General features: G+C 31.4%; 12 protein-coding genes and 1 long non-coding RNA gene across 16 annotated transcripts in view; 10 read left to right on the top strand and 3 right to left on the bottom strand.

Moving 5' to 3' along the window:
• LOC114420346 overlaps nucleotides 1-3,899 on the top strand; it is a 4,194-nt gene extending 295 nt beyond the window's left edge. Inside the window, exons 1-4 of one of the 2 annotated variants that reach the window (XM_028386263.1) lie at nucleotides 1-22; nucleotides 618-1,316; nucleotides 1,494-1,928; nucleotides 3,126-3,899. The exon at nucleotides 1-22 is cut by the window's left edge and continues 291 nt beyond it. In XM_028386263.1, coding sequence (XP_028242064.1) covers nucleotides 620-1,316; nucleotides 1,494-1,928; nucleotides 3,126-3,304 — 1,311 coding nt within the window. In that variant the 5' untranslated portion in view covers nucleotides 1-22; nucleotides 618-619 and the 3' untranslated portion in view covers nucleotides 3,305-3,899. Of the gene's footprint in view, nucleotides 23-617; nucleotides 1,317-1,493; nucleotides 1,929-2,950; nucleotides 3,098-3,125 lie in introns of those variants that run through there. The other variant, XM_028386266.1, reaches the window with a different exon arrangement.
• An 8,772-nt stretch (nucleotides 3,900-12,671) lies between these two features.
• Nucleotides 12,672-15,544, top strand: LOC114420337 (mannan endo-1,4-beta-mannosidase 7-like). The gene is made up of 5 exons (XM_028386258.1): nucleotides 12,672-13,115; nucleotides 13,233-13,427; nucleotides 13,745-13,867; nucleotides 14,203-14,405; nucleotides 14,640-15,544. The coding sequence occupies exons 1-5, from the start codon at nucleotides 12,792-12,794 to the stop codon at nucleotides 15,088-15,090; spliced, it is 1,296 nt and encodes a 431-aa protein (XP_028242059.1). The 5' UTR covers nucleotides 12,672-12,791; the 3' UTR covers nucleotides 15,091-15,544.
• Nucleotides 15,545-17,035: 1,491 nt separating this feature from the next.
• Nucleotides 17,036-20,962, bottom strand: LOC114420329 (lipid phosphate phosphatase epsilon 1, chloroplastic-like). Its single transcript, XM_028386252.1, has 4 exons — nucleotides 20,339-20,962; nucleotides 18,995-19,217; nucleotides 18,292-18,365; nucleotides 17,036-17,418 (listed from the first exon to the last, which is right to left on the bottom strand). The coding sequence occupies exons 1-4, from the start codon at nucleotides 20,675-20,677 to the stop codon at nucleotides 17,194-17,196; spliced, it is 861 nt and encodes a 286-aa protein (XP_028242053.1). The 5' UTR covers nucleotides 20,678-20,962; the 3' UTR covers nucleotides 17,036-17,193.
• A 17,263-nt stretch (nucleotides 20,963-38,225) lies between these two features.
• LOC114405704 lies at nucleotides 38,226-39,192 on the top strand. The gene has a single exon (XM_028368173.1). It carries the CDS (start codon nucleotides 38,317-38,319, stop codon nucleotides 38,881-38,883), a length of 567 nt encoding a protein of 188 aa, XP_028223974.1. The 5' UTR covers nucleotides 38,226-38,316; the 3' UTR covers nucleotides 38,884-39,192.
• A 9,888-nt stretch (nucleotides 39,193-49,080) lies between these two features.
• Nucleotides 49,081-53,355, top strand: LOC114420320 (salicylate carboxymethyltransferase-like). The gene is made up of 4 exons (XM_028386249.1): nucleotides 49,081-49,219; nucleotides 49,441-49,854; nucleotides 50,179-50,433; nucleotides 52,714-53,355. Exons 1-4 carry the CDS (start codon nucleotides 49,145-49,147, stop codon nucleotides 53,089-53,091), a joined length of 1,122 nt encoding a protein of 373 aa, XP_028242050.1. The 5' UTR covers nucleotides 49,081-49,144; the 3' UTR covers nucleotides 53,092-53,355.
• Nucleotides 53,356-64,640: 11,285 nt separating this feature from the next.
• On the top strand, nucleotides 64,641-68,340 carry LOC114420309 (AAA-ATPase At3g50940-like). Its single transcript, XM_028386243.1, has 2 exons — nucleotides 64,641-65,844; nucleotides 67,429-68,340. Exons 1-2 carry the CDS (start codon nucleotides 64,849-64,851, stop codon nucleotides 67,945-67,947), a joined length of 1,515 nt encoding a protein of 504 aa, XP_028242044.1. The 5' UTR covers nucleotides 64,641-64,848; the 3' UTR covers nucleotides 67,948-68,340.
• A 5,130-nt stretch (nucleotides 68,341-73,470) lies between these two features.
• LOC114420297 (AAA-ATPase At2g18193-like) lies at nucleotides 73,471-75,222 on the top strand. The gene is made up of 2 exons (XM_028386237.1): nucleotides 73,471-74,548; nucleotides 74,656-75,222. Exons 1-2 carry the CDS (start codon nucleotides 73,559-73,561, stop codon nucleotides 75,061-75,063), a joined length of 1,398 nt encoding a protein of 465 aa, XP_028242038.1. The 5' UTR covers nucleotides 73,471-73,558; the 3' UTR covers nucleotides 75,064-75,222.
• Nucleotides 75,223-76,735: 1,513 nt separating this feature from the next.
• On the top strand, nucleotides 76,736-81,923 carry LOC114420288 (phosphatidylinositol/phosphatidylcholine transfer protein SFH12-like). The gene is made up of 15 exons (XM_028386225.1): nucleotides 76,736-76,859; nucleotides 77,062-77,200; nucleotides 77,368-77,575; nucleotides 78,034-78,133; nucleotides 78,275-78,541; nucleotides 78,756-78,833; nucleotides 78,928-79,029; nucleotides 79,109-79,158; nucleotides 79,329-79,428; nucleotides 79,552-79,626; nucleotides 79,793-79,855; nucleotides 80,557-80,683; nucleotides 80,910-81,067; nucleotides 81,345-81,425; nucleotides 81,540-81,923. The coding sequence occupies exons 2-15, from the start codon at nucleotides 77,176-77,178 to the stop codon at nucleotides 81,549-81,551; spliced, it is 1,446 nt and encodes a 481-aa protein (XP_028242026.1). The 5' UTR covers nucleotides 76,736-76,859; nucleotides 77,062-77,175; the 3' UTR covers nucleotides 81,552-81,923.
• Nucleotides 81,924-85,273: 3,350 nt separating this feature from the next.
• LOC114405700 lies at nucleotides 85,274-86,667 on the top strand. Its single transcript, XR_003665282.1, has 2 exons — nucleotides 85,274-85,633; nucleotides 86,133-86,667. It is a non-coding gene; the product is annotated as an uncharacterized LOC114405700 (long non-coding RNA).
• Nucleotides 86,668-88,975: 2,308 nt separating this feature from the next.
• Nucleotides 88,976-92,289, top strand: LOC114420279 (peroxidase 72-like). The gene is made up of 4 exons (XM_028386215.1): nucleotides 88,976-89,513; nucleotides 89,817-90,008; nucleotides 90,105-90,270; nucleotides 91,552-92,289. Exons 1-4 carry the CDS (start codon nucleotides 89,289-89,291, stop codon nucleotides 91,962-91,964), a joined length of 996 nt encoding a protein of 331 aa, XP_028242016.1. The 5' UTR covers nucleotides 88,976-89,288; the 3' UTR covers nucleotides 91,965-92,289.
• A 538-nt stretch (nucleotides 92,290-92,827) lies between these two features.
• On the bottom strand, nucleotides 92,828-96,771 carry LOC114420265 (disease resistance RPP8-like protein 3). 3 transcript variants are annotated; one of them, XR_003668368.1, is made up of 3 exons: nucleotides 93,873-96,771; nucleotides 93,434-93,776; nucleotides 92,828-93,226 (listed from the first exon to the last, which is right to left on the bottom strand). XR_003668368.1 is itself a non-coding variant. In XM_028386198.1 (2 exons), exons 1-2 carry the CDS (start codon nucleotides 96,598-96,600, stop codon nucleotides 93,772-93,774), a joined length of 2,733 nt encoding a protein of 910 aa, XP_028241999.1. In that variant the 5' UTR covers nucleotides 96,601-96,771; the 3' UTR covers nucleotides 93,255-93,771. The 3 variants fall into 3 exon arrangements, 1 of the variants encoding a protein (XP_028241999.1); XR_003668371.1 differs by lacking the exon at nucleotides 92,828-93,226 and having other exon boundaries at nucleotides 93,255-93,599; nucleotides 93,711-93,776; XM_028386198.1 differs by lacking the exon at nucleotides 92,828-93,226 and having other exon boundaries at nucleotides 93,255-93,776.
• A 1,288-nt stretch (nucleotides 96,772-98,059) lies between these two features.
• Nucleotides 98,060-99,469, top strand: LOC114420254 (glutaredoxin-C3-like). Its single transcript, XM_028386170.1, has 4 exons — nucleotides 98,060-98,307; nucleotides 98,428-98,501; nucleotides 98,594-98,692; nucleotides 99,062-99,469. Exons 1-4 carry the CDS (start codon nucleotides 98,147-98,149, stop codon nucleotides 99,115-99,117), a joined length of 390 nt encoding a protein of 129 aa, XP_028241971.1. The 5' UTR covers nucleotides 98,060-98,146; the 3' UTR covers nucleotides 99,118-99,469.
• Nucleotides 99,470-99,592: 123 nt separating this feature from the next.
• Nucleotides 99,593-103,647, bottom strand: LOC114420261 (probable methyltransferase PMT27). Its single transcript, XM_028386184.1, has 8 exons — nucleotides 102,631-103,647; nucleotides 102,381-102,530; nucleotides 101,350-101,620; nucleotides 101,124-101,234; nucleotides 100,870-101,044; nucleotides 100,477-100,743; nucleotides 100,203-100,397; nucleotides 99,593-100,108 (listed from the first exon to the last, which is right to left on the bottom strand). Exons 1-8 carry the CDS (start codon nucleotides 103,645-103,647, stop codon nucleotides 99,904-99,906), a joined length of 2,391 nt encoding a protein of 796 aa, XP_028241985.1. The 3' UTR covers nucleotides 99,593-99,903.
• Nucleotides 103,648-128,715: the final 25,068 nt, after the last annotated feature.

The following is a 128,715-nucleotide window of genomic DNA, read 5'->3' as shown; positions in this document are numbered from 1 at the left end:
TGTTTCTTCTTTCTTCTGCCAGGTATTTTCTATTTCTCTTGTGTCTTCAGACTCTTTCTTCTTCTTCTTTTTTTCTCTTTCTATGTTGATGTTTTCGAAACATTTGGATAGTTGTTTGAATTTTGAATTCTGTTTCTGAGAACAGTTTAGGTATCTGTTTTATTATTATTTCCTGATTTTCTGGGGAAGTGAGTATGTAAATATTATTGTGTCACATGCTTTGTTTTAAATATGTTCAAGGAAGGAGGGACGATGGCATGATATTTTGTTATTAGGAGTTTTTCTTTAACAAGAGAAAAAAAAATTGTATTTATCCCGCCTATATCGACTATCCGTCAAATTAGATTAATTGGGAGATTTTGCGTTTTGGAATGTTTTTTTTTTATCTCAGCTGAATGTAATTTTTCTGCATATGGTGGTGGTTTGGGTTGAGGGAGGCAATAATCCTCCCCTTGCCTCTCTTGTTTTCTCATTCTCTCCAGAAGAACAAAGCAACATTCAATTTCGTTAATTTAGTTTGTATTCAATGATTCAATCGTGAGTTAATGGTAGTTATTGCATTAGGGGTTTGGATAGATTGTTAAAACTCACATATATTTGGCTTTATGTTTGTACAGCGATGCCGACTTTTACTGCCATGGCACTGGATAGGTTGATAGAGCCCGGAGCTTCTAAGCCAGTTGATAAATCTGCTCCAACTTCAATGCCTGTGCCAAACTCGCAGAAGCTGGAGAGGAGTACTAGTGCGCCCGCCAAGAAAAGTAAGGTTCCTCAGCCTCCATTGAAGCCGGCACTTTATACCACTCCTGAAGTGACACCACTTCCAGATGCGCCTTCTTCGTTCCCTCCTTCACCATACATCATCAACCACAAACGCCGTGGTCCACGCCTCCTCAAGAGTTCCTCTGAGGCCAGTGCACTGTCTGAGGTGAATATTCGTTGTGATGATGATAATGATAAGAGCGTAGATGCTGTTATTACAAGTTCAGCTGGTGACCTCCAAGTTACTTCTACAAAGCCTGAACTTGTTAAAGAAGAGAAGGTGAATGGTGTTTATGACGGCCAACTTGATAGAAGCAATGATGTTGACCATGCAAATGGACACAGAGAAACTGGAAGTGGTAGCTTAACCAATGGATTACTCAAGGAAAAGCCACCGGCATTGAATTTGGACAGAGTTAGCGAGGTTGAAGACTTTTTTTATCCATTAGACTCAATGAGTTTCTCTAGTAACACAGATGGGGAAGAGAATGCAGGGACAGAATTGTCTATGAAACTCAGCAGTCCCAGTACGGAGTTTTATGATGCCTGGGAAGGTAAATCGGGTTAACTTTGCTAATCGTTTCTGTTACAGTGGATGTTGTATTAATCTTATTGCATATTCATTTACTGCTCATATAGGGGAGGAAGTGAGGATTATTACTTTTGTAATGAAGTGCCTTAGAAATATTTCATGTCATAAATTAACTTACTTGGCTCTTCTCTTCATGTAGAATTATCTTCTGAAGGCATGTCTCAAAATTCTACATACGACATTGAAGCTGAATTGCGTGAAGTAAGGTTAAGTCTGTTGGTGGAGATAGAGAAGCGGAAGCAAGCTGAAGAATCCATCAACAACATGAGAAGCCAATGGGAAAGCATTAGGCAAGGGTTATATCAAGCAGGAATTATTTTGCCTGCATATCTTAATGCCACTGCTGAGGATGAGCAGCTGACTTCTGATCCCGTGGAAGATCTATGTCAACAAGTTTATATTGCTAGGTTCATATCAAATGCCATTGGAAAAGGAATTGCCAGGGCAGAGTTGGAGACAGAGATGGAAGCTCAACTAGAGGCAAAGAACTTTGAGATTGCTCGACTTTTGGATCGTCTCCACTGTTATGAGACCATGAATAGGGAGATGTCTCAGAGGAACCAGGAAGCAGTAGGTGAGACTTATGTCATTTAATTGGTCTGGGGTTGTTTGAATCAAAGAAACATCAATCATTGTTTTTTCCTACATTTAACTGCATATATCCATCTAGCTATGGTAATTTGATCTGTTAATTTATTTTTCCTCATTACACAATCATCATTCTGCTGTGCATTAATTTGGATTGGCTCAATTACACATCTAGGCAGATGTTGATAGACATGAGTTTATGTGTTGATCTAGTATTCTGGTCATACTGTGACTGTGGTGTGGTTGCTTTTATGACTGTTCAGTGTTCAAACTTGTTTGTCCGTGGGTGGTCCAGGGATTTTTATCAGGTCACTTCAATCTGCAGATGGTTATGATTTTGTAAATAATGAATGGTGATTGGTGGTTGAAAATTATTTATGGCATTCCCTCATCCCACCTTCACAAAAAAATAATAATAATGTGAATCATTATAATTTGGAGAGATAGTATGAGCTTATGGCTTAAGGCTTGTATGGATTATTATTCCTATAATAGAAAAAATCCCTAACACATTTTGCAGCCATTAAACCTTATTGAAACATATTACTATTGCAAAGTGTGTTTGGAACGTGTGATGGTGTTTGACTATTTAGGTCCTTTCATATAAATTCTATATGGTTCTGATGTTTCTTTAAAGCTTTAACTTTGTATTTGGTTTGCTTGAATGACTTCTGAACATTAGGTGCATGGAATGTTTTATAAAAAAATATTGGTCACATGGAATAATACACTTGTAGGGGTGACAGTTGTTCACTTGCTAGTTTGGCACAAATTTTATGTTGTCTTGATGTGATCTTTTGGGAGGTATTTGTTATCAGCGTTGCAGTAAGAGAATAAACCTCAGCTGTCATTGTGAGCAAAACCTGCATTTTTTAAACTACTTTTACTTCTAGTGAGTCCATTGTCCAAGATAGGAGAATTTTTTTTATGTCTATATTGTGAACCATTGCCATTGACCTCTACTGACTAGATGATTATGCCCTAATATTCTATTAATATATACATCAGGGAAATGCCTGCTTGTTAGTTGGCATGGGTACCTTGGAGGGTCATTTTATGCAACCTTATCCTTGCATATGCAAAAAAGGCTGTTTCTATATTCGAATCCATGACCAACTAATGTCCCATTCTACTTAGCTTGATAAATTTGTTACTCATTTATGCTTTTTGCTGTCTTGTCTAGAGATGGCACGGTGTGAGAGGCAAAGGAGCAGCAGGAGGCAGAGATGGATTTGGGGCTGCATCACAACTGTGATTGCTCTTAGTACTGCAGCAATAGCATGGTCTTATCTCCCAACGAGTAAAGGATCATCCTCTGCTGACCATGATCTTGTTCCTGAATATGATGACACAGCCAAGTAGTTTACCACAACCACTAACTGCAACGAGTATTATGATAGGAGAGCACAATATAAGTTTTACATACCTCTTTGATCAGTTGCAATTTTCTGGCATTCTGAGTATGGTGCACAATTTAGATATACAATGAATTAGTGCGTTCCTAGATCAGTGAAGTGTTTTGATCCGTATTGTTGAGAAAATATCCCATAACTAACTATGCATTCGAGGGGTGCTGGCAGTTTCACTTGGAAATTTTCGAGGATTCGTTTGACCATCCGATCCATCGGGCACGATGCTTTAGCATTCTCATACAGCAAGAGAGAATTGGATTGACATCATCTGATCAGGGAAATCTGGTTGCACTAGTAGGTTACAGATGCATTACGTTAGCGATTCTGATAAAGTACTGTTTTATTATGTTAGTCAAAAGATGTATTTGCACCCATTCATATTTTTAACCGTAGGTGAGATTTTTTTTAATTATTTATCATTTGTTGAATACCCTTTCATTGTTGTTGTTTTGCATAACCAGGTCTTAGTGAACTGTGGATAAAACGTCGATAATGTACAATAATTTTTTATTCACGATTTATTACTTGAGTAATTATAATTATAATTCTAATTGGGTTTAGTTGACGTGTGTGCACATGTTAAGAGTTCAGAAATTTTATTAATTTTATGTAAATTTTAAAAATTAATTTGATTTTTCTTATTTTCTTATAATTAAACAAGTTATCTATTTGATTTTGTTTTCTCTCTCAACTATCTATCTCTATTATCTTCTATTCCTTTTTTTTTAAAAAAAAAAACTCATTTTCTTATCTCTGATATGTTCTATTTTAATTATCCCTCCCCATATCTTCTATTTTTGAAAACTCACCTTTATTAAATAGCCTATACTGGTACGGTAGACATTCTTTATTTATCTTCGGCAGTGCCATAGGATTGTGTGTGTGTTTTTTAAGTCTCTAATTCTTTGTATATAATATATCACTCCTAATTGGTTTGCCGCTATGAAGCTCGACATATAGTACCAAAGTAGTAACAAAAAAGATTCTCATTTTCTAAATTCTTAAACATTTAAGGATTTTTATTTTAGCTCTTTAACTCTTCTTTAGCCGGTCAACATTTCTAGCTCTTTATCATTTTTTAAATTCTTATTTAAAAAGAAAAGTTAGGGACTAAACTCATAAATATATGGGGAATAAAAATAGAAATTCTGAAATATTTAGGGGTCTAAATTCCATAAATAACTTTTTTAAATCTCGAGAATGTATTTTTTTCTAAAAATATAACATGGAAATGTTATTTTTGGATATTATTAAAAAATGTGTTTGATTAATTATTAAAATTGGTTGAGATTATTTTTTATATTTTTAGGAATAATTAAGACATGTATTTGGTTGAGTTATTTTTTTTTGGATATATATATATTATAAATATTAAAATATTTTTATTACAAAAACTCGTGTTATATCCATCATTCTCTTTCACAGAACAAAGGAGTGAGATTGTCTATTAACAAAGGTGCATTGAAGGAAAAGGAAAATTAGCAAAATCTAAAAATGAAAATAGAAGTATATTAAATTGTGGGGACATTAATTGGACAAGAACAAAATTTGTGGGTTTGAAAAAAATTTAAGCATGTATCATGAAAACACAATAAGAAAGTACTATGTTAGTGATTAATAAGAAGATCTATGTGTGTGTGCGTATGTGTGTGTGTGTGCGGCAGGGGGGGTGTGTGTGCTAGATACACATCTGTTGCACACTTAAAGGAATAAGAGGAAGCATGAAGATAAATGCAAGATGAGAGAAAAGAGGTTTTCTCATTAATTAACTTTTTGTCAATACAGGAAATGAGTTTCTATATACAACAACATACAACTGGATGGTATGTATATCTGTAATCATATTAACTAACTTTCAGATTTTTGGATTACACACCAACATTCCCCCTTAATCCAAAACATCCAGCTGATTCTAAATTCATTAAGGTTCTCAACTTCGCAAATCTTTCATATTTCAAAGGTTTGATAAAAACATCAGCAACTTGGTCATTGGTGTTGCAATATACAAGCTCCAATCTTCCTTTGCTTACTTAATCTCTAAGGAAATGATATTTAGTTTTGATGTGCTTGCTTTTTCCATGAGAAACTGGATTCTTTGACAAGCTAATGGCTGATTTATTGTCAACATACATTTGTACTGGCCTTTCATACTGTAATTTCATCTCTTCGAGCAAAGCTTCCAGCCACAAACTTTGACAAATGGCTTCAGCTGACACTATATATTCAGCTTCACAAGAGGAGAGTGCTACTACACTTAGCTTCTTTGAACATTAGGATATTGGTGCATCCAGATACTTAAACAAGTATCCAAAGGTACTTTTTCTTTCAACCTTATCACCACACCAATCTGAATCAGAGTAGGCTTTAATGCATGATTTGTTTTGATCATTCCCTATTGGAAACAATAAACCAAAATCACTTGTTCCCTTGAGATACCTCAAGATATGCTTAGTTGCAGTCATGTGAGGAGCTCGAGGATTACCCATGAATCTGCTAAGCAATCCCACTCCATAACTAATGTCAGGTCTGCTGTTGCATAGGAATATGAGTGAGCCAATAATTTGCTTGAACAATGTTGCATCAACTGGCTTTTCATCCAGTTCTTCTGTTAATTTTAAGTTTGGCATCACGGGTACTGGGACTGTGTTGCAATTCTCCATATTAAAGCGTTTTAGAACCTCACCAGTGTATTTTTTTTGGTGTAGGAAGATTCCCTTCTGTGTATGCATAAATTCAAAACCAAGAAAATAATGCAGGATTCCAAGATCTATCATGTCAAACTCTGACTTCATCTTTTCTTTGAATTGCTCGATTTCTTCATCCACATCTCTTGTAATGATCAAATCATCCACATACAGGCATACAAATAGCAAGTTCTTGTGTTGAGTTTCCTTTACATACACACCAAACTCTAGTGTGCATTTCACAAATCCTTGTTTGCTAAGGAAATTTTCAATCACCCTGTTCCAAGCTCGAGGGGCCTGCTTGAGGCCATAAAGAGCTTTAAGTAATTTGTATACTTTGTGTTCCTTCCCTTTTATTTCAAATCCTGGTGGTTGCAAGATGTATACTTCTTCTTCTAATGGACCATTCAAAAAAGTAGATTTGATGTCAAGCTGACATATGGTCCAATTTCTAGAACTGGCAATAACAATAACTAATCTGATTGTTTCCATTCTTGCAACTGGGGCATATACTTTTGTATAATCAATTCCTTGTTTCTGAAGGAATCCTTTTGCAACGAGCCTGGCTTTGTGTTTTGCAATTAAGCCATCTGGTTTGAGCTTTACTTTAAACACCCACCTCACATCAATTGGATGTTTATTATGTGGCAAATCAACCAACTCCCAGGTTCTATTTTTCTCTATGGCATCCAACTCTTCTTTCATAACAACATTCCATTCTCTGATGTCCAAGGCCTGCTTCCAATGTACAGGTTCTGTGTCAATCATAACAGCAAAATGTACCATTTCACCAGCATCAGAGATTGAACTGTTACTATACAACTCATAATCTGCAAGTCTTGTGGAGGGAAATCTTGTTCTTTGTGACCTTCTTATAAGAGGTTGCATTGAGCTAGCAGGGTTAACATCCTTGGCTCTTGGGCTGTCCTCGAGAATATATGAGTTGTGAATTTTAGAATCATTTTCCCACTTCCAGGTTGCAGTTTCGTCTATCACGACATCTCTGCTAATCACCACCTGCTGCTTCAAAGGGCAGTAAAGTTTGTATGCACCAGTTGGATGATATCCAACTAGGATAAGAGCTTCACTCTTATCATCCAGCTTCTTCCTCCTTTCGTCTGGGATGTTTTTGTAGCTAAGAGACCTAAAGATCCTTAAATGATTCACTATAGGCTTGTCTCCGCTCCAAGCTTCTTCAGGTGTTATAGATTGAAGTCTCTTGGTGGGACATCTGTTCAAAACATAAGTTGTTTTGGTGACAGCTTCTACCCAGTAACAATTTGGTAGTCCTTTCCCTTTAAGCATACACCTAGCCATATCCAATAGGGTTCTGTTTGTCCTTTCTGCCAAGCCTTTGTGTTGAGGTGTATAGGGAGCTATTACCTCATGTTCAATTCCTTTAGCTTCACAAAATTCTTTGAACTCCTTAGAGTTATATTCATCCCCTTCATTTGTTCTAAGGATCTTTAGCTTTAATTCAGATTGTCTTTCAACTGATTTGACAAATTTCACAAAGAGAGAAAATATTGCATATTTCTCTTTCAACATATATATCCAAATCTTCTTGGTAAATTCATCCACAAAAGTTAGGAAATACCTGTTACCACCAAGGGATGAAGTATCGAAGGATCCACACACGTCTGAATGAACTATTCCAAGAGGTTGTTTGGCTCTTTATGGTGCCTTGGTCTTGAAGGCTTTTCTGGGTTGTTTGCCAATCAAGCATCCTTTATAGGTTTTCTATGGCGAGTGAATGGATGGCATTCCAAGCACCATTTGTTTGCTGCTTAGTTGATGCAGACTCTTAAAATTTAAATGATCATATCTGTAATGCCATAACCAGCTATCTTCTTCCGTGTTATCAATGGATAAGCATTGAATTGCAGCAGTACTTAAATTCACCTTGAAGGTCCTATTTCTGGATAATGGTGCCTTGAGCACTAGTCTTTATTTATCATCAAAGATCTCAATATGGTTTCCCTACATTGCCATGGTAAATCCTTTCTCAAGGAGCTGCCCCAAGCTAAGTAGATTATTTTTCATTGAAGGTACATACAGTACACTATGCATATACGTTGTCTCTCCATTCTTTCGTGTGATCATCACCTTCCCAATACCTTCTGCAAGAATGGTGCTATTATCTGCAAACCTCACACTAGTGGCAACATTTGGGTTGAAATCAACTAGTCAGTCTCTATTGTCTGTCATGTGGTTTGAGCATCCGGTGTCGAGATACCAAGAAGAACAGTCTTCTTTACTGCTCATGGTTACCATAAGCAAAACTTGGTCTGAATCAGATCCATATTCTTCATGTGCCAAGTGTGCCTGATCATTCTTCTTGCATTTGCAATGGGCATTGTTGTTGCCAATCTGCCAACATTCATGGGCAAAGTGCCCAAATTTATCACAATTGTAACACTAGATCTTTCTTTTGTCAATGGGCCTCTTACCATCTCGACTTTTGAAAGAGTTGTCTCCTCTAGAATTGGAATTATCACGTTGCTCATTTGAATTGCTTCTAAGAATATGCTCTCGGGAAGTTGAACTTTGTGTTTCTGCATTTCGATCACCACTTCTGCCTCCTCTTTGTCTTCCTCTTCCTCTTTTGGTCCAGCCACCATGACCTCTAGACTTGTGGTTGGTTTTGGCTTGAAGTGCCTGCTCTGCAACTTTATTATTATTCTTTCTTTCAAGCACCCTTTGCTCGTGTGCCTCCAGGGAGTTTTGCAATTCTTCCACTTTCATATTCTCAATATCTTTCGATTCTTCAATGGCTACTACAATGTGATCAAAGTTGGGTGTTAATGTTCTGAGCACCTTCTCCACAATCTTTGAATCAACCATTGCTTCATCACAGGCTTTCATTGAGTTTGTCACCACCTGAATTCGATTAAAATAGTTTGCGATGATTTCTTGCTCTATCATTGATAACAACTCATATTGTCTTCTGAGAGATTGTAGCTTGACCTTCTTTGTTCTCCCAGTATTTCCATAGACTTGTTGCAAAATATCCCATGCTTGCTTCAAGGTTGCAACCTGTGAAATTTTTTGGAACACGTTTGCAGAAACGCATTGATGCAAAAGAACTTGAGTCTTGCAGTCTAGTCGCTTGTTCTCTCGATGCAACTACTTTTGTTCTGTAGTAGGATTCTTGGAGGTTTCTTGAAACCCATCTTTCACGATCTCATCAAGTTCTTGGAATCCAAGAATAGCATCCATCTTCGCGCACCAATCTTCATAACCTTTCCTGTCAAACACAGGGAGATTTCCAGGTATGGCATTCATAGCAGCCATAATAGCATGCCTGCAGCAGTGCTCTCAACAACAACAACAATGTTGCTTCCTTTTCACGGGTCCCTACACAAGCTCTAGTACCAATCTGTTAGAGCAAGCTAGATACACATCTGCACACCGAGAGGAATAAGAGAAAGCATGAAGATAAATGCAAGATGAGAGAAAAGAGGTTTTCTCATTAACTAACTTTTTGTCAATACAGGAAATGAGTTTTTATATACAACAACATATAGCTGGATGGTATGTATTTCTGTAACCATATTAACTAACTTTCAAATTTTTGATTACACACCAACACTCTTGAATAATTAGATAGTCTATGAAATAAACGTGTAGATTAAAAGATAATAAATTCTTTAAAAAAAACAGTTTGGCAAAAACTTTCCTCGTACCCATGAACTTTTTATCAGCTAGCACTGACTGAATAAAATCCAATCTTAAACTATATAAACGTAATTGAAATTCAAAATACAGAACTAGAATCCAATATACAACTTTAGATAAACACGTAATTGAGTTTGTAAACGCAAAACTAAAATTCAATCTAAAAAGGGTGATAATTGGAATAGGAGAGATAAAAATGAGTATTTTTCTTTTTTAAAAAATGTAAGATTTTTTTTATCAGCAAAAAAAATAGAAGATAATTGGGGGAGAAAGATATAAGTTGTTATTTAACAAAATAGGACCAGATGAATTTATAAGATTAAGACAGAATTAATAAAATTTCTAAACTGATGAGTATAATAAAATACTTAACATCCGCATGTATGTTTTTAAACCCGTTATAAAATTTTCTTACCAGATTCTCAAAAAAAAAGAAAAAGAATTGTTATGATTTTGAAGGAAGTGATTATGAAATATAGCGTTTTGTATTTGAATAATATTGCGTTAATGCATGTACTCATTTTTTTTTTTGTTGGTTTATTAGTGAGCAAAATAGTGGAATACGTGATTTGGGCTTTCTATAAAGCATGAAAACATGGCTTGAGATCAGAAAAGGAAAAGAAAAATATAGCCGATGCTAAAGGCTGATTTAGGCCGTTTGATAGAGGTTTTATGTTTGGGAATTGGGTTGGGACTTTAGGTATTTTTGCATAGGCTAAGAACTCAAGTGCTGTAGAAGGAGAGTTGGATTGATTACTGCGAAATGCGAGTTTTGTATGGGTTTAAAACCAGTGAACCAAATGTCTCAATTATATATTTAGGGTATCAAAATCACAGTTCATCACATTAGAAAGATAAAAATTATATTTTAACTAAGATATAAGAAGAAAAAGAAGTTGAACCATTAAATAATAACTGTATGCTCAACTGTGTGAAACCTAACTGCAGAAAGTCCAAACCCCAGACAAAGGCACGAGCATAAGATGGTGTCGTAAAGTGTGTTAGATTTGGTGATTTATTGCGCCAATCGTGGAGATATCCTTCACAAACACTCATGCACGCATTGAGACGTGCCTCTGTGGACCCACGCGTCACCTTATCCCCATCACACACACACACACTCTTACCATATTTATCAAAAACGTACCCTTTACCGTGATTACTTCATCTGCATACCCTTTAAATAGGTTTGTTTTTATCGATTTTTGTTCTCACTCTAACATATAGTATTTGAATAATTGAATAATTAATAGTAATGTTATATCCTTTTATTATATTTATGTAAAAAAAAACACTATTTTTTAAAGGAAATGTTAAATTAAAAAACATCGTTGATTTACAGTGAACCACTAAATTTAAGTTAATTTAAATATACTGGTTATTTTCTTCTTTTTTTTTATACTTTTTTTGTTCATTCTACTAAAACCAAATTCTACACGCAAATGTAGTTAGTTGAGCAACTGAATTTTGGATATTATTATCCACAGCTCCTACCGACTCTGAGCTAGGTCTAATTCGAAGTATATGGCATTATGACAATGCAAATGGTTGGGGAGGGACACAAGAAGACATGGTATTATAATAAGTAGTGGTGGACCAGATGAAAAGGACACTGGTATGTGAGCAGATGCTGCTGCAAAAGCATATATGGGTCCAATCCGAGACTTAACTTAACCAAACTATGCCGCGTGGTGGATTAGCTAGATACTAGATAGATAGACATTGCAAAACAAGAGATCGAGGAAGCCATGGAGAACAAACCACCATATCAGCAAGCAAGTGTTAATTGACACAACATGTGCTAGAACAATCAAAAGGACAAAATTTAATTAAGAAAAATTCTTCTAGACTTATTTGTTCTTAATTATTTCCTATTTTTATGTAGTGAGCCTGAAAATATTCTCATGCATAGTATAGCATAAATATTCAGTTCAACTATTGCCTTTCTTTTTCATCTTATTTTAACTTCTAGATTAACTTTTTTGTTTTGAGTGGCTCTGGATGTATATGGAATCCAATTATATGCCTGTTCAACCATTCATGTACTCGGTACATTTTAGATCCGTTGAGCACATGGTGTTACTGTCGGTGCAGTTCTACCAATTACTTACACAAGCTTCAGTGTTATACTGTTAATTACACTGCCTTGGATTAATGCATGGCTAGTTATAATTTTAATAAGGAAGAAATGGAATTAAGTAAATTTGAGGAAGATATTTTTTTCTCTTCAATTTTTAAGTCATATTTTGATAAAACAAAAACATTAACTAATTGTTCTTGTAATTAATAAGATGACAATTACATAAAGTTGTCGTTAAATATAATTTAGTTTTTATAGTAAAAAAAATATAATTTAGTTTTAAAGGATATCGTTTTTCCCCTTTTTCGTTTTGTCATTTTCCATTGACAAAGTTGATAACAATATTTTTTTTCATAATGCCTCATTAAAAAGTGCAGTAGTTGGTTTGCCTGTTTTACACATTATACCAATCCTGTGTCGGTAGTTATAAAAATCCTAAGTGGACTTTTCTGTCCCGCTATTTTTTCCTTTACACATTAGTAGTACATGATAACTGGAAAAGCTTTAAAGAAACTCATTTAAATTCGAAAAATTAATTTCTAATTTTTTTAACTTATTTAATAACATTCACCATCAAACCTGCAATAAAACTATATAGGATAGGGATTATTTCAACTAAAGAATCATACTACCTTCCGCGATTGGAACAGGAACAATTACTTTTTCACCGCAAAACATCTATGAATTAATGAATAAATTTAGTGATAAACATTTCTTCTTGTTACTAATTTTGGAATCACAGAAATTTAGTAATATTTTATAAAAAATTACATAAAAATTATAATTGCACTTTTCTTATGATTTTTTTTTCTGAAATGAAATAATTGCATTTCTAATGTAAGAGGACAAACTCCCTTTTTCACTTTTCAGGTTCTAGCAACTGCCAAAGTGCTGTTTTTCCCCTCATCATCTCTATATCACTAAGCATATAAACAACAAGAGAACACTCCATAATATACTCCATAGTCCAGTGTGTGTAAGAGACAGAACAACAGATGAAGCATTTTGCCTTGGTGTTTCTTTTGGCCATTTTGGTCCCTCAGGAGTGTTTCCATGTCAGTGTGGAAGCAAGGGATGATTTTGTCAGAACTAGAGGCATCCACTTCACGCTGAATGGATACCCTTACTATGCAAATGGCTTCAATGCCTACTGGTTAATGTACACAGCTTCTGACCCATCTCAGAGATTCAAGGTTTCAAATGCCTTTAGAGAAGCAGCAAGTCATGGCCTTACTGTTGCTAGAACTTGGGCCTTCAGCGATGGTGGCTATAGACCACTACAATATTCCCCTGGCTTCTATAATGAACAAATGTTCACGGTAAGACCTAGTTTGATTTTTTATTTTTTTTTACCTTTTAACATGTCATTTTCTTGTTGGACGTGTTATGTTTGTATTTTTTATTTTGAATGTTGTCTGTGTGTTGTTGGAATGAAGGGGTTAGATTTCGTTGTATCAGAGGCCAGAAAGTACGGGATTAAGCTCATACTGAGCTTGGTGAACAACTACGAAAATTTTGGAGGCAAGAAGCAGTATGTGAACTGGGCTAGAAGTCACGGCCAGTACCTTACTTCAGATGATGATTTCTTTAGGAGCCCTGTTGTTAAGGGTTACTACATGAACCATGTCAGGGTTAGTACAATTGCTGTTCTCTTGCTTGGTAAAATTCATGTTTATGCAGATTAAAGCCTTGAATGGTGAAAATTGCTTCCTTTAACCTGCCAAGTTCTTGTACTTTTTTTTGTCTATTCTAATTTTCGTTCCTTCAACCATGACCATCTAATCAAAATACACGTCAATAATCTTTTATTTATAATCACTTTTGCATATGTTCTGCTCATAATTGAATAATAAAAGTGCTACGTTAGTAAGATGAGAACAGGAAGATTGCATTTTTGGCTCTTGGGAAACATAATTTCAAGTTCTGATAATATGTGCATCTTCCACAGACTGTTCTCAACAGATACAACAGATTTACTGGTATGCATTACAAAGATGACCCAACAATCATGGCCTGGGAGCTTATGAATGAACCTAGATGCACATCGGATCCTTCAGGAAGGACTATTCAGGTCAAATATCTTCACTTGTTTGTTGCCCTTTTTCTTTTTCTTTTCTCTTTTTTCTTTTGACTCTAACCTCTAGCTTTTCCCCCTCAAGCATAGTGCTCCATTAAAATCTTGCACTAAAAATACCTTCTTTTTTTTTTTTCCGTGAAATGCACTAAAAATACATTATTCAATACTCCATTTAAATGAAATGAAACTTTCTGGAAAATGATTAGGACAAATTAACCTAGAGTGAGTGTCCTTGTCATGATTAGGACAAATCACGGGTTAATTTTCTGGTTCCATTCTCAATCACGAGTTGACTCGTTAACTTTTTTTACCTTTTTGTTTCGTTATAGGCGTGGATCACGGAAATGGCTTCGTTTTTGAAGTCCATAGACAGGAACCACTTATTGGAAGCTGGACTAGAAGGGTTTTACGGACAATCAACACCACAAAGAAAAACAATGAATCCCGGTTTCAACATAGGAACAGACTTCATCGCAAATAACCGAATCCCGGCCATTGATTTTGCAACAGTCCACTGCTACCCCGACCAATGGTAACTTTGTTTTTTGGACAAAAAATGTTAGTTTGTTAAAACATTAATTTGTTAGCAAATGAGAACTAGCTAGCCAACATTTCTCATCTTTTATTCTCTCTTAACCATCTAGTCCTCCTTATTATATCTTTCTGACCAATGATAACTCACTAAAATAAATTAATTCAGTTAACAACATTCTCAAATTCATGTGTTAATTAACGTATAATTTCAATTTGATTGCGTAATAAACAGGGTATCGAGCTCAAATATTCAATACCAGCTTTCATTCTTGAACAACTGGTTGAGTGCCCACTTCATAGACGCGCAATACCATATAAAGAAACCAATACTGGTGGCAGAATTTGGGAAATCATTTAAGGGTTCGAGTTCGTACGAGAGGGATCAGGTGTTCAATGCAGTGTATTACAAAATATACGCTTCTGCAAAGAGAGGAGGTGCAGCGAGTGGAGCACTGTTCTGGCAGCTTCTAACGGAGGGCATGGAGTCTTTCCAAGACGGTTACGGAATCATTCTTGGGCAGAGTTCCTCTACGGCCAATCTCATTGCTCGCCAGTCCCGCAAGCTGTACCTGATTCGGAAGATCTTCGCAAGGGTCGCGAACATGCGGCGATGGCAAAGGGCCAGAGCCAGAGGATTTTCTGGCTCCGGAGGTGGAAACGGAGGCAGATACATTGACAACTGAGAACATGTTTGGTTTGCAGTTTCAGGATTTTATCTGTTAAATTTACATTGAAACGCGCGTCACAGTATTTTTAACTGAAAAGCTTGTTTGTGTTGGGAAGACAGACATCTTTCATATACGAGTTTCTCTACCGAGTGTTTGGAAGGCGATGGAGGAGGGCCCACCGGAACCAACGGAAGACCTTGGAGATGAATCATAATGTTTTCTTATAACTACGTTGACATATGTTTTCATTGTTTCAGCTTCTCTCTTTTTTTTTTGTTTATACAGAGCAAAGCAGCTGGTAAGTTTTTCCATGGCGTCTACTTGTAGGTTACTCAACCTCACTTTAGTTTTTAACTTTGGAAAGAATGTTATTTGTGTTTAGTACTTGATATCTGTAGAAAAAGAATGCAAAACAAAGCGCAAATGTAAGTTTGAATCAAAATATGTTATAAACTCAAGTTTATACTAACATGATTTATGTTTAGATTTTTTTCTTCTTCCTCAATTTATGTTTGATAAAATGAAATTGTAATATAGCCTAATCGCAAATTTGAATGTTATGTGCCAGAAAGAATTAGACCGAACAATATTGAAGTCAAACATAACAATAGCCATTTTTTTAATGGAAGGGGCACAGTCCCCAAGAGATCAATTAAAAATCGCACGGAAACACAATGGAACATACATCAACTAAGCTGAGGCATTCGTTAAAATTAATTTTAACAAATGAATGTTAGTAAAATTAATTTTAAATGAAGTTAATTTTATAAAATTGATTTTGGTTCAAATTAATTTTAAAGTGACGTGATTTATATTTGAACAAGTTAAAAATAAGATTTGATATAAAATTTTGAATCCAATGCAAAAATTAGTCAAAGTTGTTTCTATTCCGAATCAATATTAGATCCATAATCAATTTTAAATTCTTCTCCAACATAAAATCAATTCTCTAACATCAAACCAAACACTCATTAAGATAGCGCTAGAAATAAATTGAGGAACAACCTCAAAGATCATTAACTGTCCATCTAGAGATAAGCATAGTTAGCAAGGTCATCTGCTACTTGATTCCCTTCTATAAGGGTATGCTGCCACGAAACAATGCCACTTGAGAATCCGATTCCACCATAAACTGATTCAAGAATCTACTCAAAGCTATCTTAACACCAAGCATAATTGCCCACGGCTCAGCAACAACAACTTGGCAGTAACCTACATCAGCTGCAAAAGAAAACAGAACATGACCATCTGAGTTTCGAAACACTCCACCAGCTGCAGCCCTTTTTTAATTGCTATTAACGGATCCATCACAGTTCAATTTGAACTGACCATCAGAAGGCTTGATCCAGCAAATACTCTAGCTCACCAACTTAATGTAGCCCAATCACACATTTCATCTAAAGGAGTTGTTATTATAGATCTTTTTTACTTAATTAACTAGTTACTTTTAAAAAATAAATTACATAAAAATCTATTTTTAATAGGATTATGTGTTTGTAGAACGTTATATTAACTTTGACGATAAAAAAATCCTTATCCTGTGAGCCTGATTCACTGAGCTGAGGCATTTGTTTGCAAATTCTGAGTAAGGGACTCAACACTATAGAGCATCCATATCACGTTCTCTTTTCTCCCCTGTAATGGGATCGCTTGGGTACCACATTAGTGGTGGTGAAGCCTCCCTATACCTTAGTAGGATCTAGTTCCAAAACAAAATCCATGCAAGGTTGTGCTAAATTATATTTATATTAAGTATCAACACTACTTTAAATAGTAAAAAAAATTGCTGCCATATACCACAAACAAGTTTTACGACAGTCTTAACAAATGATGATGCTGATTAATAGAGAAGACTTTTATAGGGGTGATTTGAATGACAAAACCGCATGACCTTTTCATTTCACCGTCATTTATAATTCCTTCAGACTCCAGAGCATGTTGTGGTACTGAACTTCATAAAGAAGCATCTAATTTGATGTCGGATTCAAATTATCATTACTTCAGGCAGCATTGTCCTAAACAATTTTCATTTGATTACTAGGCAACATAAAGACTTCAACCTTGAAAGAAACAAAATGAGATGTGCCATTATTGCAATGTTGTACACGTCTTGAAGTTCTAGTCGTCTTGAAGCCAATGACGAATCACAAATAAAACAAAACCTATGCAAAGTCCCGCAGACCCCAAAACAACAATGATTCTAACCCACAGAGAAGATACAAATGCATCCATCATATAACCGTTCCATAGCCAGTACCATAAAATAGAGGAAATGGACCCAATAGCAGCTCCAACAACCACTTGGCTCACCGTATGAAGCTGTTGCACCACCCTCAGGTACGACTGAAACATAGAACATGCATAAGCGCAACTGATGCTTACAAATATTTGTTATTATGATGATACTATACTCAAATTCAGAAATTTCCATGTCATGCACAAGGGAATTCTATAAACAGCTTCAGTCGGCTAGAGTTACGGAATTTTCCATTTACCATAAAAGGAAAATATTTATTATTAATTCCTCTATGATTTCACTATGCTGGGATAATGTACAGTGTGACAAAATGCTAATTTATAAACAGCTTACATAGATAAATTTTACACTCAATACACGTTTACTGCTCTCAGCAAACCAATGATAAAGGTATTCATGTCTGACCTAATCACTCTTACTACCGGTATAAAAATCTATTAATCTAATACACATTTAAACACCTACTCTGAACATTTTCCAAGATTTTTTGCTTTTAACAATCGATAATGATTACATTGAACAGACCTTTGTGTTTTTGCTGCATGAGATCAAAGTACTTTGAAAACTAAACATCAAATAAGTTGTCAAATGGAACATGCCAGGCCTCAGTGTTGTAAGTATAGAAAAGTATTCAGTACTTATGTAATGATGCACATGCACCTAATGCAAGAGGTATAGTAGATATGGAAATTGAGATAACCACTTTTAATGGATCAAATGGAAAAGCTGAAGAAGATATAAGGTCAGTTGAGTGGTTAAGAAAAAAGGGAAGGAGGGAAAGGTCACGGGTTCAATCTCACTTGTTAACAAAAAACTAACAAACTAGCAATATTAACATTTGCCGATCAAAAACAAAAATTTGGAAAAGCCGAAATTTGAGGTACCATTGTACCAATGAACAAGGAATAAAAGCTATACCAACGACCTAAAAGGCTAAAGCGGAAGTATTATACACTTACCAAAAAAGAACCAAAGGTTAGGACCAATCCACTGATGGCAATGGTGAATCCATTTAGCCCAAGCCATTCTACACCTGTAACATTATAAGAGAAACAAACAAACAAAATTTCATAATGAAACCATATAATTCTATTTTTGTGTTAAAAAAAACAAAGAAATCTAAAAACATCAGCACCTACATGAAGTAGAAAGAAAACAATTCTAATTATAGAAAAAAAAATAAACTTTTGCTTGCATTTGAATCTTCCAGATGATTGCCATGGCAATCTCTTTTTTTTATTGTTATCACTAAAGAGGAAACAAAGATGATGAAGTTTTTCATTTCATGAAGCAATATTAAAACAAAAAAGCAAACCAGAACTTTTAATGTTAACAATATAGAAGATTGAAGATATGTGCTAGAGTACATTTAGTAAAATTTACAAACACCAATACTATATCAGTTCCTTTAACCAGAACTTTGATCTCAATAACCTTTTGAGATTCCAGAACAATGAGCATATACTAAAAACAGAAAGCACTTAATGTAGTGTTATGTTCTATCACTTTATCAGTGCTACCTTAATTTTCTCTTCATAGTTAACAATGGATGCTGAAAAGAATACGTAAGGATATTCATGCAAGTATCATAGAACTAAGATTTGCGAACCACTTCTCTTGGTAATTTGTTTTTGAAAAGAAACAACTAGTAAGAGATATTACCTGACAAAATAACAAAGAAGACAGTAAAGAATATTGATTGTGCATGTGACGATGGCATCCCAGGGTCAGATTTCAGGGTTGAAGGTCGTTCCTGATTCAGTATACGTTTGAGCAAAACAGAAAGCATAGCATTCAAAACAGACCCTGCTGTAAACCATAAGGCTTCTGCATCATGCCTCCAAAGAATGAAACTGCCAAAGAGGGCAGTTACTATCCATTTGCTCTGTAAACAATACCACCAAATGCGTTAGCTTATATAGTTAAACTTTAATGTTGACTTAATTTTACAATGAGCACTTTTTAAGATGGGAATTCAAGAAGATTAGTGAAATTTCAGTTTCAATACAAAACTCAATTTTGTAAATCTAAAAGGTTTATCTTATGAAAAGCTCGTGAAAGAATTTTTTTTTATACATACTATAACTTTGGTAAACAATAGCACTTTAAAGGAACCTTGATCATGGAGGCAAACATCCTATAATCAGATATGATGATTAGGAGTTCCAAAATTGCTCCAAGAAGGACAATGAAGTCTTATAACATTATTACCCTATGCATTGTCTGAAGAACATACATAATAAACTTAGAATATTATGGGAGAATCTGTGAATGATTCAAATATATCAGTGACAATAGTAGGTTGCAAGCAACTTGGTGGGACATCTTCTCAAAAGCAAGATATATCTAATATGCAGCCAGTGACCAGAGCAGGGTATACTGTATTTATGAATGTGCAGCAGCTTCATGCGCTTAAGGCTATTTCCAAAGGGAATGCACCAGGTGATTATATTATAGGACTCCGGGAATAGCAACATTGTTAGATTGCTATTATTTCTGGTCGTTCATATTAGTTGTTCTACTGATTGGACAATAAGCCATAATGCAGTAGGCTCTTAAGGCTGAGTATGCCTAGCAAACAAAAAAATTTTAAACATGGATTTGTATTCTTTCCTCTTCTTCAATAACATGAGACAGATCATACAGTCTTGTTAAAAAGAGAAAGACAACTTTTTGTTTCGATATAACTAAGTAATTAACTAGTGGATCCTCTTCTCAATCACGGGCTCACGGTTAATCCCCTTGTATGATAAAAATTGTATATTTTACCTCTTGCAACAATATTTCAGTTCTATTAACATTCATTGCTTATAAAAAATTCCATGCATTCTCAGTAACCATGTCGAAATAAACCTTGAACATTGAAATAAATAATATAGGAAATTTTCCTAGAAGAGTAAACATTTCCTCTCATGTTAAGCAAAGGAGGGGGGGAATCATATGAGTGGAAATTCAGAACTGTAATGATCAAAACATGATTGGAAGAGGTTAGGGAGGATTACGAACCAGTCGATTGAGCTTGTATTCCACCTCAGGGGACAAAAACTTGAACCGAAACGGTGATGAGCCATCGATGAAAGCTTCTTGTTCAAACACTTGGATCGTTTCATCCCCCTTTGCATCTCTGAAAGCAGAAGTTCCCACGGATTCATCCATGATTTTTGATACCCAGAAAGAGTTTCTTCCCAAAGCAGGCTTCCTTGGAACAAATCCGCTACAAAGTAATGATCTTGAAGGAGAAAAACGATCAGCAAACGAAGTGTTTTTCAAGTGTCTTCGTTTAAGTAAATTTGACCCTAGAACAATAGAAGAGGGACCGTAGCAAATTGTGGTTGCTGCCGCCATGTGAGAGGGTGGCGCTCCAATAGTCCATGACTAAAACGAGAGATTCTTAACTGCTATTTATTATCTATGAAGGAAGATACTCCACGGAAAGTTCAAAAAACGAGTTCATTCTGTGTCCACAATTCCAAAACTCTAAGGACAGAAAATTTTCCTTAAATAAAACGAAAAAGTTTTTTCTTTCCAATCAGATTATATACATCTGGTTTAACCGGGTATCTCTGGAACTAATTCGTTGAGGTACATCTATTTAAGGTAGTCAAACTTGTTTAACCCAGCAGTTTTTTTTTTTTCTTTTTCTTATGCGCAGACCTGTATCTAATTTATATAAGATAAGATCACATGTTAATCATGGAACACGATTAGATGATACATTTATAAGCAAATTATGTATCATTTTTTAATAAATAATATATATAATCATTTGATTTTTTTAAATAATTATTTTAAAAATCATATAAAAATATTTTAATTATTAATTATATAACAATTGAATAACACTAAGAACACACTCTTTTTAACTGATTCTTATATTGAAAATTACTGAATCATGCAGATCATTGAATTGAATAAGATATCAAATTTACAAAATTTTATGATTTTTAATATATATATATATATATATATATATATATGTGTTACCCACACTTCCCTGAGAAAAATTATAATACATGTTTATTATGTTGGAAAAACTAGAAGTCAGAAGTACAAAACAGAAAAATATAACACATATTGGAGGTTTGTTGTGTCGTGAAAAATCACTGTCTTGAAAGCAAAATTCGACTAGACCTTGATGTAATCTAGTTTGCCGACTGCTCCCCAAGGTTAACACAACGAGCCTATGAACACGTGCACTCGTGGCCTTAGACTATGGAAATCACAGAACAATTGCCCAGAATTTTAGAAGTAGATAATAAGACAAGAATTGAAAATTATTTTCTGCCCTTGCAAGACTATGACAGTCCTCTTTTAATATCAAAACAATGAAAAACATCTTTTTCTTTTCCTGTCCACAAATCATTATTATTAGCTACACATTTAACAAATTGACCGTTAGAGAATTGTTAATAAAGTGGAGGTTATGCTATTTGGTTTATAGCTAATCAAGAGCATTAAAAAAAAGGAAATATTTGTTAAAAGAATAACAATCAAAACTGATTAAAATTAGATAGGAAATTTGGGAATTAAAAAAGGAATATTATATTTCCTATGTAGGACATTAGACACAATTGTGGCTTCAGTTTGCCATTGTCCAACAATCCCCCACCAATGGTAAAGCTGGAGTTAAAAAAAAAACAATTTCTGGACAAAAGAGAGAGTAACATTTAAGTATCAATATCATAATGATTGAATTGATACATAGTGAAGTAAGGCAACAATTGTGTCTAGGTAGTGAATTACTCTTGAACTACCAAGTTTTCAAATGAGACCTTTACAACACATGTATTTCTCTAATATTTGTGATTTCCGCGATATTACAAACCAGCGTTTTTAATGGTCATGCGCACACCTTGGATACTAATGAGAGCTCTAGAAAGAAAGTCTAATTCTTTCATAGAAGGCGACCCACCTTCACTCTCACGAAGTTGAATCCATCAAGTGCGTCTCAAAAGCACCACCAAAGAGGCTATGGATTCATTAAGAGCAAAAAATTCTCATCTTTCAAAATAACAAGCGGTGAGTCCATCAAGTCCAATTCATATGGACCACCTAATAATTAAGGCTATGCACTCATTAAGAACTGAAAGTTCAACCTATCCACAATGTATTACCACATGTCATGGAGATGAGAAATGTAATACAATAGAGTAATCATATGGTTTCGTTTGACCATTGATGGTATCCACCATACTTTCCTCAACACAAAGGCTTAAGCCCCATCCCCCTCGACGATTCAAGTACAACTTTCTTTGTTAGACCTTTAGTGAACAGATCTGCCAAGTTGTTCTCTGATCTAACAAACTGTAATGAGATCACACCATTTTTTAACAATTCTCTGACTGAACTGTGTCTAATGCGTATGTGTCTCCTTTTTCCATTATAAACATTGTTCTTAGCAATTCCAATAGCTGCTTCAGAGTCACAATGAAGAGAAACTGGTATAGACCGTTTCCCCCACAATGGCACATCTGCCAACAAGTTTCTCAACCATTCAGCTTCTTGACCTGCTAAATCAAGAGCAATAAATTCTGATTCCATAGTTGAACGTGCTATACAAGTTTGCTTGGAAGACTTCCATGATATGGCACCTCCACCTAAAGTAAAAACATATCCACTAGTGGAACTTACTTCATCATTATCAGTAACCCAATTTGCATCACAAAATCCTTCTAACACAGCAGGAAATTTATAAAAATGCAAACACCAATCCATAGTACCTTTAAGATACCTGAGTAAGCGACGAAGTGCAGTCCAATGTTCATTACCTGGATTGTGAGTATATCTGCTTAGTCTACTCACAGCATATGCTATGTCAGGTCTAGTACAATTCATGAGAAACATAACACTCCCTATGATTTTAGCATATTCAGTTTGTGAAACACTAGAACCATTGTTTTTCTTAAGATGTATGCTAGGATCATAGGGATTTCTCACAGGTAATTCATCATAACAGTTAAATTTTTTAAGTATCTTTTCAATATAATGTGACTGACACAAGGAAAAACCATTATCACTTTTTCTCATTTTAACTCCAAGAATCACATCAGTTTCTCCTAGATCTTTCATATCAAAATGAGAAGATAAGAATAATTTGGTCTTTTCCACTACAGTCACATTAGTACCAAAAATTAACATGTCATCAACATATAAACATATTATCACACATTCTTGTCCAAACAATTTAGAGTAAACACAAGTGTCAGATGAATTCACAATATAACCATCACTTACCAAAGTTTGGTCAAATTTTTCATACCATTGTTTGGGAGCCTGTTTAAGGCCATATAATGATTTTCTCAACTTACACACTTTGTTCTCTTGACCTTGAATCACATAGCCCTCAGGTTGTTCCACATAAATTTCCTCTCTCAAGTCACCATTAAGAAAAGCTGTCTTTACATCCATTTGATGCACTATAAGTCCATGAATAGCAGCTAAAGCAACAAGAGAACGAATTGTGGAAATTTTAGTAACAGGAGAATATGTATCAAAATAGTCAATTTCTTTCTTTTGTGTGTAACCAACAACTACTAATCTAGCCTTAAATTTATCAATGGTTCCATCAGTTCTTAATTTCTTTCTAAAAATCCATTTGCATCTAATTGGTTTACTTCCCTTAGGTAAGTCAACTAAATCCCAAGTATGATTAGACATGATAGAATCTAATTCACTATTAATTGCCTCTTTCCAAAAGTTGGCATCAATGGAAGTTACAGCCTCATTATAAGTTTTAGGATCTTCCTCAATGAGAAAAGTAGATACAAAAACATCATTTATTTTATCGACATCATTGTTTTCAACCACGAAGGCAGTAACAAAATCTGGTCCAAAACTACTTTCTATTCTCTTCCTTTTACTTCTTCTAGGTTCATTAACTTGTTCATTTGTTACAGAGGAAGAAGTACGCAAATGTAAAGGCACTGAAGTAGTATTACAAGAAGAAATCAATCCATTAACATGTTTTGTTAAAGGAAATTCTTGTTCAAAAAATTCTGCATTTCTAGATTCACAAATAGAATTATCATTCAAACGCAAGAACCTATAAGCAGCACTATTTTGAGCATATCCAATAAACACACAATCAAAAGTTTTGGTACCTACATTAGTCCTCTTGAAATCTGGTAGAGCTACCTTAGCAAGACATCCCCATACTTTTAAAAAATTTAAATTTGGCGCAAATCCTTTCCATAATTTATAGGGAGTTTTATCTAGTCGTTTATGGGGAACTCTATTTAGTATATAACAGGCCGACAAAATGGCTTCCCCCCACATTTGGGTAGACATACCAGAACTTAATAACATAGCGTTCATCATTTCTTTAAGTGTTCTATTTTTTCTTTCCGCTATGCCATTTTGTTGAGGAGTATAAGGGGCACTAGTTTCATGGATAATCCCATTCTTTTCACAAAAATTCTTAAGAAAAATAGTTCCATATTCACCACCCCTATCAGACCTAAGTCTTTTAAATTTACGATCTAATTGGTTTTCAACTTCTGCCTTATATTTTAAAAACATTTCTTCAGCCTCATCTTTTTTCCTTAGAAGATAAACTTTGGCATATCTAGAAAAATCATCTATAAAAGTAATAAAATATGCTTTACCTCCTCTACTTACTGTGTTTTTGAAGTCAGCCAAATCCGTGTGAATTAATTCAAGCAGTTCCGTAGTTCTATTTTTGACAGGTTTAAAAGGCTTCTTTGCATACTTAGCTTCCACACATATAGGACACTTAGAAAAGTTATTTATATCTAGCACATTAATTAGATTCATATTTCTAAGCTTCTTGATAGAATTCACATTCACATGTCCTGGTCTACCATGCCACAAATTAACATACTCAGCAATGTAAACAAAACCAACAGATGATATAGCATTAGATGTGTTAGGAATGGTGTTTAATACAAATAAACCATCAGCTAAATATCCCTTCCCCACAAAGTTCCCATTTTTAGTTATTACTACTTTGTCAGCTTCAAAAACCAATTTTAATCCAGCTCTATTTAGACAACTACCAGAAATTAGGTTCCTACGCAGAGAGGGAACATACAAAACATCACTCAAAGATAATGTTTTTCCCGAAGTAAGTTTAAGGAGAATCTTTCCTTTACCAAGCACTCCAGCTGTAGCTGAATTTCCCATGAAAACACATTCTCCGTCATCAGCATCCTCAATCTGGTGAAAAAGCTCTTTGTTGGCGCATAAGTGTTTAGAAGCACCGATATCTAGAATCCAGTCCACCTTGTTGTCGACCATGTTTGCCTCCACTACCACAGCAGCTATCACTTCTTCATTTTCTGCTAGATGTGCTTGAGGAGCATGTGGTGCAGCAGGTTTCGAGTTGTTAGATTGTTGTCCCTTCCTCAGTTTGCACTCATAAGCTTTATAACCTGTTTTGCCACAAACATAGCACTCACCCTTTCTTTTCTGAATCTTGTTATCACCTTTGTTGATATTAGTGTGTGTTTTCTTTTGTCCTTTTTTCTGAAATCGTTTTTCTTTTCCTTTTGACCTGTGTTGATCAGCAAACTCAACAACATTAGCATTAACTGAATTTACAGAATATAAAACATGCTTATCTTTAATTCGGTTGGCCTCCTCTGTCTTCATATGATTTATTAATTCTTGAAGTGACAAGTCCCTCTTCTTGTGTTTCAGTTGGTTGCGGTAGTCACTCCACGAAGGTGGAAATTTTTCTAGAAGCACATTAGCCTGCAATATCTCACACATCTTCATTCCTTCATTTAGTATATCACCAACTAGATTCTCATACTCATGAATCTGCTCCATGATTGGTTTGTCATCCATCATTTGGAAACGCAGCCAATTTCCTACCACATATTTCTTTCTTCCAGCATCGTCATCGCCGTAACGTTTCAGCAGAGTGTCCCATATTGTTTTCGCAGACTTTTGATTAATGAAAAGATCAAACAGATTATTTGTCATATGAGTTAGCAGATGACCTCTAGTAGTTTTGTTGTCCTTTTCATATTTCTTCTTTGCTTCTTCGTCAGCTTTCTTGGTTTCTGCAGGAAGCGGTGTGACGACAGGGGTGGCAGGAGTTTCAGGAGTAGATGATTCAGAAGCGTTGACATCAGCGGGAGGATCTTCAAATAGCACATAATCAACCTCTAAGGCTTCGAACAAAATCAACAGTTTTTGAGACCATCTCCTATAATTTGAGCCGTCTAGAGGTTCTATTTTCGACATATCCGGAATGATTTTTGATAGACTTTCAGCCATTTCTGTTTAGTACTTGATGCAAGGAAAAATAAAAATTTTTTGCTTTCAAATTTGTTGGAAAAACTAGAAGTCAGAAGTACAAAACAGAAAAATATAACACAGATTGGAGGTTTGTTGTGCCGTGAAAAATCACTGCCTTGAAAGCAAAATTCGGCTAGACCTTGATGCAATCTAGTTTGCCGACTGCTCCCCAAGGTTAACACAACGAGCCTATGAACACGTGCACTCGTGGCCTTGGGCTATGGAAATCACAGAACAATTGCCCAGAATTTTAGAAGTAGATAATAAGACAAGAATTGAAAATTATTTTCTGCCCTTGCAAGACTATGACAATCCTCTTTTAATAGCAAAACAATGAAAAACGTCTTTTTCTTTTCCTGTCCACAAATCATTATTATTAGCTACACATATAACAAATTGACCGTTAGAGAATTGCTAATAAAGTGGAGGTTATGCTATTTGGTTTATAGCTAATAAAGAGCATTAAAAAAAAGGAAATATTTGTTAAAAGAATAACAATCAAAACTGATTAAAATCAGATAGGAAATTTGGGAATTAAAAAAGGAATATTATATTTCCTATGTGGGACATTAGACACAATTGTGGCTTCAGTTTGCCATTGTCTAACATATTAAACTTGTAGGTTTATTATTAAGAGTTTATAAAGTTTTACAAATGTTGAATTTTTGTTTCAGGTAGCTCACATTTTAAGTATATAAGTATATACGATTAAATACTTTCTTTTTCTATAATTTAGTATTTTTTTTATCTTTGATCCTCTATTTTTTTATTTTAGTTGTAAAATGTATTTTTTTTATTTTTCATCTTTAAAGTATTTTAGATAATACTTTGAATAATAAAAAATTATTTTGAACAATATAAAATGTATTATTTAAAATATTCTAAGAACGAAAAATAAAACAAACATATTTTATCGTGAGTAAAATAAAATATATAAAAATAAAAAATACTAAATTGTAAGAACGGAAAATGTATTTAAACAAAATATATATTTTTCAATTTTTATGTATCAATTATAAAGTGTTACCAGCACTCCACTATAATTTATATAAATATGATATGATACCCGAAATTATATATGTATCAATTGCAGTTAACACTCTATAATGAAATTATTTTAATCCCTATATCCTATATATATATTAGCTCTATTAAAATTTGAGAGGATGTCACAATAACACAACTATGATAGCTGAAAGACTAAAAATACAATTAACATAAATATATAAAATAATATCTATGACAAAAAAGAAATATCTATTTATAATTTTTTTGGAAATAATTTTGAGCCAAACGCGACATAATTTTTGTGCAAGCTCTTTTGGTTTTTTGAAAAATATACCCTTTCATCCCCTTGTAAATACATTAATTGTTTTAAAAACATTATAGCGTGCTATCCTATAAAGATGTTATTGTAAATATTTTTAAAAATACAAAGAATTTGTGCAATTTTATGAAAACTCAAGGAAAATTAGTATAATTGATTTATTAAATAACATTTGCACATTGTGTAATTCGATTTTAAACTTGTGATTATCTCAATCTTTAGATATGTTAAAAAAGTTCACATCATTTCCTATTCGTCTTATACAAAATGGATCATCATTTGAAAAAGCAAGTAGAAAACTTATCACCATGTGTTGAGATTGATTCCTGATAGTTGGGATGCCCCATGTGTTCCCATGTTGGATGTTCAGAATAATGCAAATGAATTTATCGCATTCCCACATATGGCGTCCAAGGTTTAGTTGGTTTATTGTATGTGTAAAATAAGAAGTTGATGGAAGGTATTCCAAACTGGAGGAAAGAAGGCTTTAGTATAAGAATGTGATGGTAGTGATCACTTATAGATACAGGCCGGTCCTGGACTAGGGCCCGAGGTGTACCACCACTAGGCCCATAAATTTGGGGTCCAAAATTTTTATTTTAGCTTTGATAGCCATTTAAAAAATAATAATTTAATGTCATCCATTTGCCTTTCTCGGTTTCTCACCTCCTCTGTTTTAGCGTTCCAATTCACAAGTGATAAATTCCAACCGAAATTTAAGTTTAGCAATTAAAGAGAATCTTCCCTTAATAAAAATCTAAGCTAAAGTAACGGAAATATATTTTTTTTTATTATAAAAGGCATGGAAGTAAAGAAAAGAGTAAGAAAAAAAAAAGAAGATAAGATATTATTGATACAACTACCAAGTACCAACTTGTGATTACCCAAAGTCACTGCATTAGCCGACGACTTGTGAATTGCTTCCAAAGTGCAACTGGGTGACATAGTGTGAGTATGAATGTCTAATTGATTTTATTTTTTTTTCAATAATGACAAATTTGTATAATTTTTTTAATTATCATTATTACAATGTTTGAAATTAGCAAACGTTCGAGCAAGCATTCAACTTTGACTTTTACGGTTCTACTTCCAGGTGTTATTGTTCTCTTTTGTGTGTGTTAATTGACTATTTGATTTATATTTTATAAGATGATGTTTAAAAAACATTTATCTAGAAGTGAAAAAAAAAAGGAGGAAACAAGAGGAAGAGTTAATTAGATCACAATGAGAGACTATTGATAAATTAGTTCTTAAAAAATGTAGGGTTTGATGAAAACATAAATCAATCAAATGAAAATATGAATAATGAAAATCATATAAGGGAAGATGAAAACAATGAAAATAATTATTCAAATGAGCCTATTATTATGTCAAATGCATCCAACGATCAATTCCCACATTAGATATATATGATCCTAGAAATTGGGATAATATTGATAACAAGGCAAAAGATATTTTAGTTGAAAAGAGAAATGGATATTGTTTTTCCTTTAGATAGCATTTCAAGACATTTTTCATATGCTTGTTATTCTAGAAAGTTGAGTAATGGTGAGACTAATGATAGAAAATGGTTGGTCTACTCCAAACATGTTGACAAAGTATATTGTTTCTGTTGTGAGTTGATCAAATATGAAAATAATAAAAGTTTGTTGGCGAATGAAGGCTTTAGAGATTGGGGGCATATTAGTGAGAGACTTAAACAACATCAAAATAGTTTTGTGCATATGAATAACATGATTACTTATAATGAATTAAGAGAAAGATTGAATAAGAATCAAACAATTGATAAGAATTTGTAACAAGAAGTAATGAAAGAAAAAGAACGTTGGAGACAAATTTTAATTAGAATATTTTTAGTTGTAAAATGTCTTGTTAAACATAATTTGGCTTTTTGGGGATCAAATGAAAAATTATATCAAGATAATAATAAAATTTTTTAGGACTAATTGAGATGATTACGAAATTCGATGTGATAATAGAAGATTATGTTAGAAGTATTCAAAATCATAAAATTCATTATCATTATCTTGGGTATAAAATTTAAAATGAATTGATCTCTCTTTTGACTCATAGTGTTAAAAGTTCCATCGTAAACAATATTAAAAAAGCAAAATATTTTTCTATAATTCTTGATTGTACCCCTGGTTTTAGTTATCAAGAATAAATGACTCTAATAATACGATGTGTAAATATGTCAAATAATAAAATAAAAATTGAATAATACTTTTTAGAATTTTTAAAAGTGGATGACACATTTGGATTAGGGCTTTTTAATGAATTACAAGATGTTTTGAAGTCTCTTGATCTTAATGTTGATGATGTAAGAGGTCAAGCATATGATAATGGTTCTAATATGAAAGGAAAACATCAAGGAGTTCAAAAACACTTTCTTGAAATAAATTCAAAAGTATTATATATGTCTTGTGCTTGTCACACTTTTAATCTTACTCTTAGTGATATGAAAATTTTTTGTATTAAAGTTGTTTCATTTGTTGGAGTTGTTCAACACATATATTCATTATTTTCAAGTTCTCCAAAAAGATCAAAAATTTTGCTTGATAATGTTCATGTGTTAACTGTAAAATCTTTACCTAATACTCATTGGGAAAGTTGAATCAAAAGTGTTAAAATTAGATTTCAAGGTCCATGATTAAGATTGACTTTGTTGGAATTGTATAAATCTTGTGATGATGCCAAGTCAAAGAGTGAAGCTGGGAGTCTAGTTAATGCGATTGAGAGTTTTGAGTTTTTGCTTGGTATGATTATTTGGTATGATATCTTATTTGCTATTAATGTGGTGAGTAAGAAATTAGATTCTAAGTCTATATGCATTGACACTACCATAAAATAAATAGAGTATGTTTTATTGTATTTTGAAAAGTATGGAAATAAAGGTTTCACATCTAGTATAAATGTTGCTAAAAGTGTTGCCCTTGAAATGGATGTAGAATCTACTTTTCCAACAAAACGTCGTGTTATTAGGAAAAAATAATTTGATGAAAATAATTTGACGAGTCATTTAGAGTTCATTATTTTTTAGTTGTTGTAGGCATGGTAATTATATCTTTAAAGAGTATATTTGAGCAATTAAAGTCATTTAATAGTATTTTTGGATTTTTTTATTCAAATAAATTAAAGTCATTAGATGATAATAATTTGAGAAAATGTTGTGCTCATGTCCACTCTACCTTTTTCCATGACAATTTATTGGATGTTGATTTAGAAGATTTTTTTTTCTGAATTGAAAGTGTTGCAAATGACTTTGCCTGATAACTTAATGACATCCATTGCAATTCTTGAGTTTGTCAAAGTTGTGGATTGCTATCCAAATGTGTCAATTGCTTATAGAATATTATTATTGTTCCTATGACTATAGCATCAACTGAAATGAGTTTTTCAAATCTAAAATTAATAAAAATTTATTTGAGATCATCAATGTCACAAGAAAGGTTGAATGATTTAGCAATTTTATCTATTGAAAAAGATGTTAGAAATATAGATGTTAATGTTATTATTAATGATTTTGCATCTCGAAATGTTAGAAGAAATCATTTTTCACTATAATTTGTGTATTTTGTTTTATAGGTGATGAGTGAAGTAACAACCGCGCCAATGATGGAGAATAATATAGGAGTTGATTGAAGAAAAAAGTTGTAAAAGACTTGATAATTGCGAAATCTGAGTTAACTTGATAGTCGATTTTGGCTAATAATGATTATAATTTCTTCACTTTACTATTTTTTTAATGAAATAATGAAGAAATTAATATCTTTGCAATTTTTTATTAGCAGAAGTCAAAAGAAGAAGATTTCAAGTGTTTTAGAGGAAATTGATGCAAAACTGAAGAAAAAACCTTGAAGAAGAATTGGACGGTCCGCTCATCATGCAATCCAGACTTAGCGCGAAGAAGGCCTACGAGGAAGCCCAAAGGCGAGCTTAGCGTGAAAACCCGCACTAAGCGTTAGCGTAAAAAGTAAGCTACCTTGAGCCTATAAAAGGAGTAAGAAGCAAAAGGAAAAGACACACCAAGTCTCACAACTCTCTAGTGAAAAAATCTAAAGTTTGAGTCTATCCCTTAGGGGAAATCCTCCTTCTTAGCCATTCCCCCCTTTCTTTCTTTTAGTCATCCAGTCCCTTCTTCCATCCATATTAGCCCATGAAGTGTAAAATCTCTCATGGCAATGAGAGGCTACACCCCCTTTGTTGGAAGTCTGGCAGACAAACTCTTGTAATGTAACTCTGTCTATTATCTATTATCTATTTAATGCAATTATGTTTCTATTATTCTTTCCTGTACTTTTCTGTTTATTATGACCTGATCATCCATATAATGTTTAGAGGATAATTCATTGAAAAATGGTTATTTTCTAAAGAACTAGGGAAGGGTATCTAAATAAATTCATTGCTAGAAATAGATTGATATTTGTTTTGCCCAATTTTTGCATCTATTATCTTAATGCGGTTTATTATTTTTATCTTTGCAAAGAAATTTGGAGAAAAGAATAAATAAACTAGGCTCTTCGTGCGAAAAATCAAAGATAGAGTGCCTTAGTAGATGTGGGTGAAAACATGGATTTTATTAGATAGAGAAAATTATTAACATTGCGTTATAAGTAGGTTTGACATACTAGGTTCCAACATTATCACATTTTGATTTCATCTTTCTGCATTTTAATTATTGTTTATTTTTATTGTTATCTCTTTCTTTTTTCTCTTACTCCAACTTTCACACTTACAATTCTCTATCTTTTCTTTCTCTTCTAATTGTTTAATAATTGAGTTTGCATCACTTAAGTACAACCAAAACTCCTATGGATTCGACACTTGAACTTTCATTTTAACTTTACTATTTGTGACAAATTGGTACACTTGCCAAGGCTTATATTTATTATTTCGTCGTGGGCCTACAAAATGCAAGACCATCCCTAGATACTTTGTCACTTAAGTGAGATTCTAGTAGAGTAATATGATAAAATGTAAGAAAATACATATCTAAGTAAGAGAATCCAGTGGTATTTATAGGCATTGGAATATAACATGATGGTTAAGAGTTTCAACATGATTTATGCACCTACTACTAAGGGGTGCCATACTTATGGATGATTATCAATTTGGGCCAGCTCAAATCATTCAACCTAGCCTATCACACGCTATAGGAATGGCAATGAATAAGATTAGGCATGTGTAGGAACTACTTGCTACTCGTCTATTTAGAGAAAATATGTGTTTGTCCATTTACCCACCAGGTCTTCATTTGGAAACTATCTATCAATTTTTTTTTTATATTTGCAAGTATCCATCGATATACATAGATACTTTAAATTTAATAAAAAAACATTTTTTAAGAAAAAAAGTGGTTTTCAACATCAAGCAAAACTAGTAAATTAAAAACCAAGAGAAAAAAACACAAAATAATTAAACATGTAATAAGTATCTCTTAAGTAAACATAAACCCAAAGTATAAGTACAAATGAAATTAGAGGCCTCAGAATAATTAAGAAGGAGGGGTTGAATTAATTAATAATGTGTCTTGACTAATTAAAATTTATCCTTCTTAATATTACTATATTCAATTAGGCTTTACTACTAAGTTATGAGAAAGTAAATAACAGAAATAATAACTTAGACAAAAGTAAAGCGGAAATAAAAAGTGCGCAGCGGAAAAGTAAAGAGTGTAGGGAAGAAGAAAGCAAACACAAGATTTATACTAGTTCGGTCACAACCCGTGCCTACGTCCAGTCCCCAAACAACCCACGGTTCTTGAAATTTCCAATAACCTTGTAAAATCCTTTACAAGCAAAGAGTCACAAAGGATGTACCCTCCTTTGTTTTCTTTGAACAACCAAGTAGATGTACCATCTACTTGAAGCGAACCACAAAGGATGTGCCCTCCCTTGTGTTCACTATTACAACCAAGAAGTTACCCGCTTCTTACACAGAATTCTCAGACGGTTAGTTCTTTGAATTCAGTGTTTGGGCAAAGAATTCTCAGACGATTAGTTCTTTGAATTCTTTATTTGGGGAATCAAAAAAAATCTCAGACGGTTAGTTCTTTGAATTCTTTTGGCAAGAGAGAGAAGGAATGAATCAAAAGAATTCTCAGACAGTTAGTTCTTTGAATTCTTTTGGCAAGAGGGAGAAGGAAGGAATCAAAAGAATAACACAAGTTTTTTTACCATTGAATTTTTCTTGACAAAGAAAGTATTGAACAAATAACTCTTAGAAAGATGTTGAGAAACGAATCAGAAAGTTCTCTTTTTTAAAATTCATGTCATGGTCACATATTTATAGTCATTTGATGGCTCTTGAAAAACCAAGTTAAAAGTTGTGACTCTTGGCAATTTCTTCAAAACTAGTCACTTTAAAAGTTGTGACTCTCTTAAAAACTAGTCATTTTAAAATTTGTGGTTCTTTTGAAAACTAATCACTTTAAATGTTGTGACTCTTTAAAAAGAAACTTCAAAAATTAGTTACTTTAAAAATTATGACTTTTGACAATTTATTTTTCAAAATCAGTCACTAGTAATCGATTACCATTATAGTGTAATCGATTGCACATCAACAGATGTGACTCTTCATGTTTAGATTTGAAAACCAACGTTTAGAAACACTATTAATTGATTACAAATGTTGTGTAATCGATTACATAAGTTTGAAAATGTTTTATCACAAGTTGTGACTCTTGAAATTTGAAATTCAACGTTTAAAAACATTGGTAATCGATTACATACCCATGGTAATCGATTACTACTTTGTAAAACAGTTATAAAACTGTTTGGGATTTTGGTAATCGATTATCAGAGAGTAAAAACTCTGGTAAAATATTTTTCTTTAAAAAATTCTTTTGGACAAATTGCGCTATTCGATATTTATTTTTTTTTGAAAAAATCTTTTTATACTTATCTTGATGCTTTTCTTGAAGTTCTTTCATATTTTGAGTCTTCTCTTGAATCTTCACTTGAATCTTGATTCTTGATTGAACGACTCTTTGATTCTTAAAACTTGTTTGACTCTTGATTCTTGACTTGAGTATTTGGCATCATCAAAATAAACTTAGAAAGCTTTGCTTCCACATCCTACGTGACAACAACTTTTTGGGTTGAGTCAAATTGGACCAATTTAATGGCACTTCAAAATTAGCTAGCCCAACATTTGGTAAGTCTTAGGCCTAACAGGTTGGCCATGGGCCACTCACTTTTTAAAATATAATTTTTTTAAAAAATTAACCTTTATATAGGTAATCAATAAAAGATTTATTAATCACTATAAACAAAACAAAAATAATTTATCATTTTTATTATAAAATAACAATATATAATACATAATAATAAAAAATAAAATAGTGTATATATTGTATAAGCAAGTGCTAAAATTAAAAAAAAAACAACTCAACTATATGGAATTTTATCCTGAAGATAGATATTAAGGACACATGTACTTTTAAATTTATCATTTTGATTTTATCAATTATAAAAAAAGTAAATAAACAAATTGGGCCAATGAGCTAGCCGAACACCAAGCTATTAAAAATTTGGATTTGAGTTGAACTATAATATGTTCGGGCTTTTCAAAGGTCAAGTCAACTCATACACCAAGTTGTATCCATTTTAATAATGAGTTATTCTTCCTGCATCATAGGGTTTTTTTTTTCTGCACCCAAAAATTAAAGTGAAATGATCAAATTGTCCTTCACTTAAAAGTCAAATACACCAATCCCCTCCCTCGTGACACAACATTCACTTGTCCTCCCTATTGCACCGCCGCGAGTCTTTTCCCTTTTCAAAGGTCAAGTCAACTCATACACCAAGTTGCATCCATTTTAATAACGAGTTATTCTTCCTGCAACATAGGGTTTTTTTCTACACCCAGAAATTAAAGTGAAATGACCAAATTACCCTTCACTTAAAATTCAAATACACCTATCTCCTCCCTCATGACACAGCATTCACTTAGTCCTCCCTATTGCACCGCCACAAGTCTTTTCCCTCCATTCATCTTTACCATATTGTGGATCATTTTTTTGGTGGTGTCGCTTCTCGTTGTCGTTGTCGTTGTCATCGTGAGTATCTATATCTCCCCAAACCACCACGACAATGCACCTTAACCAAACCAACTACAACAAAGAAGGATGAACTTAGCCAAAACAAAACAGAGAAAGGTGTATGAAGAAAAAAAAACAACAAACAAAAGAAAAAGAAGAAGTAAACATGAGTAAGGTTGAAATTTTAATAATTATGTTGGGGGCAGAAGAAGTTGTGTTTGGGTGGTGGAAAAAAAAACCCTTTAATACTTCTAGTCGTATGTTGAAATAAGTGGTTGTAACTTGTAAGACACATAACCTATGTCTCTATGACACTATTAGGGCTTTAGAGAATTGAGCGTAAGACGTTTGCGAAAAGTCAATTGTTGATTGGGGATGTTTGTTACGATCTATTGTAGTCAGGATGCATATTTATCTTATTTGTAGTTATGTCAGAATGAAGTAAAGTTAGTTATGGATTAATAGCCCAGTTCAGAACATATAGAATTTGAGTTTTATTACTTATTATTACATAGGTGCTGCATATTTGTTTTTTGTTTTTTTACAGTAGGGTGCTACATATGTGTTTGCTACCTATTCTATAGATACAAACTGTAGTTCCAGTTTGGGAAGTGAATAAAGTTTGTTCGGGAGAAACATGTATTCACCCAACTAGAGGCAAGTGATCAAATAATAGTGTAGATGTGTAGTTGTGAAATTAAGATTCGAAAAGGAAATTTGAGTTTTATTTTTATTTTCTTTTATGAAAATTGATATTTTGATTGATGAATTTTGAGAAGTAAAAGATTTTAAATAATTTAATTGTTTCAATTTGAAAAAATACAAAATAAAAGATTAAGTAAAAAGTTGATAGCAAAGCTAAATTTATTCAATTGAAAAATATTTAATTAATTAAAAAATTAAGATATAAAATGATCCAAATAGATGATTGGTTTTTGTGTGTGCACAATGAAGAGGAGGTTTGTTGACGTGATTAATTAGTGTGCCTTGGTCTCAAATCTCAACCCAATTGCACACAATGTTACCACATGGCACGAACAAGGGTGTGAGTTGAAAAGTTGAATCGGAACACTCTCGAGTCTTTTATTGAAAAACCTTCATTTTAAGAAAGAAAAATTACATATACTTATTTATTTATTTATTTGAGGTGTAGGTTGTGGAATTTTTTTTTAAAATGTGATAGAAAAGAATAAAAAAAAAAAACAGAAAGAGAGTATTAAATAATGTATAAATACACGGAAATATCAATGGTGTTCAAGGAAGGAGTAGATCAGACCAGACCTGCACGAGCATGGACGGTACTTTACACTGATACATCGCCTCACGCGAAATGGCCACGTCTTGTTCACCACTCTTTCACGCATATTTTGATTATTTTCACTCTTTTTTTTTTTTAATTTTTTCTTGATGAAGCATATTTCACTCTCCCTCTCAACCTTTGTTAGTTTGTATTCTCTCGAGTCTAAACTAATTTTCCTTCTTGACTTTGAAAAATAAAAACAGTTTGCTAAAGAATTAAATCAATTAATCGATATTCCAACTCAAAATCCAAAAGTAAAAAGGTGCAACAACACGGAACCTAAATATAAAAATGCGATTTAAACGAATAAGTCACTTTTTGAATTGAAAAGAGCAAAATAAAAGATACTGAAAACTGAGGAGTAGATTGCAGCAGGTCTGATAATTTAATTTTGGTACGCCAGTTATAGAGAGGTTTGGAGCAGTTTTGATTCTTTCCTTAGACTGCATGGCGGGAATAAGTCAATGTTTGACCACAGTTTTCAAGTTCCCATCATACCACCTTATCATCGTTACCGTACGGTTAGGTTATACCGGGGGAGAAAAAAAACTGCAAATAAAAATTGGGAGTAATTAATTAAAATATACAAGAAAGAAAAAAATATATTTTATCCTCATTTTTTTATCCATCAATTGCGATTTTCCTGTTAATTAAACTAGAGAAATTAATAAATATTTTGTTCTTTAGCCACGTCCAATCGAGATATCCATTTATGCGGTCTTTGCCAGTAAAAGTAATTTATTCCATTCATATACTACGGAATAAGAATTTAAATTAAGTGTAAAAAGAATGTTAAATTGATAATGTAGACTCCCTTGTATCCATAGAAAGTAACTTTAGTGGAGATTATATTTGATTTGGTGTTAGCTTAAGAAATATAAATGTGATTAGAGGTTCATCCATGTGTAAGATATTAATTAACTAGCTCTTAGAAAAGCATGATTACTGTAGAAAAAAGGCGATGGCAGCGTTCAGAGAGTGTATATAAGAATAGCAAGACGTGCAAGGAGAAAAGCTTCATTCTCTCTCTCTTTTTTGTTAATTCAATTGCCATGGACGCATTAGACTTGAGCAACTTGAAAGTAGAGAAAATGAACATCATTAACAGCGTTGCGAAGACGCTTCGCATTCTCGAACTCTGCATCGCTCTCTTCTTTCTTTCGTGGTTCCTCACGCGCCTCCCTTTCGCCCTCCAAATCTCCGCCGACTACCTCCGCAGTCCTCTCTTTGTCTTCGCCGTCTCCAATGCCATCATCGCCGCCGTCCTCGCCCAGTCCCGCCGGTTCGACCAATCCAATTCTGCTTCTCCCGTGATAGAGGCGGAGCACCACCAGATCAGTGACACGTGTACGGACAATGATTCAGGCGCCGCAATAGATTCTAACTTTGGAAAATTCTATCGCCGGAGTCAGTCGGAGAAGTTGACGGAGAAGAGCGAGGAAAGGAATGATACGGCGAGGCGGGAACTCCGGCGGTCGGAGACGGAGAAAGCGCGGGAAAAATCGTATCCGCAGGATAAGCTGAGCAACGAGGAGTTCAGGCGCACGATAGAGGCGTTCATTGCAAATCAAATGAGGTTGCTGCGAGAAGACTCCTTGGCCATTTCGCTTTGTAATTAATAATTAACAAGTCAAGTTAGTTAACAGAAACAAAAAAATAACTAATTAAGGAAACTGAGCTTTAAAATAAAAAAAACTCATCACCTTCTTAGGTTATGATGGTGATTGATTTCCTTTTAATTAAGATTTTTGGGTAAGGCGAAATTAAGATATTGGTATCACTATTTGGTGTTAATGCCCCCCCAACCTACCTCCCAACTGCAGTTTACTGTTCATTTCTTCCTTCTCTTCCCTCCACATTCTGTAACTTACTACTACTATATTAAAATTAAATTAAACATCAAGAACCTCATGTCAGTAGTCTTTATTATTTTTTCTTTCTTTCGGGAAGATTCATTGATGAAGTGGAAAAAAATAAAATAAATTTTTGAATAAAAATAGAATACAAAAATATGAGTTACACATTATTTTATTATTATTGTTATTATTTTTTCATTTTCTCAACCTCACCTCAGTTTGAGGAATTCATGTCTTGATCTAAGTTTGTAGGTCGATTATTGCGCTAGAGCAACTCTGAAGAATCGATAGTTTGATACATCAATTACGTACTGCTGGTCTGCTGTACGTATAATTTACGTCTTGCTTTGCGAGAGATCTTAACTTTTAAAATTAAGGAAATTTTAAAAACTCTATGAAGGTATAATGCCTCAAGTGTTACATAAGTAATAATATCAACGTATATTTTAAATACTAAAATGAATTAAGTGATTAAGTTTAAAAACTTACATAAATTAATAGGAGATTTTAAAGACTAATACATTTTTAGGACAAAAAAAAAAGAAGTTTACTCTTGCAAAAAATAAAGGGAAGAGGATAATATTGAATTATTGATGTTTATGGTATGTTTGATTTAGTAAAGAAAGTAAATATATAGAAAGAAATTAAGAAAATAATAGAAAGTGAAATAATTTTGTAGTTTATTTATTTATTTTGTGTGTGTAAAATGACCATAATAAAAATTGAACCTATGTTTTGATGTATCTACTTAATTTCCTACCACTAGGCTGACCTAGTAAGTTTTTTTTTAAGGTTGTTTGATTGTGTAAAAATTGGAAAGAATGAAAAATATTACGTATACACAATGTACTATTAATTATAGACTCTTTTTCTCTTTCCCTTTCATTCCAAAATGGAAGAATAGATCAATAGAATATTTTAGGTAAGGTTTATATGTTTTTTTTCTTCCTTGTCTATGTTCTATCAAACAAAGGAAAAAGATTTTTTTTTTGCATTTTTTTATTTCCATTACTATTTTTTCTTCTCTTTCTTTATGATACCAAACGAAGACTTAAAGTTGATTTTCAGCGATTTAAAGCGATGAAATCTTATTTTAAACAGTATTTATTATATTAAAAATATAAAGTATAAGAAATATTTTATTTTTAATAAATCTTATTACGTTTAAATGTTTGAAGTAAATTTATTAAAAGAGAAATAAAAAGTAGAAGTGTGTTGAAATTACAATGACATGCTAATGGAATGGAACCATCCATTGTCCAGAAGAATATATTCCAAGGATCCAGGAGGATCAGTATAATGTGGATTTTGGAAGAATTGGAATCAATACCGATCCTATTCTGCACCTTAATTGTTTATTGCAAACAAGAGGTATAGAAAACTATAAAGCTTATTGCTAATAATAACTAGTAAGAGATAGAAATCATAGAATTAAGTTCCGAATATGACGTGAATGGCTGATGCTTGATTTGGTCTAAGCAGGAATTCCAAAACATATATGCGATAGGACCAAAATTTTAAAGTATTTACCTATAATTTCTACATATATTGATTGGTACTATAGGTAGTTCAAGATTACCTGGTAATTTCTCTTAGTATGAAGTATGGATCAAACCCGTTTAACTATGCTGATGATAGTTTAGTTTTTTTATTACCTGCTTGGATAAGTTCTTAGTTCTCCGTAGGTTATGGCAAATTTGGGTCAGATTCATTCATAATGGTATGGTTACATTGTTGTCTAGGCTGGTCCCTGATGGTTCAGTAGCCCAATCCACGTTTCATCCTATGGGAATAATTGGTTGGGCTGAATGCCCCTATTCTTCTCTATTTTTGAATGCCAATAACAAGCCAGTACTTGTTACTTGTTAAGATGTATCAATTGTAATGCTGCTTAATCTTATTATTCATTTTTCTTAACAAGATTGAATATAATATAATAAACCTTTAGGTTTTAAATGTATCATCTTATATTTTTAAATTTTAAAAAAGATATTATTTCATAAAAATACAAAATTGTATTCTCGTAAATTTTTGGCCTATGCATCATCCATGATCTAGAGAATTTTAATTAAAATAATTTAATAACTATTATATTTAATATTTCTCAATAAATATTCAAGAGTACATATTAAAAAAAACGTTATTTTATAATTATATATATGTTCCTACTCTTTTTCGCAACTTATTATTTTTTTTTTTTTTGCGAAAATCGCTATTCCTTTCTTGTGCATCACTTTACTATTTGATTCTTCTTTCAAGTCTAACTGTTAAGCATGATTCTCTTTTTATTTTATTATGTTCTTTTAGCTGCAGATCCTCATGCCCAGCAATAGTTATGAGAAGAGACAAAACGAGGTTTGGCAAGCTAAATATATAAATACTTATGTAATTATTCACTGCGCACTTGCTCTGCCGATTAACCCATTATTGTACAAAGAAATGTTAACACAAACCATAACTTGCAGTTTTGTGTCAAGCGCAAAGGACCTAATTTACAGGTGTCATCAAGCAATCGGATTTCTCTTTTTCTTGTCTCATTTTGTCATCATCCCAGGTCATTTGCATAAAAAATTTTGACTGAAAAAATAATTTATCAAGAAAATTTAAAATTTTTTAATTTAAAATTCATTATTTAAATGTTTTTTTATGAAAAATTTAAATTTTTGGAATTTTAAAATAAAATTTTAAACAACTAAAGATGTAAAATTTTAATTTCCTTCTAAAAGGTGAGAAATGTAATCTACTTTTCGGTGGTGAAGAATCGGTAGGGTTGCCCTTCACTTATATATTCTAATGTGGGATTACTTTTAGCCGAAGTGGAACTTGGATTATTTCCAACACACTCCCTCACGCCAAGCACTTCGTGGGCTCGGGGCGTGAACAACAAATGGTGGGTGTTTGTCACCACAAAATTAGGACTAGCGGAAGTGTGGTCCCAAGATCAAAACTGATTCAAGGAGTGAGGGTTGCCCCTCACTTATAAAGTCTAATATGACTTTATTGTCAGCCGATATGAAACTTTATTTCCAACAGATTTAATATAAATATATATGAGAGACCTAACTCAACCTCAAAAGTTAGCTCAAGGGGTGAGGGTTGTCCCTCACTTATAAAGTCTAATATGACTTTATTGTTAACCAATATGGAACTTTATTTCAAACAGATTTAATATAAAATAAAAAGTTCATATTGAAAATAAATTTTTAAATTTACGTTTAAAGTAAGTGAATCTCATTCATATATATATATATATGACTGTAAGGAATTATTAGTTTTATAATATGTTGATTGATATATCCTTTTCAATTTTTCTTTAAAATATACTTTTATGATTTATTAATATTTATCAATATTATATATGCAAACTATTGTTTATTTTGACATATTGCTTAAGTCTAAATTTTTACGAATACATCGATGATAAATTTGATTGCCAAAATGTTTTAATTAGCATATCCATAATAATGTTGCAAAATCGAGAGAGAAAAAAAAGTAGTTTTCAGTTATGACAAGGTAACTTTGATAATGTTATATGAAAAAAATTATATATAAATATTAAATATAATTTGATGATAGAAAAAGTTTTTCATATAATCCTGATATTTGTTTATTACTAAAGTTACCTTCAACATATTTTATAGATATTTTTTTGCTAATTTTAATTAAATATGATATATTTTTTTATTAGAAATGTTATTAAAATTTATTAATCGAATTATGTGATTAAAACTATAATTTTTTCATTTATACTTTGATCATGATTACAGATCATGGCATACTTAGTCTTCAATGATTTTTTTGTTGTTGGAGGAATTAGTACTCTTCAATGATTTTGGTTTTAATTATCATCCAGAGAACCCCTTTTGCTGATAAAACAAAAACAAAATTATTCGGGGACAATGAGAGGAAATCAGAAAAACATGAAAAATGATAGTTAGATGTGTGTGAAAACAAAAGATGTTGGTTTTGACGGGTGAATAAGCTAAAAGAAAAGCCCAAGTTGTACTACGACGAATATGATCCACATCAAAAACATATAAAAGAAATACGACAGATAGTCCACTACCACATATATAATTTTAATGGCTGCCATATTGTCAAGAAAAGTTAGGTGTAAGATTTTCTTCAACCTTAAAGAGAAGAGTACATTAAAAAAAGACAGAGAGAAAGAACGTCATTGTATTACGTCAAAAACCTACGATGACCTTATTATGAATGCATCTGTGATGTCAACACAAATTATGAAGTTGATTAGCTTATTTTAACGGCTTCGACAGCAACATTTTCATAAAAAATTAACCAACGTTTGATGAATTTTGGACTCTAGATTACACAGGGGATCAATGGATAAGGGTAAAGAGGTTCAAGTATGGATTTCTGTTGAAGAAGTTTCAAATTATAATACAGATTGCTCATGATATCTCTTATTTATTTATTCATGCACCAATCTCTTTAATTGTTTAAAAATCTTTACACTAACAGTCTTGTACATCACATCAATTTTCTTGATTATTTGAAAATTATCACACCAGATGCATGTGTATCTCATGAGAGATTGTTTAAACGTTAAAAAAAAAATATTTGTAATTTCAAAAAACTCAATGTGTCAGTATAATTTACTTTTTTTTTTATTCTACACGACCACACTAGTTAGGAAGTTTCCAATTGAAATCCTAATAACTAATTCTCTATCATACTGCAATCTATCAAACTATCTGCATGATTTCTCATATTATATATAAATGTTTAATTATATTTTTAAGTCTAGCTCTTTGTTGTTTCAAAAATAGGTAAGAGTGTCAATTGTTAAATGTTTACGGACATTAAATATTTCCTTTATTGTTCCATGCTAGTCTCACCTTTTATTAATTGAAATTTTTTTTTATGCAATCTAATATTCTAAAATTTTGCATTTTTCTATCGCAATGCAAATTGGTTTAATGGAATATTTTATAGTAACATATTGTCATCATCATGTGAGTAGTAAACATATCCTATCGATATAATATTAAATATAATTTTAGTGTGATAAAAAATAGTTAAATTTTGTTTAGCTCTTTAAACATTTTTCTTAAAATTATTAAGTCAATTATCTTTCTTTATCAACGGGAAGAATCTTAAATATTGAAAGTAATATGTTGATATACAAGATCTCTTTCTAAAATGCCTAATTACTCATACATGAACAATCATGTTTGTCTTGATAAAATGGTTTTTTTGTCACATACTATCTATATTCAATGTTGTTAGAATCTACATTAAAGATTTTGTGATAATCTCTTATAGAATATTGTTGTGTGATAACTCTATATTGTCATATATTATTAGTGGACTATTCTTGTTCGTTCAGACAATATGAAAATCCCAAATTTGAAAAGATTAATTTCTCTATATTATATTTTGGATATGTGTTGATAGTTTTTCAAACTGCAATTTTGTTGAAATTATATGCTTTAATTTGTTATATATAGATAAACCCATGTCCGTTTTAATTTGTGATGAGAGTTAAAGACCATTTGTTGTTATATCCTTAATATTTATTAAGCATAGGCCTTATGTACTTTCGGTATTTTGCACTCAAGTGTGTGTGCGGATATTGTCTATTATTATAGAGTTTATGTCTTAGTGAGTAATTAAAAACTTTGCAAATGATCCAATATTCTATTTCAAAATATTAGGGATTTTTTTATGTCGTTCATGTTTCTAAAGTAAAGGCTACCTTGTTAAGGTGATCCTTTTGATGATCAATATTCTTTGAAGATTAACATGTGATTAACTATAATTAAAATCCTTTTGTAAAACTACGTTATGATAAATGAATTGTATGTTGGGCTTCATATTCTTATTTTTTAACCACTTCTATCAATAATCCTACTTTACTTTTCTCTAGTACTTAATTATTTAAGAGAGAAAATAGTGAGTTTTGATTCACATTGGGTATTACCTTAGAGAGTTATGATCCCACTATTATTAGAGTATGTTAATACTAGTAGGCTTTAGTGAGAATCTCAATTTTATTTTGGTACATAGAGGATTAGTGAGTGCATATAACATTGTGTTACTTATTAGAAACTTATCAAATTTGTATTGTCATATATTCTTATGCATATTTAATGATCATATGACATACTCTAAAAGGATTTTGATATTTATTTTTATTTTATTCTATTGAAATACATAAAATTCATTATATTTTAGTAGACATCTTTAGTGGATGTCAATGTCATTTTGTTGAGAATTGCACAATTAATCTTTTGGCATACAATTATATTGTATATCTTTTTTTACAGAAAACTTCACATTTTTTATCACAATTTATAAGTATATTATAAATACAATACTCCTATCAAGTATGATTTTCTACCTTGTCAAGGTGTTTATGATAACAATTCTCCTATTGAGTATAATTTGGTATCATTCAGATATTTATAATTTTTATCTTTAGACCAATTGTGTAAGTGCTTGCTCATTATTGACATTTTGTGGCCGCATTATCTAAAGTATGATTTTATTTAAGCTAGGTGTCTATATCATCCAAGTAGAAAATTAATGAATTTTTTAATTGTCTTTGAATTTGTATATATAGTCACTTATTTTGTGAAACTTAGATTAATTAAATTAATGTCAAATATTATAATTTGTTAGAGTTTCTTAATTTAGCCCATAGTGATCACTTTTACTATTGGTCTATCATGAGCACCTAGATGCATGTGGATTGCGTTCTAGTCTTTACAACTTTTTAGACTTAAATTGATCATGATGTTGAGAAAAACATTTGTAAATTCACTGACCAAAGACTTAGCTATTAGAGCGTTTGAGAATTTTATAACTCATGTGTTTGATTAAGTCTTATGATATTTTGGTTCAATAAGCATATGAACACATTCTATCATAAGATGTATATATAAATTTGTCTTGATAACCTTATAAATTTTATTGCTATAATTATAGCAATAAATCACATGCTTTAATTTTTCATCAATGTGTTTTTGTTAGTATTTTTTTAAGGTGATTGCATGACTATATATTAAGGACTAAAAATTAAGTTTCCTAATTAAATTGAAACAACTACCGTGATCCATACTTTCTCTAAAAAAAACTCCATAGTCCATACTAATTCGTTAATGCTTAATGATAATTTATTATAGTGTTAATTTTATTTTTTAAACAAACTAAAACAATAAGAATTATTATTTATATATAATAATTAATAGTGTCGTGGGTCAAATAATTTTTTTTTTGGAATCTTAGATAGTTTTTTAATTTTTTTTTACGGAGAAATCTTAGATAGTTAAATATTCTCCATCCCAAGGATCAATATTCGGATGCCATTGAATGTTGTTTTTACGAACCCTCACTTACGCACAGGCCTTCAGATTAATTTACGTGTGAATGTGTACTGAATAAAACTAGAATTACGTGTGGATGTGACCATTCTTTTTAGATGTAAGGATTCTCTACTTGACTTTTGTAATTATGGCCATTGAATAATACATCAATTTAAAATACTTATTTTTTTTTCTTTTTGCCTTATTGCTTTGTTTCAATCCATTGATCGATAGAATTGATTTTTTACAACTTTCTCTCCCCTTGATAAATTAATATGTTCTTTTGGTGTGCACTAAAAGATATGATTTGATTTATATTTAAAAATTAATCTTTTTTTTAACTTAGAATTTATATATAATTACGGTCGTGTGTGTAGAAATTTTACAACTTTAAGCTAAATTAAAATATTTTAGTGCAATGTCATTAATACTCATGTCATTTAAAAAAAATCTAGATGGAAAATCATTTATTAAAGTTTTATAATAAATTAATTTTAACATTTAACATAGCCACAAAACAATATTGTTTATCTCTTACATTTTTTATTATAATAAAATAAAATTTCACTTTTGGTCTTTCATCTTAATTTTTAATTAGTTTATAATTTGGTCTTAAAAAAATTAAAATTTGATCTCTTAAAATGTCTATGTCAGATCAAAGTTAATTTTGTAGAGGTGCTGATATGTAAGCCTGAAACCTAAATCGGATTCTACTCTAATGCCTTGATGCTGAAATAACACCGCCTCTCTTGCTTGAATGTACGGCGAGAGAATCATCGATGTGGATGACCTTAACTATCTAGTTGTATACTACACAGTAATAAATTGGTATTTTTTTATTTATACAAATACTAATAAAATATATACATTATTTTTTTATATCTATTGAAACAAAAAAATATTTTGAAATAACTATTACTGATCAAAATGGTTTCTCTTTAATTATAAAACTAATAGTTTTATTCTTATTTGCCTCTAGTATAAGTAGTTCAAATAAAATAAATAAAATAAAAAATTAGAAAAAAGAATTTAAAATAACCAAAGTTGAAATATTTGTATGTAATAAATAATTATAGCGATATTTTGACAGCTAATAAATAATTATAACGATTATAAAAAGAAAAGGCTTAACTAGTATTATAAATATTTTGGTATTATTTTTATTAAATTTAAATTTTACTTTAATAAGTCACAATAAAAGTTGACAAAATTTATCAAATTAAAACAGTAGATGTAATTAAAAATGATGCTCCAAATACTTCTAATACCACTGCACATAAGTTCTACAAAAGAAGAGTATATACAAAATATAAATGCATCCATTATTAAGAATAGTAATAACAGTGACCAACAATTGTAGGGATAAGTAATAAATTTGTATTTCTTAATCAAGAATTTAAATTCTAATTTTAGGTATGAAATAAATTATCTTAAGAGAAAAATATTGTTTATACTCATAGTTTTTAATAAAAATTAGTCACTATTTTATACTAAGATTACTTTATATCAATCCCGTAATAAAAAAAAAGACTCGCAAGTTAATGATTAATCAAATGAGGGAAGGAATATATAAGTAGTTCAAAACGTTACGCCGTATATAAGAAATCAATAAACACGGAACAACTATATTTTAGTTGCCACATGCATGTATTTTATAAGTCACACCTACTCAATTGTTAACTTCTTCCTATTTGTTAAGTATAAATGTATAATAAACCTAGTGATTGGAGAGCTATTTATTTTTAATGAGACTGATATTAAAGTTACTTTAAATTTCAATTAATTGAAGATGATCAAGTTAAGAAGTTCTCAATATTCAATTTATTTTAATTTGAGACCTTTGATATCCGTAAGTTATTTTGGAACTCCAACTAAGTTAACACGTGGTTGCATGAATCTATTTTAAAAAAATAAAATTATCAAAATATTTATTTTTTCATTCACACAACTCAAACTTAATACTTCTTTATTTAAGAAAATAAACCTCTTATTCAAACATAAATATTGTTTTAGAAAAAATAATTTCCTTAGTGTTTATAATATTCAAACATATATTTTTTTTTGGAGGACACCATAGGAATTGGGCAGAATAGTATGCATCTCTAAGTAAAGTAGACTTAAATATGATTATCATTTAGTTTCTATAAGTTTGCAATTTTTTAGTTTTCATCCTTATAAAAAAAAATTGTGTATGACACAAGTGATAACGTTAGTACGTATTATTATAATTCAAATTAATGTTAGTTTTGTTAATTAACTATGCAATTGAAATATATAGGTCAACATTTTGTTTATATATTGGATAAAGTTAATGAATAAACAAAATATACATAATTAGGTATACCAAAAAAATATAGAATCATATACCAAAACAAATTGCATAATTAAAATGGTGAATTAAGGACCAAATTCATGAAATAAAGATAGTAAATGCAATGAAGTATATATTTAATATTTTTATTTTTAATTCATTGTGTCGCAAATATAACTCCAATCATTTCACCAATAACTCTTTTTTTATAGATCACTTTCTTAATATTATATCTTGTTTTTTCAAGAAAAAAAATATTTATACGTATCCGTATTTCTATATATATATATAGGAGTGTCATATGTGTTTGATTGCATTGATCAATAGAAGCATAAAAAATCAACTACCTTAGAAAAGGAGTGAAAGGAAGAAAAGAGAAACAAGAATGGAAGTGACACAAGTACTGCACATGAATGGAGGCTCGGGAGAAACAAGCTATGCAAACAATTCCTTAGTTCAGGTATAAATGCATGTTTAATAACAAGTAAAATCTCATCATCTTCTACTTTTTTTTTCTCCATTGCATTCATTAATTGGCAATTAATTTTATGTTCATATATATGTTTAGACAAATTAATTTTTGCTATCTAGGTTAAGAAACTTTGATAGTAATAGCAAAGAGCTATGCAGAAAGTTTGATATTTATTGGTTGGAACTGATCTGAATGAATGAATATTGCAGCAAAAGGTGATTTGTTTGACAAAGGGTATGAGAGAGGAAGCCATAAGCAGCCTCTACCGCAGCATGCTCCCAAGAAGCCTTGCAGTTGCGGACTTGGGTTGCTCTTCTGGACCAAACACTTTCTTGGTGATATCTGAAGCTATAAAATCGGTGGAGAAGCTTTGTCGAGAACTGAATCATCAGTCACCAGAATACCAGATCTACATGAACGATCTTCCCGGGAATGATTTCAACAACATCTTCAAGTCCCTTGACAGCTTCAAAGAGAAACTGTGTAATGAAATAATAGAAGCTGGGCATGGAATTGGTTCATGTTTTTTCAATGGGGTTCCAGGTTCTTTTTATGGCAGGATCTTTCCAACCAAAAGTCTGCATTTTGTTCATTCCTCGTACAGCCTTATGTGGCTATCCAAGGTATACTATAATTTCTCTGTTAATTTTTTTTTGTAGACCACACATAATATTCATTTGACTGTAATAATTTCACGTTAATTAATCTATGTGTTCAGTGAATATTATGTTAACTATACAATAGCACCAGATTATTATTACAAGTCCTATAGGAGTGACAAAGTATTATATTTTCCTCACAATAAAATCAATTTTTTGTGTAAAAAATTGAAATAAATTAAATAAACTTTCTATAGATATCCTGCGCAACACACCTTTCTATAGGAGTGACAAACTTATTACAGATGCAAGATTAAAATAATTATGTGTTTATTGATTATTAATTAGGTTCCTGATGGTGTAGAGAACAATAAGGGCAACATTTACATGGCCAGCACAAGTTCCTTAAATGTCCTTAAGGCTTATTACGAGCAATATCAAAAGGATTTCTCGTTGTTTTTGAAGTGTCGAGCGGAAGAAATCGTGGAAGGGGGTCGTATGGTTCTGACATTTTTGGGAAGAAGAAGCGACGATCGATCTAGCGAAGAGTGTTGCTATATATGGGAACTTTTGGCTATGGCTCTTAATGATATGGTCTCGAAGGTACTTATGAAAAAATGGTTAATGAAGAATAGTTTGAAAATAATTTTAATATTTTATTAAATAAGATAAAATTGGTTAAAATTTATTTATATTTAAAATTAAGATAAAAATAAATCTTTTTGTTGATCGAATGAAGTATAATCACAACAATCATGTGTTATATAACTTTAAAAAGATCCTAATTTAAATTTATCTTTTTAAATACAACTAGTACTATCTTAATTTGTACATTGTACATAATAAATATTTGTTTTTATATAATTAAAATTAATAATAAATAAATATTTTAAATATATAAGTATATTAAAATTAAAATTTATGATAAATATTTTAAATGTTTAAATATCTTTTAGTCATTGTAATTTAGTATTTTTTTGTTTTTCATTCTCATAAAATTATTTATTTTAATTTTTAATCCTTATAAATTATGTTTATTTTAATTTGTGTCCTTATAAAAATTTATATAACACTTATTTCATTGTTCTTTAAGGACTAAAACAAACATAATTTATATGAACTAAAAATAAAAATATATTAAATTATAAGAACTATGAGCAAATTATACTTATCTTTCCAATGTTTTTGACTTATTATACACATATTTCTCATTAATTAAAATTTATTTATATTTAAAATCAAGATGCAAACAATTTTATTTTACATTCCAGATCGAAGGTTGTATGACCACACCAATCATTTGTTGTATAGCTTTAAAAAATCCTAATTTTAAGTTACCTTTTTAAATATAATTAGTACTATTTTAATTTGTATATTCTACATAATAAATATTTGTTTATATAATTAAAATTTATGATAAATAAATATTTTAAATATCTAAGTATATTAAAATTAAATTAAAATTTTTAAAAATATTTTAATATATAAATTATATTTTAGCTTTATAACAATAATTTCAATTGTGATATTTAATTATTTTTAAATTAAAACGAATAAGCGGTTAAGAAATTAAATATTCAAATAAAGATAAAAGACTTGTAATTTAAGATGACTAAGAAATTTTTTTTTTAATTACTACAATAGTGAGCAAAAGCAACTCTCACATATAAAAAGTAGCCCATTACTACAATAGTGTGAATTATATATTATCTAATCTTGTAATGTGACTTACATCGTATATTATTTAGTCAAATTCAATAAAATATTATCTAATTAATTTTAAATTAATCAATTGTAATTAAATATTATCTAATAAAATGATATGATCTAATTATATATAATAAATTGATCTTGTATTTATCTTTTATCCAACTTTAGAATAAATATTTCTTTTACCAATAACTGGATGTAATAAAATTTTGAAATATGCATATTTTATCTTTATCTTGATTTTTTTTTATCGTAAATAAGTTAAAAAAATATTATGCATTTGATAGAAAAAATTATAAATGATATTTTTTTTCTATTTTTAGTTCATAAAAATCATTTAAATATAATTCAGACAATTATAACAAGTATATGTTATGCTTAAAATTTGAACAAATTAATTATTATCACACATGTATATGTTTTAATCAAGGTAATTACAAGTATTTTAAATTTTTATTATAATAAAAGAAAACAAATATGAGAAATAAATTTTATGTAATTTATTTAAATGTATTTACGTACAAAATTTAACATTATAACAATTAATTTAATTTATGATATTATTTCTTATGTAATATTTTTGTAATAAAATATATTTAATAAATTAATATTAAAATATTTAGTATCATATTAAATCTAATTACATTACAATTACGTAAAAAGATTAATTATATTTTTAATTACATATTAATTATATTAAATATAATTAAATTAATTTTTTATTAGATATACTTGTTTTAATCTTGATAAAAGATATAATTGTTTTAATATTAAAGAAAATATAATTATGAGATCAATTTATTAGATATGATTAGATTATATTTTTTTATTAGATAAATTTAATATTTATAAGATAATATTTATTAAATTTGATTAAATGAATTGTCTGATATGATAATATAAGTTATCTAATATTCTATGATTGGATAATATATATGTTATAGTATGAATTATTTTCAATTCACACCAAAGAAACAGTTGAGAAAAAAAAATCTTGAGAATATCAAATTAAAGAGAAAAAATATTGAAAAATATATTGTTTGAAAGAAAAAAAAAAGAAAATCTTTTTGAACTATAAATAATACTAATTTATAGAAAGTAGAATTCTTCGTTGAGACTTATGGTTAAATTTTCCCAAAGAGAAATACCTGAAACTTTTTCCTGGTCCTATAGGGAATCATAAAAGAAGAGCAAATGGATACTTTCAACATCCCTCAATACACGCCATCCCCATCTGAAGTGAAATTTGAGGTTCAAAAGGAAGGTTCATTTAGCATTACTAGTCTGGAGGTAACGGTAGTACCTTGGAATGCCTACGATAACGGGAATGCTTTTGATTCTGAATGTGGTTTCTCTAAATCACTCAGTAATGGAGGGTACAACGTTACAAAGTGCATGAGGGCCGTAGCAGAACCTTTGTTGGTTAGTCACTTTGGAGAAGCAATCATTGAAGAGGTTTTTAGCCGGTATCAACAAATCTTAACTGAACGAATGTCTAAGGAGAAAACCGAATTTGTTAACGTGACCATATCAATGATTAGAAGAGCATGAGTAAGAAGTTGCATATGTTTGCATATTTATGTGGTTTCTCATTAAAGCCTACCCCAAAAAACTTTCTTCATCGTGGTTGTTGTGTGTTTAATTGTAGGAAGTATTCGTGTGTGGTATCTCCTGTAACAAAACTAAAAGTATTCATGCATGTGTGGTTTCTCATTAAAACTGGGAAGTATTCTGTTACTATAAACTAATATCTATTGATTATGTTGTACCTCTGGCTTGTGATTATTAATTAGTGATTTATGGATATTATGATAACTAGTTCTCGTTACATGAGAGTGAACTTATACCTCGCTCAAAGACGGTTTTGTGCAAAATGAACTTTTAATTTTATAAAAAACTTTTCTTTTTTTAATAATGGTAAAAAAAAAAGTGTTTTTTCGAAGAGAAATACTACTTCACTTTCACCAATCGAGTCATATCTAACTTATTGATACTTAAAAGATTTTCCACAAAGGCGACCAAAGTTATAACTTATACAAATCTTTTATCACATGCAAATGTGGAAGGTTGGGAAATCATTAATTAATTCTGAGGGCAACCTTGGCCCCTCCAAAATTTTCATTAATTTTACAATGAAATATTTAAAAGAATATAATTACTCTGAGGAGAAACTTACATTTATTTGTTTTTCTATCATTTGGCTCATTTCCATTATTGGCTAGTTAGCTCCACCCCATTAATATGCAAGTATAACATCATCTGCAGATAACTATATATATAAATTAAAGCGATAAAGCTAGTTTTAATTTAGATGCCTAATTACAGAAATACGTCATGTAGGTACCGACCAAAATAGGTCATGTAGGTCTGATTGGGGTGATTTTAATGGAGAATTAATTCATACGGAAAAATGGCACAGGAAAAGATCATAATGTTATTTAGATGCAGGCTTGACAGTTTGTGTGCATGAACTAGAGTGATTCATCACATGTCTTCATCGTACACTACACTCTGATTTCGTTTCAGTAATGTTGAAAATGTTAGGTGCAGATGCTCTCAATAGTCAAGAAGGCCATGGGTTTGAGAGATATAAAATTGATATAGTGGTGAAGAAAGAAGGAAATGAAAAAGAGATAGGAGTTTGAATCTTTTCGTTAACAAAAACTAACAATATGAACAATTAACATTTATCGATTAAAAAAAATTTAAATATATTTTTTATTTTTGATATATATTTATTTTTTACATTTGATCCCAATACATTTTTATCTTGTGATGAGTCCCTAATATTTGAAAAGTTCTGTGTAAGGTTTCTATCGTTAGAAAGAATTTGTTAATCGTTGATGTAACCGTTAACTCAACATGTTAATAAAATATTTGTGATACCACGTGTATTTTATGTCTAAGTTGGAATTCCAGGTAAGAAATAGATTTTTTTTAAAAAGTAATTAACAAATATTATTTAGGATAAAAATTTAAATTAAGATTAAGGGGTCCTACATTGGCTCAAGGAAAATTGGGCAAATAAACACCGAGGGAACTTCACACAAGTTTAATTTTTCACCCACCCATTTCCCATAATCCCAAAATCAACACCACCACCCAAAATCCCGTCTTTCACTATTGTGTCCAGGTTGATTTAGAATTTGACATTCGACACCATTTTTCTTAAAAGAAGATGTTAGTTGAATTGCCGTCTTGTTGTACTAACAACGAATAGAAAATGACTCACATGATGAAGAAGAAACTCTTGTGGATGTCATTCTCTTCTCTAAACTGGAGAACATTCAACTCACACAAACACCCCTCAACAAAGCCAATACAACACTATACGAAGGTGCACTACTGCGAATCTTAGACCGTCATACTCTTCTTCTCTATCATGATCGATAACTAGTGCTAGGGGAAGGAGACACAAGCCTCCTTCTATTCTCAAATGATAACGTTTTCATTATAAGGAACCCTAATCTTCTATTTTTTTTCATTTTAATTTAATTAAAATATGATGTCATGTCAAACAACATGTGATCAACTTAAATGACACATTTAATCTGACGTGTCATCACAGATAACTTATCGACGTGTCGAGTTAACACCCACATCAACAATTAATGGATCCCTTCTAATGGATCACAAAATAAAACTTTATTAAAAACCAAATAAAAAAATAAATATATATCAAGAATCAAAATCATATTTAAGAAAAAAAGAAAAAAGTCATGGGTTATGGGACAACAATGAATATGAGCATATCTCAAGCATGGAGAAAGAAGCTATGCTTCCTTCTTTGGTGGATGTGCGTGGCTGCGGCAATTGAAAAAGATTGGATACTATTTAGTCATGATCAGGCATTTGGAAATATTGTTACTGAGGAGGCCCTTGAATCTGTTACCAGTCATGATCAGGCATTGCTCTGGCTGTTGTTGTCCGCCAAAACGTGTCCCGTGATCCACACCCAAGCCGAGTCATTATTTCATTATTTCCCGCACAGAAAATTAATAATTTATGGATACCAGTATGTTATATGACACGTTGTGAAAGAGGAAAAAAAGAGATAAATCAAAACTCATAAATGTATATGTTTGATAGGTTATATGATGTAATAGAAGGTGAGAGATAAAAAAAATAATGAGTGTTGATTAAGTGTTTTAAAAAACTAAAGTGTTCATGTATTATTATTCTTCCACATGCATTGTTTACTTGATTTAAAAAAAAAAACACAAAAATCTTGGTTTAAGTTTTATTTAATATTTTTAGCCTAAATGTTAATAGTATTCCTCTTATGGTTTTTATAAGAGTTTGGCTTGGTATTATATCTAGAAGAATCAATCTATAATATTTTTTATTAATTTTTTTTACAAAAAATACTTTTAATTATGAGTCAGTTTTTTTTGTTCAATAAATAAAAAATAGAGAATATATTAATTTCTTTGAAAATTTAAGTTTTTCTTGTATAAAGAATATTTGGAAAAACTTACTTTAACTACTCACATACCTAGCAAAAATAATAAAAGTAATAAATATATTAATGACGATAAATTAAAAGAATTAAAACTAATAAAAATATTTTTTTTAAAAAGAATAGGTCTCATTAATATAAGGGATATTTTTAAAAAGATATAAATTTAGAGTAAATTTAATATTACTACTAACTAAATTAATTATTTTTTATAATCATAATGAATTGGTTAATTAGATTTTTTTTTAAAAAAAACCGAGAGTAAATTTAATATGTATAAAGAATAATTCAATAAATTATTTTTTCTTAAAAGAAATCTTTACATCATTATAAGAGATTTTGATAATATTTTAAACAAGTGACAATACATTATTCATTTACTTTGTTAGTCAAACAGATAGAAGCTTAAAACTTTTTTGGGTCACAGCCCAGGGAAAAAAAACAAGAACAATGAGGCTCGCGGGAAATTGCTTCCTACAGCCCCCTTTTTTGCTTCCTGCTCCTCTAAATGTTTTAAAATTCCCTCTTCCTTTATTCCAAAATAACCATTCCAAAAGTGTATCCCTGATTTAGAACATGAAAATCATATTTCAAATTTTTAGATTACATATCCCTATTTTAGAATAGTTATTTTGAAATATAATTTTATATTTCAGAATAACTATTTCGAAACAGGGATAAATAATCCAGAAATCTATTATAAAATATAATTTTCCTATTTCAAAATAGCTATTGAGTTTACCTTATCACCTTAAGTCGCTCACACATTCTTGACCCTCACCCCGAAACCATTCTCGTCCCTCATACGGAATCGATCCCATCACCAAATCCAAAATCTTATCGAATCCTTCGCCTGACTTTCCAAAGGTAGAACCATTCCTCTTCGAAAGCATACACAACCACACCTATGCGGTCGAATTATATTTTGCTCCTTTCAACCGAGGAATAACATAAAAAAATTTGGACGTTCACTTTTTCATGCCATTGTGCAAGATTTACAAAGAGAACCAGAAATATTGATATTCATTGTTTAACATCATTGTCTTTTACTTATCTAGATAATTGCTGGATAAAGAGGATTTCTTATCAATTGGACCAAATCATATCAGATTATGTATCTAACATTATTTCTGCGAATCAATAAATCCCAGCTCTTATCTTAAAAAAAAAAAAGTAGTGTTGGATGTGAATCCCTAGCTAACATATGAAAAATCAAATACGCACTATGTCACTCGATCTATACCTTGAAAAATAAAGAATGACTCTACGAAAGGATAATGGCTCTACATTGTAAAAAGAAAAAAAGACTTCGGTAGAGCTGTTCATTTACGTTAGAGAGTTGACAATGTCAATATACTTCACCAAATATCAACAAAAAAGCTAATAAAAAGCTCATTGGCTCCAATCGATTCTTGGTTAGTTCATCTAATTAAGTTGAAGAAACTAGCATAACTCCGATCAATCATTTGACGATTGGTGTTTTCTCTATTCGACTATTCCTATGAAATCTATGCATAATTCCAATCCCGTCGTTTTCATGCTATGTCATTTCACAAGGATAATGCAAGTTGCAACAAATCGCAGACGGCAAAACCAACATACAAGAGAAACCTCATGTAAGGATTATAGGCGTCAAAAAACAAAAGACAAAATATTCTTCAAGTTTTGCTGAGAACGGTAAAAAACCATACAAGAAAAAGATGTCAAAAGAGAGAGACTGTTATTTCCTCCTTGTTTTGCGTGGTTCACCTGAAATAATAATCTCTTAATATCTGAACATCAACAACGTTGTTGTTAAGTTCACAAAGCCGGTTGGATTATTTACTTAACATTCTATCGTTCTAGTGTGATCAGAACCAGGTGAGTGATTATTTCTCCATGGTTAAGAAGACAGTATTGAAGGTTGACATCAGTTGTCTCAAATGCAAAAGGAAGCTCCTCAAAATTGTCTCTTCCCTTCAAGGTAACAACAACACTAGTCCTTAATTAAGCTGTTTGATGAGTTGAATTAAAATTCAAAATGCTTGATGCTATAGGTATATATATTAGGATTTAAAATTATACGATTCTGCTTCACGTATTGTTTTGATTAAATTAACCTCTGATTTTGATTGAATTGCAGGGGTGGATAAAATTGAAGCGGATGAAGGAAAGGGTACGTTGACCGTGACAGGGGATGCAGACCCATATGAAATAATAGTTCGCATAAGGAAAGCTGGCAAACATGCTGAAGTTGTGAGTGTTGGGCCTCCCCGGGACCCTCCAGTATGGCATAGTTTGGGCCTCATACTGATTGATGAATCGGTAAGTCCAATACGGGTTGGTCAATCCGTATTGAATTTACAGATTCACCAATCCGTGTCAGCTTTACCGAAGGATAAAAAAGAAATTTTGCTGTTTTCTGGGTGTACCAGCAATTATCCTGGGTGAGTTGCAACCTCCAATGAAAAATCTGAGGAGTCCACTCAGTCCAGTATCCACATGCCATATTACTATCCTCCTTACCAATCCATCTTGCACTATATTGTGATTTGTGACCATGTACACCAGTGCAGCAGAGTGCTCATTTGCGAGAAACTTGTAATTTCGTCCTTGGATCTTTTCAGTAGCTACCGTTAAAATTATAGAAACTAAAAACAATAATTACTGCATCTAGGCTCTTGCTAGATGAGGACAGAAGAATAAAGAGAGACGTTTTATCACGGTTAATTGAGAATTTGGGAATAGAAAATACTTAGCGGTTCTCAGGAAAAGGAATGAGGGGGATTTCAATTTTCAGCTAAAATGGAGAGAAATATAAAAGGCACAGCCTGTGGGAAAATTTTGAGAAAAATTGTCTTGGCTGATTTTTAGGAAGAATTATTATTGTTTTAGGTATATTTGGAGTTTGGGTTTATAATATAGATATGTTGAGACTGTTGATGGATACAAAAGTACTTTTGCAGTAAAATCTACAGTCCTCTTTCTTTTTCTTAGCAATTATGTACTAACACTTGGAAGAAAAATGAAGGATGAATCATCACCAAGAGTCAGGTACAAAAATTTTAAGTCTTAGGTCTATTATTTATGTGTGTACATATATATGGTAAAATTGATTTAGGCAATTCGATTATTCTCCTGCATTTAATACACGAAGCCACGAGCGAATGTGAGATTAATCAAGTACGTATTTCTTTCTACGCTGCTGTATATATAGTGTTTGTGTAGAATGAGACATACAGAACAAACTAGCATGCAGAACACCAAGAAATATTCATTAGTGTTTACCTTCTAAAATAACATTTACGTAATTTGATTGTTATTTTATTTCACATAGTCATCATTTCACAGCTTTTGAATAATTTCTTAGGTTGAAGTCTAAAAGTTCTAACCCTCAAACCATAATGCATTTTATTGAGATCTTAATGAGCAAGTGAATTTTTCTCGGATGCTTGGCTTCTTTACTTTGATGAAAATTGTTCGTCCTGTAAGTCCAGACTCCAGATGAACAACATTGGCCAATACATGAATTTCTCTCGGATCCACTCACTCCTTAGTTCTTACTCTCCAAATTACATTACTTAGTTGTTAGTTGTTTAACATAATAATAACAGCTATGTTGATAATAACTAGTTCAGTTGAGTACTTAAGTTCACAGTTTTATTAGAATATGCACAGTATCTTAATCTGAGTATGTTTTTTGCTACACTGTTGTCATGTATCCATATCATTGGCTAGCCATATTTTTAACTGACCCCACTTGCATTTGATTCCGGATGGCCAAATGAATTTAGACAACCATTTTCATAAAGGACTTGTACAACATATTATTTGCGCAAATATAATTAACTTACCACAATGTATAGTGTCAGGAATCGTGATAAGAAAGGACAACGTGGCATCAGAGACAGCAGTACGTGCATACTTTCTATAATCTGTTGTGGCAATGAATCCTCCGTGATACCCATCAGCATATCACAAATTGAATCAAATGTCATCATTTAGGAGTTAGAATACGTCCATGTTAATTTAATTGCTTAACAGATTTTTATAGAATTATCCTTGCAAAGCAGACAACATAAGGAATGGGTGACATCTAGTTTTTACCTTCATACTGAAGTCCAGCTACTTGAAATTTTTTTCCACTTTCTTTTAGCTTTTGTAGCCTTCCACACAACATTTAGCCAAATTCAGTGACAAATGCAAATAGAGATATGATGTTGTGGAGAACGGTTCAGATAATAGGTTTTTCTCTCCCACTGCATCTGCCATTGTTTTTACATAAACCTTGTTAAATTGAAAAATTCATTAGCACAAATTGACCTTGCACCTTCAGAACTTTGAACAAATTAATACGTCGATGTTGCCGAATAACCTTGTCTTGAACAAACTCCCATACCTAATTCGACCAAATCAACAGGTTACATATATCTTCTATTGGCTCATGGTTCTTAAAAGTCTAACTCATGTCGAAATGTCTAGAAAGTTATTTTGGACCAAACACGACACTGAATGAGCTTAAACATAACCAGTTAATTATATAACTCATGTGTCTTTGTTTTATTCCAATTATGAGATCAAGATTCCTAACCTTTTTCACATGGCTTACAAGAATCAATTTCTCCTTCTTTTGTTGGTCCATACTATCATGACACATTATAAGAAAACTCGTAATAACACTTTGTATTTTCTATATTACGCACTTTAAGTCTTTATTTAAGATTTTTAAGTTTGTACTCTTTCAAAAATGAAGATGCAGTATGTTCTTGGAAGTATAACTAAAATATTCTTAATAAGGTTAGACTAATCCCTCTCTATTGCCTTATTTTGGGGTTAAATTAATTTTGAACTTTTTTTATTGTTTAAATTAAAATTACTTATAATTTTTTAAGAAGTTGCTTTTTTTAGTTTCCCTTTTTTTAGAGAAATACCATGAATATCCTCTGCATAATTAGTTTTAATTGTCAATAAAAGTTGATCCAATTGATAAGAATTAAACTCATATTTCATAAGAATGAGTTCAAATCTTATGACGATTTGAGGATCCTATTAGTGAATGATTTATAAATAATTATGTAAATGCTTGGTGAACATTGAGACACCTTAACTTTGGTAAATCCTCACGATCCAATCTACTTTTGTTTTTGTAAAATAAAATTCAACTTTTATTTATTTATTTAAAGCACTATGTTATTTCATTTTTTTTAATTTAACACAATAAATATTTTGCACATAATTCAATATGTTATTTTAAATAAAAAATATAATTATGAAAAAATATATTTCAAATAAAAATATTTTCTTTTGAATAAATAATTATTTTTATTCCTAAAGTATTACTCTTTCTTTTAAATAGTTTCTAAAGTAAAAAAATTATATATAAATAAGAATTTAATAATTATACACTCATTGTAAATTTTTAATATTGTCAATCAATTATGATTTTTACATACAAAAAATTATTCTAATTAATTAGTTCCTAAATATTGATAAAGTTAAATATTTAGATATTAAAGTGATGAATATTTAATATTTTAAGAATTGTTTATGTAATTTCATTACTTTAAACAATTTTTAAAAAAAAATATATATATGCTTGAGTAATCAAATTAATGATTTACTCTGTTATTTTTTAAAATATAGACAGGTTGACTAAAGTGAAGAGAGTAATAAAAGCAGTGTTATTTCCTAGTTACAGCCTACGGCTACGAAACTGTAAGGCTGACTAGTGATGGACTAGTGGCTAGTCGGCAAGTTGTCAGAATTTCATGAGTGAGGTCAGGAAAAGTAAATAGATAAAAAAATTCTTAAAACAAAAAGTATATAGATAAATTATTGTAATTTAATTTAGTCATTATCCAGTGACAAGTTATCTTCACTTACGTGAATCGGATTAGCATTTCTTGGTGATATAAAAATAGTGATTCATGGGTTGGCAGAAGAAACAAGCAGATCTAGAGGATCATAATGGCAAAGAGTTGTCTCTTTTCTATGGCATTTACTGATCCACCGGACTATAGCAATTTGCGGATTCCCTTCGGAGCCAATGCATTGCTATATCTCTGTGCTAGCTCTTCAATTATTCCGTGCCTTAACTGGATTTTCATGTAGAAAAAGTGTTACTTTAAACTCATACTTTTTTATAAACCCACTTTGTACCTAGCTAGCTAGTCTAACTTTCTCATGTGCAATCTTTTTATACAAATACAATTCCAAAGGGTAATAATAAAGACCTTAAACAGGTTGGGCCTTATGAATTTAGGTGTTCTTCGTTAGACCCAAACTAACAGAACATTAAGCATGTACCGGGACACATAAAGTATGTAATGGATAGCTAGTGAAGCATCACTTAATTTTGTCTCTCAATATCTTGAAATTCCGCTCATTAATTACACAAAGCATCGTACATAAGCACCATTTCTTTGGTAGGAACAAGACAAAAGATATCCATTATTTAAGTAATCTCAGCTCTCACTTTCACCAGGCATATATTTGTGTGTTTTGAGTACTCGACACGTCGTGGAATTATTTCTTGAAAATTCGACAATAGGCAGTAGTCACAGTATACAAGGACTAGCTCGCATGCTTCTCCTAGCCACTCCTCCCTTTTATTAATTAATTATTCACAGATAATTGAATCACTTCAGAGTTGAGAGCCAATTTCAATTTAACACGCCGAAAATTGTTATACGTGGAGACATTGGTTCATATCATATGCGAGCAACCAAAAAGTAAAATACTATATAGGTAACACCTAATGATGCGTCATGCGTTGCACATAAAGTTGACGGAAAAAAAATAGGCAATAATTCATTGAAGGCTTTGAATTATCAAATTGTCTTAAGATTCCTCCTTGTATCAAAATTCATAAAATTTCATTGAAAATATTCATTGGGTAACTATGATTATTGAGATCTTAAATTGTAGTATTTAATTTCTGTTGGTAATTAATGTGTTCACAACACCAAGTTCGTTACAGCTAGAAATGCTTGTTTGCGAGGTTATGAAGATATGCGTAGATTTTATTAGTGCATTCAAAAGAGAGAGAGCCAATCTTTTGTGAAGTGAACTGTAACGCAGCGCATGGTTCTGGTTAGTTGTAGACATCTTGTCATTGGTGTGGCTTCATAAGCAAAACGAAAGGTGATTTGATTTGTTTTCAGAAAAAAGTTGGGAGGCATGGAAGTGCTTAAAAAAGACTATATCTGCATGGGATCACAGAATATTTTTGGGGGCTGAAATTGTACTGCACGCAACAACTAAAATCCAAAGTACTCTGGCACTCTGCTTTAGGCAGGGGAGTGACGCTGGAGCAAGGATTAGGGCAGTGTCGCCCGCACATTGGTTGAGACGGCTGAGGGGAATCTGCCACTGATTTTGGTCAGTGTTCCATCGTTTTACGTGGCAGGACTCACTCCAATTCTCTTTTGTCCCTACTCCTACCCTATGCACATGCACCTTCTCAATCTTATTCTTTCAAAACAACGAATATCACACTATAAAAAGTAAATCTTTGCCTTAAACATGTTTAAAATTCAACCATGTCCCTCTGCTTAAAGCAACCTGAACATTTTTTTATAAGTCTCGTGGTGTCCTACAAATGGAAAAGAAGTTTTGATAATATTTAAAATCTCATAAGTCTAGGTAATGACCCATCCGAGTCAATCAATACTTTGGTCCCTCAGCCTAACTTATATATAATATTTTAAGAGAAAAAAAAATTATGCATTCAAATTTTTTTTTTATATAATCATTTAATCATAATTTATCATATATATTATAATTTAAAATTTTATTTTAATATATTTAGTATAAAGATTTATATACTATTAACTAAATGAAAATTATCTTAGATGTGATTTATAAAATAATTATTTATAAGGTCAATAATTTTGTAATTATAAAATAATTTATGATTGAATAATAATGTAAAAAAATATGTCAACAATATTCTAATGAAATTCTTAATCCTCATTAATTCATACTTTATTCATTCGTAGAGTAAAACAAAATATACTTAAGAATTGTCACTAATTTTCTCTTCATCCAATCCTTTTAGGTTAAAAATGAAAATAATTTTTTTATATAAAATCCTAAAACTTTAAAAAGAATCATACATCATGTTATTTTAACAATAAACACCCTATTTCAAGCAACCAACAAAATTAATTATTATTTTTTTAGAACACAAATATATATTTTACATCATGTTATTTTAGAACACAAATATATTTTACAAAAGGCAATCATGTTTAAGTTAAGATTATTATAGAAAACAAAAAGTTTTCATTCAAAAATTTAACCCAACCACCTATTTTCACGTAAGTTAATGGAAAACAAAGTCAATTGCTTGCCTATATTATAGATTTAAAATAAATAAAAATTAGTAATGTTTATTTATATCATTATCTTATTCATTAACTGTGTCAAATTGGGTTAATTTAATCTTGCTTAAAGTATTTATCTTAATTAAACTCGAATGTCATCTAGTTCATTTAAATTTAAAGATGAACTTGAGTTAAAATAAATAAATAAAAAATTAACCCAATCAAAAGTTAAGAATGAACCGGAGATAAATCTAGTCCGAGCTGACTCACATTCTTTATAATTGTTACATTCTATTATAAGAAAAACAGAGAGAAACACATACCCTACCTTTTGCCCGTAAAAACAATTTAAAGAAAGATGTGAATGACATTATTGAATGAAAAAGGAGCAAAAAGGAAAAGACATACACAATGGGATTTCGAGTTTTCCACACATACATGCACCTTGTAATTCCCAATAAAAACCGATAGATGTGATGATCCTCAAAAGACATAACATTCCCTCCCCTGTCTCCAATATTGATTAGCCTTAGCCACAAAACAATGTTTTCCCCAAGAGACATGCCTTCTCCATCCTCAATCTTTTCTGCCTACGCCTCCATGACAGCCTCCATCATGCTCCTACGTTCCATGGCCAACGACCTCGTTCCCCAACCAATCCGTGGCTACCTTTACAGCACGTTCCGTTACCTCATAAAGCCTCGCTCCCCAACCCTCACCCTCATCATCGAAGAGTCCACCGGCATAGCCCGTAACCAAGTCTACGACGCTGCAGAAGCGTACCTCTCCACCCGTGTCAGCCCCGAAAACGAGAGGCTCAAAATCAGCAAGAGCGCAAAGGAGAAGAAATTAACCGTTCGGTTGGAGAAGGGCGAGAAGGTAGTCGACTGCTTCGACGGCGCGTGCTTCAAGTGGAGATTCATCTGCGCGGAATCCGAGAAGAACAACCCCAACGACCACAGCAACAATAACAGCATCTCCGTACGGTCCGAAAAGCGGTCTTTTGAGCTGAGCTTCCCGAAGAAGTACAAGGAAATGGTTCTGGACTCTTACCTGCCCTTCATTCTCGAAAAGGCCAAGGAGATGAAAGACGAGGAAAGGGTTCTGAAGATGCACACTCTCAACACCTCGTATTGTTACAGTGGGGTCAAATGGGACTCTATAAATCTCGAGCATCCTTCAACTTTTGAGACGCTGGCGATGGAGCCGGAGTTGAAGAATGCGGTGATTGAGGACTTGGATAGGTTCGTGAAGAGGAAGGAGTTTTATAAGAGGGTTGGGAGGGCGTGGAAACGTGGCTACTTGCTCTATGGCCCTCCTGGTACTGGCAAGTCTAGCTTGATAGCTGCTATGGCCAATTACTTGAAGTTTGACATCTTTGACCTCCAACTTGGGAACATAGTAAGGGATTCTGACCTCAGGAAACTGCTTCTGGCGACTGCTAATAGATCCATTTTGGTCATTGAAGACATTGATTGCAGTGTGGATCTGCCAGAGCGTCGCCATGGTGATCATGGACGTAAACAAACTGACGTACAGGTTAGTAATTCTTAGTCACTATCATGCCCCTTTCCCAACTAAATTCTATTTTGCTATTTTTACTCAATAGATGTTGTTTTGCTAATTATTGTCTTCAATGAATTATTAGAAAAAAAAAATACTAGTTTATATTCGTAGACTGTATTCAATCAAATATTGTCATCTACCAACTTTTCTTTTAATGGTTAATTTATTAAATCTTATACCATCATGATTTTTTATTAATGAAAAATATAAACACTTGTTTACATGAATTTTAAAAAATAAAACATTAATTAAAATAAGAATAATGATATTTAAACATCATGTCATATATATCTTGAATAGATCATCAATATTTTTTTTTATTTATCTTCTTGTTATATCATATTACTTATCATATTTATATATGTAAAAAAAAATTGAGAGTCAATTACTACCAGCAAGATTAATATATAATTTAATAGATTAAGAGATATTCATTGTCTATAAATAAAAAAAATATTATTTATCATATTTATACATTTTTATCTTTTTTTGTTATTTCTAAATGTCAACTAGCATTTTGGTGTTCATGTAATACATTTTTCCTTAAAACAAATAAGAGTTAGGCTAAAGACGGTTGAGGCTATGGCCATGTACCAAAAAAAAATGCGAATTCTTGGCCTAAAATGGTTGTTTTGCAAATGCGAAGCCAACCACGTGGCTTCTGATTGAACTATGCAAAGTAGTACAATAGAGTATTGATCGTGCTCCTGTTATAGAACCTGATAGGCGATAGGTTCATTACTTTAGCGTGTGTGTCTCTTTGGAGTCATTTTCTCATTAGTGGAGAAACCTTTTTCTACCTTTTTTCCTGCTAGTGGAAACATGCCGTTTTTAAAAGCACGCCCTGAATTGGTAAGTGGGGACCGTGGGACTACCTTGCAGTTGATAATTGGTTAAGAAATTGGGTCTTGCCGGTAATTTAATAAATTGACAGTGAAGTTAATATAAAACCATCCAAAGCATTTTGCCACATCGTCAAAACGCCACTTCCAAAGATCCAAAAGGGCATATCACTATCAATCCACGCAATATTTCAGTTCTTTTCCTCTTGTTTGTTGTTTTCTGTTTGACAAATAGCGAGAGAAAGTGAGTACAACGTACCTGTGGTTCGAAGGTCGTTGTTAAATGTCATTGGATAGTGGATGCCAAATAGGATGATCTTCCGTGTAAAGCTTCTATTATGGACTGGTGTTGCTATCGTATTTTAGTTTATTTTCATGAGAGTTTAACACCATCCATTTATAAAAAGCAAGACCATGTTACTGACGCCTTCAATTTTCTTTAACCCGCGTGTGCTAAGATGTTGTCGAAATATTTTATATTGATTTTTAAGAAAAAAAAAAATTAACACCTTCAGTTATTTATTTTTTCTCATCTCAATGAGTTGATCAAGTGAAATAACATAAATAATTTCTCACACTACAAAATAAAACCCATGCATATACTTGCTCATTTTTCAAGTTCAATATTGTTGGTACAAAATCATCACTGTCATTGTTCAAATTTGAATGCTGAAATTGATCATAAGCTAACCGTGCATCTGATGGATGGATGCAGTTGACCTTGTCTGGATTACTGAACTTCATAGACGGGTTATGGTCTAGTTGTGGAGACGAGAGAATCATCATATTCACCACCAACCACAAGGAGAGGCTAGACCCAGCACTGTTGAGGCCAGGAAGAATGGACATGCACATTCACATGTCCTATTGCTCCTACCAAGGCTTCAAGATTTTGGCCTCAAACTACTTAGAAACTCCCTCTGATCACCCCCTCTTTGGTGAGGTAGAGGGGCTAATAGAGGACATACAAATAACCCCTGCGCAAGTGGCAGAGGAGCTGATGAAGAACGAAGACCCTGAGGCCACACTTGAAGGATTCGTGAAGCTACTTAAGAGGAAGAAGATGGAAGGTGATGTGTGTGAGAACTCTACTCCTGATAAAGCAGAACCTACTCATCAGCAATCTAAGAGGCGCAAGGTTGGTTGCAAGCAAAAACGAGGTGTTGGAATTAACAAGAGCATTAGTGGTGTCACTCAAATAAGGACAAGAAGAATGAGAGGGTGTAGTTTGTAATCACCTGGTCTCAGAATGTGGTAAAATAAGATTGTTGGAGCTACTATTTGTCTCTAGAAATTAAAGTTTCTGATGTAGGCTTTCAGGCTTTTGTTACTATTAATCAATTGCTAAGAGGCTAGCTAGCTACATGCATTTCCTATCCAAACTTTGTGCTTGAACTTTCCTCGATGTGTATGAGGAGAAGAAGAGATTGAAAGGGCAGAGTGTGATTGCTAGTATCAGTAGATGAACAATATCAGTATGTACATGTAATTGCGTATATAGTTGTAGTCGTAACAATGGTCACTGCCCAGCATATTCAAACACAAGGTTCATCTTTTCCCATAACCGGAAAGCTTGGATCTGTTTGACATGAGAGGTTTGTTTCTGTTTTTATTTTATTTATATAAACAAGTGTAATGACCCGTAAAATTAAAATAATTGAAATAAAAACTAATATGGAAAGGCATAAACTTGTGTTTGTACATGCTTAGAGATGGGAATTGACCAAGCTGTTTAACAAGGGTTTATGAAATCAAATTAGATTTTTTTTTATGAAATATTTTTTATCTAACTTATTTCAAGCACAAGGTCAAATTAGTTTTTTTTTAATGAAATAAATTAGGTTAAGACTCGTATAAAACTCTATTTGGTAAAAAAAAAACTCATACTTTAAGTCATTAAAAAAAACCTTATAAACCTTTTTAACTCATTTTTTTTTTCAGTAGTATTATTATATTAAAAAATTTAAAATCCATCAAAATCATACATTTGTTATTCTTTTAATGTTTAGCACGTTAACGTACGTAAGGAATTAAGCTTATAAATTTATTTAAGAATAATTTATGTTTTTATTTATTTATATAAATTAAACTCCAGTATCAGAATTTTACACAATTAAATGTCAGAATATTAAATTCTCACAATTAAAATTTCATAATAAAATATTAAATTCTTACAATTAACGAATAACTAATGTCATATTTATAATTAATGTAATTAAACAAGTTCATGATTGAGATACGTTAAATTATTACAATTAAATGTCATATAAAAATTTAAATTCTTACAATTAAAATATAATTAATGTCATGTTAAATTATAATTAATATGATTGAAAAATAATAAAGATAATATTAAATTTGCATAATTAAATTCACACAATGTTTAAAATGAAAGTAATAAAGTTTTAATATTATTTTGGGAAAGAAAAAATGTAATTAACATAAACAATAATGTCATATATAATTTTTTTTTATTTATAAATAAAATAAGTTAAATGTCTTGGCAAATATGGTGATAGTGAGAAGGGAAGATGACTAGCATTCAAATCTTGCTTATAACATCTTTATTATTTTTTAAAGGCTCAATTACATTGTTTTTTAATCACATGGTATTAATATGAAATATTTATAATTTTTTTTAATAATTAATATCTACTAGCAATCCAACTAACCTTTTTAATGAGATTTCTTATATTAATCACTTCTTTTTTCATCTACGTACAGAGATGGATTCTAAGACATTACTTTAATCTAATCAACAAAAAAATTGTTTAATTACGTTGCTTATACCTCCTACTTTCAAAGTTTTGCATATATTGTTTCTACTTGCACCTAAGTGCTAGTGTCCGCAATCCAATGTTAGTGTCAAATAAGGTGCACTACTTAATGACAATTAATGACAATGGATATTCAACTAATGGGTAAATTTTTTTTTTTGCAAAATATTGAAAATAAGATGGCAAATTTTTCAAAATTATAAAAGAAAGCTAGGAGATAAAATGTGTAATTAATTTTTAAATTATCAATATTAATTTTAATGATATTAGTATATACAGTATATATTGTTTTTTTTTACAGTTTGTATTGTTTATTTAGTAGTAGTAAATATATGTATAGATAAGATAATAACAATTATTTTGGTAAATTTTTAATTTCATTAATATTATTTATTTAATCTCATGTTTTAAAAATAGAAAAACCTAATTAATATTACTTGTTTTAAGCTTTAATATGAATAAAATCTTCCAAAAATCAAAATAAATATTTATTCTAAAATGATAAAATCATTTTCAATTTTTTTTTAAAAAAATTACCCTGTATGAAATTGAAAATGTCAAATCTTTTACTTTACGTGTTATTTCAAAAATCTAATATTTCTATTTTTCTTTTGCAGAAATGAAATTTTGCTTTAAAAGACTTGCAGAAATGAAATGACAGCTATACATAAATAGGAATGACAATGATCAAGATTTAAATAGGGTCCTATAGTATTCCTTATATAACTTTTAAAATATTTATTATAAAAATTAATAAATTTATGGTTTGATTTATAAATAAATGACATATTGGAAAGTGAAAAAGATCTTTACACTATCAATAGATATATTACTTTTTATATTTCTCAGAAAAGGCTATATATATATTTATATTATCATTTAATAGTTTCTATATAAAAATATTAAGAAAATTTATAGAAGAAATTGTAAAAGTTATTACTATAACATGAATCATGAATCAACGAACGAAATCGTTTGCTTTCCCTGTGGGCGGGTGTGCGTGCTTGCCAAGTTTACGCGTATGTTCAGCGGCCTAAACGTGCGTGAATGCAAAAATTTTAAACACAGAAACATTCCAGAAACATAAAAAAAAAAAAAAAAAATCCTTATTTTTTTTTTTGGAAAAATGTAAATTATATTAAACCCAAAATGATACAATAATAAACGGGGCATACCCCGCTGTTAAAGAAAATCAAAAGTCTCCCTAATACAAGAAGACCTATATCAAGATGCTAAAACAAATGCAACAAATGCAACAAGTGCGCTTGTCTATGCATAAGAAACTTAATTTTGCTAATAACCTCTATTACAGAAAATTGATAATCTTCAAAAATCAGTTTGTTCCTAGACAGCCAAATGCAGTAGACTGTAATTGCTATAGCCAGACAACGTAATTTTCCTTGAACACCTGATGTGGATCTGCCCCTAATTAAAGAGTCAGTAATGCGCTGTAAAGAAGTGAAACGCCTGCGGAAAGGAGCCAAATCACGAATGTGAGCCCAAACTTGGAGAGATTTCTTGCAAGAAAAGAACAAATAAGCATTTGACTCAGACTCATTTGAACATAAAGGGCAGAGGGAACCCTTGTTCAAAAAAACAACTTTGTCAAGAGTAAGCAGCCGATTCCTTTTAGCAAGCCACAAAATGAAAGACATCTTAGGGGGGATTGCTGGGTTCCATATAACAGAACACCAACTAACAGTAGGCTTGACACCTCTAATGTATTCATAGACTTTGTCAACAAGCAATTGTTCATTGGTGCTCCAAGATTGAATCCTCTTTTTGGTCTCTTCTGTACTTAACTCTTTAGAGATAATAAAGTCCCTTATTTGAATGATTTTCTTTATCAAAACTGAATCTGATGAAGAAGTATTGTAATTCCACACATCGCTCCCTCTGAAATAGTAATGGTGAACCCACCAAACCCATAGAGAATCTTTCTTACAATGAAAGTCCCACAGGATACGGGAAAGAAGCGCAAGGTTCCAGTCCTTGAGATTAAAAAGGCCTAAACCCCCTTCTTTTTTCGGAGAACAAACTACTGACCAAGCAACCAAGGGCTTGTTTTTTCCAATATCCGCTTTGCCCCACAGAAAATTACGGCACGAAGCATTTATCCGGTCCAGAACAGATTGCGGCAAAGGAAAAATCCTCATCCAGAAATTCACAATTCCTTGAATAACCGCTCTGATCAACTCTAACTTACCTGCATAAGATAAAGACTTTTTACTCCATCCCTGAATCAGGCCAGTAATCTTGGAAAGCAAGGGAGCATAATGACATACATTTAATCTAGATGATAAAAGGGGAACACCCAAGTATTTGAAAGGGAAGTCACCCAAGCTAAATCCAGTAAGTTGCTGAATATGAGAAAGCTCATGAGGCCTAATACCGGCTGAGTATATGGCAGATTTATCAGAGCTGATGGAAAGCCTTGAAACTCTATAGAAGTGCTGAAGCTTGGCAAACATAGTTGACACAGAAGGGATATCTCCTCTAGATAGAAACATAATATATCATCTGCAAAAGCCAAATGAGATAGCTGAATACTTGCACAGTTGGGATGAAATTTAAAATTGGCATCATCCTTGAGGCTGCTCATATCTCTGGAAAAGTATTCCAAACAGAGCACAAACTGATAAGGGGAGAGAGGATCCCCTTGTCTAAGACCCCGCTGCCCTTTGAAGTGACCATAAATGGATCCATTGACTGCCACACTAAAGTAAGTGAAAGAAACACATTCCATGATCCAAGTACAGAACTGGGCTGAGAAGCCAATGGACTTAAGCATCCAATCCAAGAATTCCCAGGAAATGGAATCGTAAGCTTTATGCAAGTCAATTTTCAGGAGGCATCTCGGAGAGGAACTTTTCCGGGCATATTTGCGCAAAATCTCTTGAACTAGGAAGATGTTGTCCATCATCTTTCTGTTCTTAATGAAAGCAGTTTGAGTTTCCCCAATAATAGTCTCAAGCACTGGAGCTATGCGGTTGGCCAGAATTTTAGATACAATCTTGTATAACAAATTACAACAAGATATGGGTCTAAAATGGTTAACCTGGGAGGCCTAATCATGCTTAGGAATAAGAATTTTTTTTTTCTTGTAAAAAAAATCCTTATTTTGATATGGACTGGTTTGAGAGGTCCCACTTCAATTAGACCAAAGTCCTTATAAACCAAAATTCAGCATTTATTTTTTTTTTAAAAAAATCCTTAGAAGGAAAAAAGGTTGATCATTTTGAAAAAAGAAAATATTTAATGTCATCACATTGCTCTTCCGTGAAAAAAAATAAAAAGTTAAAAATTCTATTTGCATAGTATAATTTTTATTAAAAAAAGTCATATAATAAGAAGAGATATAAACTTATATAAGTCTTGAATTCTTTTTTTATATGAAGGTGGCAAAGTACATCATAATTTTAGTCTCAAGTATTTTGGATAACCGTGAAAATTAAATTATTATTATTGTAGTTGATTATAATTATAATCAATTTTTATTATGGTAAGTTTGCTAAAAAGCAAGTTTAAGATAATCAATTTTGTTTGAGTACAAAAATAAACAAAAAAACTTTTATTTAATAAAATTTTAAAAATGGTGTTATGAAGGTGTAAAGGAAAAAAAATTAGTTGAAAAGTTTGGGAATATTATTTTAAAGGGGAAAAAAAAGTTGTTCACAAAAATCCTATAAATTTTCAAAGACATGAAAAAGCTTTACTCTTTTAAAGGTTGTTAATACATTTTTGTTAATGTCCTAAATAAGCAGATTATATTTTGAACAATTTTTTTTTTATAGAAAAAGACATAGCTAAAATGTTAAAATTTCAGTTGTCCCAAACAACTCTGACTTTCCGAGAGTGTGCAGAGGAAGTTTCAGCACAACTATTCATCAATAGTCAATAATAATCAAAATATAAAAATAATAAGAAAAGTATAGCTTAGTCTGCAAGCTTTGAAATTATTATAAATAAGTAGTGGGTTTCCACACAATCTGATTCATCCTTGCCTCATCTGAGTCATCTCCCATCTTCCTTCACTTAACATTTCAGTTCATAGTAATATAATACACCATGGGATTCTACACACAGAACCTTTTTTCTTCTTTCACCTCAGCTTCATCATGGTTCGAGGTGTACGCTGCCTTCTCCACATTCATGATGCTCCTCAGAACAGCATTCCATGACCTCATTCCCCAGCAATTCCGATCCCTCATTGTCTCAAAGCTAGAGTCCTTCTTCACCAAATACCAACCAAATAACGAAATCCGTCTCAAAATGAACCAATTTTGGGACGAAAATTTGGGAGACCGCAATGAACTTTTCGATGCTGCCCAGGAGTACCTCCCCACCAGGATTTCTCACACCTACAAGTCGCTCAAAGTTGGGAAACTGCAAGACGAGAAGCACATTGAGCTCGCAGTGGATGGAAGTGAAGACGTTGTGGACGAATTTGAAGGCACCAAATTCACTTGGAAGCTGGATGAAGGGTCCAAAGAGGACTCTAATAATCACAACAAGAAGTATAGCTTTGAATTAACCTTCAATGAGAAGCATAGAGAGAAAGCATTGGATCTGTATATTCCACATGTGCTTAAAACATATGAAGCCATAAAAGCTGAGAGGAGGATCGTAAGGATCTATTCCAGGTTAGATGGGTATTGGAACGATAGCGAGTTATCGCATCCTGCCACATTCGACTCACTGGCCCTGAGTCCCGAGTTGAAGAAAGATATCATTGATGATTTGGAACGGTTCCAGAGGAGGAAGGAACATTACAAGAAAGTGGGGAAGCCTTGGAAACGTGGCTACTTGTTGTATGGACCTCCTGGAACTGGAAAATCCAGCCTTATTGCGGCGATGGCGAACTACTTGAAATTCGATGTGTATGATTTGGAGCTTACTTCTATTTATTCTAACTCGGACCTCATGCGATCCATGAAGGAAGCATCTAACCGTTCCATCGTTGTGATTGAAGACATAGACTGCAACAAAGAGGTGCAGGCTAGATCAAGTGGTCTTTCAGACGATCAAGATTCAGTCCCTGACAATGAGGCTGCCAAGGTTTGTTTTCATGTTCTGTATTGTATATATTAGTACTACTCATTAATTGATCATTATAAGCAAAACACATTCAAGTAATGACAATTTTCTTTTTAATTGATGCACAGGTTAAGACAAATAGGTTTACTCTGTCGGGTCTGCTTAACTACATGGATGGTTTGTGGTCAAGTGGTGGAGAGGAGCGAATTATAATATTCACTACTAACCACAAAGAAAAAATAGACCCTGCGTTGTTGCGCCCTGGTCGTATGGACATGCACATTCACTTGTCCTTCCTCAAAGGCAAGGCCTTTCGAGTCTTGGCTACCAATTATTTGAATATTGAAGGAGATCATCCACTCTTTGAAGAAATTGATGGACTATTGGAGAAATTAGAAGTCACCCCTGCAGTAGTAGCAGAGCAACTGATGAGAAATGAGGATCCTGATGATGCTTTGGAAACATTTGTTACATTTCTCAAAGAAATGGACAAGGATAGTAATTGCCACTTAGAGTTAAGAGGGACTAGTGAGTAGGGACTTTTGCTGTATTCAACTTTCCTGTTAAAGTAATAAGATGATTCATTGAAATGCTGTTTCCTGTTTCTGTTGATAAGGAACCTGAATTGTAAGGAAAAGTTATTTCAAGGTGTATTTAATATCGGAATCTTTTGAATTGGTTTTTCAGAAAGATCAGATGTCCGTTTACAGCCTATTCAGTCATTTACTTTATTAAGTCACGCAGATTCAATGGGAAATATTGCTGTGTTCCAAGTTCCAACTTTCATATCAAATGTATTTCATTCTTTTCCCTTTCTTTACAATTACAAAACTGAGATAATATTTCTCATATGATTTTCATCAATTTCTCAATTATAAAACAACAATATGTGGATTTTTTTTATATCATCGGATAGCATTTATTAAGAATATAGTATCATGCCTTTGTTTGAGTGGAAAAGTCCATGATTTGGATGCAAGAAACTTTAAAACTGCATGACATGTGTTTGTTCATGTAATTATAGTTTAACACTAAAAATTTGGCGTCCCTGGTTCCTTGCCTCATTTCTCATCATAACATCAATTCAGCACACCATTATCCACAATTTTTCCTCATGTTCTTTCTCTCTTGTACCCTGTAATCCGGTAGTTTCATACACTCTCCCTTTACACGATTATCAGTAACCCTATTGCAAGTTATCCAATTGGAAACATGGAGTGACTTGTGGATATGGACATGACCAACACATATGTGATATAAGATACTCGGGTGAACCAGTAAAGTGAGTGCAACAAGGAGGGACAGGAGAAAATGCCTAATATAAGTCATATCATCAAATCAAAGTATTTGTTGAATTTTCTAAACAATGAATGATCTTGAGAAAAGTATGAATTCATAGAACATAGATTAACCCGCATAGCAATTCTTTTCCAATTCATTGATTAGGAGTGGAAGAGTTATTAGGGCTGTTTCGTTTCGTAGGATTGGAATTATGAGGAAGGGAGTTCTTATTAAAGGGTTGTCAAATGTTTTGAAGTAATATATTTAATATATATTTTCACCATTTTTTATTATTCAAAATTAATTATTAAATATATTTTTAATATAATAGATGTGTTTTTATTAAATATTTCTATTTTTAATTTCAAGAATGAGTGAAGGAGATGTTTGGAAGAGTATGGAAAAAACTTATTTAAACTTAAATAATTTATTTGTAATTTTTATAGAAGTTTTTGAAAACTTATTTCAATAAGTTTTTTGAATAATTTTATTAAAATAAGTTCTTTTTATTAAAGTTTTCAAAATGAGTTATCCATTTAAAAAAAAACTGGGTTGGATTCATAAACATATTCATTGGATAAATATTTATTTATTATATAAAAGTAAATATTTATCCTGTATAATATACAGAATACTAGTTACCAAAAATTGAAATTAAAAATATGAAAATGAGATAGAATAATAGTTGAGTTTGACTGTTGAGTTATGGGCAGTGAGAAGAAGGAAGAAGCACGTGGCGATCAACTATAGATTGTGATATGAGAATGACATATGATACGATAATGATACATATATGAATGGAATGGAACAACCTTGCATTTCGCCCAAACCAAACCCGTCGTTGTTATATCTATCTATCTTATTTTCTAATTCTGAAATAGCAGAGAAGTTCACGGTTTTGCTGAGACTTGGTCAGCATTGTCAATGGTGCCACACTGTCTCTTACCCATTTTTCCAAAACCAACTATTTTCAGGATTATGGATTTAGTTAACCCCCCATCTTCTCTATAACCTCTCTTTCTTTCTCCCTGCTTCTCTTCGTTTTCAATAGGTAAATACATCTTTCTCTTCTTCTTCTTCTTCTTCTTCTTTCATAACTAACGCTAGTCTTGTCGGGTACCGTTTCATTGCAACATTTTTTGTTGTCTTGTTTTTCGCTTTTGGTTTATCCTTAATGCAACGTAGGACAATGGTAAATAGAAAAAAGGTGGTGTCGTGTGTGTCTAATGAATTGTTGGTTGGTGGGGTTGCAGGCAGGGCATTTGGGAGTGTCTTTGTTTCCTTTCTTGCCCTGTATGATATGAGTGCTTGATTCGTTGTCTTCAAATCCTGCAAGGCCAGAGGAAGCAATCAACTCAAACGACACCATGTCTGGAACTATGTCTCCTAAAGGTTAACTTATTTATTGTAGGCCTTGCGTTTTCCTTTTCACGTCGATTCCTTATCCTTGCCCATCTTTCTAAATACCAACATATTTAGCTTTTGAATGTTATTAATAATTATTATCTTTAGTGTGATGGATGCGGCCGGCTCTTGAATATTGTCATGTGTTTTTGTAGGTTCTTTCAAGAAGAAAGCAATCAATGCCTCTAACATGCTGAGGAATTCTTTGACCAGAAAGGGTAGGCGAAGCAGTAAGGTCATGTCCGTTGAAATTGAGGATGTCCACGATGCTGAGGAGTTGAAAATAGTTGATGAGTTCCGTCAAGCTCTTATTTTGGACGAACTTCTTCCTGCAAAACACGATGATTATCATATGATGCTTAGGTCTTGTTTCCTTCCTATGTTTTTCGTTCGTGATTGATCCGGATTCTCTGCATTCGCATCTCAACGCATTCACACATTAAGATGAAAAATGGACGACTCATATTTTATCTCATTCAATCAACTTATAGTGTGTTCGGTTTCACGTTTCAAATGTGATTTTCAGAAGCTAATAGTTATAGCTTCCACATCTTAAATGTGATTTTTCTATTCTCAAGATATTTACAAACATGCTATTTAAACATTGGAAATCTTTGTTGTCCAATCTTCATCTAACGGTTATACATGCGTGCAAAAATGATTACACTGAATCCGGTTTCCATTTATCATATGGCTTGCATGTTGCATGGTTATTGGTTCCTTGTCCTAGAATGGGTGTGTACTTGCATATCATGTCATGTCATTGATTAAAATAAGAACCTGAAACTTTTCTTACACTAATTTTGTATTTTCTTGTATAGATTCCTGAAGGCCAGGAAATTTGATATTGAGAAAACAAAGCAAATGTGGTCTGAAATGCTCAAATGGAGGAAGGAGTTTGGTGCCGACACCATCACGGAGGTACTTGTAACGACAATATTTTGTGGGGCTTGAGGGGATTTGTTTATTATATTATTGTATCCTATTGCTTTTCTTGTTGGCAGTTTTTTTTTTTAGCAAGTTTATTTTCTCTTTTTAACTCTTTTGTGCCCTTTATACCAGGATTTTGAATTCAAAGAAATTGATGAAGTATTGCAATATTATCCCCAAGGACATCATGGAGTGGACAAAGATGGAAGACCTGTGTACATAGAGAGATTAGGCCAAGTCGATGCCACAAAGATGATGCAAGTCACAACCATGGATCGCTATATCAAATACCACGTAAGGGAATTTGAGAGGACATTTGATGTAAAGTTTGCAGCCTGTTCAATTGCTGCAAAGAAGCACATCGATCAAAGTACAACTATCCTGGATGTGCAGGGAGTGGTAAGAGAAATAGTTAATTGTATATGCCAAGAATGAAGTCATAATTTATAAATATAATTGTACATTTGAACATGGCTTAGCTTAAAATGACAAAATGTACAAAAGCTTAGAGATGGTATTTTAGTGGACACAATTAATCCTGATATCACTAATAAAGGAAAAATTGGAAAATATGAGAAGTTGCTAAAACTTTAATATTGTATCAATGCCGCAGGGGCTTAAAAACTTCAACAAACATGCTAGGGAACTCGTTACTCGCCTTCAGAAGATTGACGGTGACAACTATCCAGAGGTGTTTTTTTTAGTTTTTGTACTTAAGTTGAATTTTATTGTGAATGAATTATGGATTAGTGAGTAATATTATGTTCTTGATTGCTTCATTGCAGACCTTGAATCGCATGTTCATCATCAATGCAGGTTCTGGATTTAGGATACTGTGGAACACCGTAAAATCATTCCTTGATCCTAAGACCACCGCAAAAATCAACGTGAGCATATAAACCTTATCCTAAATCTACTTTTTTGGTCAGAAAAATATAATTATGTCGCTCGAACATAAATTTTCAGGTTCTTGGCAACAAGTATGACACCAAATTGCTAGAAATCATTGATGCAAGGTGAGTTCATGAATAGGTGGAATATCTCAGCATTTGGTTTTCCTTATTTTACAAGTACTTTTAATCTCGTTGATTTTCCCTCCTTTCCTCTGATTTCATTCTCCATGTTAAAGTCTTCATATAAAATTGACAAAAGGTTATTGAGAAGGTTCTTGGTTTTGCTTTGCCAGTGAGTTGCCTGAATTTTTAGGAGGTACTTGTACATGTGCTGATCAAGGAGGCTGCATGCGCTCTGATAAGGGCCCTTGGAAGGATGCAGAAATTATGAGGGTAGGCCTACAATCCATTTTATTTTTCGTTTTTTCCCCTTGCTTCTCAACTTAGAACTTTAGTTGATAATTCATGTACCATGTATGGATCCGGATTCCTAAACTTACTGTTATGCAAATGCAGATGGTTCAGAATGGTGACCACAAATGTTCAAAAAAAAGTGTGTCACAAGGCAAGGAAGAGAAAGAAAATTCTGAGGTGAGATAGCTCTTCCTAAGCTCTTTGATAATACATTTCATTTTCATTTAGTTGTGCCTCTTCAAATGCTATTAGCTTTTCGCATATCATTTTGATATTTTAGAGACTATCAGTGCTTTCTGTCATTTATGAAATTTTGGACTAATAAATGAGCATACATTTCTAGGAACACAAGACTTCCAAATTGGAGGCAAATCACACCCCTCACCTTTCTCCAGTTGTTGAAGAGGTATGTTAAATATCCATGCTAAATCTATTTAAAAATAAGACAACTTTCAGGACGTAATGGCGGATGTAAAGTTCTAGATAGTATACTTCTAATGTAAATACAAATTAAGAGAACATTCAATCTATAAGTTTATTTATTAATAAGTATTTTTTTTTACACTAACGCTTATTAAACTTGATTATTCAAACGATAAATTGTAAAACTAAACATGTCAACTGATCATGCATGTGCCTTTCCTCTTCCGCTAGTTTCATGAACATTTTAAGTGTTCTGTTTTATGTGACTGGCTTTTAGACGTGGGCTACTTCCTTTGGAATGCTGTGCACCATTATGCAGATATTGTGTAGTATCTTTTGGTAGTTTCATATGGCCATAAACTTATGGCAAATGTTAGGGCCATGTTAAGGAATTAAAAATGAAATGTTTTTATTTTAAAAGTATTATTAATACAAATCAAGTATGACTTTCAATGCACTTCCAGCGTGATTTTTAATTAATTTTTTTATTCATTAATTCTTTAACCTGCACAGCTGTACTTTTAGATATTCATTAGTATAGTTTATACGTTATGAGGAGATCTCACAACACGTAGGTCCTTCTGAGCATTAGTAGTTTTGTAGATCCATTGAGCTCCCTCATCATCATGTTATTCTAGTTTTTGTTTCCTTACTTTTAACTTTCTGAAAAACATAAGCTCACAGGTCCCTGCTACTAAAGCTTCCCAGCCTAAGGACTTATCCCCGATGGCTGATAAATCTGCTGTGAAAAAAGTTGATGAGAAAGCTTCCAAGCCTCAGAACACGCCTGATAAAACTGCAGCATCAACAGGTACACACGGAGGATGGAATTTTATTTCTTTTAAGAATTGATTTCCTTTATTATCTATGCCAAGAATATTTCTTTTTAGCAACAAGTATGCAAAAGTAAGAAGGTCGCGACTTGTGAGTGTCTCAGTGTCCTATATTTTAAGCATTAGTTATAATTATGTCGGAATGTGTTCATGTCGTTTGGTGTGTCTGTATCAATTTGCCTGGAACTGCCTTGTCTCGTGCAGAGTTTTCGACTGTGATGAAACGCATGGCTGAGTTGGAGGAGAAAATGGTCACCATCAACAATCAGCCTACTGCCATGCCACCTGAGAAGGAGCAAATGCTGAATGCAACTATAACTCGAGCCGATGACTTGGAGAAACAACTTTTGGCTACCAAGAAGGTAAATTCATTATACTAACTTGTACATGTAACTGTTTCCATTAAATTACAACTTATAAGAAGAACCAAATCAGTTATTAGTTTCATTGCAAAGTTTATTGAAATTAAAAATAAAAAAAAAAATCACAAGTCACTTCCACAGTACCAAATAACTTGTTTTAACCGTCTCCATTATTTAAGCCAAAGTGCTTACTATTTCTGATTGTTTTTGTTTTAAAAACCGAGGTTCTCTCTCATTTTCCTTCGGATGTGTCTTGTTAATGGTTCTGCATTGTCAGGCTCTGGAGGCTTCACTTGTTAAGCAAGAAGAGCTTTCGGCTTATCTTGACAAAAAGAAGAAGAAGAAGAAGAAGAGATTTGTATGTACCCCAACAATAGAATATTATACCATATTACCTTAACTTTGCTATTTGCTACAGAATTATTTGGTTACTGAAGGATTTTTGTATAACACTTTGCTTTTTGTAATGCAGTTCTTCTTTTAAAGAGCAAATCCGTGGATGCCCTAACAAGAGGTCCAGACATTAACGGGGAATTAGATTTTAGTTTCTGCCTTTCAGGAGACTTCCCAAATGCCCTCTTACAAAAATGTTCAATATGCGAACTAGTAAATATTCAAAACGACCAGAAGAAAAGCATAATGCTCAAAATATATAAATTATGCTGATCAGAATTTTGGTCTCTATTAGGATAGGACTTACTCTCTATGTATAGTATATATAGGGCTATGGCGCTCTGCACATTATGCAAAGCCTGTCCTATTATTATGTCCGTACAGAATAAATCAATATCTAGTACAAAATTAGAGAGTATGTTTGGCATATTATATATATGAAGTATAAGCTAACCCACAAAAAGAGCTCTCTTTTCCGGTCTAACAACAAAAAAACAGTGACAAAAGGGCTTCCTGTATATAGGACCCTTTTCGCTAAGTACGGTTTTGCCTTTAGCCCAATGATAGATTAATCTTGGGCTCTTGCTATTTACACCCCAGTTTTGCTAAGTACACCCTTCTACCTACCCATTATATTCTTTTACTTAAAGAAATACACCATTTTTCCTTTCTTGAAATGTATTTTCAGAATTATATATACTTATTCCAGAAATGTATCTCTGAAACTATGTTTCATAATTCTAGAGATATACTTTCGGAATAATATATATTTTTCAATAAAATATCACTTAAGAACTAAGATGGTTGACGAGAAATTTAAAAAAAGATGATAAATATTTATTTTATACCCATGCTTGTTAATCTTATTTTTATAATATCATTAGTATTCTTTAAATTCTATCTAAAATCTTATTTTCATCATATTTTTATTATTCTTTAAACCCTAATTTTAAGTTATCTTCAACATATATTCATTATATAATCCTACGTTTTCATAATAATAGATCAAGTATAACAATGTATATTTTTTTCCATAATAAGACTTCTGTCTGGTGCACTTTAATTCCTTGAAAGAGGAGATAACAAGATTTCACTTCCTTTGACTCTTTTTATTCTCTTTATTTTTCGTGATGGTAGTTAGGGTTAAGAGAATACTCTAATATCAAGCTAGAGACCTTATTTCACATTAGTTAGTAAGTATTAACCATTTTATAATCACTACACTCATCAAATATTAGTTATCTCTAAAAACTACTCAACTTAATCCACAACAATTAATCATTTATTTATTAATTTTCAATAAGTCACATACTTCTCACATGAGATATTAAATATTACATTCTTCCACTTGGCTTATGTGACATTACCTAACATCATGGGCAAACAAATAAATTAATTAAACTTACAAATGCACATTGAAATGACTAAATTATTTCATACATTGAACACATCATAATTTCATAATTAAGAATACGTATCTAAGTCATAGCGATTTTACATTACTTAATCAGCATAATTCCTTTCATGTACCACAGTTTAGACTTCTCCTTAATATAAACATAATTAGAAGCACATAATAGTCCAACACAATGCCTTTATTTAAGACAATGCTTGTTTGTGTTACTCTAATAGAAACATACATGCAGACATAGAGAACATGTAATTAAAAACATATCATAAATGAGCTCAAAGTGTCAACAATCCAAAACAAAAGTAAACATTACACTCAACGATCTTTAATAACAATAATGTTCATATTTTCAACATGCTCAATAAATATCTTGGGCAATAATCCATTTATCAAAGGATCAGCTATCATGAGATTTATGTTAATATTTTTTATTGACACTCTTTGTTTATGAATTTTTTCTTTCACAACAAAGTAGTTTAATTCCATATGTTTAACACCTTTAGAGTACTTGTCGTTCTTAGAGAAAAACCTATTGTGGAGTTACCATAATACATTTTTAGTGGTTTGGAAATATTGTTGACAATTCCTAGTCTTGAAATAAAGTTATGCATCCAATTAGTTCGAACTATATCCTCAAAATAAGCTACAAATCCAACTTTCATAGTGGATGTAACAACAAATTATTTTGCACTCTTCCATGATATTGCTCCTTTGGCTAAAAGAAATACATAACCAATGGATAGATTTTCTTGTACCCACACATCCAACAAGGTCTGAGTTTGAATACCCAACCACCTAAAGGTGATTAGACCTCTTATATATGAGCATGTGATCATTTGTTCTTTATAAGTATCTCAGAACCTTTCTTTACAGCTTTCTAATGTTTCATTCCCGAATTATTTTGATATCTTCTTCACATTCCAACGGCAAAGCTTTATGTCCGATCGAGTAGAGATATAAGCATACATAATACTCCTAACAACAAATGCATACAAAATTACTTCCGATCGAGTTACTTTGATATCTTCCTTACATTCAAGCTGCAAAGCTTTATGTGTGATCGAGTACAAATATAAGCATACATAATACTTGTAACAACATATACACACAAAGTTACTTTCATCTGTTTTCGTTCCAAATCATAAAAAAGAAACAATACTTTTATCATTAATTTTTCTTTACTTTTTTTTATTATATCAATTAATTTATGTTGTGCACGTTCTCTTCTCTTTCTATTTCTTTTTGTTCTATAAATATATTAAATATATACAAATACAATTTCTATATGAACAGAAATTTTTTTGCCTAATAAGTAGAGTACTTTTTTGTAGATTACAATTAGTGTCTAATAAGTTTAATAATTTAAAATTTAATAATGAACAGAAAAGAGCACTTATTAAGGTTTATTTAATGTTATTTCTTAACTTTTTTGGATTCATCGTGTGCGAGAATTACTTTTTCATGCGATAAAGTAATCTTGTCCTTATATTATGTGGGTATTCCGAGGACTGTACGTGGTCCGTGAACGTGGAGCTTGGAAGACTTAAAAGTAAAGCAAGTGCACCTATGAAGCATTATTAATTAAGAGAGTAAGAGACAGAGCATGTAACTTCACTTTATTGATTTTGGTTTGAATAATGTTGCATTTATGTAATAATCCTTAGTTATCTTTACAACTTTAATGCTCATTGCTACATGTCTAAACTTGATGTTATCTTATCTTATAAAATAAAAAATTGATAAAAAAATAATAATGGAAAGAGGGGAAGAAAGTGATCCTATATATCCCACTCCGTACGTCTACAACTCCCTAATTTTTTAGTAGCCAAGTTGTCGATTTCATTGGAATCAAAGATAAGCACATATACTATATACCCAATAATCATATACACTACCCAAAAATAAACGAAAAGAAGTAATGCTAAGAATATAATGTTAAATCAAGAGAAGACAACTTTAGTTTGAGATATAGACTAATTGAAAGTTGAAACGTAGAGAGGGGCAGGTATCCAACCATACCTGTTCCTTCATTACATTGCATCATATATGAATCATCTAATAATAGTCTTTATTATTTATTTTTAGCCCTTATCAACATTAGTATTTTATATCCTTACAGATATAAACAGCTGCAAAACTCTAAATGAAGGTTGTTACAATGTTACGGGTTTCAAAATTGAAGAAGTTATTCACATTTAACTCATAAAAGGTTGAGCATTAGCAGACAGTAGCCTTTGTAGCTTCTTTAATTTTCACCGACACAATTAGAAAAGGAGAATAAATTAAGAATGCTAACGTGGATACAATTGTTTATTATAATATAATAATATATCATTCTGTCCACCATTCCACCGTATTAAAATCACTCTTCCTTCTTTTTTATTATACCCGAGGTAGCCATTTTCCAATGAAAAAAATGTGAAAAAGAAAATATCAACAAAAGGAAAGATATGCAAGAATTGCATTTGAAAGAATCAATCCAAGGCGATGGAATGGTTATTTATAGCTGGCGCTGGTATCCTTCACACTTCTCAGTTATCACGTTGCAGATACCATTTTTGAATTGCTAGGAAAATTTAGTCAACAATATCAAGAGCTACGATGAAGTCAACTTGAGCAGCTGAAGCCAACTTCATAGACTCCATCTAATAAGACACAGAGAACAAGAACGTACTGCAAGGTTTTCGATGTTGTGATAGTTGAATGGAAGCCTTCTAAACTCAAGACTCAGTTATAGTGCAAGCAACTGAAGGATCCAAACTGTAATTTGCTTGGCTGATAGAAATAGTTTTTTATCAATAAATATTAATTATTAATTTTATTAATTTTTTAATTTTTTGTTAGTAGGAGAGCTAAAACATGTGACCTTTCTTTTATTTTCTTTTTTCTTAACCACCTACCAACCTTTTATTTCCATTGAATTACTAGTCTTCGGCCTCAGTTTTATTTGGTTAATGAAATAAAGTGAAATGAAAATAAGAAAAAATGAGTAGAAAATGAAATAATTTTTGTAAGTTATTTGATAGAAGAGAAAATGAAAAGAAAAAGATAAAATATTTCTTTCATCCTTCTTGGTTGTAAAGTGATAAATGCTACGCATAGATATATTTTATGATTAGATAATATAAAAATTATTAGATTTTTCTTTTTTTATTGTTTCTTTTTATGCGAATAATTAGAGTTTTTAACACCATATGAAATTTTGTCCAATAAGTGTTAAATTGGTCAATTTAAACTCTTTTGATGGTATATTTGTTACAGAAACATAAAAGAAAACTTGGAAGAGAAGTTGAAGATTTGAAGACTTTCACTAAGCGCGTCATACACGCTCAGTGCAACGCAGTCGCTCAGCGAGTAGCACTCGCTCAGCGCAAAGAAGTCAAATGCGCTTAGCGCAAGTCGTACACTAAGCGCATGACCACCGCCTCACTTGCTCCATGCAGCAGTTGCGCTTAGTGCGATGTTGCATAAAAATTAAGTTAAATTATGCCTATAAAAGGAGGAGAAGACAAAGGAAAAAAGACATATGGCTACACACTGAAGATCCATAAGATTAGAGCTTCTTATAGAGAGCAAAGGCTAGAATTTGTGTATGAATACGGGGAATCAACCATTAGGAGTTATTTCTCCCCCATATATTGATTCTTCTTCTCTTCCCATCAACTCCTTGCAATTGTAAAGTCTCTCGTGACAATGGAGATTAAAACCCTCAATGTTGAGAGTCTAACAACCAAATGTTGGTGATGTAATTTATTTCCTATTATCTATTTAATGTTATTTTAATTATTATTGTCTCTTTTTGTGCTTAATTTCATTGATTGTGAACTGATCACCCATATTCATGTATGTGTTTTAGGCATTGAGAAATGTTTATCTTCTTAGAACTAGGAAAGAGCATTTAAATGATTCATATCTAGGAATAGAATGATATTGTTTCTTTGTTCATAATGTAATTTAACTTATTTATTCTATTAAGGGATTAAGAGATGGATTAGGTAAAGTAGACTCTTTTACTTGAAGGATCATGATCAGGATAAACAAGTAGATGTAGGTGATAACTGAAATGATATTAAATAAAAAAATCATTAATATTACATCAAGAATAGTTTTAGTAGGCTAGACTCCAACATATTTACATTCTGAGTCAATCTTAACATGAGAGCCCCGAAAGTATTTGTTTTTCTTGTCCTTGTCTATTTTAGGTAATTATTTTAACTTTATATCAATTTACTTTCAATCTCCAATCTCTCAAATCTTTACTTGAATTTATTAATTTCTTGAAATTAAAAGTATATCAATCTAAGTACAAACAAAGTTTATCTGGACTTAACTCGAACTTCCGTTTTACTTTATTACTTGAAATAATTTGGCGCACTTCTCACTCGATTAACATATAGAAAGAGAAATGAAAGAAAAATTATATAAAATGACATAACTATCTTAAATGAAAAATGAAATACAATATAAAAAAGATAGTCTAAATAATAATAATAAAAAGGAGTAACTATTGTAGTACGTACGATTTATATTTTCTTCCGTCCTCTACTCTAAATTATGTACAAAGTAGTTCATTAGCGTAGACAGAATGGTAGGAGTTAGTATAATATACATAAACTCATAAGTTTAAACTTTATTACAATCATTGTACAGGGAAAAAAACTATGAAAAAAAAAATAAAGATTATGATGTTTTCATTCCGTCTCAATCCATTCCTTTAACTTTAAACTTCGATTCCAAACGTACGCGTGAGGTAGTACTAATGAAGTCCGTGCCTTTTGAATAGAAAATGTGGGATAAAGCCCTTCAGATTGAATGTCTTAAAAGTGAACGAGTGAGATTATAGCTAGCCTTCATTAAATTTCATTTAAAATATACTTCTTTTTGGAAAGATTATTAAATTCACTAAAATAATGATAGACTAGATTATGTTAATCAACCATAGTTGGGTATAATTTTTGTTTAGATTTACACAGTAAAAAAAATACAATTAAATTTCTGTCCGCTAAAGAAGCATTCACTAATTATATGTCAAACATGATTGATATTTATAAAAAAAATATGAATGATGGAAAAAAATATTTTAGAGAAAAACTATTAAAATATTATTTTCAGAAAATAACGTGTCAATGATGTAATATCTCTATTTTAAAATGTAGCTTTAAAGTCTTGTGCAATGATTGATGAAATTAATAAACTTTTATAAGATTTAGAAGAAAGAAAAACTATGGGACTAAAATACCTTTATTTTTTTAATAATTTAATTCATAAAAGGAAAAAAATATAAATTTATGATTATTTAGGAGAAAAAACGAGAAAGACAAAGTTAAAACGATATAATCAAAAGCCTTTCAAGAAAAAAAATGATATAATCAATATGTCTTTGATATTTTAAAATGAGAACTAATTCAAGTAAAAAAAATAGTTTAATCATTTGATTTCTACATTTGTCCTCATTTTATGTTTTAGTCTCTATATTTTGGTTATTACACAAGTAATTTTTATATGTTTTAGTCCTTTTTTAACGATAAAATATAATTATTTAATTTTTTATATCTTCATTTTGTGTCAGTTTTATACTGTGCAAAAAAAAATAGTGACTAACACACAAAAAAAATTGATCATGTAGGCACTAAAATGTAGAATTTATAAGCATGGGGACTGAAAAAACAAATAACTAATCAAACCTTAAAATAGTTTACTAAAATGAAAGTTATTTTACCATGGTGGTAATACTTTATTAGCCTTAATCATGATTTTGTCTAGTGAAAAGCAAAAGATATTGCTTAAAAAAAGAACTAAACAAAGGAATTGATGCTGATGTTAAAATAAAAAGACCAGTATAACTTTCAAAGAAAGGATACCGTAACAATGTCAAAGGAACCGGGTCCATAGCTAAGGCCTTTTTACATATATAATACTGCACTATTTTGCCTTTTCATAATATTTTTTTAATTTCCATTGATCGTGTCATTCATCTTACCTCATAATTCTTGATCTTATCTTTTATCTCCTTGTAAAAATTATTGAGAAATTTACTTGAAAAACGGCATTATTCTTTCTGCATCAAGTGTTTTTGCTTTATACCAAACTGAAAGCATGTTGCTCTGCATTTAGACTACGAACCCAATTTGTAAATACTGGAGCTTTGGGTGATTTAACATGACAAGAACCAAGAGCTAACTACTCTTCATCTTTTATACGGATTTGAAAACTAGTTAGTTACCAACTCCACCATTTTTCAACCCTTCCATTGGGCCTTTTTTCAAACTCGTTCTCTGTCATGCAATAATCTTCTATCAAGTTCTTCTCTATAAATACCATACCCCATCACGGTGCTCATTCAATCCAGCTTGAAAACTCTTCTTCAACAACCCTTCTTTTGATCTGTGCAAGTGATCTTGAAAGGAGGGAACAACAATGGTGAAGTCTATAAACTTTCTCCTACTTCTGTCTCTACTAGCCTTTGCTCCCTTATGTCACTGTAAAAAGAAAATAGGAGGTTACCTCTACCCTCAATTCTACGACGGTTCATGCCCCAGAGCTCAAGAGATTGTCCAATCCATCGTTGCCAAGGCAGTGGCAAAAGAACCCCGCATGGCTGCTTCGTTGCTCAGACTACATTTCCATGATTGTTTTGTCAAGGTCTCTATATATAACAGATAACAAACCCCATAACTTAGTTAATATAAATAGAAAATTCATAGTAGTGGCATAACTATCTGATCTATGAGTCTTGCTTATGTGCATATTATAGAATTTAGTATAATGATATATTGACAGCTACACAGTTTATACACCTAGTTGACACCTTTTATTCTTCTATCTTTTTTTGTCACGTTATATCACTTATTACATGTGTATTGTGTCTATGAGCACGAGTGTACATGAATTATTTTTGTAGAACTTATATGGCTCAAATGCATGACTCAAAGTTTAATGTTTCAGGGCTGTGATGCATCGGTGCTGCTAGATAGCAGTGGAACTATTATCAGTGAGAAGAGGTCAAATCCCAACCGTGATTCAGCCCGAGGATTTGAAGTCATTGATGAAATTAAATCTGCACTAGAGAAGGAATGCCCACATACAGTGTCATGTGCTGACATTTTGGCTCTAGCTGCTAGAGATTCAACTGTTCTTGTAAGTATCTTTTTTTTTTTTTTGCACTCTAATACCCTTATCTTGATATTTGACTATCAAAACTTTATTATCAAGCCTTATTTATAATCTCTGCAGACGGGGGGACCAAGCTGGGGAGTACCTTTGGGCAGAAGGGACTCTCTTGGTGCGAGTATTAGTGGCTCAAATAACAACATTCCTGCTCCCAACAACACATTCCAGACCATTTTAACTAAGTTCAAGCTTAAGGGGCTTGACATTGTTGATCTAGTTGCTCTATCTGGTAAGACTCCCAGTACTTTATTTGTCTATGGTTTTTTGCCTTCAAAGCATGTAGGTTTATGGTTATAATTTGTTTTGATGAGTATTTACAAACTTAACCTTAGATGCGGTTAAAATTGAGTTTAAAGCAAAATCATGTATATTTCAAAACTTTTATTCCAAAATCAACTTTGCAGTAAAATTTACTATACAATTTTCAACTAAACACAATAATTACATTTTTTATTTTTTTTACAGAATACATTTTTTTTAGTTAAATGCACTTTTGGAAACAAACTTGATTTTATTTTAATGTAATGAGACATACAAAAATTTTGCAAAACATGTTTTTGTGCTTCAAAAGTAAGCGAGAGAGTCTCATTGATTTTCAATGGAAGTGAAAATAGGTTGGGTTGAACAAAATTTTGTTTAAATGGACTAGGTCTAGCTGGAAAAAAAATGGACTTGATTATTTAAAAAATTTAGTCTAAATTTGGTCTATTACATATTATAAACTTTATTTTAGGTTTAATCTAAGTTTGATTTGACCTATAAACCTATCTAAAAACTTATTTGATATTAAAGTTTTTACAAAGGTCTTCTTTCTACATGAGCTAATAAGCTCATAGGCCAATCGAAAAAAATTCTACATAAATAAAACTATAATTTATAAAATTAAAATGATTGATACTCAAAGCAATGATGAGACAAATGTGCAAATAGTAGATTAGATTTTATAAAAGTCTAGTCTAATATATTTATATGATACAAATTTATTTTTTATGTCTAATTTCACCTTTTGAACACTTGTTTAAAAGTCTATTTTGTAATAACATTTGTAAACAAGGCATAAATTTATCCCTTATACTATTGCTCTCCAACTCTGCAATTCTAAATCGCCATCCACCTTTATTTTCTTGAGACCAATATATGTTTGGATGAGAATTTGTAAATTCAATTTTAAATAAACTTGATTTTATAAAATTAATTTTGGTTAGAAGTCAATTTGGAGTGAAGTGATTTATATTTAAAAATTTGTATTTTTTTAATTAACAAATTGTATCTTAAACTCAGGTATATATTAGCATTGTATGAAAATTTTACCCAACGCAGAAGTTACTTTTTTTTTTCACTTTCAAACAAATGGGCTTTGGGAGCAAACTTTGACTTTGACAAAATACAATCAAACATGATATTTTGTTGTGAAATCCCATTTGGACTATATCAACGTGCGTTTGATAGTTTCAGTTATTGGTATTTTAAAGCTGCATTTCCAGCATAAACAATATTTGTAATGTTATAGGGAGCCACACTATAGGAAATTCCCGATGCACCAGCTTCAGGCAAAGACTATACAACCAAACAGGCAATGGAAAAGCAGACTTCACTCTTGATCAAGTGTATGCTGCTGAATTGCGCACTAGGTGTCCAAGATCTGGTGGGGACCAGAATCTCTTTGTCCTAGACTTTGTTACCCCAATTAAATTTGACAACTTCTATTACAAGAACTTGCTGGCTAACAAGGGTCTCTTAAGTTCTGACGAAATTCTCTTGACAAAGAATAAAGTATCCGCGGATTTAGTGAAGCAGTATGCAGAAAACAACGATATTTTCTTTGAACAATTTGCCAAGTCCATGGTTAAGATGGGAAACATTACTCCTTTAACAGGGTCAAGGGGTGAGATCAGAAAGAACTGCAGAAGAATTAACAAGTGATGAAGTGATATCATTGTCATGTTGCACGTGTGATAGTTGCACCTACAGTTTACTTTTCTTTACTTTGTTTACCGCATTAAAAAAAGGAGTGTCCATTGATCTATTCTGTGGTGAGTTGAGCAAGTCATTAGCAGTGTCGTGATGTGCCTTGAATATCCTTTTGATAGCGTTGTTGTGTGTTTAATTAAATTTATGTAATTGGATGTTTCAAGGTCAGGCTTGAAATTAGAATTGATTGTTCAAGTAGTTCGAATTTATGTAGGTATTCAAGTTTAAATAAAATTTGTATCACCTTTCATGTTGAATAAAATAGAATTCCAATAAATTTTTATTGAACTCCCTTTTCTTTGAGTTATGCTTCATATGCAAAATAAAATGTTGTGTTATGTTTCTTTTTGAATTTACCTTTTAAATGAAATCAATATATATATATATATATATATATATATATATATATATATATATATATAATCTAATGTCTAGTTATGTACTACTGACTACTGTCAATGTATAATACTATGATATAACAAGAAATCACAATTAATATAATTTTTAAAATAATTATTATAAAAATAAATAAAGTTATCTTATACAATAACTTGCAATGATAATATAAAAATCTTTTATACTATCAACTCATAAATTATTTACTCTATAACTAATTATTCTACAAGACTCAAATTGTTGAAAAGCATAAATATATTTAAAAATACTTAATCTATTGTTCAAATACTGTAAACTGTTTTTAAAATTTATTTCCAAATGCAAATTAATTTCTTTTGAAATTAAGTACAGGAGTAGAAAAGAATAATTTCTTAAAAACAATTATTTATATTTTTAAACTCTATAAAAAAAACTAATAAAAAAACAAAAATAGGTACTAGCGTGCTCACCGTGAAAACATAATTGATTATTTCTCAGCATGAACTTAATCTAATCACACTAATAATCTAATGCAAAAGAAGGAAAACCAAAAAATCTAGTGCAATAGAAGGTGCTGCCTTTTCCTTTTTTTATGAAGAAAAAGAAGTTACCTTGTTTCAGGCTTTTTATAGTCTGAGGTAGAACAATGAATGGAGGTGCAAAACAGAATAATGCATTATGCCCGTTCATGGGCGAGAAGGTTGATGCAAATGTCAAAACGGAATGAGGTACAGAACTTACTTGATTACTGAGATTAATAATGACAAGTTTTTTCTGTAGTTACTGCGAGAAGGTTGCATTACATAACAATGAAATTCTTTATACTGCACCAACACTTGCTGTAAATGAAAAAAGGATTGCAAGAGATATAGCAAAATCTAGTAGATATATAATTACAAAACTTGGTAAGTGTCTAGTGATGTTCAGTTGTGTTGGAATGAAAGAAACAAAACACAGGACAAAGAATATCCGGGACCCTTTTTTGGCCACATTTAAAATTTAAACCATAAATTTAAAAAAAAATTGAAAAAATATTGGCCATTTACCTGTAATTGAGATATCCTTTTGTGAGCAAAAGGTTTCTGTTGAATTTGGCATAGCTGTTCAATCTCAGAGAAATGCTCTATGTACTGCTCACACAAGTTCCACATCTAATGGCATTCACAATTAGTTATTGGAAGCCATTCCCAAAGGATGAAAGGGAGTAACATCCTGGGTGCATAGAAGTGGAAAAAGTTATCAGTGCTTGTCACTTCATCAAGCAGTATGTATATTGTCAACAATAAACTAAAGCAGGCATGCTGAAAATTGGAGTGCCAATACTTGAAAATGCTTCCATTCCATAGCTGAAGGCATGTGCCACCCACTAACATTGTGCCAGAAACTAATCTGCAGTAACGAAAGTAAGTTTTCTAAATTCTTGTCTTCACATACAATGTACTTCATATCAAATTTTGTATTTGTTTGGTGAATAAAGTAGCTTACCAATTGCCAAAATGTCTGTAGTTGATTCAATTACTGGAGTATTTGTGAAGTCGAACAAATCTTTAGTCCGAAGTTTATGTTCAAATTCTACTGGCATTCCTATAATTTTTAATTTCTTCAGAGAAGTGATAGCTTTCAGTCCTTCTGGAATCTTTTTCAGCTTCTCACAGCGGTCAATAACCATGTTCTCAAGCCTTGGCATTGCATTTTCCTCAACTGTCCACTCCTCCAATTCTTTCAAAAGAACAAGTCGCAAAATATGCAGTTGTGGAAACCCTTCACCATTGAAGTTCAGTTCCGGCCAATTGTATGCCCCTTTACCCAAAATGAGCACTTTAAGGTTTGGCAATCTCTCCAGTTTGGCAATAGACTCCTTCTGTAGGTGGGAGTTATGCAGAGTTAGTTTTAAGAGGTTTGGTGGGAATTCGTGTGGATCAGGTAGCTTCTTGATCTTTCCATTTAAAGAGAGTTTCTGAAGATGAGTGCACTGAGACAGCTGCATAAAGATTGGAAATTCATCCTCTTCAGATTGAAGTGATAGTGACAGTGAATGGAGGTTGTGTAATCCTTGTACAGTAGAAAGAACAGAATTCACCATTTGTCCTGATAATTCACAAATCCCCAATTGCCTGAGGTTGATCATATTCGCTAAACCACCATCTACTATCCAGTTTCCAGCCTCAATGTGCGGTAGGGTTTGTAGATTGGTTAATGTATCCATCCGTAGATGGCTGCTATCTGGAGAATCAAATGGAGTGTACAGGAGGAGATGTCTCAAGTTCACCATCTTCCAAATTACGTTTGGTATTTTCATCAAAAAACAACAATACCTTAAATCAAGTGTCTGTAGGTTTTGCAAGTTTCCAATGGAAGGTGGAAGTTTTTTTTCTAGATTAGTCTTCCTCAATCCTAGATACCTCAATTGAATCAAGTCCCCTATCAAACTTGGCAGGCTAACTACCCGAACACCATCTAATTCTAATACCCTGAGCAGCTTAAATTTCCTGTAGATGAAATTCAATTTCTTTTCTTGCTGAAAATTCAAAGGATGCCAGAGTTTCCTCACTATATCATTATATTCTCTGTTGAAGAACAGCAGGGAACGTGAATGACCAGCATTGTGTTTTAAGGAGTCATACCTGTCATGGCAAGAATGCATGGAATGGCGCCGGGCTTTAGTCGATTGACCTGCCACATCACCCTGAAATATTTTGAGAAAATATTCTTCTTTTCCTTTAGAGAGTGAAAGATCTCTAAGAAGATGGTGGATGCGAATTGTTTTGACTCTTCCTAATGAGCTTACTGTTCCCACTTGAATCATGCACCTACCAATCAATTCATTCAAGTATTTCTGAGCAACACCTTCTGCAGTTTCTTCTCCTTCTTGCAGTAGAAATCCCTCCGCCACCCATAGTCTGATCAATTTTTTCGTCTGAATGTTCACACCCTCTGGGAAAAGACCCAAATATAGAAAGCAAGACTTCAAATGAGGAGGCAGATCATTGTAGCTAAGGGCCAAAATTCTAGCTATCTTCTCTTGCTCTTCTAGCAAGTGCCAGCTGATATTTTGCAGCACCCGCTTCCATTCCCCACTTGACTTGAGTTTCCTAGACAGCAAACCACCAACCACTACCACAGCCAAAGGCAAACCTCCACATTTAACCACAATCTCCTTTGCAAGACTCTTCAACTGAACCAACTCTAACGGGATGCCGTTCGCTCCGGGGAACGCTTTGTTGCAGAGCAATCTGAAACTCTCATCTTCTGTCAAAGTCCTCAACTGATGAGGATTGCTACAAGCATCAGCATGTAAAGCAACATCCCCATTCCTTGTGGTGAGCAATATCTTACTTCCCATCTTCCCTCTGGGAAATGCAGATTTTAAACCATCCCAAACCTCCATGCCCCATATGTCATCAAGCACCACCAAATACCGTTTCTCACTCAACACATTGCGGAGCTTGTTGACCAACTCTTCCTCGGGTATTTTCTCCATTTCATCTCTGGTGAGAGCATCCACATCCCTGAGAATCCCTTGCAACACATCCCTCCTCCTATACTCCTTAGATACATACACCCACGCTTTGCACTCAAAATGGTTGGTGATTCTGGTGTGATTGTAGAGCTTCTTAGCCAAAGTGGTTTTCCCCAAACCACCCATACCAACAATAGAAACCACATGAGGCGTTGGCTCCACTGCAAGCAACTGGGTAAAAAGCAGCCGCATGTCATCCTCAAGCTCAATAACATACTCCTCTTCAGAATAAGGAGAAGGCTGTCTCCAGTGCCTCAACCTTTCGTTACTGTTGTTGCCATCATCACGGGTCATTACAACGACGCCGTATGTTTCGCGCCGGTCGGATATGCTCTTGATCTTGGACAGGATCTTGTCGATTCTGGTCCTCACCTTGTAGAGATGAAAGGGTCTGAACACCTTGTCTAAGCTGCTCTGCATGGTGGTCTTGTACACGTAGGTTTCTATGAGCTCCTCTGCTTCGAAAGCCACGTCTCGGATTTCCGACACCCACATGCGAACGCGGTCGTTGCCTTCTTGTTTTGCATCTGCGTCCCTCAGAAAGCTCTGCATCCACCCCAATTCGTTCTTCAGGTTCTCCACTTGCTCTCTCACCCCTGCCAGCTGTGAAACCGACACCGCCGCCACTGCTGCTTGTTCCACCAGCAGCTCCGTCAGCTTGGTAACGACCGTTGACACAGCAACCTCGGCCATCTTATGTTGTCTTCTTCTCTGCTCTGTTTCTCCCAACAAGACTAGATCTTCTGCAAACGGGGGTTTCTGTTCCACTTCTTTCGTGTGTGGTGATGAGAAGCTTCCTTCAATCAACTGCGACTTTGTTAACTTTTATTTCCCACAGAAGTTTGACTTACAAATAACGAATTACGTTCTATTAACCGTTGGACCTGGACAATAGTTGTAGTCAAATTTAAGGTTCTGGTCAAAATGAAGAAAACCTCATTCTTTTAAATAATTATATTATTTAATTTGAAGTATGCTTTAAATTCTTATAAAATAAATAGGGTTTTTTTTTATTTTCATAAAATTAAAAATATGAAATCACTTTTTTATATTGTCTCGTGTCACTAGTTAACAATTTCTGTTTTTTTTTCTGTTATAAATTATTTGTATAAAAAATTCACCAACTTTAAAAAGATTCTATCAAAAAATTTAATTAATTATTTTTTATAAGATTTCTTCTTCCAATTATATTTTTTGATTCACAAGGCTTTTCTTATGTGTTTTACACAAGGTCATGTGATTATTACAAATGGCAATCCACTAATGTTTGTGATAATGTATAAGCATGTCACATTTCTAAAAAATTTATAATCATTTAAAACAAATATTATTTAATTATATTAAAATAAATTTCAGTAACAAAATTTAGTAAATTAAAATATTGAATGGATGAAAATAAAATAAAATAAAATAGGAATTAAAACTAAAATTCAGTCTATTTACTGAGATTAAAAATGATAATTTCAAATTCTAGAGGAATAAAAATAATAATAAAAGAATTAAAATTAAAATCCACTCATTTTATAGACAATAAAAACGTATTTAAGTCTATTATAATATTTATTATTTTTTTGTCATTAATCATCTTAACTTTATATTATTTTTATCTCTCTATTGTAAAAAAAATATAAATATAATCTTTTTAAATATGAAATAGATTTAAAAATAGATAAGATGGAAATTTAACAAATAAATAAATAAAAATTGAATAATTTAATTAAAAGGAAAATTTTGAATTTTTTTATGTTGTGTGAAAATTTTCTTCCAAGTTAGCGATACATAAATAAAAGAAAACTTAAAATAATTTAATCAATTTAATTTGTGAGTATTTAAATAAAAAAAATTAAACATTTAAAGAAGAAGAAAATTAATAGTAATACTAAACATACCTAATTTTAAAATAGAAAAAAAAAACTATTTAGCCTAAAAAAACTCAGAAAAACAAAATCGCATACAAATTGAGTTAAAGAATTAAAAGTGCAATTAATCTTTAAAAAAAAACTTATTCGTTAAATTGATGATAGTAAGTACCACTATAAACTAAATTAGTGTTTTTACTCATTTTTTTGGATGAAGTAAATGCATTTTTTTAAAGAGTAATAAGAATTTGATATTTTAAACTTTATTCGGAAACGAAGGGTTTGCGTTGCGTTTTACACCTCTTTTTGTTTAAGAAACCCCCTTCCTTCTTCTTTGTATTTGACGGGAAGAAACGCATCGAGCGTGGAGAAAGAGAAGGATGATGAGGTTAAGGTGGAGTGTACTCGTAATGGTCACGTTCGCTGTTTCTCTGTTTTGGGTTGGACCCCTGCAAGTCAAAGCCTCTAATTCTGTTTCCGCCTTCGTTCAAAACGCCATCTACTCCAACAGAATCGCCGTTTTCTCCAAATCCTATTGCCCGTACGATCCTTCTACTTTCCCCCTATTGCATCAAATTACAACTTCATTTCATTTCATTTAGATTAAATTAATACTACCTTAATAATTAGGGTTTTCCTACTCTCTGTTTCGTGTTGGTAGCTACTGTTTGCGCGCCAAACGCTTGCTTGCTGAACTCAATGAAAAACCTTTTGTGGTGGAGCTCGATTTGCGAGGTATTCGTGGCTACCCAATTTCTGTGTCCTGTTCAAATGTTATCATTGTTCAACCTTTTCACGTGGGTCACGGTGGTTTTTTTTTCCTGCAGATGATGGGTTTCAAATTCAGAGTGTTCTTCTGGATTTGATAGGTAGAAGGACAGTCCCGCAAGTGTTTGTGAATGGCAAGCATATTGGTGGATCGGATGGTTAGTTAGTTCTTAGCTTTCCTGCTTTTATCTATGTGGCTGTTTAAATTCACTTTGGATCACTCGCAATCACATTGAAATACTAATTTATGTAATTTTAGATAAATGTTTACATACTGATCTTGTGTTAGATATACCAAGTTTTACTGTTAACTTGCTTTTAGAATAAAAATATTCAAACATAAATCATGTTGCTTCAAAATCAACTTTACAATAACAAATTCATTTTAAAATCAGTTTTGCAAACACTCACGCTAACCCACACTGTCTTATAACCTAAGGTTCACCGTTAACCTTCATTCTGTTTTCACTTTGCATACCCTTTGTTTGTACCACTCACATAGTCTGGCTACTGTTTTTGCAATTCAGATCTCAGTGCTGCCGTCCAAAGTGGTGAATTGCAGAAACTTCTCAGTGCAAGTTGATGGTGTACTAGAGATTTACGAGCACTGACATCCTTCATGGATAATGAAGTTTTCAAGCATTTAGAAGCATAATATGTTTTGTTGCCCTTTTAGTTTTCTGGGTATTTAGGCGGCAGTGCCTATTCTTTAGAGGAATAGGATGCCATTCTGCTTAAAATCCACTTGAATTCTTCACCTAGAAATGTAGGACTCTTGAAAATGATGAGCTCTAAAACATAGAATTTGAGCTCTAATTGGTAGATTTGGCTCTCTATTTTTGGTTTAACAGTTGATTAATAGTGAATTTCAATGTTCTTGCTCGTATCTTATAAATTTATAAATAGAAAAAAGAGAAATCCAATTTATAAATGAAGGTAATGGTTAAGCAATATTTCTCCTTCATTATTGTTTTGTTGAATCGATCTCAAATCTTAAATCATGGCATGATGACATCGAGGTGTCTGAAATATTGCTTCCAACAGAAAAATTAGGGGCGTAAGAGCTATTCAACAAAATAGTTCTGTTTTGAATAACTTAATTAAGTGATTATTTACTAGTTCTGAATGTAAGCACAGAACAGAATAACAAGGCAGGTTATATTGACAACTAAAAATCTAAATCTTCTTGGAGGTGCATCATCTATGTCATGTCGTATATGGCAAGTAATAGCGTGATGTTTTCAGGACAACTTTTGTGCCATTGAAGGTGGTGGATGAGAGACCAAATACATGTTACTGCCACTGCGCAGCTTTGTTTCAAAGCACACCTTGAATTAAACCACTTACTGTTTTGTTCAGTACCACTTCATCACAAAGCTACAGAATCAGGCCGCCATTTGCCTCTCTTTGCACAGAGCATACCCTCTTGTATTTTGCTATAGATTATTTCCCAATGAAGAGACTTCAACAAAGTTTCCACTTCACCGAGGGTGGTAGATTCATCACGGACAATCAACTTGCCTCCCGGTCTGATTATTCTATCCACCTCTGCCATAACAGCAACTAGTTTGCACCTGAGAAGCCAAAACAGCAGAACCAAATCAACATAATGCAACTTCTCTAGTATAAGTGAAAATTGTTGAAGGATCACACTACTTCCATCCATACCTATCTTTTAGCTTTGAGAAAAGGTTATCTGCATGCAGTATATCAAAAGTTCGTGGATACGTGTTGAAGGATTCACACCAATCATGATATATTCCGAAAAGACCTCTCTCAAAGATGATGGGAAGTGTGTCAGGAGAATCTACATTCACCACGTTGAACACCCAGACGGGAAGATCCCTCAGAGCAGCTGCAAATCTGCATTCACATTACTAATATTGAGTATTGCGTATCAAATAAAAATGTATAGTGGTTGTATACCAAGTTGAATTAGTACCCTCCATAGACAGCTCGCATGTCCATGACATTTCTCACGTTAGACAAACTTATTCCAGCGTTGCTCAACTCTTCCACAACGTTTTTCCATCGTTCATTGTCTGCTACAAAATCTTGAGGAGCTGGTTTTCCATAGATCCCAATTTGCGACTTGTTTAACCAATATGGGGGTTTCTGCAGTCGACGAGGCCAAGTTTCAGGCCATTTGGCTCCTCTCTCAGCCTGGTCTACAGGCACCTTGTGTATGCATGCCTGCAGAGGTACATACCTGAAAATATAATATATTTGGCCAGTCAATATTAGAAGCAATGTTATATATTTTACTGCTCAAATCAACTATGCAAAACATGTCAAAACGCCACTTTGTCCATTTCCCATGGAAGAGATTATTTACCAGGCAGCATTTGGATCATCATCATCCTTACACAATGGAGGTTCATTTTTCTCCCTTTGCTCGTAGCATTCGTTGGAAGTGGGTTTGCGGTAAACGGCAGCACCAACTTTGTTCAGTCCATCCTTGTTGATAGTCACAAGCTCCCAACAAATGGACTTAGTTAGCGAGGTCATTTCTAGGGGGCAAAATTACAACAGGTCAGTGACTATTACTAAGTTAATTATCTTCTCAAAATCAAAGATATGTAATCCTACCCTTCCATATCTCTACATCTTCCTCAAGCTTCTGGTACACAGGAGTAGCAGACCAAACAAAATAACCTCCTGGACGCAAAACTCGATTCAATTCCAAAAGCAACATGCCACCTGGAAAAGAGTTTCACATTTCTAAGTAACTATGGTTAACACAAAGCTAAGCCATTATGAAGATTCAATATGAATTGAAAAATCCAAATTCGAGAGAAGTGTTAGTAAGACCAACCATCTAGATGCCAAGGTACTCTACAACGTGCACAATGTACAAGATCAAAGACACTGCTGGGAAATGGTAGCCTTTGAGAACCCATGACAGCAGATATGGCAGGAATCCCTCTTTCAAGAGCAAATTGCACTTGTGCTTCATGTTCATCTTTAGGTGCAAAAGACATTGCAATAACATCTCTTTCAAATAGAAAACCTCCAAAACTACCAACCCCACACCCAACATCCAAGATCACCCGAGTGCGCTTTCCCCATGCAATATTAGGTTCAGCCTGCACGAGTGAAATTATAAATAGAAATTATGATTTTTTAGCAATGTCAGTGTATGAAATGCATATTTTGGCCTTTGTATTACAAAATAAATGTTGCCTGATGGGTATTAAGTTCTAACAAATGGCACAGTTATGAAAATAAGAAAAATATTAACAGTATATTTTCTAACATACCTTTTTTTAATACATTCTCTACCATTAATTGAAATTTTTAAAAAATAATAAGATTTTGTAGTCTCACTTTATATTTGTTGGCAGTTGAGATTTTTCTACTGCCATATGATATCTTTGAAGATTTTGTGATTACTTTGAAATTGGTTAAATGTTACTTGTGCTCAGAAAAAACAACTTGAAGCTGTAAGCCAATGATGCCTAGTTTTAGGTAGCCATAACGTGCTGTTTGTTTTACCCAATCAGGAACTTGTAAGTTTTCTATTAAAGCCTTGTTGTAATAAGTTCAAAGTGTGCAAAACCAAAATACAAACCAGAAATATATCATATCTTATCAGTTTTGACACCACCTTTATATATGTTGCTGATCTAATATGACAGCTTCATAATATATGAAAAACCAGGCTGCATGTCTAATATGACTGCAGTCATGCTGCTTCCATGTTGCGTTTTGTTTTCATGTCTTTCTTTTTTCAACAATATTTAACATTCTTACAATTTTATAGTTTTTAATAAATTTTAGCCAATAATAAAGAATGAATTAGAAAAAAAGAGTTGCTAACACTCCTCAAAATAAAGTTGTGATTACCTGTTGAACAAAATCAATATAGTGGAGAGCTCCATGAATAAACTGAGTGCCACCTCCAGGGAATGTCAAGAACTCTCCAGCCACTTTCACCCAGTTCTGGTGTCCCTTCACCTCTGCTAGCAGCTTGTGTGGTACGTTGTGGTACCATATCTATTTTAAAATACAATCATGCAAAATTATTAACCATGAAGATATATAAAAGGAGCCACTATATAAGTGTGTTGGACGTATCAATAAATAAAAAAATCACCTTATCTCTGCTGCTAGGCCACTCGATGGGTGTTTTGTAACCTTTAGGAATCGGCACAAGGCAAGTAGGAGGGTCCTCAGGACAATGCCTTTCCCTGTGTTCATAGTGTTTTGTGCTACGCAACTGTTTCAAAGCCTTTTCGTTGTCCAAACACGGTATATAATCAGCACCTGCAGTGACATTGCAGAGATACCACGTGTGATCTTCAAGTTTCTCATCGCTGTTTGATTCAACCGTCTGTCTCTTGTTCTCTTGTTGCGATTGAGCAACTTGTGTTGACCACGGCTTCTTTGACTTTCCACCTTTCTTCTCTGCTTTTGGGTTTTGAGTTTCCTCTTCCTGAGAGCTTGTGCCCTTTGAAGCCGCATCAGAATCCTGTTGTGACGTGTCTGCTGGTACCTTTTCATATTTCTTTGCCACTTCAACCACACCTTTGTCCTCCCTCAGTTGTTCCTTATTTGCTTCATCTTCCTCCGTTTTAGACCCTCCTCGAGTGCCAAAACTTTGGACATCTTGTTGCTCTTGATTCTCTTCATCCTGTTTCTCAGGCTCAGAAATTTTCACATCACTGTCTGAACCAGCTTCATGTATCACAGCTGTGACTTGATCTTTTTGAGTTAACGAGCTTTCCTCAGAAAGCTGTGAGTCACTAATGTCAACTTGTTGCTTTTGTGGCTCATTGTTGGAATTATTATCATCGGCTTTAATGGCATCATCAGGAAGATGACCAGGGTTGTCTCCATACACAGCAGTAGGATTGTCCTTTTCTTTTTCTCCGCTTTTCGAGGTGGTTTCATGAGAATCTTCGGAGGAAGAGAGTTCATCATTGGTGGTTGCAGAGGTATCTATAGCTGTTCGAGTTGAGGTGTCTTCATCGCTCTGTGTTTGAGGTGGCACTACTGAGTTGGAGGTTAGCATCCACACGCCAAAAACACATAGTGCGATGAATACTAATATTGTCAAGGTTGATACGTAAGAAGGTGAAGAAGACTTCTTCCGTGTCTGAAACAGTGCCATATCAGAACAGTGTTGGGTGAATTAAGATGATGTTGAAAGTGACTCTGCATGGAGTTAAAAGAGATTGAAATTGAAGTTTGTAAAAGTGAAGATGGTGAGAAAGAATAGGAAATATTGTAATTGGAAGTTGGAATGTGGGGATGATCCAAAAGAGTAGTAGTAGGGAATTTGTTAAGAAAGTTTGGTTGATATGTTAGGAATTTGACAACATAAAGAAACTACGTGAGGCTTTAGTCTCTTCTTACATTTCAACCATAATCTGGCCTTTCTTTCAGGAGTTCTTTTAGTTTTTAACAGAAAACTAATTTAATTGCAGTTTCAAAATAAATTGAAGGTTTTTTTGCCCCTACAAAATAACGTGTAGGGAGTGAGAAGGATCCTATTACAGCATGAATTTTAGTTTTTTTTTTCAAATGATATGATGCATCAAATTAATGTTGTTGTTTTTTTGGTACATTATATTTTTTTGTTTCGAAAGATTATATGGCTTCCTTTCATGGTTGAAAAATGAAAATAGTTTCAAGAGCCAGTCAAAAAATAAATAAATAAAACTTTATTAAATTGCTGAAACATGTAATATCCCAAAAGAGAACACACCTTAAAATTAGAAATAAAACTTATTAGTGAAAGGAAACAAAATAAACACTCATACACACTCATAATTTTTTTTTTTTTTGAGGCAGACGCACACACTCAGAATATTCAGGGAAGAAGTTTAGATTAGTTATATCTATTTACTTAATGATTTTTATTTACTTTATTTATTTTTTTGTTTGATTGTTTATATATTATTTATTAATTTTCCTTATTTTATTTTATCCATTTCTGTTTCTGATTTTTAGTATATTTATTATTTATTTATGTTACTAAAAAATACAAAACAAGGAGCGAGGTGTGAAGAGACAAAATGAGAGTGTAAATAGAATACAATAGCAGCTTCTTAAATATAGTGGACTGTAACGCTGCAGTAGGTTTAAGGGAGCCAAACCCAAATGACTATGGATATTTTAGTTCATTAGAGCCCATTTCTAAATGGCGCATCATTTAAAAGGCTTCCGAAGCGAAATTTATTTTCAAGTACGCAAGTAATAATATAGTTATTTTAAATTTAATTCAAACTATATCAAGTTCTTAACATTCAAAAATGAAAATTTCAGTACCAAAAAGAAAACTAAAAAAAATTAAAAATAAATATACCTCACATGTTTTAGAAATGCTGTACTTTTTTCTTGTATACATATAAATAAGAAGAAAAAGACAACACCAATGTTCCAAACTCCGTGGACATCTCATCATCATTATTATTAAATGATGACAAGGATCAGATGTGTGTGAGAAATTTCCAAAATGCAAGTGTGGCTGGGTACTATGTTTATTTTCCCCGTTTAAAGCGATTGGTAGAGTCGGGGCAAACAAGGACCTGAATTAGGTTCTAAATTATATTTTTAAGTGAAGGAAAAAGTGAATATCTATAAGGACAAAAAGAGTAATTTGTCCCATACATGAAGATAACGGACTAACTAAGTGCTTTTTGGCTTCAAATTGAATAATAATGAATAATTGAATGTGAGGCATTCCTCCATTGCTTCCTCTGTATATGGCTATTCCTACGAACCTTTCTCTTTCAGAAGCCATTGCTACTTCAGTGGTGGGACGTTATCCATTTTTCATTCGTCCAATAAATTAATTCAATCAAGAAGCAAAAGAAGAAACCACATGCACAAAGCTCCCGTAGCCACCGAATCAAGTGTTCATTTTCATTTTTGCGTTGATTAAGTAATAGTTATAGTGGTATATATTAATACGTCACCAAAGGGATACTTATTTAATTAGTACGTACGTTCCTGCATTCAACTATTATAATTAATTTCAATCAACTAAAAACACAAATTGCAGAAACCACCTAATCTTCTATTAATTGATTATGGGCCCAATATGATCTATTTTCAAAACACAAAAGGTTGTATTGTTGCTTTCAATCTAGTAATTGTCTTATTTTATTTAAGATTAAAACATGAGTTCTGTTAATTTATTCAATTTGTAAAATTGTTTTACTTCATTACAATTGAAGAGTTGTCTTTCTTCAATCCGATGGTCATAAATAATGCTTCGTACTAGTTAATTATAAACATGTGAATAGACACAAAGTGTTTATATATAAACAGGAACAATTTCCACACATAATTCTAATTCAATTTAATGGCTTCCGACTACAAAAATATCTTGCTTTTTAAACTAATACACCTAGTGAATAGGGTAAAAAAAAATACTTTTTAAATTATGCTACCCAAGTACACGCGCGATAGAAAGATATTATACGCAAGTTTATTGTATTTTTTATTATAGAGCACTTTTAATTAAATAGTATCTCTATGTATGAGCTATGTACAAAGAGTTGATTTGGCTGCATGAAGTAGCACTATACTATAGTACCGATCTTAAGATTCTAATTGCTAGTTAAGTTTTTAAAAGTTGTGCGTGCATGTAGGCTATGACATAGTAATCTTTAAAGTTTGTGTCAAGACGCATGGTATATAAATAATAAAGGCCTGTGATCTCACATCTGATCCTTAATTAGCTTTATTTTGTTGTTGTTTTTTAAAATTTGAAGAGTTGAAATTGAAAACTTTTCAGAATTCTGCGAGCAGCAGAGTGGGCATAAAAAGGCCTGGTGAGGCACGGTTGGAACTCGTTTCACTTTCAAGAGTCATGTCCTATGATTGATTTAAAGAAAGGCTCCTATCTTATGGCCCACGACCAATAGAAAAACTTAATTTCATTGTGCTGTTTTGAACTGTGACAACCACAACATGTTCTATTTGATGAACTGGTTTCCAACTTGATCCAATGCAAAGCTTGAGCAGATTCTTCCCCTTTAATTCTTTTTCCTAGCTTCTTTTCACATTCAGAATTTACATTTATATAATTTTTTATAATAAAGAAAGAAATAGAAAAAAGAGAGATAAAATAGTATAAATATTGTAATGGAAAAAATAAATATAATAATAATATTTATTGAAAATATTGTAGAAAATTGCTTTATAAGAATATAACATTTTTAATAACAACAAAATAATAAAAACAAGCGTTATTGACCTAATGGTAATCAACCAGACATATATATGGCTAGCTTTGGGGTCAGTCATTACCGAAACTGAAATGTTACTAATAATGTATAATGTATTTACTTAGTGCAAAGCAGCTACAAGACCCGTGCATAGAGCATCTTACTTTGAACCCCGAAATTAGTTGACTGTAGGTCAAAGTTTAATTTGAAAGGACACAAAGGAGCAAGTTAAAGGAAAATAATAATTGGAAAGGTAGCTACACCAAATTGTTTAGTCATTAACTTATTATTAGCTAGGTTCTCAAAGCTAGCTAGCATCCTTTTCTTTTTCTATCCGAAACTTGATCCTAGTCCCAACAAGCAATTAGTGGGAGACACAAACATCTCTTAAATTCAATCTACATATGAAGATTGATTTGTCCTTAAAGTCTTGCAATAATTTGCTCGATACAACGGTGTACCCTTTAAATAAGCAAGTTTAAATAAAGGAATATAATCATTAAAAAGAGAACGGCATTGAGATATAGAACTTTCATATTGGCATTATGACGATATTGAGCACACATATCTTATAAAATAATCCAAAGGAGGGTACATGCAAAAGATTGATGTTGCCGCCTTTCAAAAAAAAAAAAAAAGATTGATGTTGCAATGTTACTATTTTGGGCGGTGCATCACTTTCAAATTGCATTACACCAGAGTATATATGGATGGTACTAATAAGGTGCTTGTCCAATCGTGGCAACTTCAAATTGATGGAAATTCCGAAGGGTCACATAAATAAAACATATCTCAACCACGTTCCCAACCAATAATGAATTTATTCCTTATGTTTTTCATTGTTAATTAAGTCATTTTTGCTTATGCGAGGAACATAATCAAACTATATGATTTGAGGGATCTCTTAAAGATAAAAATTCTTGAGAAAAGCTCGAGTGGCGACACATTGCTAATTGTAGATAATACCCAACGCAAGTTGAAGATAATATTTAAGGCCTTTTAATACGAAAATGATACTATGCACTTTTGAAACCATAACGATCAATTTGATGATCTAAAAAGATTCTCCCCCTTTCGTGCATAGGATGGATGTATACTATTACAGTATTTAGGCTTGCTTATGTTATGTGTGATGTATTATGTGTACGTACGCGTGCATCCAAATCTAAATGTAGTGGATACTGAATAGGGACTTGAATCTTGATCCGAAAACTGTTTTAGTTTGTGTAGTCTTCTTCTTTATATATATATATATATATATATATATATATATATATATATATATATATATATAGTGCACACTGAATCTGACCTTTGGTTTCACAAATCTCAGGGTTGTGGGGCAGGACACAAGAACTGGGACATAGGAAAAAAATGGGACTCAAAGCCCTTAAGTCATATGTATCTTCCTTTTGGAAACCACTTTACCTGGTTTTGGTCTGATAATAGCTCAAACATTGGGTCAGGAGATTACAAAATTATTTATTCCATTTTTTTTCTATTTTTTATTAACGTACGACCAAACAAAACAAAACTATCTAAATTATTATTTGGCTCATTATAAATCCAATGGCCTCTACTCTAGTTAAGTACACGGAGAGCTAGCTAGGTCATGACACTCCCAAAAATATTCGCCATACCATCTTGTCTATTAAACCCCAAAATGATTCCAACTGATTGGAGCATTATATGATCTATATATGTTTTGGAATGCAGCAAAAAGTAACTTATCCTAGAGACTAGAGAGTGAATGAGGGTATATAACAAGTATATAGCAAGACCATATAATCATGTATGTCATAGTATTAATACCTATTTATATATTTGCAGCATACATACATATACATATATAACATATAGAGAGAAGAAGGATCAAATTACTCAAAGAGATTGTCTAATTCATCATCATCATTTATTTTCTTAAAATTTAATAATTTAAATTAATAATTCATTATAACTATTAGATTTCAAAAAAACAAATGGTAATAATAAAGAATAATTTTTTTAAAATTATTCTGGTAATAACTTAATTCCTCCTTTTATATATATATAATTGTTAGAATAATAGTTAAGGTTTTTACAAGGATTTTATATTTATGTTTGTCACTAGTATAACTGGATACTAGTACTTATTTCTTTTCTTCAAAACACGCTTATATATAATATACGATTTAAATCATTATTTTTTCTCTTATAATTAGACATGGCACCTGCGTGGGGTGGGGGCCCCTGTGTCCGTCCCAGAACCTTACTCTGCTCCCTGTCTCCGTCCTAAACTTCCCGCGAGGACCCGGTTTTACATTAAAAAATATCAAAAATTATAAAAAAAAATTGTAATTTTTTTGTTTTATCTCAATTTTTCAATTATAATAAATTTAAGGTTTAATTCTAAGTTTAAAATATGACTAAAAATACCAAAATAAATCAATAATAATAATAATAATAAAATCACACAAGTAAAATACTATATTAATCCTTATATTACTTATATATATGATAATTTTATTTTGTATTTTTTTATTAGTAAAATACTATATTAACTCTTATATTTATATTATACATATTATAAGTTATGAGAATATACAAGTAAAATTCTATATATGTGAGGATACGGGACCCTGCAGGACGGGAGCATAGTTCTCATCCCCTGCATAGTTCTCATCCCCGAATTAGTTAGGGAGGATTTTTCATCCCCATCTCCGTCCCGCGGGAAATTTTTCCTCGATCGCAGGGTTCGGAATGGAGCAGTCCCCGCAAGGATCCCCAAATTGTAGGGAGAATTGTCATGCCTGCTTATAATATATTTGATGCATGTGCTAAGTGCTAACAAATACGTCACTCCTTGGCAGATCTGCGCAACAATAATGTTCCAAAGTAGGAAGAATCATTGAAACTAAAGGGCGAGTTCCTCTTCTTGTTCTTTTGAATAAAGCCTGGTTCCTGCGGTGACATTTGCATCGACTTTCTTAAGTTGCTTCCCACTTGATCAATCTAGTTATAATGAGCTGATCTTCATAAAGCTAAAAGGTAAATCATCGAGTCCACAAAACCATAATTGGTCCAAAAATTAGTCAGTAGTTTAGTTAATTAGTTCAAACTTTTGAAAGTCAATAATGACACCAACAAGTCTTTAAGCTTCATTAAGTGTTTAGTATTGTGGGCATTCCTTTAGCAGAAACAGGACGTACAATTCTCCTTAAAAGGTAATTGAATGTAAAGTTTTTAAAGAAGTTTTATATTTACTGTTTGGTTCTAAAGAGTTCACCTAGCTAATAAATTAACATAATCATACTATATCGCTTACCAATTTCGTAAAACATTACTGCTAAGATGCAGTATTAATTAGGTCAAAACTCATAACATTTTTATGTCTCTACGCAAATAATTACGTCTTAGCCTACAAGTCATGCAAGTATTGTAAGTTGTAACTACAATTTTCAAAACCCGTCATTAAAGTTATCTTGAAATTTTAGGTAAGCTATGCATAGAAGGCACTAAATAATTTAACGTTTATGAAAGTTACAAGTGGCTGCAAGATGTGAAGTGCACATACTAACATACATCATCCAACATGCTCTTTTTATATCACATTTTTTTACTATTAGTTGAAAGTTGCTGCAAAACATAAAAATTGTACAAGTTTTGCTTCTTATTTAATGAACCTGACTTATGTTTTTTTGTAATTTTAAATGCATTTTAATAATAAAAAAAGAGTGTGCATTAAAAAAAATATATAGTATATATTAGAAAATGTATTGTTGATGTTCCTCTTTAAAAAAGGTATTATTGGTCTTTATTAGTAGGAGCCAACATGAACAAGCTCTTAATTGTACCTTTATTAGTTCCTCTTTTAAGAAATTAACAGTTTGTTCATGTTGGCTCCTATTAATTGTTTTATTTCAATAGAAATAAATTTATCATTATCTTACCCATCTCCATCGATAAAAGTCACAAATGACATCTGTTGTTAGGCCTTGATCCTTACGTAGGTCGTCTAAGAGGGGCACTTCATTTGAAAGGAAAATGATGTATAGTGTAGACACTTTATGCTATTTGAAACATATGTAGAGAGAAATGAACTAAAATAATAAAGAAAGATGGAGATAAGAAAAGAATGTCGAATAATATTTGTAATCTTCTAGCGTGTGTATCTATCCATCAAGGAAAAAATAGATTAAATCACAAATCATATAACTTTTTCTCAAACTTGAGGTCCGTTCTAGCTGTTAAAATAATATTTGAGTTAATTGATTTGCTATATTGTGGATGTCCAGATCATTACATGTTTTCATGCACTGGGGATGCCGGGATGATCTGCACGTATGAGATAAACAAGCACAAGAGGTTTTCTATTCAATCTCAAATTTGAAAATTAACATCTTATTATTACTTGAGCTTGTTTGAATTGTTTTGTTAGAGATCATAAGTATATTTTATTAGAGATAATCATATTTAAGTTAGATATAATTATTATGAATGGTATATTTTTTTTTTCCCGAATATTTAACTCTTGCAATTGTTATCTTTCAACATTAATGGATTGTTCCAATATTTCTTAAATGAAAATTTTGGGTTTTTGCTTCATTACTTCCCCATATATCCAATTATGTATTAGATTGTAGGCCAATCTAAGCTATGGCCTATGATATAGTAGTATATAAGACAGCCACATAAACACCTAGTTTATTTTGTGGCCAAACGTAGGCTGTTTTGACTTTACATATTACTAACATCCAGGTTTTTTTTTATGGGTACAAGTAACACGCGATTTTGATGAAAAGATGAACATCTTGATTTTTATTTTGGCAATAACGTTTAAGAATGGAAAATCATTTCATTCTCAAGTCTAATCATATTACAAATTTTTTATAAAAAATCCTATATTAGTTCTTGTAAGTAATTTATCAACAACAAATCTACCTTTTAAGAATACAATTCAAATATTTCCTACCAATATGTTTAGTTAATTGAGTTAGTTGGCTACACAAACTGTAGAATGTTAATTGCAAACTAAATTTATAATTTCCTTTATATAGTTTAACATACTAAGCAATTTTTTTTTTTGAGTTAGCATATTAAGCAATATATACTCTGCCTGAAATCTCATAAAAAAAAATACTCTGCCTGTAATAACAGTTTTTGTATTATTATAAAAATCTGTATTTATAATAGTACTTTGCTGAGTATAAAAATCTGTATATGTCCATCATACATGATCAGAGTATATATTTGCCAAAAGAAGAAGAAAAAAATCAGCGTAATAGACAATTAGACATGCACCAATAAAGTTGGAGCTAGAGCACGCAATATAAAATATTATATTATTTTTAGATATCTATAATGAAAGATATGGAATAAAATATTATCTAGTGGTAAGAAGTTTAGGTCATATGCACTAGGACTTAGGTGTAAAATATTTTTTTTTTATGAAAATGTAAACATAACAGAATGTTCATTCTTTTCAAAATAAATCACATGTGAATGATATAAACGCCATATTATTAACAATTAAGTGAAATAATATATTAAAATCTAAATAATAAATATATTAGTTTTAAAATATTATGCTAATAAAATAATAAAAAAAATCCTGAGTAACTTGAGATCTCTTGCATTTCGTATAATCTGATGTCTCTCGCGCTTTCTCATAATCCTGCACTTAAAAAATGAGCTAGATTCAATCAATTGACTTTGACTTCTTACTTTAAGAAAAATTAATAAAAATCACGTTGTGCACGTTATTAATTAGTTCTGTTAGTAATTTATAGTGTTTATAGCACAGCGATAGAACAACAAACAAACCAAGCCCCACCAATTCCTCTCCTCTCCTCTCATGCCTCTAGTAGCAATTCCTTGAATCCATTTCCACGCGCAGATTGGTTATTAATATTTGACTTAATTACTGTTTTAGTTTATTTGAGAATATATTATTATTAGTTTCTAAAATTTAAAAATATTTTTTTAGTTCTTATATTTTGAAAAGTCATTTTTTTCAGTCTCTTGTAATAATTTAATATTTTGTGATACTTTTTAAATGTTATAAATTAATTTTTATTTTATAATGGCTAAATTTTATATTTTAAAATTGAAACAGAATATTAAAAACTAAAAAAAAATATTCTTAAAAGTTAAAAAAGTTAAAAAAGTAAAAAAAGTAAACGTCCTAAATTCAGCAAATAAGACAATATTTAAGCCTTAATATTTAACTGAGATGAGAGATGGTGCAGCGTTTGTATGGCAGGAGATAAGACGAGGAGCGGTGGGACCAACGAAGCGAGTGCATGTGATTGTGATCTACTTACTTATCATAAGTCCTTATTTGCTACATTTCCTGGCACTCAAGCATCAAAGATCTCTTTGATCTGAAACCGAATCCAATTCCAAAGAACGCGTCAGATTCTGATAACTTCTACTTTTTCACAAATGCTAATCGATTTCCATAAAACATGAGTTAAGAAAACAATTTCTTTTTTAAATACACAAAATTATGTTATTCATATTTTTTTTAAAATTTTTCCTATTTCTATAATAAATAATTTTTCCTATTTTTTAACTAATGTCTCAAGACAATGAATAACAAACTTTTACTTTCTTTATTTTATTTTTGTTTACCGCAAATATTTTTAAGGAGTAGAGACAGTGGTAAGGAGGGAGAATGAGAATGTAAGAAAGAAAGACGAGGTAAATGTTTTGGTTACATATTTTGACTTGTCCACAAAGCACATGCTTGTTCGGCTGTTGTGTTCTGTTCCCATCAAAAGCCCCCCCTTCATTTATGGCTCTGAGCGTGACCTCTTTGGTCTCTTTACAACAACAGTTGCCATTGCCATTACTCTCTCTTCGTTTATGGAAAAATATAAGTGGGGTGGGGAGGGGGACTCAGAACTGCCAAGGGAAAAAAAGAAAATTAAGGCGCGTACATACAATACAACAATGCAATGAGATGAGTTTGCCTTATATAGAAGTTTTCTTAATACAAACAAACCAGCCAAATGCATGACAATTCTTGTGTTATTTGCTGCAATTGGCTTTGTGTCACTAGAAGGGAGTTAGTTAATTTTGGGATTGGTGGCATCTTTTGGGACCCAGGAAACCTCTACACTCTACACACTACACACCGTAACATCACTCTAAGTAACTCAATTATATAAATATTTATTGATTGATTGATTTTTTTATTGATTTAAGTATGTTTTTAAGTTTCCATAAAATAAGTTAATTTTTATTTTTATTTCTATAAATAAAAAAATTCATTCACCAAGGTTTGAATTATTACTTTTTACTCCTGATAATATGTGACACTCATAAAATATACACCTATTTAATAAAAATCGAGTGATCATCTGAAATAAAAATGACATAATTTAGAATTACAACAATTTAAATCCATAATTAGTTGTGAAATCAATTTTTTATATTATTTTTCATAAATGGATGAAAATTATCATCTTATTTTATTTTTATTTAAATTAAAATATGATATGTAATTAGACAATACAGAGTTAGTTTTTTTCCTTTACATGTTATATCTCTACAAATGGTACCCAACTCCGAAACTCATGTCTGTGGATGATGTTCTACTATTTACTAAGGCCAAGCCTTCTCAAGGTAGTATTACAGCTTTTTTTTAGGCCAGGTAGTGTTGCAGCTAACATCTTCAAAAAAAATTATTATCTTCCAAGTTTGAAGGTTAACATGGAAAAACCCCAAACTTATGTACTCATGTTGCGACAGGGAATAAAGAAAAAACAAATCACTATATTACCCAAATAAGATCTACGCCTAATTTGGATAAGTATTTAGGGTTTAATTTGTTACATGGACACCCAACAAGATACTCAATAATAGATTATCGAGTTTCATCTAAACATGTAGCATGAAAGAGTAATCGATTCGTGAACAAGCCAATTAAGTAGACTCACTTGCTAATTTAATATTGTCAAATATCCCTCGTGTGGAATGCAGAAGGCATGTTATCTACAACATGTTTTTATTAGATAGACAAAACGGTGACGAAATTTATATAGTAGGGGCCAAATAACAAAGGAATGAATATGGTTGGTTTAAAAATGATAGCTTAGATTTAAATTTTGAATATCCAACTTCATTCCCGTCAAAATTTATCAGGGTTTAAAGAAACTAGTAGGAAAAACTTGCCGCCCTTTTTCCACTTATAATATAATAATAAATTTTAGATAAAGCATAAATTAAAATATTTATTAAATTTTAATTTAAACAATATATAAAAATTAATAAACAACAAAAATATTTTTAAAAAATATATATTTTGTTAAATGTATAATTTCAAGTTAGTTATTAATTATTATAATAGTTTAAATTATTCAAATATTAAAAATTCAATGTGATTTTAATGTGTGTGTATTCTAATACAAAAAATTTAAAGGCAGAGAGTTATATCATGGAACCCGATTTTATAAGTGAAAACCTAACCTCGATTCCGATCAAAATATATATTTTTTTTCCGTCACATTCGAGACAGGGAATGAGTACTTAGGAGTTTGAATTTACTTGCTATACCTACATAGATGCCGATTCCATGTGCCCTTATGCTTGGTTGACATTTGACAACCCTCCTTAGAAATATTCCCCGACGCCTAGGGGCATGGCCTCCCTATTATACCACTTTTATTCACACACAAAATGTATCAAAATCCCCACACATAATAATGATATAATGAAAAGAAGTATCAGTTCTCTATGTACATACATTAAAATAGTTATTTTATATGAGATTATTTTAAGAGTTATCATTAAACAAAGGTGTTTTGAGAATTTTTTTTACCTATTATATATTTCAAACTGGTATAGTATTCCAATAATAAGGACTAGAGGGAAGTAAAAAAAAAAAAAAAACTTATAAGATACTGCCAAATAAACTTACAAAAATAAGTTAAAGTTACTATTAAAATAAATTTGTATATTAAGGCCATATTTTTTTAAGATATTTCAGCTAAATGTTATTTTTTAATAATTGAAAAACTTGTTTAATTATTCAGTAAATAATTTTTTTTAATAACTTTTAATGTTTTTTAAAATTTTATTTAAAATAATATTTTTTAAAATATCCTAACTTCGCTTAATTTTTTGTATTTTTTTTTATTTTTTATCCTTTATATATATATATATATCAAATTTCTAGATTACTCTTTTAAATAAATTATAATTTATTATTTTTTTATCATTTTATATATTTTAATTATTTTAATAACTAAAATTTATCAAATAATTAAAATTTAATAAATTAATTTTTCAACTTTAAAACTGGCAATTAATTTTTCAATTTTTAACTAATTTTTCAACTTAATTTTCTCCAATAGTCTAAATAGACTTATTTTGGTCAATTGCCCCACTCTCACATTTATATATTATTGTTTAAATTATAGAAAAAATAGTAATTGATGTCTTAAATATGAAGGTAAAAATTAACAGATAAAGAATGTTTACTAAAATCATTGTAAAAAAATTATTATATATTAAATATTTCAAAATTTTCTTAAAATTACTATCCCAAAAATAATGATTAACAAATTTAAATTTTAACTAATTTGACAGCTTTTAGTTTTTACTGCAAATTGTTTTCAATTTTTGGGCGTGGTTAACTCATAGCAGACAGCAGCATTGCATGAATGAGGAGAGAGGTGAGCGATGTGCGAGTCCCAAAAACTGTTCCTCGAGCCCAGTGTGTGCTCCCGTGGTTCACAGTTGACTATCTCCTCTCAGTTACTTTATCGCAAACATAGCCAATAAGCCAAATAGAAATATACTTATGTTACGACTAGTGGATGCGATAAAAAACCATTCTAGCGTGGTTTAAATGATATATAAAATGATTTTAAAAGTTCAAATGTGAAAATCCGATGATTATGTTACCCGTAAAAAACACAAAAGACAGGCGTTAATTTAATTTTAGGGTAAAGTATATTCTAACATTTGAAAAATATTAATTTGATTCTCATAAAACAAATATTATTAATTTCATCTTTCTAAAAATAAAATATATTTTTAATAATCTTTTAATAATAATTTCATTAGACGATAATTTAATGATAGATTTACATGTTTAATTTAATTATAAATAAATTAAATAATTTGTAACCGATAAAATTCTCAAATGAATTAAATAATTTTTTACGGTTAAAAATTTTCAAAATTATTTTTTTTTGTCTCTTCTTAAGTATTTTTTTTTCTCGTTACCACGGAAGACTATTAAAAATATTTTATTTTTGTGGTAACAAATTAATACCTAAAATGTTAGGATGATCAAATTAATAATTTTCAAATTTTATAATGATCTAAAACATATTTTATTCTTAATTTTATTATAATAATATTATGAGTCACGTTATTTTGAAAATGAAAATGAAAAAATTGAGTTATATAAAAAAAGTACGAGAGAAAAACATATTTTCATGCTTATAATTTAAATAAAATTTTTAATACCGTATTTTTAGAAATAAAATGGATATTCCACATAAAATCCACAATATGTATACTTTTCTATCTAAATAAAAAGAGATTTTTTTTAATGTATCATTTCTTCCATATCTTTAATGAGTTTATTTTAGTATCTTTTTTAATGTATTTTTTTACCGCTGTATTCGATTATATAATAATAATTTATTATACTTTCTAAAATAAAATCTTTCTTATTTTTCTACTCATTCTACTTTTTTATTTAGACAAACAACGAGAATTCAACTTTATTTTACATCTAAAAACAAATTTTAACGAACATATACTAATAATATAAAATAATTTTACATTTGATTAATATAAAATATGTTAATTAAACTTTTAATTTATTATTATAAAAAGATAATAAATTTATCATACATAATACCACCGTGTTACATTATTCTTATGTAATTTATTTTCTTCCAAACATTTTTTTAACCAAAAAATATTTAAAACTCCTTATTTAACACTTAAATAATTTTCCTCCAACTAGATTGACGAATTTTTGAGAAAAAAAAAGATATATCTACACTCCCAAACATATAATTATAAATGTGACAAAACTTGTAAATTTTGTCTTTTTTTATTGTAGTTTTTTTTCTTAAATTTTTCTAGGTTAATTGAATATCGAAACTCATCAAAATCAAGGCATTTTTAAAAAAAAATCTTTAAACACTTACAAAGATTTCACATTGACAATAAAATTTACACGTTCATGTGATATACCAATATACAATATAAATCTAATCTTATCATTTAGATCAATCTTCCATATAGAACTTAAATTAGTTTATCACAAATTTTAAAATTCAAACTTTAAAGAGAAAATGTTGTGTAAACTAATGTTAGAAGGATGTATGTAGTTAACTAATAACTATTTATTACTTTAATACTTTAATCCATGTTTTTTTAGTATTGATTGGTTTGTGAAATAAAAAAATTATAAAACTACGTCAATTATTCATGGAAAGTAGGCATGGTAATGGGTTTGAATTCACGGGACTCGCCTCGGATCTATCTCGATTTTGATGAGAAAAATTTGAGTTGATCGGGTCGGGATCGAGTTTGGATTTCCCCCATGGTCAAAGTTAGACTTGGGGTCAAAGATGTAATTATTAATACTCGTCCGAACATGTTTCAAACTCGTCTCGCTAATAATTAATTTACAAAAATATATTATTGTATATATATAATCCACTAAAATTTGAAACTTAGATTGGATTTTATGATACTGTTCTGTTAGATTTTATGTTGTCATGTACAATATAGAAATATGTTATTATTACTATTTAAAATTATTTTTTTCATCCTATGAAAAATTGTATATTTTATAGGATTTTATAAGTATGTCGAGAGCAGAACGGGGTAGGAAAAATTCAACCTCATCGGGGTGGGGATGAAGGGTAAATCTACACCCTGTCGAATTTCAGGAGTGGGAAGGATGGAGTAAGCAAAACCCGACCCCGACCCATCTGATGTCATGCCTAATGAAAAGTAAGGTAGTGCACCTAAATTAAAGTATTGAAGGTACTTTTACCCAAAAACAAATATATGAAAGAACATTGCAATTTGTTCCCATTGTTCAGTAAAAAAAAAGGATTATTAAGGAACATGTCGGTGAAAGTATTTCAATTATTTGTTAATTTTTTTTATTAATAAAAACTTTATTTAACTATTTGGTACATATTTTTTTGGGTAGTTTTTAGGATTTTTTGAAGTAACATTTTTAAAAATATTAGTTTTTAGCTTTTAATTTTTTTATATATATTTTTATTTTATCATCAATATATTCATTTTTAGTTATATTTTTTAAATAAATAATTTTATTATTTTTCTATCATTTTATACTTTTAAATTACTTTAATAATTTTTTTCAAAATACTTATAATTTAATAAACTATTTTTTAACTACTAACTTTCGATTATCAACTAATTTTTCATCCTCCAAGTAACTAACTTTTGAGCTAGTTTTGTCTAACTTAACATAGATTGATCCAAAATATGGTTTTAATGCATTAAAAGGAAGATTAACCTGTATTTGCTTTTCATATATATATTTTTTTATATTTAACAAATGTGAGAAAGAGAAATGTTATTGATATTTTTTAAATTATAAATATTGTTTTACAGAATTTATAAAATATTATTAATTATTGATCAGATTATACATTATTTTCACTGAACTAATTAAAATCATTTTCAATCAAAAGAGTTAATATGATTTTTTCTTAATAATAAAAATGGTTAAAATAAATTATAAAAAAAAGTGTCATTATTTCATATTTTTCTAAATATAAACTTCTGTTATACGGTGTAATTTATAGCTCTTTATTTCTGTAAGATCTTGGGGATTCATCTGCAACTCCCTACTATAGAGTTGAATTACTATTTGCAACTGTAGCAAGCCAGCTGTGATTAAGTGATTATTTGTAAAGTTGACAGCGACACATTACCCTGGTTGAAATCAAAACATATGGTACTCCTTTTCATTTCATTAACAAAAATGAATGAAGAGTATGTATACAAGGTCAATTTAGTCATAAGACAGACAACGTCTTCTGTTCCGTACCAAAATTGTTGCCTCGATGATGGACATATACTTTACACATATTGAGAGATAAACGGACGAGGGAATCATGTAAAATTTTAGTATCTTGGTAAGAATGTTTTTCCAACAAACTAAGAAAAAGTATTTATTATATAAATTATTGAAAATATAAAATATTAATAATAATTGATATAAGTGTTAGTAATATGTATTTTTTAATCAAATAATTAAGGTGATTTAGAATTTAAATTTTGATTAATACTTAAATATAAAATAAATTATATTAAAAGAAAAATAGTTTTTTTTTATGATCACAATGTCTGATAAAGATTAATAATTATGACCAATAAAAAAAACTTAAAAAAATAACATCAACAACATAATTTTTCATAAAAAAGATTTATCCTTTAATTCCTTAATCAATTCCTTGAAGCATCTTTAATAGAAATTTTTATCTCAAAAACTCTTATTCATAAGATCTACCATCTACCAGTAAACCTCCTTCAAAGTTCTCTAGCGGAACAATTGGGTTCTAGGAAACAACTGTCAAGAACTCCTCTTTTTTTAACAAAAATTATTGTCGCTCTCCCTAACTAATTTTAGAGGAACCAACTGAAATGGGAGAAGGGAAGAAGCAAGAACAGAACAGATCAAACAACACAACTCAGATCTAGAACAGATAGATGCTTCCTCGCTGAACAACAACATAACTCGGATCTCTATTTTCGAATGAAATCTAGAACAACAACTTTCAGATATAGATCATAGCGATGCTTCCTCGCTGAACAACAACAACCATTGAAGGGTTGAGGCATGGAAGGGTCTGAGTGTGGGTTGTGGAGAAAGGAAGGGCCAGGGAAGGGGAGGGGGAAGGAGAAGAGGTCGGAAGAGGGGAGAAGGAGAAGAGACAACAGGCTTTGGGAGAAAAGTTTAAGTGGGATTCATTGGAGACCCCCAATTATTGTCTCAAGAACTAAAAGTGAAATTTATCACTAAAGTAAGAAAAAAAAAAAAAGGAAAAAAAGTTCTTATAATTCATAAAGTGATTTAAGAATCTAAAATTTACCTTGGTTAGTATTTATCAAATTTTAATTATTTTAAAATTGGTCCAGAATTTCTTTCACTTTTTTTTTTTATAGAAAATAGATATTTTTTATTTAGATTATAAATGTTTTTCACTTAAATAATCTTATTTGAATTGTGTAATATTATAAAATTTTCTCTTTAAATATTTAATATAATTAAATACACATCATCACTCAAATATTCCTGTACAATTTTGTACTAAATGAAGTAAACAACGCATGATAAGTTGTGATGCATGATAAGTTTTTTTTTATTGTTAAATTAAAATATTTTATAATAACAACGCATCAAAATTAAACTCTAAAAATATTCATTAAAAAAACTCTAAAAGTAATATATAAGCATAGGTAAAAATTAAAACCAAAAAGAAAAATTATAAAATTTTCAAAAGAAAACTCATAAACCACCAAACACATGATAATTTTGAATATGTAACTTTGTTGAATATTCAGGAAAAAAAATTATTATTTATAATAATTTTATCCAACTCAAATAAATGATCTCAATAAAAACTACATGTCATTATAAAACTAAAATGAAAGAAAATTTGAGTTTGACATGTGATTATAAAACTAAAAGCTAAAGAATAAAATTGTATCTGAAATATATGTTATTATAAAAAAAATACATAATACATTAATTTTGTCTTTAGCATCGAGTTTTGACGTCATATAAAAACTTAATTTTGATCAAACTCAATCATACATATTGATGCAAGATTTTATAAGAGGGTTATTATTTTCTATTCATATATTTTAATTTAGTCATATCTTTAGTTAATGTAATATCCTTAACATAAGTTAATTTAATTTTCAACCTTAAAAAGTCAAAAAAAAAAAATCTTCAACCTTAAATTTTAGTTCACTTTATGTCTAGATTTTTTAATATTTACTATTTCTTTTTTTGAAAAAACAAAATCGAACTGCCTTTCTTCTTGTAAATCAAATATGTTTGTAGAGAAATATGTGAATTTGTGTATGATGTATAATTTCTTTAACCCTTAAATTAATCTTACTCCCAAATTATTATGGTGCATCTCCCACACCATATATCTTCTCATTTCTTAATCCTATTCCATGGCCTCCTCTCCCCCCTCGCTAACACCGTTATCGTACAAGAGTTTCGTCTACCGCCGTGGGGGTTGAAGGGGGAGAGGTATAGACGTCGAGGCGAGTGCGATAGAGCATGCAAAGAAATAAATTCCTGAAATGTCTTCTCCTCTCTTCCCTGTCAATGCTACTACCGTTTTCTTATTGTGTTTTTTCTCCGTGTGAGTGAGGCGTTCATTCTTTCTGAATCACTCTCATTCTCAACAATTACTAAAAATAACGTTATTCATGATTTTCATCAGCTTCTTCGCAGCCAGCATCACCAACTGGCGAAAGAGGAGCGTTAACTAAGTGGGGCATCATCGTGTGATTGAAATGTATCTAAAAACTAAAAAAATTATGTACGATACATAAATTATTATGCAAATGCATTAGCTTGGTCCATCGAATAACTTCTTATGACAATCCCAAGTAGTCGTACATCCATAAACTGATAAAAGGTAATGAGGCAAAGTATAGTTGTCCACTTGTCGTTGGAGTAATTAACTTTGTACTAGCAATCAGTGAAGCAGTAGTACAAGACGTGTGCTTGTCAGATCGATCGATCAATACTGTTTTGGACATAACAGTTAGTGTTGCCTAGTAATGTAATGTAATCGTTCCGCCACAGGAATGAGGTTTTTCAGCATTTATTTATTTATGCCAAAAATAAATAAATAAGGAAGCGCACTTACAGTCAATAATATACAAGGTTTATCTCGTAATAACATGCCTTTTAGATGCGGCAAAACCAATCATCCTAATAAGTACATAACCTTAATCAACTTAGTCTACGTAACTTAGCAACAGAAAAACAAGAAAAAAGTGATCGGAGGAAAAATGTTTTACTGTCCATCTCGGTTAAATTGATTTGTAAGTTCATCACATATAGTTACGAAAATAAGATTTTGGGAAATGATAAAAAAAAAAGTTTTGTCTCAACAAAGTAAACTTTTCTGTCGAATTTAGTAATTATTTAAGTCACTTTTCATTTATTATATTTTATAATTATTTTATTTTAATATATTAAATTTTAAGAGTTTTATTTTATTTCTTAATATTTTCAAAATGTATCATTTTGATATTTTTCTCAATATTTCATTAAAAACGTTGTTGTTTTGTTAACTTTTAACTTTTCTCAATATTTTGAAAGCATAAAATAACAAAATAAATTATTTAAAATTTAATGTATGAAAGTAAAATAATTGTGAAACATAATAAATAAAAAATGATAGTAAATATTTTAAAATAATTAACTTAGTAATAGCTAAAAACCATCATTATCTCTATTTTATTTTTAAAAATAAACAACTAAAAAGTTTATCATCTCTTCCAACCTTTTCTAGATCTGAAAAGGTAAAAAACACAACAACACACAGATTGAACGACGTCAACACATAATTTTGTTGCAATCATAAAATTTTTTTTACTCCTCATCGAAAAACCAAAACACTTCATACAATTATACTATTGAAAACAAAAGTATGGGAGATCACAGTAACAATTGTCTTTGACGAAAAGAAAAAACCATGACCCTAACTCACCAATTAACCCATATCTGAACGAGGAAGTCACAATGTGGATTTTTGTGAGGTCTACGAACAAGACCTCAACTGTCGCGCATGGTTGGGTCGAGCAGGCAAAGGCTTTCCCATTCAACATATACAATTGGGCCAGGGAAGATGAGCATTGCAAAGAGGGGTCTAACGGTGTGTTTTATTGGAAGATGATTCCGATGGTCTGATCGGTCAAATGTCATCCACAATCAGGCACTACTGGTCTTGTTATTCACCTTTGTTATTGCGCTGCTATCGAGGGTGACGATGAGACGGTTGTTGTTGTTAGGTAGGCGAAAATTTCAACTCGTAGAGGGTTGCGACGAAGATGAAAGCAGGGGAGGGGCGGTGATCCTTTTGGATTGATGATGAGATGCGAAGTAGCGGAAGGAGAAGAGGCCTTTACGGATTGTGATTGAGAATAATTGGTGAATAAAATTATTATTGTTATTAAATTATTAAGTTGGATGAAGAAAATAATACTAATAATGATATGAGAGTGAAGGTTGTTGTTGTTTGTGATTTTAGATCCATCTTTTCTTTATTTACTTAGTGATTTTAAAGATAGTGACAGTTTTTATCCGCCACTATGTTAACTTGTAAATGCAAATATCACAAAAAAGGGAGGGATTGAATTGTGATTTTGCATAATTGTAAAAACTTTTAAAAACAAACAAAGTTTTTGTTTGTGAAGATAACTTCGTAAGAATTGATAACAAACTTTATTAGAAGAGCACTATAGTTGATGAGAAAAACGAGTTCGCAAAAACGCATGATATCCTTAAACGACTGAAAAACAATTCAGACTCAAGGTCAGTTAAAAAACAGAGAGAAAGCAAAGAGTAAACAAACACAAAGAGTTATACCGGTTTGTCTCTACCACTAAGACTTTGTCCATTTCTTGGTAAACCACAAAGTTCCATTAAAATTTCACAAGTTACAAGTATCATATCACGACCACTTCTCGCTCTTACAAATTAAACTCTACCCCATGTTTGATCAACACTCGGTATTCATTGTTCTACTAAATCACTGCTAGATTTAAACAAAACAAAAAAAGATTTGTGGTTAAGGGTTGCTCATAGACTAAAACTGAATCGTATTACATATGCAAAAATAAAAACAAAAAATCACTTAGTCTTTTTCTCACAGGGTGTTTAAGGTGATTTAAGAACTTTTTTAATTTTAAAGGGTATACAAAGAGTCTTGTTGAAGGAGACTAGAAAAAAATATTTGCGCAAGATCAACTACTTCACTCTTCAAAGCTAGGTTTATATAGTCTCGTCTTCAGGTATTCGTTGTTTCATAATGAATAAATCTTCGTTTGATCTTTGTCTGATAACAGAGTGTCGATGGGTGCATTTAATGCACGTCCTTTCCCCATGCAGAGAAATCTTTATTTAAGATTTTCTATACGAGAACTTGCAATAGGTAATCACATATTTATATTAGAACTTGCACATCCTTTCCCCATGACTTTATCTGCCTACCGTCTGAAAAGTATAAGACGCGTATGTTATAAAGATATCAAACATGCATACCACGTAATATTTTAAGTTTTTAGCGAAAAATTGAAAAAAAATCAAAATATACATTTCGAGAACATAAAGGATCATATTGAAACTTTTAAAACGTAATGTACCAAAACAAAATAACCGTGAAACACAATGGACCAAAAGTAATATTAAACCATTTTAAAACTAAAAAGTTAATAAAACACTTATATTTCTAACATAAAATTTAAAAAAGTTCAAAATGATACATTTTGAAAACACTCGGAATGAAAACAAAACAAAAATAACAATACAAAATGACTAAAGAGTATTTTGTTTTTTTAATTTAAATTCACTTGGTCTATGTTGCTCTCTTTTCTTTTTCCAAATTAAAAAAAAAACAAATTTTAACATATTTCTCAAAAACTTTATTTTCTTACTTTTTCATATGAAAATCAAACAAGAAAACATACTTCTCCTTTTTTTTCTTTGCATTTTCGTTCTAACCAAACATAGCATCAACTCCAAAAAAATAATATCAAACCCCAAAAAATATATATAGCATTAATTCTCTCCCTCACATACTTTTCTTTCCCAACCAACCAAACAAACATAGAAGATATATATGTATTGTTGTGTGTGATCTATCACATGGTCAGAATTTATTATATATATATATATATATATATATATATATATTTTTTTTTTATTGAATATCAGAATTTATATCGTAAATACTTAATTTAGTAATGAACTTTTTCAAAAGCCTTATGTTTTTTTTTCTCAGCAAAAAGGAATAATATTGATAAAGGGTATAAGTGATACCCAAAAGAAAACAAAAAGTTTAGATGTATTTGGTTTCAATGTTATGTTTGAGATCCGTAAAAATTTAAAATTAGATGAAATACCTTTTAACGAGAAGGAGAAGAGTTGCGTAAAAATAACTGTTGAAAGCTATAAATTAAAACTGTAAAGAAAAATGATATTTTCTTATTCGGGTATTCCTGGTACCCATTAATAAAATGTTTTCATTTTGCCTCGCAAAAAAAATTAAATAGCTTTGACAAGTCCAAAAAAGTTTTTTTTTTTTAAATTTTTCTTTCAAGACCAAGCGAAAGTTAATACATGGGGAAAAAATGAAGCTAAACAATTATTTAGCATTGGCCAATAATTAATAAACCAGTTGAAGCTAATTTTAGCATTAGTCGCACTAGCTGGCTGACGCTAAATTAGCGTTAGTTTTTATCAATGCTAAACTTAGTATTAGCAAGTTTGATGCTTTGTAACGTTTGACTAACACTTTGTTAGTTGGCCATTAATGCTGAATTTAATGTTGGCTTGATCGATGCTTTCTTTATTTTTTTTCTCCAAAAATCTGTATAAAAGAGTTCGTAAATTATAACCCGCCTAATATTTCCACAAAAATAGCAAATTAATATAGTAATAAAATGTTATAGGAGATAAGATGCATACATTGATTTCATTTGAATTTCTCCAAAAACTCAAATGTATTAATTGATTTTCGCTTATAATACATTTGACTTATGAAAAAAATTATCTAAACATGGAAACATATCAAATATATAACACACGACGAATCAATATAAAATAATATAATAGTAATATGTAGAAAAAGATATAAATGTAAAAAAATATACTAAGGTTATAAAGATCTAAATTAAGTACTATAAAAAAATTGTGGTAGACGACAAGTTGGAATCAAAGTAAATGACGGAATATTGAGAGTTCAATAACTAAATAATACAACCAAGTGAAGTCATTTCCGACTATCGGAGTTCAACAATTTCATCAAAAAGGTATTTGAGCCTATATATTTTGTTGTCCGGTGAAAATTTAGAGTTAGATGAAATACGTTCTAATGAGAAGGAGAAGGAGAAGAGTTGCGTAAAAATAACGGTTGAAAGCTATAAATTTAAACTGTAAAGTAATGTAGTAAAGAAAAATGATAAATAACTGGATAAAATAAGCTTGGTTTTTGAATTGAGTGTCCTCTGAAATTAACCTATTTATAAACTAAAAACTCAAATCCTCTAATGAATCACATTTTTCTAATTGACAATGTCCTGGAAGTGATTTGGGAGTCATTCAATTCAACTAACTAATTCTTGCATTTGAATTTGACTAATAGAAATTGAAATTCAACTTACTTATGATAACTATTTGAATATCAAATAATCCTAGAAAATATTTTCTTATCTATATTAAACTAAATCAAACTTAATTAAGTTATTTTTATTAACGCAGCAAATCAACCAAATTTTGCCATTCATCTAATATTGATATTAGCCAAATTGACCTTTATCGATCTTTATTCAACTAACGCTGAAATTAGCTGAATTTCACATTAGTCGACAATAATTTTGCCGTATCCTCAACAACGGAATTTCATCTCTTGCTACATATATATATATATATATATAAAGTAAAGAAAGTGAACATGGGAGCTAGAGGTGCATGGAAGAATTGCAAAGAAGATACAAGTGTAAATGATTATTTTTTTACTCGAGTGAATCGAATATCTACATAAATGAAATACAAGTTATACTCTATAAGCTAGCTTGTAGAAAACTCATATTCACACTTTCTCTTTTGACTGTAACTATAAAATGGAATTAACATATTTCTTCCTTCCTTTCCTCTCTATTTTTCTCCTCTTCGATTCAACACACTTAAACATAATGCAAAAGATATGATTACGGCAGAAAGAAAATTCTACATAAATTTGAGTTAGGTCTCCTCATGATAAATCTAGTAATGTAAAAAATTTGGCTCATATTTATTTGGTGAGTGAAAAATACTGATTGTTACTCAATCTACAACAAACGAGAGGGTTGTAAAATTAGTTTTATCACCAACGAGAGGGTTGTAAAAGTAGCTAGTGTGTAATGAACTAATATTCAAATCTTTGATAAAAGTTATACTTATATTTGGTTTCATCTCCTCTTCAATTCCTGGAGAATATTTTTCTCACTTTTAATATTCAAACATACCTTAAACATATTTATCTCTCTTAATAATAATTTGTAGTTGGATCATAATATAAATCAAAGTTTTTTTTTTTAATCAGCAAAGTAGATTTGTATAAATTTTATAAATTAAAGTTATAATTTATAGTTGGATAATAATATAAATCAAAGTTACACCAGGGATGTTTGATCAGTTATTTATTTGATTATCATTGAGGGTTTGTTCCATAGAGTAAAAAAAAAATTAAGATAAAAGTTTTTAATTAAAATAAAATATAAAAGCATGAATTTTATCATATTTTATTATTAATTTCATTTTTTTTTTCGTTTTCTTTTATTTGATTGCAACCAAACATATCCTGGGGTTATAATTTAAAAGTCTTATCAATCGATTATCTTATGAAGAATAAATAAAGTTTAGGTTTGTATTAGTAGTATAGAAATTTGTAATTAGTGACGCGAAAAGGATATCTAAATTTAAGCACTTATAGTTTTGGGGTGTGGTGAAGACTGAAGTGTTGAGGGATGCATGGTGCAGTTAATGGGTGGCATTCGTAATGGCATTTCTGTGAGTATACACCGTACGGCTGGAAGTCTCTGCCATAAGGCTCATGCGCTGGTATTTCAGGTCGGCGCCTTCCCTTTCTCTCAATTCTCTAACCATATTAATCATCACTGTCCCACTCCATTTTTTACTCATTAAAACAATTCATCATGCTTCATACCCATTGTTCAATGACACCAATACCCTCCAAATAGAGTCAACC

The sequence above is a fragment of the Glycine soja genome, chromosome 1 (assembly GCF_004193775.1).
Source record: "Glycine soja cultivar W05 chromosome 1, ASM419377v2, whole genome shotgun sequence".
Lineage (NCBI taxonomy): Eukaryota > Viridiplantae > Streptophyta > Magnoliopsida > Fabales > Fabaceae > Glycine > Glycine soja.
The sequence above is the reverse complement of the archived record's forward strand: the minus strand, read 5'-3'. Positions and strand labels throughout refer to the sequence as shown.

Coding starts and splice junctions, on each gene's coding strand:
- LOC114420337 (XM_028386258.1), top strand. CDS start 12,792: ATGAAGCATTTTGCCTTGGTGTTTCTTTTGGCCATTTTGGTCCCTCAG. Junction 13,116..13,232: donor ATAATGAACAAATGTTCACG/GTAAGACCTAGT, acceptor GTTGGAATGAAG/GGGTTAGATTTCGTTGTATC. Junction 14,406..14,639: donor CACTGCTACCCCGACCAATG/GTAACTTTGTTT, acceptor CGTAATAAACAG/GGTATCGAGCTCAAATATTC.
- LOC114420329 (XM_028386252.1), bottom strand. CDS start 20,677: ATGGCGGCAGCAACCACAATTTGCTACGGTCCCTCTTCTATTGTTCTA. Junction 18,366..18,994: donor CTTCTTTGTTATTTTGTCAG/GTAATATCTCTT, acceptor ATAATGTTACAG/GTGTAGAATGGCTTGGGCTA. Junction 17,419..18,291: donor TAACCTTTGGTTCTTTTTTG/GTAAGTGTATAA, acceptor TCTATGTTTCAG/TCGTACCTGAGGGTGGTGCA.
- LOC114405704 (XM_028368173.1), top strand. CDS start 38,317: ATGGACGCATTAGACTTGAGCAACTTGAAAGTAGAGAAAATGAACATC.
- LOC114420320 (XM_028386249.1), top strand. CDS start 49,145: ATGGAAGTGACACAAGTACTGCACATGAATGGAGGCTCGGGAGAAACA. Junction 49,220..49,440: donor CAAACAATTCCTTAGTTCAG/GTATAAATGCAT, acceptor TGAATATTGCAG/CAAAAGGTGATTTGTTTGAC. Junction 49,855..50,178: donor GCCTTATGTGGCTATCCAAG/GTATACTATAAT, acceptor ATTATTAATTAG/GTTCCTGATGGTGTAGAGAA.
- LOC114420309 (XM_028386243.1), top strand. CDS start 64,849: ATGTTTTCCCCAAGAGACATGCCTTCTCCATCCTCAATCTTTTCTGCC. Junction 65,845..67,428: donor GTAAACAAACTGACGTACAG/GTTAGTAATTCT, acceptor GGATGGATGCAG/TTGACCTTGTCTGGATTACT.
- LOC114420297 (XM_028386237.1), top strand. CDS start 73,559: ATGGGATTCTACACACAGAACCTTTTTTCTTCTTTCACCTCAGCTTCA. Junction 74,549..74,655: donor CTGACAATGAGGCTGCCAAG/GTTTGTTTTCAT, acceptor ATTGATGCACAG/GTTAAGACAAATAGGTTTAC.
- LOC114420288 (XM_028386225.1), top strand. CDS start 77,176: ATGTCTGGAACTATGTCTCCTAAAG. Junction 79,030..79,108: donor AGACCACCGCAAAAATCAAC/GTGAGCATATAA, acceptor ATAAATTTTCAG/GTTCTTGGCAACAAGTATGA. Junction 79,429..79,551: donor AGGATGCAGAAATTATGAGG/GTAGGCCTACAA, acceptor ATGCAAATGCAG/ATGGTTCAGAATGGTGACCA.
- LOC114420279 (XM_028386215.1), top strand. CDS start 89,289: ATGGTGAAGTCTATAAACTTTCTCCTACTTCTGTCTCTACTAGCCTTT. Junction 90,009..90,104: donor CTAGAGATTCAACTGTTCTT/GTAAGTATCTTT, acceptor TAATCTCTGCAG/ACGGGGGGACCAAGCTGGGG. Junction 90,271..91,551: donor TGATCTAGTTGCTCTATCTG/GTAAGACTCCCA, acceptor GTAATGTTATAG/GGAGCCACACTATAGGAAAT.
- LOC114420265 (XM_028386198.1), bottom strand. CDS start 96,600: ATGGCCGAGGTTGCTGTGTCAACGGTCGTTACCAAGCTGACGGAGCTG.
- LOC114420254 (XM_028386170.1), top strand. CDS start 98,147: ATGATGAGGTTAAGGTGGAGTGTACTCGTAATGGTCACGTTCGCTGTT. Junction 98,308..98,427: donor TTCTCCAAATCCTATTGCCC/GTACGATCCTTC, acceptor TCGTGTTGGTAG/CTACTGTTTGCGCGCCAAAC. Junction 98,693..99,061: donor GCATATTGGTGGATCGGATG/GTTAGTTAGTTC, acceptor TTTGCAATTCAG/ATCTCAGTGCTGCCGTCCAA.
- LOC114420261 (XM_028386184.1), bottom strand. CDS start 103,647: ATGGCACTGTTTCAGACACGGAAGAAGTCTTCTTCACCTTCTTACGTA. Junction 101,045..101,123: donor AGATGTAGAGATATGGAAGG/GTAGGATTACAT, acceptor TTTGCCCCCTAG/AAATGACCTCGCTAACTAAG. Junction 100,398..100,476: donor ATGCGAGCTGTCTATGGAGG/GTACTAATTCAA, acceptor ATGTGAATGCAG/ATTTGCAGCTGCTCTGAGGG.